The sequence below is a fragment of the Euprymna scolopes genome, chromosome 11 (genome assembly GCF_053919585.1).
Source record: "Euprymna scolopes isolate OS-2025 chromosome 11, ASM5391958v1, whole genome shotgun sequence".
Classification (NCBI taxonomy): Eukaryota; Metazoa; Mollusca; class Cephalopoda; order Sepiida; family Sepiolidae; genus Euprymna; species Euprymna scolopes.
Window position 1 is genome coordinate 55,720,611 of NC_136492.1, and position 135,895 is coordinate 55,856,505.

At 33.4% G+C, this 135,895-nt stretch overlaps 2 protein-coding genes and 1 long non-coding RNA gene across 4 annotated transcripts in view; 1 reads left to right on the forward strand and 2 right to left on the reverse strand.

Moving 5' to 3' along the window:
* The window catches only part of LOC145287857 (lysosomal Pro-X carboxypeptidase-like), a 60,996-nt gene extending 60,350 nt beyond the window's left edge, over positions 1–646 (reverse strand). Inside the window, exon 1 of the mRNA XM_080135738.1 lies at positions 302–646. Coding sequence (XP_079991864.1) covers positions 302–490 — 189 coding nt within the window. The 5' untranslated portion in view covers positions 491–646. The remainder of the gene's footprint in view (positions 1–301) is intronic.
* A 25,231-nt stretch (positions 647–25,877) lies between these two features.
* On the reverse strand, positions 25,878–121,591 carry LOC145287855 (monocarboxylate transporter 12-like). 2 transcript variants are annotated; one of them, XM_080135737.1, is made up of 7 exons: positions 121,431–121,567; positions 65,618–65,714; positions 54,196–54,335; positions 49,834–49,977; positions 45,189–45,332; positions 28,956–30,005; positions 25,878–26,373 (listed from the first exon to the last, which is right to left on the reverse strand). In XM_080135737.1, exons 3-7 carry the CDS (start codon positions 54,302–54,304, stop codon positions 26,201–26,203), a joined length of 1,620 nt encoding a protein of 539 aa, XP_079991863.1. In that variant the 5' UTR covers positions 54,305–54,335; positions 65,618–65,714; positions 121,431–121,567; the 3' UTR covers positions 25,878–26,200. The 2 variants fall into 2 exon arrangements, with proteins under 2 accessions (XP_079991863.1, XP_079991862.1); XM_080135736.1 differs by lacking the exon at positions 65,618–65,714 and having other exon boundaries at positions 121,431–121,591.
* On the forward strand, positions 81,742–90,870 carry LOC145288234 (uncharacterized). The gene is made up of 2 exons (XR_013869270.1): positions 81,742–81,982; positions 90,127–90,870. It is a non-coding gene; the product is annotated as an uncharacterized LOC145288234 (long non-coding RNA).
* Positions 121,592–135,895: the final 14,304 nt, after the last annotated feature.

A 135,895-nucleotide genomic window follows, 5' to 3' on the forward strand; every position in this document is an offset into this window, starting at 1 on the left:
TTTTGTCTTATTTTCATGATTTAAGCGATAATCGAGACTTCCTAGATGAACGTCAGATGTCGGACGTCCCGTCATCGTTCTAATTTATCAACTCGGCATCGGCACCACTTGTGTGTCAAATTAAATAGACGTTTTAAAATGTTAGACCACACAAAACTTATCAAGGTAGGTAGAAGGGTAACTTATCTTGCCTTTGGTAAGATAATGTAACTGCAAAATCCACAAATATTCAATACAAAAAGACGCGTGCACACACACACACACACACACACACACACACAAAATGTACTTATCCATTTACAGGTTGCATGAAATAACGTGTTTGAAACTTTTCATCGACTTTCATCTGTGAAAGTTTGGGTCTGTAGTTTTCTTTATATCCATCATTGCGACGGGAATTAAATGTCTGCGGAAATAATCTGCCATGGATTGTACCAGAACAAGAAGCCAGGCAAAAAAGCACCTGCATCCAGATAATAAAATGTTCCATCTTATTTTTGTAAAAATAAATAAAAAAACTATGTATAATTTTCTTTATAAAAATAACACAACGCAATTTAATGTGTCCGGAAAGGATTTGCAAAGCGAAGAGAAAGAAGAAATTTTGGTGATCACATGTTTAGAGTTAAAGATAGTCACGTGACACAAATCTTAGTTAAAGTAAACAGTATTTGCTTAGTTTAATCAAGACCTTAAGAAATGAAAATATTGAAAAAAAAAAGAAAAACAAAAAATTATATTGGACGTATCTGTTAGGAAATTAAATTTTCATACAAATAAATTTCACTTAATTTGATCAAGTAGTTTGTTTGTTTTTTTTACAAAGGAAAATTAAGTTTTAATGAGATCGATCGTGTCACGGCCAATATTGCCTATTTCGCGGACGAGGAGTGGTTCCTATAAACGAAAAAGGTCTAAATGAACAGAGAAACTCTAAAATAAGTGAAAATATTTGATTTTTTTTGTTTTTTGTTTCAATCTCGTCAAATTTTGGCAAACTTTAAACAGTGATGGAGTTATCTCCCTTGCCCCCCTTTTCCTCGTCCGTGAAATACGTAGGATGGCCGAGAAGCGATCGATTTCATTAAAATTTAATTTTCCTAAAAAAAAAAAAAAAACTACTTGATCAAATTAAGTGAAATTTTTTAATGAGAACTTAATTCCATAACAGGTACGTAGAATATATTTTTTCAATATTTTCATTTAATGTTTTGATTAAAGTAAACAAATACCTAATGTGTCGTCCTCTCTTACTAATTACAACATGTGCGCATTCCCCCCCCACCAACGATGGCCAACGAAAGTAACACATATATTAGTGAAAAACTAAATAAATGTTAACAAAGAAATGTTGGTTTTGTTATAGTTATTTGGAAAGTCGGTAATATCTCTAGAATCGAAAATTAAATAAGATACATTTTCACACACAGCATTTGGACAATCCATAATAGCTTAGAAATCGAAAATGAGATAAAATACACTTTCACTCACACCATTTGGGCATTCAGTGCTTATTCAGATTGGCACTTATAGTAATAAACAAAAATGTACCTACTTGCCACGGAATGAAAATAGTATATTCCAAAAATCACAAAAATTGATCAAATATTCTTTTTTTTTTTTTTTTTTTTAAAGGAGGGGGAAAAACAAATTTGCCATTTTTTTTTACCTATAAGTGATGTGAGATTTTCTCTCACAAGGTTTTTGCTCCTGGCAAAATGGAAAAAAACCAAACAGAAATTACAACAAGCTCACCTTAAAAATTCAACGTAAATTTTATTAAAGTAAAAAAGTTTCATGTTGCAAAAGATGTGTCATCTTCAGCTATCTGCCATTTTGGGCTGGTAACGTTCCCAAAGGGAATAATAGTTTGTCTTCGATAAAGGCTGGATAGAATTCCTGCTAACGAAGAATGCGCAGGTTGGAAATTTAGAGGTGTCTTCTAAGATGGATGCTGCTAGCTGGGCATACACGAGGAGTCCTTGTAGAATCAGTCCAAATGGCAGACAAGGCAGGTCAAACCGTAGACCTTAGTTTTGTCTTGACAGACATTAAATTGTAGCATAAGCATGCAGATATACATTCGCCCTACTTAAGGGCATTGGTAATTGCAATGATAATGTTCTGCTCCACGTTAGGGCATTTAAAACATCTCAAAGCAGCAAAATATTTTCGCTGCCTCAATTCGAGTGAGAAATCCACATGTGTCCAACGCTACGTCTTTTTGGATTCTGATCTGAAAGGGGAATTTGGCGCCGAGAACATTCTCGGCAGTTAGTTATAACATGCAATTTGATTGGTTAAAACAAATCTGTGAGCGGAGAAACCGTCCAATAAAACGCTTGCTTATTTCTGCAGAATTTCTTACAGTGAAGGCCGAAGCCATGTTAATAGTCTTCAAATGTCACTAAATAGGGTTTGCGGATGATATGAGAAAAATAAGGCTTTAAAAATATTTCTTATCTTAAACATTATTACATGAAGAGTCATTTCAAGTAAAAATTTAATTTATTTTACTCATATAAACTAGAGAAATGCACAATTAAAATGTGTAAACATTTAAATCGTGTAAGAATCAAGATGGCTGCCATTTCGTAAGCATGAAGCTGCAATGGTATTAAGTTATCGTTGGATGATGATACAGATATACGTTAGTAGTAGAGATATAAGTTGGGATATGTTTGAAATACAGCCATGTGTATATATCTTTTATTTTATGGAAGTGTTGGGGGGGGGTGCCTATATGTTTATCTTTTTATTAGAGATGGAGCATCTAAGGGTAATAACTCATACTATGACATTTCTCTTTTCCTAAAACAACAAAACAGTCAAAACACAAAGGAACTATGACACATTAGGACGTAGCCTGGTTGTCTAACTAAGGACTGTCCTCATCATAAGTAAACTTATACACGACCGGATCTGGATATTGTTTGAGCTCCATGATGAGTGTTGGGTGTCTTGTGGGGTGTATCTGGAACAGGCCTGCCATTAGTTGTTCCATGGGTGTGCGATCCGTTGCTATGCTGGTTGATGATCTTCCATTGGATTCTGGGGATATCACAGCTGAGGATGCAGAGGCTTCTGGATTCAGTCTTGCTGCAGACTTATCTTTCCTCAGATGCTTGCAATTTCGGTGAAGTGACTTTCCAGCTGAAGTCTGCACTATGCATGATCTGGGTTCAACACACTTTTGTGTGATCTCTGCTGGGGGACCATTTACTGGAATCCGAGTCATATACACGAACATGTTGCCATTCTTGTATTTCTGGTAAGTCTCGGATGTACTGGTCGTGTTGAGACTTGGTATGATTGCCTTTCATACAGACGAGTTGCTGTCTTTTTTTTTTTTGACGGGGGGGTCAAATTGTTGGGACACATGAGCTTTCAGTTCAATAGTAATTCGCTAGGTGATGGAATTACATGGTCGATAGGGGTTGACCGTAAACATAACAATACCATATCCAAGTTGTGACCACTTGAAGCAGCTTTTCTAATGGAAGATTTTATGGTTTGCATGCATTTGATTGAGGGTATCTAGAAGGTGATGTATAGTGTTCAAATCCCCATTCCCTTGCAAATTGCTTGAACAGGTATACAGCTATAGTGAGGGCCATTGTCGCTGATGACTCTTTGGGATCCCTTGTTCTCCAAATATTTGTTTAGTCAGTTTGATTACTTCCTGACAACTCCTTTAATTTTCTCACAAAAGGGAACTTGGATTGGTAGTCCACCATTAGCATGTAATTGTGACCTTCACTATGGAAAATAATCTGAAATAAAAATTGGTGCTTCTGCACTTGTTGAACTGCGCTATTTTTAAAAAAAGTATTTTCAAGTTAAAGTTTTATGATTGGTAGGTGAAAGCACAGAATAGTTACGAAACACCCTCCTCCCCCATGTTAAGAATGGCTTTCTAAATAATATTTCAGCCCGGTTCAATAAGTGCATTAGTACCTAAAAATTGTTTAATTTAATGTAATAATGTTCAAAAAGAAACATTTTGAATACCTTATTTTTCTCATATATCCCGCAAACCCTATTCAGCGACATCAACAATTTATAATATCTCCAAAATTAAATAAAATACATACAGCATTTGGTCATTCAGTGTGTTATATCGCATATCCTTCCATAGTCACATGATTAAACCAGTAACCAGCAGCAGCAGCTGCGACAGCAACAATAAGGGCGACGCTAAGATAAATCCGTTCGTCGATACAATGCAAATGAACTCCCTAAATACACATGATAACTTTAAAGCCTATTTTTTCATGTACATCTATATCAATAGAATAGCTTGCACATCACTTCAACCAAGGAAACTACCAGAGAATGCCGCACAACAAAAGAAAAACCAAATACAAAGCACAAACATCACAATAAACGCAACTCCTGCAGCTTATAAAAGCGAATATCTATGGCCTCGGTATTTATAAGAAGGATTAGAGGTGGGAAAGGATGCCATAGAGGTCACAACAAAGAATACATGAAATGAACAACGTTGGAAGTGTGTAGATTCTGACTCCATATAATTAAAGACGGACGAATATTGAAGGTTGAGAACCGATTTTATTTACTACTAACAACTTGTATTAGAAGAGGCAGTGTGTTCGTAGGATGGAATGTGATTTAACGAAGAATGGATTGTTCGATGGAGATATTTGACAGTTTGTATTACAGTGAAATGTTCGTAGAATGTTCGCAGGTATGTACGAATTAACAAGGAATGAATGTTCGTAAAATGTAACTTATCTTTTGGACGATGGAGATGGTTAGGGTAGGCCGGACATCCTGCTGTTGGTGATGTGTGTCCTGGCTTGTAACTGGAAAGCGGGTGACTTTTTCATCAGCAGCTGGCAGCCCGGCATCTTCGTCTTCTTTTTCCTCCTCTCTTCTTTGGTTTGTGTGAATTAGGCAGTGTTTAGAATTGAAGGCGTTTGGCCCATAACACGAGAGCGTAATCGGCTTCAGTTCACTGGTGCCTTATTTTTTTTTCTTCTTCATTATGTCTCTTCAGGTTTGGTGACAGAATCCGTCCATACGTTCACTGACGCAGCAGAGCGAGTTCTCTTCATCTCTTTAGGTTGGGTGGGAAAATCTGTCTGTGTGTTCACTGACGCAGCCGGGCGAATCTCCTCTTCCCTCCTCTCGGTTCCCTCAAATCCCTCGTTTTATAGTGGCACACTGGCTCCCAGTGACTGATATTTGAGGTGTTTATTTTAGGCGCGGAGCTCTGCCATTGGTCGATAATTATTTTGTGGTTATCTTATTTTTTCTTCCCAAGCGGAAGCGATGCGTGGAGCCATGTGCAAAAGACGATTTTTCATTTTGTCTCTCATGGTGGATGCGTTAACATCCGGTTCGCTGCTAATTCTCATCATGTTCCCACATATCTATTCCACGAAACACTGCAACCACTGACTAGATTACATTCACAACTTTCTTAGCTTTAAATTGATATAAGACATGCATACATACACCAAACAGACGATTCCCTACAATGCATTAAAACACAAAAAACAAACATTTAAAAAGAAAACTCAAGCCAACGATTAAAACTCTTTGCTCACAACTACGTCTGCGCCGCCACTATAAAAGCGTCAACCTTCGACAAACGGAAGTTATGCCAATGTGAGCTGCGCTGTGAACTTTTCCCCGTCAACAACCAGTAGCCACCGCCATCGCCAATGTGAGCCGTGCTGTGAACTTCGCCCCGCCAACAACCAGTAGCCACCGCCATCGCTAAGGCCAATGTGAGCCGCGCTGTGAACTTCGCCCCGCCAACAACCAGTAGCCACCGCCAAGGCCAATGTGAGCCGCGCTGTGAACTTCGCCCCGCCAACAACCAGTAGCCACCGCCAAGGCCAATGTGAGCCGCGCTGTGAACTTCGCCCCGCCAACAACCAGTAGCCACCGCCAAGGCCAATGTGAGCCGCGCTGTGAAGCTAGTGGCAGCTTACCCTCTTTTTGCAACTAACACCGCCGTCGCGATCGCCAAAACTATCCTGACGTGCCAGCAGTTTCGTTTCATGATTGTTTTAAACTTTAAATAAATGTTTGAACTTAACCCCTTTCGTTTGTCAATTTCTTGCTTTCCATACGCTCAGTTTATTTTATAAAAAGTGCTTATTCATATTGGTACTTATGGTGATAAAAAAAAATGAAGAAAAACTTTTATATTGTACCTACTTGTCACAGAATGAAGGTAACATATTCCAAAAATCACAAAAATTGATCAAGTAGTTTTTTTTTGGGTTTTTTTTTTTTTTTTGGAAAGCAAATTTGCTGTTTTTTTACTCATAAGTGAAGGCCAAAGCTATTTTAATATTCTTAAAATTTTGTTTTTAATTTATATAAAAATGACCCTTCTAAAATAATGTTTTAAGGTTAATGTGATTATCGGAATACCCCAACTAAATCACCGCTAGAAAAAATTTGTCCACGTCCATCAAATTTAAAGACTGAACCAGAAACTTGAAAACGAAATGAAGCAAAATTTATTTTTTATTATTATGTTTATTTATTTTTTTTCTTTTTTGCTGCACTTATTTTTTTTTAATTTATTTTAGCTCAGGTATGCATTTACCAGAAAAGATATATTTCCCTGTTATTATTTTAGTAAAAACGAATTACTATTTTGATTAATGTTGTCAGAAATTCTACAATTACAGCATGCCTCCCACTGTTTTTGTTTTAGATCAGTCAAATTGGTCAATTGATTTACCGTGGAATAATTCACTTCGGTGTTTTGTTTTTTTTTGTATGCATTCTTTTTTCAATTCCAGAAAGCAGCAGAGAAGACATCTATGGAACTCACTCTCCACATATGAGGCACTTGGACATCTCTAATCTTTGTCTCCTTGAGACTTTATTTTAAGCTTAAATAATTAGGCTCAGTTATTATATGAGTATCCCAGTGACTTTTTAAGATCTGAATTGTCAACCTGTCATTAAGGACTTTTCCTTTGGATGAACATTAATTATGAACTTCTGTAATGTCAACTCAAGATGAGAATTGAATCCTTTCATCGGAAGGCCTTCAAACGGCTGTAATTACCAATCTACAAAGACAGATGAACCTGTATCCAATTCCTGTTGAAGATCAAAAGATGAGTCTTTTGAGGTTGTTAATAGCTATATTTCAAAGGCAAAACAGGCATTCCTTTTTTGTAAGAAGGAACTAATAAAATTTGTATTGAATTTTAAGGTAGGCCTTTGTTGTACTTTGCCTTATTTTTGCCACTGTTTTGAGTTAAAGCGTGTGTGAGAATAATATCTCATAATGTGTACTGGTTGTCCAACCTGCAAAGAGTGTTTATTCTGAAAACCGTTCTTAACATGGAGAGGTTGAAAAAAAAAAAAAAAAAAAAAAAAAAATGGCTTTGAATAAACACCCCTAACCTCCCCTATGTTAAGAACGGCTTTTGGAATAAACACCCTTTGCAGGTTGGACAACCAGTGCACAATAACCAAAATAGAAATTCGTTCTTACTAAAATGATAATGGGGAAATACATCTTTTCTGGTAAATGTGTACCTGAATTAATATAAATAAATAAAAAATTAGTGCACCATGCTCCATAGCTAGCGTTTATTCCTATATATAAATATTTCACATGAATTAACAATTTTAGTAAGAAAGATAACAAAATAGTAATTCATTTTTACTAAAATAATATCAAGAAAATACATCTTTTCTGGTAAATGCATGCACTGGTTGAACTGCACTAGACAAAATAAAAAATTAAATAAAATACACACAGCATTATGCAAGTAAAACGTCAAAATAAAAAGTTAACATCTTTATCAGAACAAAGGAACTACGACACATTAGGATGTAGCCTGGTTGTCCAACTAAGGACTGTCCTCATAAGTAAACTTTTTATACGACTGGATCTGTATATTCTTTGAGCTCCATGATGAGTTTTGGGTGTTTTGTGTAGCAAAATAAATAAATAAATTTCGTTTTATTTCGTTTAAGTTTCCAGTTCGGTCTTTAAGCTTGATGGACATGGACATTTTTAGCAATGATGTTGCCCGGGTATTTCGATACAATATAAAACTGGTGAATGTGACTAACAAAAAAAATAAATAAATGAATAAATAATAATAAATTATTGTTTGGTTTTAAATCATACGTTTCGGTTGGAAAACCAACATTATACTAAAACAAAACAAAAACAAAAATTGAAAGTTAGTTGTCTGCCCTTGCCATCGCTAGTACTTTTTCCTCCTATGAGCACTAAGTGAAATTTTATTTCCTTAAATAATAAAAAAAAACGGCACTTCTGCAATATTTGGACGAGTGCCATGTTTTTTGGTGTGTTTCACTAAACTGTCGCCAGATGGCACTTTTCAGGCAAAGAACAGGGGGGACGATAACTCATACTTTTTGGGAATTTGTTTGGAAAAAAAAAAAAAAAAAAAAATCATTTTATAAAAATCCAATGTTGCTTTAATTCTAGGCCGCTGTATCTAAGCATTGTCATTCATTTCTGCAGTGTCCTTAAAAACAAGTAATGTCAAGGGAAATTTTTATCATCATGGTTACTCAGCAAAAAGAGAAAGAAATTTTTTTTTTTTTTGTGTTTACAATTTCTTATCAAACCTCTTTACGTTATTAGTAAAATAAGTGATTAGATTAACTTGATTAAAAAATTAGCTTGATTTATCTTGTATAAAAACTAAAGATGATTTCCCCCCCCCCCATATATTAGTGATTAACGATTTTATTAAAAATGATAGATATAAAGAAATTTATCTCATTAATCAAATAGGTTGAATAATGGACCATGTTGTTAAAAAGAAAATTTTATTTTATATTTAATCGTATTCAATATTTTAGTTTGTATTGGCTACCCGAGACCCGTTGGGTCAGTATATGTTATAACTAGCTCTGGAATAGTGAGTATACAGAATTAATGTATAAAATTGCAAGTGACTATACAGAATTAATGTATAAATGTGCAAAAATTGAGTGCATTCATGCGAAAACAAACATGGCGACCAGTGAAAACATTACCGAATACATTGGATAATAAAGGTCTTTACATCAATGCCCTTAGATTAAATGAAAAATCCTTTATGTAAGAGGGGCATTGATCTGGTTTTGAAAAAAATACGAAGAGGGAGTGTGCATTGTATATGGCCACCCTTGTTTTTTTTTTAAATATCGAGAAATAATAATTAACTAACGAGACCTGTGGAAATTCCACAGGGGAATCATATGTAATATATTGATGTTGGCATTCTGTAGATGTTCAGTGTAAATGGAGAAGCTCTGATATTATTGTAGCTCTTGTTGAAACTGCAATAGTATTTAGCTGGGGCACCTGGCATAGCCCGGTCATAAAGTATGACTAAATGATATTTTATTTCTTGCAGATTTCGTATATATTATTATAGAGTTAATGTTCTATCGATTTTTATGAAATTGTGATTAAAAAAAATAAATAAAATAAAAATAAAAAATATCCATATGACTTGGGTGCATCAGTTGGAATCAAAGCTGAAACCAAAACTTACAAAGAATCGATAAAATTATAAAAAAATAGTGCCATCAGATATAATCAAAACTGAAACCAAAACTTCTGGAGAATTCTGGGTAAAATTATTTATAACAAACGAACAAAAACAAAAACAAAAACAAACAGATGACTTGAGTGCCATCAGCTATAATCGAAACTAAAACCAAAACTTATAAAGAATTCCTGGGAAAATTATTCATTACAAGAAATGGAAGTCCATAACAATTAAACGACAGTCACTTGAATGTTAGCGTGACACACAAAATAAATAACACACATGCTATCCTATTAATATATAGATTACGTAATATTTAATGGTGAGACCTTTTCAAAGCAAATCTTAACCACTCCACAAACACGTTTTGAAGTGTTTCTACATATTAAAATGTTTGAAATTTCTGACCCCCCCCCACCACCACCAAACTTGAAAAATGCTACCGAGTACATGTCTTGTTCAACTATGTGGCTAAGAAGTGAGTGCTCATTTTACATGAGTTTATATAGGAAACTGATCCTCCAGTCTAAAAATGTTAAATTTATTTTATTAAAAAAATTCCTTGATTATATTATTTTTAAAGGCTGTTGATTATTAGCCAGAAATCTTTTTAAAAAAAGTAAATTTTGATTTCTTTTTTGGAGGTAAACTATACTGGGTTAAGTCGTAAAAAATACCAAATATTTTAAAATATATGTAAATTGATCAGGCAGTTTTTTTGTTTTTTTTCTACATTAGATAAACATTTGTTTCATTTTTTTTTTTTTTTTTTGTTTGAAAACGATTCCAACTTGTAATGAAAATACAATCGAAATAATCCTTTTAAAAATTTGGGATGCCAAAACCGTACATGGTATAATCAAAAGCATTCGTGAACGATATTTGTTTAAGAAAAAAAAAAATTCTGTTTGTATTGTTTAAAATAAAAGCGTTTATGTTGTATAAAATTATAAAAACATCTATTTATATTGTTTCGACCACTGGGCAAGCTGAAATCATTGAAAAACATTTGTTGTCTTTAAATTGTCAATTACAGAATAAAAGACATTAAATCGTAAACATTTGTTTTGTTCCAAATGATTCCAATTTGTAATGAAAAATACAAGTAAAATTTGTAAAACGCCGATGAACAAAATAAGCAAAAGGGATTTAGTTATATTTGTCAATTAAAAAATAAAGATTTCATGACTTTGTTTTTATGTAATTACATATGCACAGAATTTTTCAAACAGGAAGCTATAGACCAGAAACAGTTTTAACACCCAAGCAAGAAAAAAAACAGGAGCTTTTGCCCTCAGAGTTGTATGTCCTGATACTATTACCCAAACCACCATATAGTAATTTTATAATTACAAAAATTTTGGATATTCACTGATGAAAAAGAGAGCTTTCCTTCTCTTCTTTCTTTTGTTGCATTTGACTGATAGGGTGGGGGGGGGGAAGACAAAATAATCAGCTTTCTCTTTTCCCTTTGGTTGTATTTAGCTGACGAGTGTGAAAGAAAGATGGAACGCAGCTCTTAAAGAATTGATTTTGTGAGGTTAAACTGCTAACAACATACTGTACTTAAAGGCAGAGATTATGAGTTAGAACCTCATTAGGGCATAAATATTTTTACTCTAGTTTTGTCAAATTGAACATAAACGTTTAAAATTATGACATTAAATAGACTGTTTATTTTTATTTTTTATATTTTTTTTTTTTGTAATTTACAGAAATTAGGATTTTGGGTGATGTCGGTAACTCTGCTAGGTTTTAATAAGACTTGAAATATTTCAGTTCAAATCTGTCATATTTAGCAGTGAAAGTATGTTAGTTTGTAGAATTTATCAAAAATCAAGTGGAATTTTTTTTTTTTTTATTAAATCACCTCAAACAAGGGTTACTTTAGTAAGGGCCAGATTTAGAGGAGGCTAACTTAGTAAGTTGGACAGCAAGGTATTTGTTCACATTACATTAAAATATATATATATATATATATCGTGACATAGAAACCCACCAAATATATGGCAGCCTAACAGTATTTTGTATAGTTTTTAGTTTTAACTCATTTTCCCCAAACTTAACATGTTCAACATCGAATCCGCCGGCATTTGTATTTTTCATTATGTTTTTCAAGCCAAATAAACATTTTACATTAAATAAAAAATACTCAAAAATTATCCAGTTAAATAGAAAAGTAACTTATCTTGCCTTTGATAACATTTATTTGTTATGTATTTGTTTTTGACAACTTTTTCGAATCTATGTGAATAGTAATACAAACCCAAATTAAAAATAACAATTCACCAGGGTTTTTTTTTGGGGGGGGGGAATTGTGAAGAGAAGCCAACAAACAAAAAAAAATGTCAAAATTGCAATCTATAACAAATAAATTGAGGAGGTGAAAGCATTTTTAAGGAAAAAATATTAAAGGCGAAGAGAACTGCTTAATTTTAAATAGTCCTTGTTTTTCTTAACTTAACTTGCCTTTGGTAACGTTTATTTGTATATTTCACCTTTTCGTTTTGTTAGTAATAGATTCTTGAAATTTTTTTTTTTTTAAGGCATTTATTAGTACAGACACTAAACCAAAAAATTGATTAAAAAAAAAAAGTCAATGTCAAGATTCTTTCCAACTACCAATAAAAAACCCAAAAAACTTTACAATGACGACTTTTATAGGTTTTCTGGGGCGTTGAAAACGAATATAAAATTTAAAAGTGGTGCAGAGAAATAGTTTTCATAAGAAATTATTTCTTTTCAAAAGTGGGGGTCGCTTTTCTATATAAATTTAACGTAAAATGAGCACCCACATTTTTGCCACCTGGTGATAATTTTTTTGCTTGTTTTTTTGGTTTGCCTGATAGTTTTTTGGTAAATTTTTACTTAACAAATCACCTTTAAAATGATGACTCTTATAGATTTTCGAGTATGCTAAAAATGAATACTGCATTTAAATTTGCCACAAACAAATAGTTTTCTGAATATTAAGCAATGTAATTCCTTATGTTATCAGTGGTGACCATTTCTGTATGTGCAAGCGCACCTCTTTTTTGCCATGCACACATAAAAACTATCCTGATCTAGCGGGTTTTTTTAAATTTCAGTTTGGCAACAATGTTGGTGATAGGTCTGTTGAACAGAAAACGGAACTCAAAATGTTTTTAACCTATTATTTTCTAGTACTTCTAATTATTTGACAGACCTGAAGAATGTTGCCCTCATCTTTATTTTTTTTACTTTCATCTTTTCAAATTTTTAGTGGATTATTATCGAATGGATACTGGTGTACCAAGTCAAAGAAATAAATAAAAATAAATGAATAAATGAAATAAAAAAATTTTTTTAAAAATTGGAAAAAAAAAAGTCAATATTTGAGTGTTTGTAAGTAGTGTCGAGTTTCTAATGCAATGTTCTAGTAAATCAAGAATCCAATTTTAGAACAACTCCACATTTTTAGGCCAAATTTCGTGAATTTAGCCTTTTTTTTTTCTTCAAGATTTTAAAAGGCCAGATTTAAAAAAAAAAAAGGCTAAACTACTTTTTAAACAGGCTAAATTTGCAAAGTTTTCCCTAAAACATTGAGTGGTTCTAAAATGGGTTTTCGAAATTTGCAAGTATTTAAATATTGACATTTTCTTTGTGATCATTCGATAATAATCCATTGAAAAAAAAATTTAAAAAAAAAAAAAAAAAAAAAAAAAATAGGGGTGCGTACCACTCATACAGGTAAACCTTTTTTTTATTATTTTTATTAAGTTAAATGATTAGGTGCCTTTTTTTCAGATACATTAAAATATTTTTGTAAGTGGTGGCCATTGTTGTATGTATAAGCACTTGTGCATACAACAACGCCCATCACTTGTAACCAAAAGTATTGTTTAATTTCTGGAAAACTACTTACTCGTGTAAAATTTAAATGTGATGTTAGTTTTCAGCATACTCGAAAATCTATAAAAATCGTCATTTTAAAGGGAAATGTTACGGTGCAAACCAAGTAAAAACATTTACCGACTTTATATATATTTTTCAATAAGTGTAATTCTAAATATGTACTGCGGTTGCTGCTTCATTTTTAATTGAATTTTACGGTGTCTTTAGGAGTTGTCTGACATTTTTCAGAAGATTTTTGCAAAGTTATTGACTATTCGATGAAGACCCTAAAAAGTCCCTCACTTTGAAATGTTTTCTTACAAGTTTTTTTCCAACAGTATAATGAAATTTTTTTTTTTTTTACTTTAAAATGTATCTTAAAACCTTTTTTTTTTTCACATTAGTAAAATGAAACAAGATATTTTTTATTTTTCAAATGTTATTTTTTAAATAAACAAACGAACAAAAATATATTTTATATATTTATTATGTAGTTTACATGAAAAATAGTCTGGTCAAAATGCGTTAGAGTACCAACTAAAAACTTACCGGTACTTATGAAGTTTAGTTTAGTAAAGATATTAAAAAACAAAGATAAAGAAAAATCTCTATGGTGTGTGTGCCCCTTATGGAATGAAGTTCTCAAACAAAAATTTAATTTAAAAAAAAAAAATTCACTTGATCAAATATTTATTTTTGGATTTTTTTTCTTTTTGTTACAGAGGAAAATCAAATTTTAATAAGACCCATCGCGACCCAGCCATCTTGGCAATTTCAGCTAAAAAGAAGGAGGAGCGCCAGGGGAGATAACTCCATCTAATTCTTGAAACAAAAATTTGACCAGATTATTTTTTTAGTTTTGAATAATTTTAGGTGTTCCTATTTTAGGTTTTTTTTCTTTCGAAAAATTGTTTAAAGATTTAATAAAATTAGAAGTTCATGTGCATTTTGACAAACTTAAAAAAAAAAAAAAAAAAAAAATACTTAATCAAATTAAGTGTTTTTCCCTTAAATGAGAACTTTACTGGTCATCATGTTTGTTTTTGTGCATGCTTGCAAAAACAAATATGGCGCCCAGTGAAAACCATATAGGAAATACTTTAGATAATTAAAATCTGCTCTGTTACATTTTTGCTCATATCATGTTTAATGTTTGTGCAAAATTTCAAAAATTCCAAGGCGTAATTATTGAGAAAAGTGCGGACAGACGAATGGACAAGGGTGAATTTACATGTCTGCCTTCCTTTTGTCGGGGAACCAAAAAACTTTTCAATGATTATTAAATAAAAAAAGATCAGGAAAACAAACAAAAGAGTACATGCACAGGGACGATATGAGAAGAAAAAAAAGCAAAGAATCCGATTTGCCTTGTTACCACTTCTGATAGCGCTATGTTGAAAGTTAGGAAGTACATTAGCTTATATTCTTAAGTCTGGAGTGTATTGTGACTGAACGATCAGCCTGGCTTCGGGAGGTCATGTTGATGATGTTCTTGACGTATAACCAAACAAAGTAGTCCAGCGGGTTCAGGTCGGGGGAGGTGTTGGGAGAGGCAGTGAGGGAAGGGTACAAAGTCGTAGCACTCCTTTTGAAGGCAAGCCTAGGTCTCTTTGGACTTGTGGGCTGGCATCAGGTCCTGCTGCCATACCTAAGGTCTGCTAGCGGCCATCTGATTGCATCAGGGGGTCACCACACTTTTCAGCACATCCAGGTACACTTTGGTGTTGACTTTCAAGCCAATTTCGAATATGTGATGTGGAATGATATAGCCCTCACTTGAAACCACACCAAAGGCCATAATCTTGACCAGAAACTTTGTTGAGCTGTCCCCTCAAGTGTTGAACCATCCAGATTTGCATTTTGAAGGTGCTGGAAATGGTCCTGTTGTCATAACTTGGATCGGTAGAAAGCCCGAGTTGTACAGCGGTACATCTCTGATCTCGCTCGAACATTGTGTCACTTGATAGAAGGTTCCTATCGCTCTTGGGATTTGTACACAACTGGCAAACTAATAGATGGTCTGTAACAAAAAGAAAACTGGTTTTCATCAAACGGAAAGGGAATCCTGTCATCTTTTCTAGGGCGACAATTTTATCATTCCACCCTGTACAGAAAGAGAAGGCAGAATATAATGAGCAGAAACATGCTCATTTTAAATTTTATTTTTAACTATTTGTTAACTTTGTTTCTGATTCAGACAATCTAAGATTCAACATACAATCAAACCAGTCACATTTTTCTTTCAACTGCATATATACACACACACACACAGATGAAATAAAAAGTATATCTTTAATACATATTTTCCTTCTATAAACAATGCAGACACTTTGAATAAAACAATAAACACTTTTTTGCTGTTTTTAGCAAAATAAATGCAACATTTTATTTAAATATTAGATTTAACAAAATATAATTAACATTATTAATAAAAAAAAACAAAAAAAAACGTGTACATACATGAAATAGTAATATGATAAAGTTATACATGGTGTTCCGAAAGTCTTGGGCACATTTCAAGTCCTCATATCTGCTTAACTATGAATGGTAGTACGATGAAAGTGGTGCCATTTTAAAGCTAAATGCATTAAGTTGGATACCTCAAGGTTAATAGTTCTTGTGATATTCAATATCAAAATGTGCCCAAATCTTTTGGAACACCCTGTATAATAGTGCGTGAGTGTGTGTGTGTGTATATATATACACACACACACACACACACTTCAAGTTCAATATGCAAGTAGAATTTTGGGCACTTGTACACAGGTACAACATTTTTGATTTTCAGTGGGGATATTTGGAGAGTGCATAGCAGAGGCAGAAAGCTATATATATATATATATATATTTTTTTTTTTTTTTCTAATAAGTTTCTTATATTTATTTTAATTCAATAAATATGTAGCAAAAACTTTCTCAAAAAAAAAAAAAAAAAAAAAAAAAACACATGCATTCATAAACTTCAGAATTTTTAAATTTCTAATTGGTGTTTAAAAAAACTATTTTGTATTATAATTTTCTTAAATCTATTAAAAACAAAAAAACACTAATTGTGAGATTTGATTTCGTCATTAACTTGCATTTGTCTGCCCCTGCTATGCACTCTCCAAATGTTCCAACTGAAAACCAAAAATGTCGTTTTGTAGTAGTATGAAAATATAGCTATAACTATATTCAAGTTATGCCATGAAAACTATATATACACACAAACATTGTTAAACAACTCAATTCTTCTGTTTAATTATACCTTTTCTTAGTTTTTCAATTTTCCTGATAATTGTTTTTGATTTTCAAAAGATTATCAAGGTTTTATATCTATCATTAGTATTTTCAATTCCTAATTCAATCATAAACAAAGAATTAAAAATAAAAAAATAAAATAAACCATTAAAAAAATAAATAAAACAAACAAACAAAAAAAAAACACCAAAAACACCTATTATTGTGAGATTTTTGATTCAGTCCTGAAATTGCATTTGTCTGCCCAATCCTATGCACTCTCTTGTCCCAACTGAAAACCAAAATAGTTGTACCTTTGCACAAGTACCATGTATTGTAGTAGTATAAAAATATAGCTATAATAATAATAATAATATTATATATATATATATATATACATATATATATATATATATATATATATTGTTAAACACAACATAATCCTTCTGTTTGATAATACCTTTTCTTAGTTTTTCAATTTTCCTGATAATTTTTTAAAAATCAAAAACAATTATCAATGTTTTATATCTATCATAAGTATTTTCAATTCCTCATTCAATCATTTTCAGGTGACATAATTAAAAAAAAAAAAAAAATTCTTTTACATAAACCAAAAACAACCACTTGAAGCTATCTATATGAAAATCTAGTGACCCACAAATAACCTTACATACAAAGCTAGTAACAAATATTTAAACACGTTTGATGTTGATACACTTCATTCTGGGACGCTAATTCTGTTGCTCTCCTGGAATATAAATTGTAAAGCTACCTTAAATTAACACCAGTTTGTTTTTTATTTTAATGATGTAACATCATTCTCATTTCTTTTTTTTTAAACTGTTTTTTTCTCCAGCATTTTATTCATTGTTTTTATCAGTGATACATATAAAACCTTCGTTCATTTTTTTTTTTTTTTTTTTTAAATAAAGATTTTTAGAAAATTTGAAAAATAAGTATTAATGAATTTAAGAATTTTCTCATGTTTAGCAATGTTTTCATAATGAAAAAATATTGCCTAAATACACACTTTTTTTTCTTTGTTAAGCCATGGTCATATAAATCATTAACAATAGACAGAGGTTACCTAGCTAATTAAGGAATGCATAAAACTTAGGAACATCATTATAGACAATACAGAACTCCGAAAATGTGAATGATACATATTCATTCACACAGTTCTGAGGCAGCACATTCAGTACTGCAGAACACAATGCAAAAGGAGACTGCCAGTACATCTGAGAAAACACTGGTGTGATTATGTAATGGGTTTAATGTGACTATATAGTCGCAGGTTTGATCTGTCGGCTGCAGGACAAGACAATATTTAAGCATTGCGGTGGGGGGAAAAAAAACATGAAATAATCTGTAGGCAACAGATGCAACTGTCATATTCCGGCGAGTAGACAGCAGATCTAATCCAGGCAGATCATATACTTCAGAGAATTTTCTGCACCACTTATAGCCTGGCAAGTGGTTCCCCTTTCCACTGCGCACTGGCCACAGCCAGCCATTTCTCGCCTTTGCTTTACATGTCCATTCTTTTCGACACCGACTTTGTTTCACTAATCTCATGCCGGCCGTTTCTCGATTTCATCTTTACATGTCTGTTCTCCTCGATGCTGACTGTGTTTCTTTGGTGGGCACATATTGAATTTTTCCTCCTTTTTTTCCTTTCGCTTCTCACACACACTTTTTAATCTGCATATGCGCATTTTTATGCTGCTTCTAATATCTTTGCATGCTGACCATCCTTTGCTGCTGCTGCTGCTGCTTTCCACGCACTTACTCTCACACACACACACACACACACTATGTTACAGTAATTCACTAAAGTAGACTGCTCTTCACTCTTCCATGTCTTTTAGATATTTTTCATCATCAGGAATTAAACTCAAGAGTCAGTAAATAGAATTCTCAGAAGGCTACCCAACACCTATAAAATACACCTGAAGGACGGAATAGAACAGTCGAAACTTTATGTGAAAATAACATTAATCAAGGTATGGACAACACTGAAACCTGGAAATGTATTTATCTTGGAAGTATAGCCACATACTTTAAATACCACTGCAACTGTTAGTAACTAGATCACACTTGTTATTGCTATCAAATAGCCAACCTATTTGAAATACTTGAATGTCACACATTTATAGAAAAAAAAAAAGTAATTTTTTTGTTTAAAAAAATATTTTTTAAGCTAATTTCAAATGGGCAGTCGAATTTTCCAAGAACACAGTAAACATTAGTGTGCCAGAGATAATTTTTTTTGTATTATTTATTGAAATAAAAAAAGTGAAAAGCAATATGATTTTTTTTCAAATCATTAATTATGTATAAATTTAACATTTGAAAATAAAAAATGCTACAAAAATATTTGAATAAAATAATCAAGTAATAATTATTTGAATTAAAAAATAATTTTAAATCAAAAATGAATTTTAACGTTTTATTTGATAATTATTACCAAATAAGCATTTATATAAAATAAAAAAAACCCAAAAAAACTCAATTTTAAACAAAAAGTAAAATGTAATTTTTAAGTCCAAATTGTGTTAAAAAAATAAATAAATTTGGCCTTAAAATGTCCAACGTAACAACTTTGTGACTCCTGGTATCTTGGTCACATTTTCATCCATTAGAATCTCTCTGGCAGCATTATCTTCTTACTAAACACCGGGAAATAAAGTTATGACTTCTAAAATCTGTAATAAGTAAATCAAAAGATATTACAGAGAGGAATACAGCACTATAGCTGGTTGGAATGTTATTTAGCTCAAGCACCCATCTATGCTGGTATGTATTTTTTCACTAATTTAAAAAAAAAAAAAAAAAAAAAAAAAAAGACTTATTAATCTTTTTAGAAATATTTAATAGCATTAAACTTTATTAATAACTTGATTATTTGCCAATAATATAGTATTGTTTATTGTTATAATAATATTATACGATAATATAAAATATTATTGGTTATATATCAGATGGGAGTTTCTAATAGACTTGTGAAGAGTGAACATCAGATGTTTCAGAAGAAAGAAAATTGATCTGTGCGGTGTTACGTGATAAATTGAGGTATACACAGCAGATGTGAAGGTGGAGATACTTTACGGATGATGTTGTTCACATAATGGACACAGACATGCTGACACACAGAGTGTGCAATCCAAAATGATGACAAACAAACCTTCAGAAATTCTACTACTGCAACTAATTTTTACGCCTTGTTCAAAAAAAAAGACACCCCAAAAAAGACAAAACAGACACCAGCAAAAAAAAATAAATAAATAAGTTATGCGATTTGAAAGTAAAAATCATTTTAGGTGGTAATATCGTTTCAGAATGTCTATTAGAATTGACTGATACGCTTTGGCCAAGCTATCTAGCAGCATACATACAGAGCAAGAGGCTTTCACAAACTTCTACGGTCAACCCCCTGGTGTAACACACACATGCTATGCATATACACAAGTTCAGAGATGTATACACTAACAAAATATACCCTTCTCGATGAAAACATGTACACAAAAGGCCATACATACATTCCTCACAAAAAAAAAAAAAAAAAAAAAAAAAAAAGGCCATCCTAATACACACATATCTTCATGATTATTCCTTTTCACATAAATGCATGTTGCAACTAACTGGAACAAATGTGTCCAATTTCTTATGTTAGACAGCTTTCTTAATTTTTCACAAACTGTATTTTTAATTCGCTTAACAAGTTGTAGAAAATTAATTTTGCATGAATAGATCTACAGCACAATCACATTAGCAACATTGAACCGGGGTCAGTACTAGAATGGGTAACCGTTTAGGAATACCATGTGCTCTCTGCATTTCCAGTTATCCAGGATTACTCCTTACCACTGAAATCAAGCAATGCAGACTCAGGAGGTGTGGTTAGTGATTATGCAACCCTTGCTCCACAATTACACTTTCAGACACTCTTACACAGGTAATTCAATCTATTAAGATGAATGGAGGTTATGATGTATGAATAGACTCTTTTTTTCTTTTGGTATTCCATTGAGATTAATAAATAAATCTAATATTAAAAGAAAAAAACCCAAAAAACTATCAATATTTATCAGATTGTAAAAAAATATTTGATTTGAATGCATTATATTTTTTTTTAAAAAGATTTTACAATAAATAATTATATATGTTAATGTTCACTTTGAAATAAAAGAAATGGAATTTTTTAGTGACAATAAATTAGCCCTTTCTAATTTTAATTATTTAATATTTGAAAAACTGAGCGGAGATTAAAAAAAAAAAATGTTTAATGGTGTCATTACATTATCGATGCTTTGGATTAGTTAGGAAGAGTTATTTCCCTTGAATAAACCGATTTGTGGAAGTACCATGCGACCTTTTTAAGTTGAAGCATACCTTTGTGCTCTCTCTATTTATTATGTAACAATATATGTACTAACCCAAACTAATAAATTGTTACTAAGATACACCAACGATTTTAAGATAAATCTCTTGAAATTATTTTTTCATAATTTAATAAAAATATTAAAATAAAAGGCACCAAAGAGGAAAGGATTCTGCTTAATTGAGTCTAATTATTTGATCTTTCAAAATTGGGTGAGGATTTTTCTGAAATACAGATTACCACCACACCTCATAAAAAAAAAATAAAATAAAATAATTTTTAATGGGTCTATTATAAAAAAATTAGGCGAATTTCCATCCCTGGATGGGTTCATTTCCCTTTTTTCTTTAACCTTCTGTCAAATAGATGATAACCAAATAAACTTGCTATTGGTAAATAGTTGAAATTCAAAAACCAGTTCAGAATGGCAAAAATCGAGTTTTATCATCTATCTGATAAATCCAATGTTCTGATGTAAGAAACATTAATTCAATTTAGCTTATTGTGGAAGAATTATTCCCCTTGAATATATTAGCAAACTGATTTATTTGTACAAAAATTGTAATTTTATTTAACTCTTCTATTCTTTCTCAGATGAAGAACAGTCTTCAGAGCTTTGTATAAACTAACCTGTCTTGACTGTTCTGTAATAATTGTTTATATAAATTTATGTAAATTCTCTTCTACCTCATGCATTAATTTTTTTTTACTCAATGAAAAATAGCCACTTCGATCTTTTTAAACAATATACATAAAACATATGAGATGTCATAAGAAATGGATTTCAAAACAAACTGTATTAAATCAATCAAGAAGAATCTTTTATATATTGATGTTTAAATTTATATATATGTATAGTACAAAATTTTATCATGTCTGTATAAGACTTTCTAACCACGATGAATTAAAAAAATAAGATGGAAAGGGCTACCTAACTGGTTTCTGTAATAATATTTTGTCAAGGCATGGTAAATTGTAAGAGGCATTGTTATGTGATTAAATGATTTATTTAACATATATACATAAGAGACGTGCATATTATTTTAGGTCATGTTCAAAATGTAAGAACGGTTTACATCATTTCTACGCCAAGTGGTTACATTTATTGTGCGTATGAAAGTAGTTCCGTGATATTACAATTTTGAACCTTGTTCAGAACTAGATTGATAGGATTATGATTGAGAAAAAAAAAAATCGTAACCCTAATCTTGATCTAGCTCTGATGAGCGAGATTTGAAACCAGTTAGTCAGTTCTTTCCATCTTTTATATTTTTTTATTTAAATCATATTTAAAAATAAATATGGCCTTTATATAGCCATAACATATTTTAAATAATTACTATACAAGAATTTGAACAAACATAAATACCAAGCGTTTTAAACTGAAAGCAAAATACATGTCTACGCTCGTCCATCTGTCTAATTGTTTGAAACTATTGTGTAGTAATTATTTAATAAAAAATTAAATATGCTCTACATATGTAGTTGAACACACTGGTCCTTTTTTTCTTCAAAATAACCATATTTACTATGACAATTTCATTGACACCGGTTCTTGTTAGATCAAAGTTAATGAATGCTTATTTGGGAATACCGGGTGCTTTATATGAGAGGACAGTGATCCCTCCCTACAAAAAAATAAATAAATAAATAAAAAAAATTAAAAAATAAACAAAAACTCCTGCCCTGAAGATGCCTTTCACAAATACTTTGGTATAGTATGCTACAACCATACATGTGATGACACAGCAAAACAATTGGGCCCTGGGCAGAGTTTTGTTCTCAAGCATGTGGTAAAGATCTCCGGAGTATGCACATGGATGGGATATATAGAGCTCAGGTTACTATTATGCATAGAATCTATTTTTAAAATTTCAATAGAATTAGTTTGAGTATTATATTCAAAGATAAAAAAATAAATTGGATTTTATCATTAATAAGGAAATAGATAGAAATAATTATACTAAGTTATATATCAGACTGAATATAAATATCTCTCACTTTGATAAATAATCTCAATCAAAAAATAAATTTTAAAAAAGATCTTCAAGTCGTCATCATCTATTTAAAAAAAAAAAAAAAAAAAAAAAAAAAATCAAAACATAAAACTGGATCTCTGACGATAAAACTTATATATAATGAACAATAAATATTAAAAATTAATGTCCCCTACATGCCACACCGTTTTGTGAATGGCTTCACATTTTTCAATATTTCCAGATTTTCTACCTCAATAAATGACTGTTTGTGGTTTTCTTTTGAAATTTTTTTTTTTTTTTTCAAGAAATTTCACAAGAAAATATATCAGGCAGCACCACTTTGCTATATTATAATCATTGGGTCAATTAGGTGTCAAAGAACCCAGAAAATGAGCAAAATGAAAGGGACGACTTTGGGTATACACTGGTTGACATAACGTACGTGGCATTTGTAAATGAACAGATAATAAAATAAAGTATTTTTTGTTTTTGTCACAAGATCGATTTTTAATATAGGTAAAGATTCATTTTTATTGGGGTCTTTGAAACCTAATTAATCCTAATTATTATAACATGATCTTGTGTTGTAGACATCAAGATGGCATATTACAAAATGGCATAAAAAAAAGTGATGCAGTAAAAACTGATTCCTATTTCAGCATATCAGTTTTATTTTCAGAAATATACTTTTGTTATTAAAATACCTGTATATGGCCAGTACTAGATGGGTGATCATTTGGAAAGACTAGACACAGTACATGCTACGCAGAGTTGTAGAAATTACCAGGTTGGTATTTGGAGGTGCGTTTAACTCACTGGAGGAGATGCACCCGCAAATCAAAACAGAAAGCAACAAGAAACTACCGTCTTTATTTGTCTTCCTGAGATTACCATGGCTCTACAACTTGGAGAGCCGTGCTTGCCGACACTGTTAAAACAGCAGGACTGATGATAATGAGAACCAAATATGTCCCAAGGTGGAATACTGTTGATACATTTGAGATAGAAAATGGCTGCTCTGAGCCGCACTGTCTTGACAGGGAGACAAAACCAGATTCAAAATCTAGTAAGCAATGTTGTTTTTTTTTTCGCTACTTCTTTCTCATAGAGGAGATGTTACTAGTATTTCTCTGCTCTATCATTACTTTCATGACAAGTGTTCGACTGAGCTTCAATCTATAGTCTCCCCCCCCCACATGTAAAACATTCACAACGAAAAACTCATTTAACTACAAAAACTGTAAATAATTTCACTTTGTGTCAAATTGAATGAAACTTCCATGAGCAAAGTATCTTTCCTAAAACTACCCATCTATAGAACACAATACCACGGGTTTGCTTCTTAGCTGAGTATAACATGTTCATTTTCACATCCAATAGATATCCTCTTAAATAAATCAGATTATGCCCAGTTCTTACCAGTACTGATCATTAGTATTGTTTCACTGGTCACTTAACACTTTACATATGTAAATAGACATTAAATTAAAAACCTTGTTTGCAAATGGTCTTTGAGCCTTGATAAGTGGTGACTTCCTTAGTCAAAAAAAAAAAAAAAAAAAAAAATAGATGATGACTTTGCAAATATCCTGTATGATATGAATATAGTGATCAGATAAACCCCGCAAAAATCAATATAAATTTATTATTTTTACTATTATTTTTAATTCAATGGATTTATTTGGTGAATCAGCAGACAATGCAACTCGCGGTCTGCAATAAACAAGGTCAGGTAAAAAAAAAATTTTAGAATACTAAAAACAAGTTTAAAAACAGTTAAACAATAGCATTTGATTTATTATTTTAGGCAAAAAATAATTAAATGTAATGCATATTTTTATCTGACATTATTTGCTGCAGACCGAGTCACCTGTTTTTCTGATTAACCGTTTACTTTGGAAATTATTTATGTTAGAATTATTTGTAACTTGATTGTTCCAAAAGTCTATTACTCTATAAAAAAAAAAAAAAAAAAATTGTGATAACTTCAGTTTTGGAAAATTTGCATGCTGATATCAGTGCAAGGAGAGACATTAAAAAAAAAAGCATAATCCCTGTTTAAAAATATCATTAATTTTTTTTAAAGTCTCAATTAACTTACCACTCATTCATGTTGAGTAAAGTAGTTAAACCTACGGATTCCAACTTATTTCTATAATTGAAACCAATAATCATCTTTTTAGTTTAGTTGTTTTTCTTTGGCATCCTTCAAATATTATTATTATATCCCAATTTTCATGTTTAGCTGACAGTGATGAGAATTGGATACAATATTCTATGCAAGGTCTTATTCGAAGTTTGAAAGCTTTAAATAGTCTAACAACATAACATAAGAATCGCAGTTAAAAAAAAAAAAAAAATATTGGAATATCAAATTTTAAGCCCTTTTGTTGTCAAACAAAAATTTTTCCTGTTTCTGCTGCTGCCATTTTGATAACCATAACTACTATGACAACAGCAATAACAGCCTTGTATGAAACAACACTAAAATCACATTAGTGCACCGGTACTTGTACAGTTTAATCGACATTAAAAAATGAAAATATCGAAAAAAGGTTATATTGTACATATCCGTTTTTTCTCAAGATAAAAAAAAAAAAAAAAAAAAATAAACAGCTTCATTTAATTTGATTGAGTAGTTTTTTTTTTGTTTTGTTTTTTTTACAGCGGAAAAACACGTTCTTATGATAGCGTGCTGAAAATCAGCCATTATGGAATTTGTTGAACATGCCACAGGGAGATAACTCAATGTTAAGCGCTGACACTCCCTCCCCATCTTTAATACTAGCTTTTCTTCCTAAAAATCGAACCTTTTGCTTGGTATCATAAATTGTTTTTTTTCACTGTAAAAAAAAATAAATAAAATAAAATAAAATAAAAAAAATAAAAATAAAAAAATACTTGATGAAATTAAGTGAAATTTTTTTTTTTCAGAGAACTTCATTCCATAATGGATACGTGCAATATAACCTTTTTTCAATATTTTCATGTCTTGATTAAACTGTACAAGTACCAGTGCACCACATGTGATTAATTCATTGTCTTAGTAATTTGAATTACTTTCAAGCACATATTTTTATGTGTTTGTCACTCATTTTCCTTGTATGTTAGTGATAAGTTATCTCACTGTTAGAGATTATCGCCTCTTGAATAAGAACTCTCTAGACTATAGGTAACTATAAATAGTTATATGTAAGTTGTGTATAATTTCTTGTGCTATGAAAAAACGAATATGCTTATAAATTAGTTGCTTTTATGTGTTATGGGTCTATCATTTTCTTTCTCTTTGGCTTGTCTTTTTTTGTTTCTTTTAGCCAGAGGTTCAAAAATCACCATGGCTGCTCCAAGGAAGCTAAAAGAAGCACAAAAGAATAAAGAATTCCTCCAGTGTCTATGACTGGCATCTCGGATCCAACCTAGAAAAAATAAATAAAAATTGTTAAATAAAATTGATTTGTGTAAATAAAGACAAAATATGACAGTTGTGTTTTTTAATTGTTTTTTTTTTTTTTTTTAAATTTGATCTCAATTTAGATCAAGACCAAATTTTTGTAACATTTTAAAATTTTCAAACAGATAGAAAAAGCGAAACAAAAATCACTTTAGATAATTGACAATTTTTTTTATGTTTATAAATTTTTGAGATTATGATTGATTATTCGTATTCTTTGGATTCTTTAGACTACTGTTCTCGTCTTTAGTGTTATAGTCACGCAAGGAGCCGTGACATAGCAGATACAGTTGAACATTTGTAAAATTCAGTTGTAAAAACTACACTCTTCTGGTGGTTGAAGATTCAATCCTCAGTGCAGGTAACAATCAAAATACAACTGCAAATAACTTAGGACTTCTACCCAGTCATGGTTGGTGGGACAAGAGCATGTTACTCTCGGAGATTAAATAAAGGGTTCCATTCAAATTTACATGCAGATTCCCAAGTTTGACAGAAAGATTTCCGAATTTGATAAGATATACCTGAAGAAGGTCGGAGGTTACATCGTCCAGAACGTTGTGAAAATAATACTCAAGATGAGAACAGTAGTCCGAAGAATCCAAATAATGTGCATAAAAAAAAATTATTTTAAAATGTGATCTCAATTCAGAATATCAGGAAAAAAAAAAAAAAAAAAAAAAAAATCAAAACATTTTTAAATCTGGGAACAAATAAGAATACGATGATTAAAAACAAAAATTGGAACATAATCAAATACATCACTTTCAAAATAATACAAGGAAAAACTCTAGGGACCCCATTCACCAAACTCCTAAGGAGTTAATTGTACAGAAATAACAAAAAAAACGAATTAAACTATCATGAAAGAGCAAATGTTTACAGGGATATAGAAGTACCCCCCCCCCCGAAAAAAGTGGAAATTAGTGTAAAATAATATATTTACAATGCATGTACAAAAAAAATCTTTGAATAAAAGGCAAATGATAAGAAATGGTAAGAATAGAATGATACAAATTCTATGACATCTATGTATTGTAACAGATCTTTTCAAGAAAATAATTATCAACCAATTTCAAACTTCATAAATTATAAAAAGTAATTCACCATTTCAAATGCTTGATAATGAATTAAGATTTTAATGGTTAGAAAGACCAGACAAGTGGGAAATTGTTTTTAATAAACATTACTATTTATTAAAAATAAAATTGAAATTTTTTTGTTCAAATCTCTAAATAAGATATTCATCTTCAGGAAATTGAACAGTTCTTTTGTTTTCTTCCTCCCATATGCAACGATGGCAACCTTGGCATAACTTTAAATGTTTGGAGTTGAGTCAAAATGATGTTTGTCTTATTACAGCTTTTTGGCATCTGTTGAACGTATGTAATAAAAAGTAATTCACTAAATTTATTAATAAATTATATTTTTAACAAGAGGTAAATATATATATATGTATATATTTTTTTTAACAAGATATATATATATATATATGTATTTTTTTTTTTTAACAAGATATATATATATATATATATATATATATATATATATATTTTTTTTTTTTAACAAGATATATACATATATATATATATATATATATATATATAGCAATACTGACCCAATGGGTCATGTGTGGTCAAATCTAAGCTTCTTTTCCTGGCTCATTTGCTTCTGGAATTCCCTTCCTACTTCTTGTTTCCGTAATGGTACCAACATGCAGAATTCTAAACATAATTTAAACAAACATTTTGCTGCACAATTCCCCACTTAAGATACTCCTTTGAATTTGGCCCTAATCACAGTATCCTCTTACATCTCGGTGGCAATATGCCGTGTCTGGGGTAAATAGAAGTTAAAAAATAAAAAAATTTAAACAGTTTTAAAGAATTTTTTAAATAAACAGACGTCCTCAAGTTCCTTTTTTAAGTGAGTAAACTAAAAAGTTCCCTAATTAAGTACTTATCTGTCTATTCTGACATCCATGTGTTCTGACCTTGTGATCTTTGTACAAATATAATTATCAACCAATTTCAAAGTTAAGAAATTAATATATTTAATAATGTATATGAAGAGGAGAAAAGATGAAAAAGGAAGAAAGAGAGGGGAAGATAAGAGTAAAGAGAAAGAGGGGATGGAGGTTCTATTATGACATCACAACATATTCTAACTTTATGAAATTCTTTGACTTTTTATTGGAGTAATGTACTTAATTAAAACCAAGAGAGAAGGGAAAAGAGAAAGAAAAAATAGAAGTGAGAGAGAAAGAGAAAAAAATGGTTATAAAAAAAAAAAAAAAAGAAAAAACAAAAGGCATCATATATTCTGACTTTGTAATCCTTTAAAACATGATTATCAACTAATTTAAAGAAATTATCTATTCAATAAATAACTCAATGTATCATGTATGATCTAGTATGGTAGACCATACTAGATCATACATGGTACATTGAGTTATTTATGTGTGTTAAAAGTAAGGCACTAGTACACTTAAGAAAAATTTGAGATCTTTTTAAACAGATTAAAAGAAGTTGCTAGTGAAATACTTACCGACTGCAGGTGGTCCCAACAGCATTCCAACACTAACAAAAAGCATAGCAAGGCCAAGCGAACTTGATAGTTTTTCTAATCCAAGTACATCAACCAATACAATAGGCACAAGGGCAATATATGCCCCTGCAAAGAGTCCTATAAACCAACAGTTTATAGCCAAACCAACATAGCTGTAAATGAAGGGTAGTAGGCCAATTGCGATGCCACAACAGAAAAGGCTAAGAAAAAACTGATATTGTCGAGAAATTAATCTCATATCTGCAAGCCATCCAAAGAACAGCCTTCCAAAAATATCCGAAAGTCCTGTTAGCGAAACAATAAATGCTCCTTGTGAATCACTCATGCCGAGATCTTCAGCATGTGATGGGATAATAATAAAGATGTTCATGTAGCCAAAACTAGAGAAAAATAAGGCAAAACCATAAATAAGGAACAACGGGTCCAGGAGTAAGGAACAATCAAGCAAACAATTAGCACCATTCTCTTTTTCATCATCGGAATCTTCTGTTTTCATACAACTGAACCATTTTTTAAACCACGTACATTTTTTTTCTTTTTCTAAATCCCGCACATTGTTAGTTAATTCTTCTTTTATTATAACCACATCACCCAAACTTCCAGAAGTGGTCGGATCGGCATGCAATATGGTACTCGTACAAGGCTGGTTTGGTTTGGAAATTAATTTATTCTTTTCAAGATAATTTTCAGGGTTTTTAACAGTGTCATCCGTTTGGCAGAGTAGAACCTCCATATTTTCGGGTATTGGCCTTTCCGATTCATTTAAAGGCTTCCGCTTACGTGATCTATAATATTCAATTGGTCTTATGAGGCTGCCACAAATACAGACGTTTGTCATGGCTGCTGCAAGAATCAGCATCACCTGATCAATGGTGTAGACGTGAAGCATATATCTCATGATGTTCGGAAGAAGAAATGAACCTAATCCACTGCCTGAAACTGAGAGACCCATTGCGAGTGATCGTCTTTTGTCAAAATGGTGACCCACCATCACAATAAATGGAGAATATGACAGCCCCAAACCAATGCCTGAAAAGAAAAAAAAATGTTTTTATATAAGCTAGACATTATAAATATATATATACACACACACACACACTTCAGAATAATGAAATGAAATATATCCGATATGCAAATCCAGTGATTTTCAGTCTTACGAAATATTAGATGTAATATTTTAAATAAGACAATCCCAGCCAAATAAAAATTGCTCAATATACAAGATTGAGCAAAGGAATCAAAATTTATGTATTTAAATTTTATGATTTGAAAAAGTTCATCTTCAAATACAGAATTTTTTATTGTTTGAAAAAGAATACAATTGAATAAATCTTTTTTTCTTAACCCATGAGTTTCCAATGCTTATTCATCTCCACAGAGGAAATATACTAGCAAATGTTTTTATTGGTTTGTACCTTATTTGCCAATAAAGCAATAAACATAAAAAATTAGTTTTTAAAACATTTTAGATACATAGAATAGGGACATGGGATATTGAGGCAGAAAAAGGATATTGTACTTCAAATCCAAAATGAATGTTAAATCTTGAAATGAAAATTTCTGCTAGTAAGGAGATGCATTGCAAATGCATTTCCTTTGTTTCACCGCTGGTTATATAAGATATCCAGCAAAGATCTCGTTTATACAAGATTCAAAAATTAAATCCAAGTGGTAAATATATAATTTGAATAATATATCAGGAGGCAAAACAGCCCGTATGGCATTGCACGGTCATAAAATATGGATAAATATTATATTTTAATTCATACAGAAACTGAGACATGTGCATGCAAGTATTACATTTTTTCTAAACAGTTCACTTCTTGTAAGTAAAAAAAAAAAAAAAAAATTAGCTGAGATCGAAACCAAAACCTAAAGACAACATGTCAAGTACGATAATCATTAGGCCAGCTTGACACAATCTTTAAAAAAAGTTTTCAAACCTACTTATTCTTAACATACGGAATCTGTATTGGGAACAATCCATGCATGTGAATTCGTGAAACATTAAAAACGGATAAAAATCTGATAACCTGCCACATACCAATTTTTCAATTTTGACCCCTTAGTAGCACTTTTTTCTGGATGAAAACCAAGTTTTTCCCATGTCTGAATACCCTATATACCAAATTTCAAATCTGTAGCGCAAAAGTTTGTTAAGTATATAGGTTGAGAGTGGTCTTCACACACACACAATTACCCAGCTTTGCTTGGGGGTTGCTTTGATGCCTTTTTTTTTTTTTTTTGCTTATTTTGATCTGTATCTTTGATAATTCCAATATTTGCACCGTTATTTAAACTCGAAAAACATGGCTTTTTCTCTGCAGTATGCATTATTTTTAACTAGTCTAAACTTAATACTTAACCCAGTCTGTATTACTTTTAACCAAATTTTAAACAAGTTTTTCTAATCTAAATTAATACAAAATAATCCGACTTCTCAAATTGATAAAAGATCCATTATTGTATTTTAATTATAAGGTAAACCTGGCCTTAAAACTCTAGAAACTAGAATATTCTAACTTTAGAGGTAGATGAAGCTAAAAAAAAAAAAAAAAAAAAAAAAAAAAAAAAAAAAAAGCGGAGGGGAATAAAAGTAATAAATCAACAAGAATACAGAATTATACAAAGATTACAAACGGGTTTCTTTTTACGACAGAGGCTAGAACAACTTTAAGTAGTATACTTAATATGTACAATTCGTACATACTAAAATATGATCATCTTGCTACCTATATCTAATCGCCTATACTGGATCCTCAACAGATCACATCTTACTTTCAATATCCTCGTGCTGTAAATTTCTAAAATCTTATATCACTACTAAGACATTTTCTGAATAGATACAAAATTCCCCCCCCCCCCGATCAGCTCAACATCCAATGATCGTACATCTAATCTTTATCTAATTTCTTATATCACTTTCTAAATTACGGATTAGAATAATAAACCACAACACTATCGTACCTATGATTTCTCTCAAAACCATAAAAATACCGCTGCTAGTATGCTACGTATATCCAATTATATCCTATAGATACTTTACCTCCAAGACAACCGCATTTGTCTGTTTTGCATGCCAAACTTTTTTTTTTTTCTCTAAACTCTACCCAAAACTATATCCTAACGTGTGCTCTTATTTAAACCCTCTTTCCTGATCACTAACCAACTGCTCTATTTCCCAAGCTGCCATTAAATCTAATCGATTGCATGTTACTAAGAGGGGTTTTAGCTCTCAACCCTTAACCTTAGACTGATTTTTTTCGTAATCAATACACATTAACGGCTAAAGATTTCTAAGGCATGCTTTAGAGTATACTCTTATCCCATAGTTAAGCTTTAAAGTAGATACTTATTAGCCATAGTCATGCATAGATTTAAAGTGATCTATAATAAATAGCAACCCTTTATCTCTTCCCTTCGATAGTATTACAACATAAAACTGAATGGATACTCAATGTTATACAAACTCCAGATTTTACAAGAAAGGTGAAGCTATCTTCCTTCGTTAGAAGAAAGAAGACAACAAACATACTTAATATCTAAAATTCCATATATTCGTAACTACTGAAAACATGCCATTTATCTATAATTATACTTACAGAATACGCCATAACTTATATATTTTCCAGTTATAACTGTATTGAACTGTACTCCAATCAAATGTTACTTGTATCTACATTAAATATGCATCTTATCTTTCTGTCGTCGTAAATACTCAGTTTGGGCAGAAATTTTAATTTCTAATATTAAGTTAATCATGCTTTAACATGTTATTCTATTCCTAAACTAACATATAAACTATATCTAAACTCTCTCTCTCTCTCTCAAACCAACCTGCTGCAAATTTAACTGCTTCCACTGCATGAATTCTTACTTATCCCCTCTTTGATTAAAACTGAAAATAAAAATCATAGTAATGTCCTTTTTAATCACTTCGAGGAGGGTAACTTTTCAGTACATACCCACTAAATAATCAAATAACATTAACTACTCATGCAGGGTCACAGAAATACCTGGTTTAGGATCCTGTAGACCTTCCCAGGTTATCCGTCTAGAAAAAGGAAAACTCTGAAGCTAAACATAGCGAAGGGAGGCCTCTTCAGTCCCAAACGACAACCTTCCTAGAGCTGGTGACTCAAACAAATTACCGGTTGGCTGATAGCTGACACATAGCTTCTCTTTATCTCATTCCCTATCACAGATGGTTACATTTCTGACACATTTCCCAGACCAGCAAGATCAACATGCCTCACTTCTAGATCTATTTCTGACCACAGTTCCCAATGATTGTATAGATTAGAATGATGATCATGCTTTGATAATGGTAGAAATCGCCCTAAATTTTCAACCTAAAACTGAAGACCCACTGCTCAAAACAATGAGGTATTACAAAAAGGCTGACTGGGAAGCCATCAGGGATCTCATTATAGATGCCCCCATGAGGAAATATCTTTTCTTTTCCAGCTGAACAGTGCGCATATGAGACCACTGAATGGTTCAAAACTGCAATTTAGCACATGTTCCCACATGGAAATTTTAGAGCAAGCCCCACTCTCCCCAATGGTTTACTTCTACTTGTGCAGCTGCCATTGTTTAAAGGCAGTATACGCACCGCAGATTCAACCGACATAAGTCCAGTTCAAACAGACAGAAGTACATAGAATCTAGAAGCAATTGTAAGAGAGAAATAGCGACAGTTAAGACAGAATACACTGAAATCATCAGAAAACGCATTGAAGCACAGAAATTAGGAACTTGTGATTTTCGGAAAATCTACAACAGTGTAGTAAATAATGGGCAGTCAACGATTCCCTCACTATCAAACAAGCAACCAAGAAGCCAGTCGGTTTGCCTCAAACTCTACATTAGACCCAGCACACCACTCCCTCCCTGACTTTCTTTTGTGAACAGACGCCACACTAGATGATTTGAAAATCACCCCATTTTTTAAAAAACCTAGACACCTCAAAATCATGTGGACCCGATTTCATCCCCTTCTCAGGTGCATGATATTATAAAAAAAACTTAGACACTTCGAAAGCATGTGGATCCGATCTCATCTCAGCTGTGCTATTAAAAAAATGCTCCGCTAAGGTTGCTCTAGTTCTCTCTAAACTTTACATCAAATACCTTAACAAATCTTGCTTTCCTGACTGCTAGAAAACCGCTTCTGTGGTACCAATTTTCAAGAATTCTGGCAAAAGAACTGACCCATTAAATTATCACCCCATTAGCCATCTCCTGCTTTTCACCAAAATATTTGAGTCCTTAATTAATCACCTTACAAGTCCATCATCTTACCGCTGCTAAGCTCCTGACCGACAATCAATATGGATTTAGGCAAGCCCGTTCCACAGCACATATCCTAACTAATCTGTGAAGATATATACTGTTCACTGGAAAAAAAACGAGGGAGGGGAGCAGTAGCAGTCAATATATCTAAGGCTTTTGACAGAGTATAGCACGATGGTCTTCTAAGAAAAATTAGATCATATGGTATCACTGGAAGAATACGCAATGTAATTAAATCCTTCTTAAGAGAAGGATCCAGGTTGTCCTCAACGGTCGTACATCTATGCAATATGATATAAATACCGGAGTACCTCAGAGGTCTACCCTTGGACCTTTATTATAAATGACCTCCCTGATAAAATTGTTTTTGAAGGAGTATATTTCCTGATGACACCACTCTATAACAGGCACAGGAAAACAAATGAACATGTATCTAAGGAAATGGCAGAAACACTAGAGGATGATCTCCAATCTGTAGTGGAATGCGAACAAAAAAGAATGGTCACGTTCAATGCTGCCAAGACTAAGCTGGTTTCCTTCAATAATTACAAGAAATCTTCTCTACCACCAATAGCAATGGCCAAGAACACATAACTCCTCGGCCTAACATTTACAGGGAACATGAACTGAAATAGATACATTGAGAACATTGCCAAGGCTGTTGCAAAGAAAGTGAGCTCTCTCTACAGTGCTAAAAAATTACTTACGCCTAAAAGTATCTTGAGCCACCATTCGCCCATGTATGGAGTACTGTTGTCACATTTGAGCTGGTGCATCTGCTACTTGTCTCTCACTCCTGGACAGAGTTCAAAAGAGTGTCGCCAACCTGATAGGTCCTGAACTGTCATCTAGGCTTTAGCTTGTCCCATTGATGAAATGTATCCCTCTGCCCGTTCTACAGGTACTTTAACAGTGAATGCTCCGACAAACTACAAGCACTTGTACCCCCTGGACATGAATATGCCCGACAAACCTGACAAGCAGCTAAATCCCACCCCTTCACAGTAGAGATCCCTAGGTCTAAGAAAGCCTTCTACTCCAATAGTTTCTTCCCCCAGAACTGCTAGACTTTAGAACTCCCTTCTGGCATTCTGCTTTCCCAACTGTACTGACATACAAAAGTTCAAGTGTAATGTGAACAGACATCTTGTTACTCATCTCCCTTCATAATACCCTTACAACTTATGTCCCCGATAGTAGCTCCTACTTCAAAGTGGCACTATATCTTTTTTTGGGTGAAAATTGAAAAAAAAAAAAAAATTTTTTTTTTTATAATCCCAAAATTATTTTAGTAAATATTGGTTATATTGGCATCTTACTGATCAACATAGCCCCGACACAGTGGATGCAATGTGCCAGCAACGATCCAATTTCTTTGATTTATCCCTTTAGCAGTTATTTTTCCAGCTCAAAACCAACTACTTTGGTGAGGTTTTGGAGGCCATGATTTCTTGAACTGTATGCGAAAGAAACCACAGGATCAACATCGACTATCAAAGAATTTATGTGGTTGTCGCTGTATAGTTCTACAATTAGTTAGCTGTATTGAAAAATTCCTTATACTATTTGTGCTTGGTTGTTGGGGCCTATATTTTGTTAAACCGACATAAGAAACCTCTGAGTCACATTTTCACTAAATGTGTAGACTGTTCTGCAATTTCTTGAAGATTAGTTGCTTGTCCAATGGATGTTCAAAAACAGAAACATAATTTACTTTTGCACTGCTAAAAAACAGATTTTTAAGTCTTATAAAATTCTTTGCAGTTAATAAAAAAAAAATTTAAAAAATTAAGAAATTTATGTGCAGAGTTTAAACCTACAGCTCACGTCATGCAAAAAGAAAACACGCTATTAACTTACTCACAGTAGAATTTTCACAGCCCGTTGTTCTATCATTATTGCTAAACAATGAGATGGAAAAAAATGGCCTTACTGATGATAGATTATCGGTAACTCTGAGAAAACTTAAAATCACTCCCAGACTTATACACTAAAGTTCTGTAAATTTTAAACATCTGTTTAGCCATTTCAGAATCTATAAGGAACGAACTCACAAAGTTGCATTTATATATCTCTCTTAAAAGTGAAAACGTGTGTGCGTGTGTATATTTCCTTATACAATATCTCACAATTTTCAGTCTACAGACTCGAAATTTGATATACAGTTTATGGAGATTTGGAAAAATCTTTGTAATCGGTTTTCGGCCAGAAATTTAGCTGTTAAGAGGTCAAAATTCAACAATTGGACCTTTAAGAACTCTACCAAACTCCTCCGCCAATTTTGGGTCTAAACACTTGAAATTTGAGATATAGGTTCCTTGGACATGGATCTAACTTATCTTAATTTGAGCCCAAAACAATAAATGTTAAGGGGTCATAATAGGGGTAAAAAAATTTGACGCTGCAGTCTCTACCAAATTACTCAGACAATTTCTGGTCTAAACATTTGAAATTTTACATAAAGGGTATTCAGAGATAGGACACGCTTTTTAATCGGTTTGGGTAAAAAAATTTGAGCTACCAATATATAAATGTATGTATGTATGTAGGAGTTGCTTTTTTCTTTTTTTCACAGATATTTTCGATTGTCTAGCTTTAATTTAAACCTACATCACTTCCGGTTTGGCGATGGTCGTCACAGCAAAGATGCCAGGTTTTTTCCCCCCATTCTTTTCCTCCTTCGTGGTACGGGTTTGAGCATGCCTTCCTACTACCATTTTTTTTTTTTTTGCTCAGCAAAGACCCGGGCAATGCCAGATTGAAATGCTAGTATATATAAACAAAAAAATGGATGAAAATAAAAATTAAAAATATTTATTGATCCATCAAAAATTAAAACAAGGAATTATAGTAAAGAAAAATCCATAACCCATAGATTTTCAAAGATAAATTATTTGCTCTTTATCAGTATAAACATTAATAAATGCATCACTGGTTCACATAAATTTGAAAATATAAAAAAGTTTTTGTGAAATAAAAAGCGTTTTAAATAGATTAACAGATAAAAAAAAAAAATCAATGAACTATCAATTTTTTTGAAAAATCAATTTTTCTTTATTATAATTCCTTGTTGGCAATTTCTTCGATTTTTATTTTCAACATCAATTTTCCTTGTTTATTTAATTGCTTTTACTTTGTCTACTTGTAGTTCTATATGCATTGATTTACATGTCAATGAATTACCTGCCCTAAAAAACGTTATAAAGAGACTGAAGGTGAGAGGACAGGAGTGGTTGGCAGCGAATGGTACAAAACTAGGTAAAAAGTTGTGCACATGCATCTTTTTTTTTTTTCTAATTAGCATTTCATTTTCCTGATCGATTCTATTTTTAAGATTATATAAATGAAAATTTTAAATTGAATTATGTAAATTCACCCCACAATTTATTGTTTGACAAGTAATACAAAAAAAAGGTTGAGTTTTCAAGGAATCGCTCATCTCAGAGGAAATATTTTTAGCAAAATATAGATAATTATCAATTTTGCTTACTACACAAATTGAAAATTAAATCTAAAATTATTGTATGAAAAGGATATTCCATGGTTGAATGAATGAGGATACAGGAACAGTTGTAAAAGCCAAAGCGAAGTATATTCCAGATGATATTGTACGTTTTTTGGGGTTTTTTTTTGTTTTTTTTTAATGTATATTCCAAGCTGAAATGTGAATTCTTTGAAGTTCAAAATCATGCATATGAAGTAATCCATAAAGTTTACTATGGAAAAATCCTTTGAAAAGTGCTTTGAAAAATTTATCACTTCTTATCTCTTCTCATAACTCCTCACTTCCCCAAGCCACTTTCTCTTTACTGCCATGAACTAAAGTAAGCTTTGACAAACAAACATGCTAGTCATAACAGGAAGTGCCAGAGTTAGAGATTCAGCCTTTCCACTTTCAACTCATGATATGCCCCCCTCCCACTGCTAGATGACAACTCTTTCTTATATCTGAACTGGTGAATTTTTGGTCCATTTAAGGATTCTTGATAAGACTCAGAGCACATTTAATTGGATTGATCCCACGCTTTCTTCTTCTCTGCACTTACTCTCTTACAGACGTAATGTTGCTAGCTCTAGTCTCTAGGATTTTTTTTATCACTTTTTAGGTTTTATATTCTTTCCTCTTCACATGATACCTCATTGCAATAGAGCTTCCTATTCCAGTAGCTCCTTTTCCAAGAACTGCAATTTAATTTACCAAATTTCCACTCGAATGATTACTACGATATTGTCCCATTGACTATTGTACACTCTTCAACCCTTATCTCTGAGTGGCTTCTGAGCCTTGATAAGCTGCGACTCCTCTGTAAAAAAAAAAAAGAAAAAAAAAAAGAAAAAAAATGATTTCTCACTTCCAAGCCACTTTTCTCTTTACTTCAATGAGATAAAGCTTGAATAAGATAAGTCATTTTCATTTAAACCACAAACAAACATACCAATGGTAATGCTGACATAGATATTAGTGTTTTCCTCTAATTTGAGGAATTTTCTTTCATGTCATCATTGGTTAAGATTGTGTGATATTTGTACGAAAACATCAACATAATTTATGCTTCAAAAATGACATTAATAAGGCAACAGAGGAAAACGGAGACTGTTGAAGGTCTCATAGATAGTTTATAATTCAAATGGCATCAGGACTCTTATTTATCTTGTCATATAATTACTGTACGTGAGTCAGCTAAAGGTCAAGTAAATAATAGGCACACTGAACATTTTCTGTAGATGCTAATAGGTTGTGCCAGAGCCAGAGGTTATGCCCCTCCGCCTTGCTGCTAGAAGACAACTCTTTCTAAACAAATTGTTAAAATTGGGGTGGTGAATTTTTTACATTTGAGAGTTCTTGATAAGGTTCAGAATTTGGTTGTCCCCCTCCCCACACTACTTCTCTACAACCTCTCTCATAGATGTGATGTTGTCTTCCATAAATACTGTTATGACACACGTTTTTCAGAATTGTCCTATCCATTTCTTGTTTTCTTTGTCCCAGCTTATTTCACTCATTGGTCAAGCAATCTCCATCAATTTGTTGTTTTGATACCTCATTGGAATAGAGTTTCCTATTCCAGTAGCTTTTTTTCCAAGAACTGCAAACTTGTAAAACTCTTTTCTGACTGACTATTTCCCTCCTATCTATAGTGTTGGCCTTTTCAAAACTAAGGTCAATAGGAATCTCCTGTCCTTGTGATAATCCTTTGTTTTTGTCAGCTCCTTATATCGAGTGGCTTCATGCCTTGTCTGAAGCAATTTCTATAAAAAATGTTACTTCATTCTTCAATTTTGAATAATATAGTATATTTGAAAGATTAAGTTATTCAGCAAATAATCGCTAGTCATTTGGTTATCATTAGGGCTATGACAACAGAATATTATTGTTTTGACTCGAGTATATATCTGACAGTTAATCAACCAAGAACCACATCACTCTACATAGAAACACAAGATATCAACGGATACACCACACTCAGTCAAAACAATGAAAAGAATATGCTGTTGTCCTAGTCCTAGTTATCATAATGGAGCTGGTGAATCTGTCCCATATCACAAATGTGATGTTGCTAGTCTCAGTCTCTTCTATAAGTACTATTATGTCATATGTTTTTTATAACTGTCTAAATTATTCTGCACTTCATTTGTTCCAGCTTGTTTAACTAGTGGTCTTCAATTAATTGTTTAGATACCTTGTTATAATATAGCTTCTTATTCCATTTACAAGAATTGCAGGTTTGTAGAATTCTCTTCCTATTCACTAATCCTCCTACCTATCACCTTAGTCTTTTTTTTTTTTAAATAGTAAATAATAAGTATCTCCTGTCTTTGAGATTATCATATTTTTTTTGGTGTTTTGCATCAAATAATTTCATGTCTTATCTGCCAACGATTTCTTTTTATGTAAATTATAAAAACGTCCAATTTTAAAGTTTTCAACATTTATTCGATCTAACAAAGTGATCTTATGAGATTTTTCAAACTAAGACAAGAATAGCATTTAAGTTTATGAATATTTGCTTTTGACCAGCCAATTTGGTTATCTTTACAATTACCGTTTTGACTGAACTTTCGATTTTCTCTCCCCATGTTAAAAATGTTTTTTCTAAATAATAACGTTATTATTTAGAAAAGCCCTTAACAAGGAGAGGGGGGGGGGGCTTCCTTTACTAATTCTATATTTTCACCTAATATTTTAATAAACAAATAACATAAAAAAAATCAATTAAAAATGAAGGAGGAACCTGAAGTGGAGCAGAAACAGTAGTCGTAAAGATAACTGCCAACTTTCTTTATTGTTGTACCATGTTAATGAATTATAACATTTATCTCCAATATATTTTTTAAATTACTTAGTCCCGCCCAGATGATTGCTAATATGAAACATTTTTAAATAATCATCTAAAAATCAGGAGAGGAATAACTCATTTTAGAAGGAACAATCTAATAGTAAGTTTACAAATGTACCAACAAATAATAATTAAAAACTAAAATAACTTCTCTGCATCCCATCTGTATTCTTGTTTGGGTCATTTAATGCTGTATATAAAATTTAAATTTTTAGTTGCTTTCAAATTTGATTTTTGTTGAATATATTTGAGTAATGTTTTTAATATAGTTTGTTATTTGATGGCATTTCTATTTTATTTGCCCTTTTTGGAAGTTTAGAATGGGTTTCTTCTTTGAAGAGTTCGTTTAAGTTTGTGGCCCTGTAGTCGTGTTGACGAATTTGTGAGGTTATAGCAGTCAAATAACAAGTGTTTCACCATATAATGTTTATAACATGGTATACATTGGGGAGGTTCTTCACTTTTCAGTATGTATGAGTGAGTTATGTATGTGTGTCCTATCCGGATAAGTGATAAAACTACTTCAATATAATAGGAGTTGCCTATCATAAGTTTAAAAATGTGCAAGCAAATAATTAAAAACTAAAATAACTTCTCTGCATCTCGGGCAGGTAGGTAGATCTAATAAGTTTCATATTTAACTTGCTGAATATTTGTCCTAGAACAGGTATTTTGCTAGTCTAACATAAAATTAAGCCAGTTGTATTTTCAAAGTCTGTCAGCAGAAATTTTTAACATGATAAAACAATGTTTGATTCTTCCTACCCAATTTGTATTTATTATTGTCACACCATGTTCTGGGCAATAAAAAAAAAATGTACTTCCTCCAGTTTTTAAATTTTGGCCCAGATGATTAGTAAAATGAAAATATTATCAATAAGAAAAATCAGTTTACAGCATTAATAAAATTAATTTACTGAACAGTTTTGCATCATTTTTATGTTATGTATTTTTGGGTATTTGATATTCAGGATTTCGTTCTCTCGTTTGTATATTTTGCAATTTTTTGAGCAAGTGATTTTCTAGGCAGTTTCTACATTTAGCTTTATTAGGACAGTCTTCTTTATGACTTGGGTTTTTTGACTGCAATTTCCACATGTTTGGTTTCTTTGGCATTGAGCTTTGTTATGCCCAAACATTTGGCATCTATAGCATTGTAGTGGGTTTGGAATGTACTGTTCTACTTTGGGTCTTCCATAACCTATATTGATTGGTATTTGGGAATTGTCCGAGTGTCTCGGATGCAATATGCAGTGTCTTGGTTTTCTTTTGTTCATAATAAAATTAAAAGATTTAGGAGCCATGCTCCGCACCTGCCTTGGAATCCCTTATGGGGAAAAAAAAAGGAGGAGGTAAATCCCATTTACCTCGGTTCTCCAAGGATACATAGCTGATATACTCAAACATGAGAACTACATGCACTTATATGTACTTAATCCCACTCAAGTATGGGTTTCTCTATATTTTATTACTCTTGTTGGTTGCCCTGGTTAGAGTTTGATTGACCCTTCAGCTACTACTCATTAAATGAGTTTGTTTTTTGTTTTGTTTGGTTTGTCTGAATTAATGCCTGATATGACCAACCGATTTATTGGATTGGGCCTATCCAACCACCTGTCTAGCCTGGTAAGAGCCAAAGTGATGTGTTGCAGTGCAATATTATTATGTCCAAGACATGTTCTGCTCAACCATCAGGTCCCATCCTTAATGCATTACAGGTCACCACCCATGGTCAACAGGTGGCCCCATTGAGGGACTTTTACTCTCTGCAGGAGTGCAGTCCATATATTCTGATGTCCTATCGACTGGACCTAAAATAATCTATAAAAAGTTTTGTTTTTGAGTTTTTCATATCTGGATACATAATGTTTGATTGGATTTGGTTGTTTTATTTGATGGCATATCACATATTTTTAAATTATTGATGTTAGGACCTGCCATTTTGAAAAATATTTTTGTGTTTCAAGTTCTTTATATTTTCAGATATTCCTTCCAGGTGTATATCTTAGTTGTTCTGCTCCACAGCACATCAACTTTTTTTTTTTTTTCAATATTTTTGTAGAATCCATTTATTGTTGTTTCAAGTTCTTCATATCCTCAAGCAACTATACATGATGTTTGGTTTGGTTATTTTGTTTCAGAGTACATCAACCCCTTTAGTGCTATTCATGCCGAATTCAGCAACTTTGTAGAAAATTCCTATAATTCAAGTCTCCTATATCTTTTATCACTAGTTCATAGTGCTTGGTTTAGTCGTCTTGTAGTTGATTCTGTTATTCTCATTCCTGCAGTACATTATTACATTATTGAGCTTTGATAAGTGGTAAGAATTATGTTTATGTTTGATGTGTTTTAAGTCAAGAAGTCAGTAGAGAAATGGGAGAGGGGAAAAAAAGGAGGGAGGGGAGGGGGTGCTTTCGTTTTTGCTTTGCAGAACATGGTTAAGTTTTGCTAAGGTTTAAAGGACAAAACAAAAATATTTTAATGTATGACGCATTTGTCTCAGGAAGCTAATATTCAGATTGACCTAGGTGTAATAACTATGGATTAAGTTTAATGCAAACCAAAAATACTTGTGAAACGCAAAAATAACAACCAAGTCTGAGTGAAATAGGCTGGATAATGGAAATACAGCAAAACTTCCTGGTGCTTTAGTATTAGTTACAATTGAAAAAAAGCATTTCAAGTAAAAACTCTTTCATGTAATAATGTGTCATGTAGAAATAAATATCCTTGCCACAAATTAGAGAAAAAAAGTGATTGTGCAGAAGATAGCCTAGAACTTTCATTAAAAATAAAAATTTGGTCTTGTATTTTTTCAATTCACCAGGGATAATAGTAAAAGTTCCTAAAATAAGCAAGGGAGATAAATCGATCTGTAATTTAACCAAGTAAAAATGACAGTTATCAAAATGAAATAGGCAATAAAACTTCAATTCATGATAAAATTGATTCTTACTTGTAATTAATTTTCTACTTTATCATTTTATTTTCCTAATTTTTGATGTGGATACTTTAGCATGAAACAAAGACATGAAATTTAATTTTAAATACGATTTCTACTTGTGACATACATATAAGCACCAAGATTTTTAATGGAATTGGCATCATTAGAAATGTTATCATCCCTTCATTAGAAACAACTAATCTTGGGTTCTTGATTAGAATTTAACCTAATAAAAAAATAAACAAACAAAAGTACTGAAGATACAGAAAATCATTATGATCAAAGATGTCATATTCCAAAAATCATCTAAATTGATCAAGTAGTTTTATTTATAACTAGCGAGGGGTACCCGGCGTTTATCGGTGTGTGTGAAAAAAACCCAAAGCCTTGACGCCCGTGAAAAAAAAAAAAAAAAACGAAGCCTTGATGACGCGCAGTTGGAAAATAGTAAAGTGGGAAAAAAAAAAAAAAAACAGGTGCGCGTTTTTGATTGACGTGACAGCGATAGGTATTCAGCAGTTAGCATTTTGTGCGGGACAGTTTTTAATGCGGTCAATTGTTTGTTTTAAAAAACCCGCTCCCTCGTCTCGAAATGAAAGCTATGACGAAGTCGACATTGACCAAATGTTACTTAGCTCTCTAGAGACCACTGGCTCGGAGCCTGTGATTAGAGTCGAGTTTCGCTTTTTGTTTATACCGAAAACCGAATGTAACGCGTGCCAATGCGGGAAATGTGGAATAATTAACGTTTGAAAGTCAATAAAATTAAATAGACAGGCGAGCTCCGTGGTTAAGTGTGAGATATTACAATTTATAGATGATATAAAAAGTTTTAATTTGCGAAGCGAGCGAGCGCTTCTGAAAGAAGCCTTTTGTGGACATCGAAGAGAAACGTACATACATACATACATTTTCGCTTTTATATTTACAGACTAACCAAATCAAATTTTATGAATATCTGAGAAATGACCATCTCGTCCGTCATTATAAAAAAAAAAACAATAAAAAAAAGGTGCTTATTTAAATTGGCACTTATAGCGATAATTAAAAAAAAGTAAAGAAAATATGACAAAAAAAGAGAGACAACTTAAATTGAAGGTGATATGTGAAAACTGTCTTACATTCAATACAGTGTAGTAGTAAAAAAAAAAAAAAAAAATTGCTAAAAATTGTCAATTTTGATTTTTCTTAGTTTTAAATAAAATACATGATCGATTTACATGATTTTTGGAACATGACATCTTTGTTCTGTAACGAGTACATACAGACTTTTCTGAATTTTCTTTACTTTTAATTCCCGCCATAAGTGCCAATCTAAAAAAAAAAAAAAAAAATAATAAAACAATAACACCGAAAAAATATCAATACAAAAGGAAGATAACTTACAATAATTTATAGTCACTAGATTTGTGCTATAATGCCAACGGATTTCCATTAATCTCTTAAAAATGATTTTCTTTATATAATAATAAAAAAAAAACTACTTAATCAATTTACATGATTTTCTGAAATATGACATTTCCTTACTATGATGGGTACATACATAATAAAGAGTTTTGTTTATTTTGGGGGTGGGGGTGAATTTTAAGCAAGACGTTAATCTTGTAAAAAAAAAAAAAATGTTCCACTTACCTGAAATGACACCATAGGATATAAAGAAGAGCCAAAGGGTTTTGACAAACGAAGTCAAAAAAAATCCTACTCCAATCAATATGCCACCGCAAATTATAACACATCGGTAACTAAAACGATCCCCCAGAGCATTTGCTAAAGGTCCTGAAATAACAGACAAAAATAAAAATGGCAAATAGTAAAAGATGCTGTGGTTGACTTGGATGTTGTTAATTTGAATCAAACAATGGGATAACAAGACATTAAAAACATTACACTAAGCTTATAACATGGTATCTTCACCCTCTCCTTTTCACTATAGTATATATTCTCCCTTCCAAGTGTTGATAAATTTCTTTATTACATCAACATTTCTGTGCATTTTTTTGAAACAGTTTTACAATAATTTTTAGTAATCAAGCAATTCTTCGACTCATATGTTTGCATAATGAAGAGATTAATACTTTTTCTTAACAGCCAACTTATTTGATATCCAAGTTATGCAGGGCATATCTGCTTAACAAGAAACATCCATCCATGATGAGTAACATTAATTTCCCAAATATAACAGATTTGAAGGATATGTACGTCTGCTTACAAAAAGTAAAGTGTTAACAAGTAGGAAGGAAGAGAAGAAGGATGATGAAAGAAAGTTTATCAGCAGAACAACAGATATGAAGTTGTTCACAAAGGCAGACAAAAGGAAACTGACATGGGATTGTTGATCAAGATCTGGCAGTGAACAAGAACAAAAGGACTTAAGATATGCTAAGAGTTAGATGGTGGCATTTTGAGGAGTAGCAATGAGTTTTATGATATTTGAGAACAGTTTGAAGACCGTCATGGGTTTGTGACGGTTGATGACAATTACAGTTGATAACAGTTACAAGTTTGAAACATGTACGCGGGTTGCAGGTTGGACAAGATTGAGAGATCTTTATGAGGTTGAGATAAGGAAATGAATTGATCTATTGACTGATGAACATGGTCTCGACAATAGACGTGAATGTGGAGCTTAGCATTCAGAAGGCCAATAATGTCACACATGCACACCCATAGTGCAACCAATATTTGCAGAATGTGCATTTTTGTGCGTTGTTTTATTTTATTTTATATACTTGTAAGTCACTGCGCACTCCCTCGGCAGTCACCAATATGAGAGATAAGGAGATCACAGAAACAGTGCTGGGGTAAGCAGTTGTGGAATGGGGTAGGTTAGGGTTGATCACAATATTGCTGCTAAGTACCATTGAACAAATGAGAGCATCACATTTGTTTTTCTAATCTTTTTTTTTTTTTTGTACTAGAGAGTCGTAACTTATCAAGGCCTGAAGGCCACTTGAGGTAAAGGTTAATGAGACAACAGTATAATGATCAGTAGTGGTGGAAATTGGTCAGAATTTGAGTATTTAATAAGATGACTGAACAAGAACGGGTTTACATTGATCTTGAAAACAACCATATTATCAGCAGCTGGAAAGCAGACTCACAATATGCAGGATGCGGAGAAAATCCAAGATCTTTTAACGATGTTAATTTAACAACTAATAAAGAACAAAATCAAACAAAAATCATCACACAATATCGTAGTAACCCATTTAACATTTCTACTGATTTATTTCTCAATATGGCTGCAATTATTCAAGTCTTTCCCTGAAGCTTTTTACTGCAGCACAGAGGGTTTCTTGGGGAATTATGGCCCATTCTCGCTTAAGGGACTTCTTCAGAGCTTACATATTATCAGGAGCTGCAGTTTAGGTCTCTTTCTCTAAGATGGATCAAACACAAAAGTCTCGAGATGAAGGAGACCACACTTCCTTCCTCCAAAAAGGCAGTAAAGTGACTCACACCAATCCTGCATTTTTTTTGCAGTGTGAGAGGGCACACCGTCCTGTTCAAATGTGAAAGCCCTATCCTTGAAATGCTTTGTCATTTCGACATTTGCAGGAATCAAAATATCCATGATGTATGAGTTTGCATTAATATTTGTACCTTCCTTAACAAAAATGAGGTGATCTCCAACTTTTAGATGGCAGCCCAAACCATTACATAGGCAGGTTTTCGGTGATGGACAACAGATTTCCCAGAATAGGGAATGCTCTTTGCCAAAATTCTGTTCCAAGAGTTGAATTTGGCCTCAACATAGAACATTTTATCATCAGAAAAGATGATTTCACCAATGTCCATATTATCCTTCATTAGATTAAAAAAAATCTTGGCTCTTTTCAATCTCTTTTGCTTTTGCAAGGTTGTGAGTTGTTCTCTGCTCATCTTCAAGGAGGACAAATTGAAATCTTTAACAATGGTTCTAACGCTTTTTTTCGTCAATTTCCAAGCTCCTAGCCATTTCCCTCATGCTTCTCTTGGGGTTCCTCCTTATTCACTCCCTAATGACCTTAATTTTGGATGAGGTACGAGCAGTTCGGGGTCGTCCACATCTGGGTGGATCATCTGTTGTCCCAAGTTCTTGTAGCGCTTTACCGCATCCCGAACTGTTGATTTTGGGGCTTTTAAAAGTTTGACAATCTCTGGGTTTGTCTTTCCTGCGAAATGTAGCTGAATAATAGTCTCACTGACTCATTTCTACAAAACAAATTAAATTTAGGAAAATTTGAAGCTGGAACATAAAAATATGTATCTGCAAAGACAATGCGCCAAAAATAGACAAATTTAGAAAATAAATAATATCTAAATTTAATTTTTCAAAATTCGATCTGGGACTTTCTCCGCACCATGTAGAGTTACACAGGCAGGCAGTTCTAGAAAAGAAACTTTGTTCATGGAATTTTCATTTAGTTTTAGGCACAGATAGAGAGGGAGGAAAATTGTTGACAGTGGTTGTAGCTAATATTTTTATGGCAAGTGTTTAACTGAGCTGCAATCTATGGTCCTCACTTGCAAAACATTCACAAAAAAAAAGAAAAAAAAAATCACTCCTCTAGCTACAGTAGTAGAGATAGATCCCCACTGTCTCTTCTGTGAGAAGTTGAAAGAGTAGAAAAGGACATCACCCACTAGATTTTGAAGTTGGTTTTGTATTCTATTAAGGTAGGAGAGGGTACTCTGAGGAGCTCCTCCCTCGGTGTGGCAACAGTGCTCTATTTTAGGATGTAATTTAGGATATAGACAGGTAGAGGATTGCTTCAGGAGTGAAAAACCTGGAGCAGTAGAATGATTCAAACGTTTTTCCAGCAACCTTGGCAACAGATTTGATGCAAGTCTTCCATTTAAGGTCATGAATGCTCATGAAGGATGAAAAAGCAACATTATTATATTTGGTGGTGTACTGTGTACTTGAAAGCGACTGCATATACACCAACAAAGACTTTAAAAAGATGCAATGAAAAGATACCAGTTTATTTTTTTGTAATACTGAGATTGTAGTCATCTTTTTTTCTCCCTACCCTATAAAGAATGGGTATTCAACATTAATATGCAACAGTAAATATTCCATGTAGCTAGCCAGTGAAGAACAAAAGAGTGTTTTGTAATTGAACAGATATTTTATTTCTTGTATATACTATTTTTTCTACCATGAATATCATCATAAACCAAAATAAATAATAAAGAATAAAATACATAAACAAATAAAAAATAGACAAAGCAGCACAATAAATTTATATATCAAACTATCATCTCTTCCTGGTGGGAAATTATTTCCACATGTTCAACTGGTGTTATTAAGCAGGCATTTACTTTTTTCTCATCGCAAAAAGATGTAACACAAGGTCGGAAGAGTCAAGCTAGTGCCCCCAAAGAAGTTGCTGTCTGGCCTTTTAAAAATTGCCTAGTTAGCCTCATCTGCATTCTCCATTATGGGGCAGTAAGCAATAAACTTACTTCACCTGAAAGACGGGGGATAATAATCTGGGAGAGTTAACCTCCTAGGACTAAACAGAACCACACCTCAGTCTGACACATGCCAAAGGCACTCTCTACTTAAAAATGGCCAAAATTCTGTCAGACTAAGTACTATATGAGCAGAATATGCTTTTTTTTATAATACTAGCACGACCCTTGACATTGCCTGATCATGAAATATGCTTAAATGTATTTTAATTTATACAGATTTCATATTTATTATTATAGATCCAATTCTTTATTAATTATTATCTTGTACTCAATATATAGTATTGATTTCAAAAGTAAAAATAAAATATAACTTGGGTGCCATCAGTTAGAATTGAAACCAAAACACAGCACTCCAGCCTTAGTTGTTACCATTTGAGCTATCATCAGGTTGATATGAAATAACTAAAAATGAACTAACATCAATGTATAAATATATGCATATTTGTAAATGCGTACAAGAGCACTTTAAGTTGACTTATGCCTGTAAAATTCCAATTTCTTTCAATTCTGATCCCTTAGCAGCTATTTTTACTGGACAAAGAATTATAGAAAAACGGTTCACAAAAAAAAAAAAAATGCATGCCTTGGAGGTAATGCAGTTTGAAAAATGGAGACAGACATAGTGAGTTTTATAAATGAGGTTAGAAAATAGCAGCAGCAGCCTATACAAGGGAGACAACTATTGAACTGTCACATTCTGTCCAAATATTGTTAGGCAGCAAAGGAAAAAACAAACAAAAAAAATAAAAAAATAAATAAAATAAAAACAATGTTTAGAAGTTATCCTTTTTGAAAAGTTATAAAGTAAACTTACCAAGAGCAAACATCAAAAAAATGGCTAACGAATAAACACCGGCTATTTCACTGGAACTGGCTGCAAACTTTTGTTGTAAGTCATGAAAAAGAACGCCAAAGGACTTCAATCCTCCAACATTAAACACGTGCATTCCACAGGCACCTTCAATGGTAAAGCCAAAAACAGAAAAAAATGATACAAAAATTAATTTAAAAGGTGAAAAATGAACATTTTTGCTTTCATTAATATATATATTACACAGCATAATTACGTTGACAATTGTCGTTAGATCACCGAAGTTAAGCAACATTGAGCCTGATGAGTACTAAATGGGTGACCATTTGGGAATACTAGTTGCTGGATGTAGTTAGGTATGCATAATACCTTGGGGAGCTGAACACCTTTGCTTGGCACAGTTCCAGGACACCCTTGGGCAAGATGTAGCACTTGTTAGCCTCCCTCTGAAATTCTAGAGATTTATCATACAGGATCAAGCTTCCCAACCATAATAAAGGAAAAAGAAAAAAAAATTGATGAAAAACCAAACCAGATAAAAAGAATCCATTAACTTTATAAGGCAATCTTCTAGTGACCATGTCAGAAACGAAACACCCACTTCCAATTTGTCATGAGCTTGCATGGAAGTAGTAAGGCTTAGAAAACTGTCATGAGAATGCTCACGTCAGTACACAGTCTGGTCTAACTGTAAACAGTTAAATATAAATAAAGGACTCTGAGAAAGCTGCACATTCTTCCCGGCAGTGACTTAGTCCACAATACATTGTAGCCTACATTACACTGTAGAGAACCTATCGATTTTATAAATTTTTATACTAATGGCTTGAATTAAAGTTTAAAATGCAAATGTCAAGTATTATGATTCATTTGTGCTCTAAGCAGAAACATTCAGTTCCTTATCAAAGAACCTACTGTTAATTTTATACATCAGGCTGTTCTGCTTGTGTGGTGATAAAACTTCTGAAATGCACTTGTGATGTTTTGGTTAAAATTAGACTATTCCTTCTTGAATCAAATTTTTTTTGATTTTCAATACTTATCGGAGACCTTCTGATACAAACCCTATCTAAGACCACTCCACAAGGTACATTTGTGTGAAATTTCAAAATAATCGACCATCTGTTTTGGAGTTAATAGGGAACAAACTCGTACAAAGTGCCTTTTCTATATAAGCAGAGATAATTGTTGGGAGTGAACAAAGAAGCACTGTTGTTAGGATGTGTAGCCTTGTAATAAGGCACCTGCAATGTTATCTATATATTTAGAAAAGTGAAATTGTGTGTGTATGTGTGTGTGTGTGTGTGTACATTATTTGCCTACCAAACTGTCAATTTCCAGTCTACAGACTCAAGATTTGTGAAAATCTTTTTAATCGGTTTTCAGACAGAAATTTGGCTGTCAAGAATGGGTCAAAGTTCAACGATTTGACCTTTGAAAACTCTACCAAACTCCTCTGCTAATTTTGAGGTCTAAATACTTGAAATTTTACATGTAGGTTACTTGGACCTGGATCAAACTTTTTAATTTGATTTGAGCCCAAAACAATAAATGTTGAGGGGTCAAAACTGGGGTCAATGTTAAAAATCTCTACCAAATTACTCAACCAATTTCTGGTCTAAGCATTTGAAATTTTACATAAAGTGTATTCAGATATAGGGCAAGCTTTTTAATCAGTTTTTGGCCGAGAATTTGGCTGCCAAGAGTTCAAAGTTCAAAAGATTTGAGATTTGACCTTGCGGTCTCTAGCAAACTATTCAGCCAATTTAGGGTCTAAACATTTGAAATTTTACATAAAGGATATTCAGACATGCAGCAAGCTTTATAATCAGTTTTTGGGCGAAAATTTGGCTATCAAGAGGTCAAAGTTGAAAGAGTTGACCTTTGCAGACTACCAAACTTCTCCAGCAATTTTGGGTCTAAACACTTGAAATTTTAGATGTATGTTACCTGGACACGAGTCAAATATACATGCACATAAAGTTATGGACAGTAGATAAGGCCCAAGCAAAGCCGGCTGAACTGCTAGTATTAAAGACAGAAGAAATAAGCAACTATGGAAATTATTTTATGCATTCATATATAAGGAAGGAAAACATTCTGGGGTGAATTCGTTCTAATGAATAAAAGTTTGATTATTTTTTTTATTTTGGGTGTGGCTGTCTATTCTATAGCAAGACATAAGTGTGCCTGGCTATAGTTGAAGTATGTAACATTGCCATGTGTGAAAAGTTTGATGGTAGTCGCTGTAAAAAGTGTTGATAAGTTGTGATCAAAAGGGTAAAAAGGAAGAAATGAATACTAAAGAAGGTGAAAGAAGGTTCTACTTTTAAAATCAAGCGTCTATTCTTTCATCACCAGCATGGAAGATACTGGTTTTACCCCAGTCAAAATGAAGGACTCATCAAGAAAATCTCTTGCTTTTATAAGCACTTAGAACGGACTTCTACTCCAAATCTAAAATAATCCAGTCTGTTAAGATTGCTGGAAAATGGTTGGATCATTTTACTGCTCCAGAAACTATCTGCCTCCTTACACAATGCTCAACCTATCTAAGAGTCCTTTTAGATACGTCCTAGGATAGAGTAATGCTGCCACATCTAGGGAGCTGCTATTTAGTATATCCTGCCTCGAAAAAAAAATACAAAATCGATTTGGAAATCTAGTGAGAAAGGATCTCTTCCATTCCTTAACAGCTTTTTTATTCATAGAAAAGATACTGCTAGTCTTTCTATACTGCAAAAAAAAAAAAAAAAAAAAAAAACAAGTGAAGCATGCATGGTCCCCTGTGAGTGCACAGTGAACGAAGCATAAAAAAATGACTAAGTTCAGCATCCCCCATCCTCCATTTAGCCCCAAAAGTCCCCAGGAAACGTCAAATGGTCCCGTTTTAGGCCTTAACATATGTGAATTCAAGTTGTACATGATGCAAACAAAAAAAAAAATGAATAAATAAAAAAAATAAAAGGAATAAGTCCATCATTTGGCCCCCCCCCCATTTAGCCCCAAAAGAGTCCCCAAAGCCTTAACTTATTTAAATTTGAGTTCAGCACCATGTAAAACTGCTAAATAAACATACAGAGAACATTTGACAAATATGGTAAAATACTCCCCAAAATGATTTTTTATTAACCCTAAAAGAGCTCCTGAGGCACACCCAAGAGTTATCACAAAGTATAGACAAACAAAATTATATAGAAATCAGTTAGTTACAACTTTTCAGAAAGTTTTATAAAAATCCAAGCCATCAATTTTTTTTTAATAAGCACAAAAGTGTAAATTTTAGCCATTTAAACCCGAAAGGCACCCCTAAGGGCAGCAACCAGAGTTTTCCTGGAAAATCCGTTCTGTTACTTTTTACTTATATCGTACTTAATGTTTGTGCAAAATTTCAAAAAATTTCAAGACAGTTATTGAGAAACAGACAAACGGACAAGGGTGAATTTACAGGTCCACCCTCCTTTTGACAGGGGATAAAAAAAGTCATGCAATGGTCGCATTCAAAGTTAACAGCTGACAAAAAAAAAACAGCATAGTTCATTGTAACAACTGCTATTACTTAATAGATTAGTATGAGTCACAAGGTTTTATTTTGTTTACTTAGCCAATCAAAATACCCTAAAAGCAGGAAGTATAAGTTAGAGCAAGCGACCTATATTTAGTTAGCAAAAGTATAATAGCAAGAACTGGAGAATTTAAATTTTAACAGTGAGAATAATTTATGAATACTTTCTAGCATAAATTGGTGGCAGTGTCAGTAGATTTAGCCACGCAAGTCAAAATTACTTCCTGTATGTATGGCTATTTTAGTAGCAACAGGCAACTTGGGGAAAAAAAAATGTAGAAATTACTGAAATGGACAAATTTTCTGAAAATATGCATCAATAATTTGGCATAAACAATATTTTTTGAAAACACGTCAGTTTTCGGCATACAGCATAACCATAGCAGAATTCTATATATCGATTGTATTATAGAGCTATAATAACTGATGAAATACAAGGTGGGGGGGGGGGAATCAACTTTACTTTATTATGTAGATAACTTGGAAATTATAAAAATTAAAAATATAAAGTATAATATGGGATTCCAAGCTGTACATAGGAGTCCTTATTTACTCCTGGAAAATGCTAGGTGTGCATCACTAGGGTTAAAATAGCATTGCAATTACGCTTCTTCTTACCCAATCAATACTATGTATATGCTTTTACTTCACTCCCAAAATTAAATATTAAAAAATGTACAAAATAAATAAACATGAATAATAAGGTAATATATTATAAAGGAGAATGTATGGATACTCATTTAATCCCAGGAAATGCCTAGTCTTCCTGGGAGTTCAAAATAAAAATGATAAATACATACCCAGCATCACCATCCATGACCACCCATGATCAATAGGGTAGCCAACTAATTTTTTCTCAGGCAAGGATTTTTCACTGGTCTCCTCTTCATCTTTTTCCATGTTTGTCATTTTTATAAATCCAAATAAATACTTAAGAGACCTAGAAAAGAATATATACAATTTTAACTAACGGAACAGGAAATTCATATTAAATGTTAGTTTTTGATTTTATAAATAAAACAACACAAGGGAGATAATTAACTCTAAAAATACATGATGTCCACATGAAAAAGGAAATTTAGATTATGCTCAACATTATGTATTGACTAGAGAAACAAACCTAGAAACGGATGATCAAGCCTTTATGTGCTTTAGACTAATCATGCAACACAACATTAGCTACTTTTACTTTCTCTACCGCTCTCCCTCGACCTAAGACTGCACCATAATAAACAAAGTATCTGACAGCATAGACAGCACTCTCCTTCGACACTAGCGCCCAAGTACATGTATTTGGTGACTTTAATGTCCATCACAAAAACTGGCTTGGATTCTCTATTTACACAGATGCAGCGGGCAGCGCAACTCATAGCTTCTCTGTATCTCACTCCCTATCGCAAATTGTTACTTTTCCAACCCGTTTCCCTGATCAGGAAGAACAACACGCATCACTTTTAGATCTGTTTTTGATCACAGTTCCTGATGATTGTGTAACGACTTGGGAACGCTGATCATGCAGTGATAATGGTTGAAATCGCTCTAAACTCTAGACCCAAAACTGAAGAGCCAGTGCTCAAAACAACTAGATATTATAAAAAGGCTGACTGGGAAGCCATCAGAGATCTTATCAGAGACGCCCCATGGGTAAATATTTTTTCTCTTCCTGCTGAACAGTGTGCAACCGAGACCACTAAATGGTTCAAAACTGCAATCGAAGCGCATGTTCCCATGCGGAAATTCTATAGCAAGCCCCACTCTCCCCAATGGTTTACTTCGACTTGCGCAACTGCCATTGCTCAAAGGCAGCATGCATTCCGCAGGTTTAACCGACATAAGTCCAGTTCAAACAGACAGAAGTACATAGAAGCTAGAAGTAATGTTAAGAAAGAAATAGCGACAGCTAAGAGGGAATTTACGGAAACCACTAAAAAACGCATCAAAGCACAAAAACTAGGAACTCGTGACTTCTGGAAAATCTACAACAGTGTAGTAAATAATGGGCAATCAACAATTCCCCCACTAACCAACAATCACGAGGTTGTTTGCTCAGCAACCGAAAAGGCTAACATGCTTGCCAGTTGGTTTGCCTCAAACTCCACACTGGACCCTCTAAACCACCCCCTACATCAATTTCCTATGCGGACAGACGCTACGCTAGACGATCTAAAAATCACCCCTGCTCAAGTGCATGCTATCATAAAAAACCTTGACACTTCAAAAGCATGTGGACCCGACCTCATCCCAGCTGTGCTATTAAAAAAGTGCTCAGCCGAAGTAGCTCCAGTTCTCTCCAAACTCTACAACAAATGCCTTAATGAATCTTGCTTTCCGGGCTGTTGGAAAACGGCTTCTGCGGTACCAGTATTCAAGAATTATGGCGAAAGAACTGACCCATTAAATTATCGCCCTATTAGCCTCCTCCCACTTTTTGCCAAAATATTTGAGACCTTAATTAACCATGCTCTAGTCCAGCACCTTACAGATGCTAAACTTCTGACCGACCAACAATATGGATTTAGACAAGCCCGTTCCACGGCAGACATCCTCACTGTAATCTCTGAACGCATATACCATTCACTGGACAAAGCGGGAGAGGGCAGAGCGGTAGCTCTAGATATATCTAAGGCTTTTGACAGGGTATGGCATGAGGGTCTCCTCAGGAAGATTAGATCATACGGTATCACTGGTAGAATACTTAACATAATTAAATCCTTCTTAGATAAGAGAAAAATCCAGGTTGTCCTCGACGGTCGTACATCTAAACAATATGATATAAATGCGGGAGTGCCCCAGGGATCTATCCTTGGACCTCTACTGTTCCTGATATTCATAAATGACCTCCCCGACAAAATTGCCTCTGAGATGGGTATATATGCTGATGACACCACACTATAGCAGGCACGACAGGAAAACAAATGAACATATATCTAAAGTAATGGCAGAAACACTAGAGGATAACCTCCAATCAGTAGTGGAATGGGGACAAAAATGGATGGTCACATTCAATGCCGCCAAGACTAAACTGGTTTCATTCAATAATTACAAGAAACCTTCTCTACCACCTATAGCAATGGCCAACGACTCTTTATCTGAGAGTACGTCTTTCAAGCTCCTTGGCCTAACGTTCACAGGAAACATGAGTTGGAACAATTACATCGAGGGCATTGCCAGGGCCGCTGCGAGGAAGGTGGGCTCTCTCTACAGTGCTAGAAAACTTCTAACACCCGAAAGTATCCTGTACCTCTATAAGGACACCATTCGCCCATGTATGGAGTATTGCTGTCATATTTGGGCTGGTGCATCGGCTACTAGTCTATCGCTCCTTGACAGGGTTCAAAAGAGAGTCGCAAATCTGATAGGCCCTAAACTGGCATCTAAGCTTCAGCCTCTGTCCCATCGTCGAAACGTTGCATCCCTCTGCCTGTTCTACAAGTATTTTAATGGTGAATGCTCTGATGAACTGCAAGCACTTGTGCCCCCATGACATGAACACCCTCGACAGACCCGACAAGCTGCAAAATCCCACCCCCCACACTGTAGAGATCCCTAGATGTAAAAGATCTTTCTACTCCAGTAGTTTCTTCCCCAGAACTGCTAGACTTTGGAATTCCATTCCAGGTCACTGCTTCCCCAACTGTACTGACATGCATAAGTTCAAGTGCAACGTGAACCAACATCTTGCTGCCCAAATCCCTACATAGTACCCCAGTAGATGTTTCCCCTGATAGTAGCCCCCTACACCAAAGTGGCAATGTGCCTTGTTTGGGGTGAAAATGTAATAAAAAAAAAATAAATAAATAAAAAAAAATAAATAAATTAAAAAAAAATTTTAAAAAATTACACACATTTTACCATGTACAAATGTTCCAAGCAATGAATTGACATGGCAAAAGGCTTATACATATTCTTGTCCGATTCAATATATATTCTTGCCTGATTCAAACGAATGGCACACAAAAATTTGTATTATTTGTATTATTCGGCTATTGTTCTCATCTTGAGTGTTAATTTCACAATGTTTCGGTTGATGTAACCTGACTTTCTTCAAGTATATCTTATTGAACTCTGGAATCTTTCTCTCAAACTCTGGAATCTTTCTCTCAAACTCTGGAATCTTTCTCTCAAACTCTGGAATCTTTCTCTCAAACTCTGGAATCTTTCTCTCAAACTCTGGAATCTGCATAGAATTTTGAACAGAACCCTTTATTTAATCCTTGGAGATAACATGCTTTCGTTCCATCAGCCATGACTAGGTAGAAGTCCTAAGTAATTCGCAACTGTATTTTGAAGGTCTCCCACACTGAGGTTAAACCTTCAACCTCAAGAGGTTGACTTGACAACTGAATTTTACCAAGTACTTTATCCATTTTACTCTATTGGAATTCTGTAAAAATCCCTAGGTTCAATAGAAGAAATTTAAGGCACACAAAGTCGAGATTTCAACATAATGGATTTTACCGTTTAGAGTTTGTTACATTAATTTTAATTATAGAGGGAAGTCAGAGATATAGCTGTTAGTTCACTTAGTACATCCCACGACATAGGATATAGAAGAAGACCACCAAGTTCGATAACTCCAACTTTAACATTGACTTACACCAGAAGACACCAGCAAAGTTACCCCCCCCCCCAAAAAAAAAACAAAAAAAAAAACAAAGAAAACGGGTTATTAACACAAGTTTCTTAGAATTTCAGTAGAGGCTCCCATTTTTGTCAGACAGTTTGCAGCCTGTTCCTGACCCCTAATCCATTCAATTTGGATTTCTTCCTTTACCGTTTCCTTTGACCACATCAACTCTCAAACGTCTATCAAAAAATTTGATAATTTTAAGGTCTCTGCCTGTGTTGTCTGTTTTGCAAAGTACTTCAGGTAACTTGGGTAGTCTGAAAATTTCTTGCAGCATGGCAGCTAGCAATACACCTGCACCAGCAGCTTCACTGAGTGCAAGAGTCTTAGATTCCAATGAACTCTGTCAAGTTTTTTTTTTGATGACCAGTATATAGGAGCCAAGCTATTCAACTTGACATAAACAAAGATGATAAATCCACCCTGTGAGGAATCTCCCTCCGAGCTGGCATAGGTAGCATCAGAATAACAGATCACACTAAAATCTGAAGGATTTTCCAGCTGTGAAAAGGATGTGGAACCTGTCTTTGAATTAAGCTTTAACAGTGACTTGTTAGCTTCAAAAAGTAACTTCACTTTAGATTTTCTGGTATTACTCCTCCTATGTACATCAAGGTTTACATTGTCAAAAATGATTTACCCTTGTTACTGAGTCATAAATCAATGAAAACTGCTGCCATGATACTAGATTTTTCAAATGACAGCTGTAAGATGCAAGGCAGATATATAAAATTACAAAAGACAACTTCTGGACATTAGTCTTCCATTGACAAATATTACTTCTGCTCAAGAATGGAGAAAAGAACGAAGGCTAAGAAATTACATAAACAGTTTGCTCATGCATTAAAAGATAAATTGGTATCATTGATGAGAGGCAATATTGGTGATAAGGAGTTTTTGGCTCTTATTAAGGATGTCTGTGATTCATGTTCAGTTTGTTTAAGACTTAGAAGACTCCCTTTTCATCCAGTAGTGGGACTGGCTCTTGGAAACCAGTTTAATGACACTATATTTATGGACTTAAAAGAATTTAGACATAACCAATGCTAGATTTTACACCTAATTGGCGCATCCACTAGATACTCTGCTTCCAGGCTTATTAAAACCAAGAAGAGTGAAAAAATTATTCACAACATATTTTTAATGTGGATAACATTATGGAGTTCCCAAACACTTCTTAAGTGATAATGAAGAGACTTTAATAACGATGGTTATAGAGAGATGAATGAAAAACTGAATATTGAAACCTGCACTACAGCAACTCAAAGTCCATTCAGTAATGGCACTGTGGAAGGTCACAATCTAATATTGGCTGAAGCAATGGCGAAAACATTGGAATATGAGAAATGTGAACCAAAAATATCTTTGACTTGGGCTGTTAATACCAAAAATGCTCTTCAGAATCTTTCTAGACATGGCCTAAATGAGCTTACTTTTGGATTCAACATAAATACATCATCAGTTACCCGCATTAGACGCTTCAACCACCAGTGATATGGTTACAATAAATTTAAATGCCTTACATTCTGCGAGAAAATAGTTCATGGAGGCTGAATTAAGTGAAAAAATTCAGAGAGCACTGCGATTTAATATAAGACATTATGCGGATGAATAATTTGTGACAGGGCAAAGCTATAAAAGATGGCTTTATTTATGTTAATAGTTGCAGGAAATTTAACTGCTCTATTTGCCTTTACTTCCTCTCCATCACCAAAACAAAATGTCCTGATGGATTTAAGTCTTCAATAACTGCTTATCTTGGTCATTTAAAAAAAAAAACAACAACAAAAAAAAAAAAAACACATGCAACCAAAGTTCTCCAGCAAGTTCCAGATAGAACAGACAGAATTCAACACTGCTATACCCAGTGTCTCTTTAACAAGAGTGGACATTTTTATATTAGAATCATTTATCAATGTTCGATAATAGGATTCCGAATTAATTAGAGGTGTACATGGATTGAATCCACAGTGTTAATATTTCTAGGACAGTACGGTCTCTGGCAAAATGCCTAATAGAGCCACATTTGAAACGATGCATTGTCCTACCTTGTCTGTCCGTTGATTTTGTTTCATTTCCTTGATAGAATTTTTGTTCCCTTTTACTTCTCTTTCAATTGAAATTTACAGTTTCAATTTCTTCCTTGATAGTGGGAACTGTTTTGCATTCCAATGAAGAAATATCAGAAAACACTTTTTAAAGTATCCTTCAGTGTTGCACAAGTTAAACTTTCACATCCTCACTAATTTTTTTGTTTTCTTCAGATACATTCACTGCATTTAAACCAAAAAATGCTTGGACTCCTTCCGGCAAAGAAATTCCGTAATTGCGTAATTTCTAGTGCAAGAATTCATAACACGCCAAAAAGTCGTTTATGTTTATTCCAGCAGCTCTTTTGTAAGAGTAGAATTCCTCGAATGACATGTATGCCATTGTGTTTTCATCCCTTAATTATATCTCTTCCAACTTGTGTGTAATTATTTTTAATCTGTCAACTTTGCTGACATCTATGATGTCGGAGTGTCAAACACATTATGTTTTGTGGCAATGACAAAAATACTGTTGGACCCTGTTTTTCCTTATGTAAATTCGTGGAGATAGCCTATACTTATGCCTTGTTCCCACTTGGTGTACATTTCTTAACTCTTCAAAATAAGTGGCTGTTTCGTAAATGACACAATCTTTCTTTCAATTATATTTCAACACAAGTTGAACAGATATAATATCTGTCACATGAAAGAATACGCTCTGCTACAAATGTTAGTTCACTTAGTACTTCCCACAACGTAGGATAAACGTGTTACCGTTGGCTGGACACCATATTGAATATCCACTTGAGACACGGGACATAACTTAATACATAGAAGAAAGCCATCAAGTTCGATAACTCCAACTTTAACAATAGCATCCTTAAAAACTATTTATGAAAGCTCGGAACAATATCCTGCTTTTAAGTTATAATTTACAATACTGTTCCGATTCAGAGCCAATATTGCTGGCATCATTGAACCAAACGAATGGCCTTCAAAAATATCCAGATCTCAATATAATAGACTTTACTGTTTGAGTCTATTCATACATCAACTTCAATTACAGAGGAGAGGTGACAGACATGAAATTCTTAAAAACGATTGATAAAAGTTTGGAACAATATGCTACGTGATGTTATGGAAAAGGCAACAATCAAGTAATAGAATATAGAACACAAAATTGGATTTATAAGACCAAAAAAATCCAACTTTGATTATTCTTTGGGGCTTGTGGCACAGTGGATAGAGGCATCGAGTCTCTATGGTTCCAGATGAGCATTCTTTGAAGATAGCGGTTTCAATCCTACCCAAAGAAAGCCAGAGGATTAGTTGGCTAAAACGTGGTGAGGCAACTATGGAAAGCAGTAATTACTAGAGATACAATTACAAGATTCAGCATTCCTATCCTGTCATAGTTAATCACCTACAGAAGGCCAGAGGATAAGCTAGCCAAAATGTAGTGAGACAACAACTATGAAGATGAGGATAATAGTCAACAAAAGAAAAAAAAAAAATCTATACAATAAAATGACTCCAGAAATTCCCCTCTGGACCAAAGTATCATAGGTTTGCAACAACAGATGCCATATACAAAGTCAATACGTCTAGGCTATTAGCCGCTATCTTATGTATCTTTTGAACACCATTATAGACACATTAAGTCGTTATAATAAAATGTTACACTGCATCATCACAATCACAACATCTTTAGAGGAAGTTTTTTTTTTTTTTTTTTTTTTTTTTTTTTTTATCGCTAAATATTTACTCCTCCCACCACTACCAGCCAACATCGGAAGGAAATCTATACTTTCTACAGATACTGTAGTTATACCCATCATAACTGAATGATGGGCACAGACATCTTTTCAATTCAAAAATAATAACACCTCCCTTACGAAAGTCTGTCCATTCTGATTGGTAGTATTCGCTCCTTATAAATAAACAGTTACTAAATTTAAAAGATGGCGTCACTAATAGACATGTTTTTTAGGCTAAACTTATTTATATTTTTTGTGTGAGTCATACAAAACAGAACAGTATTCATTGGAAAAAAACTAAATGAAATTAAAAAAAAAAAAATAGGCTTTACCATGCTCTTTTTAAAATCGTGTTCACAAGTTATTACAGTCGTGTTTTTGTGCATGTGTGTGTATGCATGCGATACAAAACATTAGAACAATAGTCATTGAAAAAACAAAAAGGAAATAAAATAATAGGCTTTACCTATCATATTTACAAGTTATTACAGTCGTGCTTGTGTGTGTGTGTGTAATAAAATAAAAAAATAGTTTGGAAATTAAGAACAAAAGTCGCTTGGTGTAACAATGGAGATGAAAACCAAGGCTTACCAGATTCGAAGTGTGTGGGATGTTTCACGTGTACAGCATCCATTTATCAATGGAAAACAAAAACAAAGAACTTGCAGATTTATTTTTATAGACGAAATTAATTTGAATATTTAGACTGATAGCGAAGCTGCCGGAACCTCAGGAAAGAGGAACAATTAAATGAAAAATTTTGTTTTAATTAAATGAGAACTAATTGACATATTGGTGAATTAAAAAAACAGGGGACTTATTCATATGTAATATATTTATGTTGGTATTCATGGCGTAGATACTGATACTGATATTATTGTAACTCTTGTTAAAACTGCAAAAGTATTTATCTAAGCTAGCAAGGACGTGTAGTCAAGTCGTTAAGTACGTTTAAATATATTTTAATTCTTGCAGGTTTCAAATATGTTATTATAGAGTTAATGTTCTATCAATTTTTATATATTATAAAGTTGCCATTTCAAAATAAAAAAAATATATCCATATTACTTTGGCGCATCAGCTTGAGTTCCTTTGGCTAGAATCGAAACCAAAATTTATGAAGAAAAAAAAAAAAATCACTGGAGTTCTATCAGCTATAATCGAAATTGAAACCAAAACTAATAAATAATTTTCCCAAGAAATTTTTCATAAGTTTTGGTTTTGGTGAATTAAAAAAACAGGGGACTCATTCATATGTAATATATTGATGTTAGTATTCATGGCATAAATAAAAGTTTGAAACAATATGCTCCGTGATGTTATGGGAAAGGCATCAATCAAGTAATAGAATATAGAACACAAAATTGGATTTATAAAGACCAAAAAAATCCAACATTGATTATTCTTTGGGGCTTGTGGCACAGTGGATAGAGGCTGATGGCACTCAAGTCATTTATTTTCTTATAAATAATTTTACCAAGAATTCTTCATAAGAAAATAAATGACTTGAGTGCCATCAGCTATAATCGAAACCAAAACCAGAACTTATGAAAAATTCTTGGTAAAGAAATGAGAATCCATAATTAAACACTAGTCCCTCAGATCTAATCGTGACACACAAAATAAATACACACTATCGTATTAATATATATTATTGTTAAGTCATAAAAACCACGCTCCTTTCCTACTACTAACCCTAAGTACGGGTGGCAATATGAAATATATAGAATTACATGTGATTTTTATGATTTTACTGATTGGCCTTAGAATTTGTGGTCAAAATTACTTAACTGCTTAAAAAGTTATGTATCAAAATGGGATCAGTTTACATTATATTTATATACACAACTGAACCCCCATTCTAAATTCTAAAATAACGTTTCAGTGTGCTCACACACAATCGCCTAAAAAAGTAGAATCTTATGTGTTTGGGTATTTTAAATGTAAATGAAAGTTTTTTTGTTTTTTTTTAAGTTAACAAACTTCTCAATGTTTGCTCTTTGAAAGTTTTGAGAAACTTGTGAGATTTTTATCTATATTTTCCCTTGTGCCAAAACCAAACAAAATATAAGGAAACATGAAATATTTCAACGGTTGTGGTGATCATACAAAACCAGCACAAGAAAAAAAAAATTCCACGCATGTTAAATCTTTGATATTAAAGTCTGAAGTCTCTAATAGACGCCATATGGCCATTTATCAAATATGTGCGAAAAGTTTTTTAGAATCTGTAATATTGAATAGACAAGTGAACTCTAGAATATTTACTTTGCTTACAATAAAAACTAATAAAGACAAATTAGATTAGGTTCGGGGGGGGGGGGTCTGAAGATTTTCTTGTGTCCAAAAAGGTGCCATAAAATTTAATTATTTCAGAAGCTGATGACAAAAATCCCAACAAAAACCACACTTAAAAATAAATCCGTACTAAATTTTACAAATGAAATAAATATAAATAACAATATTCCCTTCCTCAGTATAGAAATTAAAGTGGACACAGATAAATTTATTACCTATTCATACAAAAAACCAGCCAGTAAAGAATGATGTCTCAATTATGAAAGTGAATGCCCCGACAGATATAAAAAGGCCGTAGTGCAAAAATTTTATCTACAGAGCCAAACGTAGTTCTTCTACCAATGAAATATTCTATAAGGCACTTTCCAACATAAAACAAACCTTAATTAATAACAACTTCCCAAATTACATCGCTGACCAACAGATTAAACACACTTAAACCGCCATGAATAAAAACACTAATAGTAATGATAATAGTAGCAATAATAACATTTTATTGTAACTAGATACCTGCGAATTATAAAATAGACAAAAAAAATGATACAAAATATAGTACACAAACATATTTCAACCATGGAAAAAAAAAAAAAAGCTCTAAAATAAGACTTATTATATTACAAAAAAATAAAAACAAGCCAATTATTAATAAACAATAACCCTACATCCAACGACAGTATGCTCAAAACTAGAAATGCTGTGTACTGTCCCATAGGATAATGTGTCTCCAAAAATAACACATACATTGGCATGACTCGAACCAGCATATCTCATCAACTAACATGTCACTTATCTTCCCGGAATAGATCCATTTATCAGCACCTCACAACACACAACACCCCCAAAACCGAATTTAGAGACATACTAATAAAAAACACTGCCATTTTAGCTGTTGGCGCCAACAAAATTTACCCCCACCCAGAGCATTTAAAACTTGTTAATAATCATATGAACTCCCTCGGATGAGGGCAAATAGATATTTTAGCGAATAGATGAGAAATGATTGTAAAGGAAATAGGCAAGTTATAAATGACCAATAAATAAAATCTTAAGTTGTAAAGGGAAAAAAAACTGGTGCTTGTTTCATTTTTTATTTAAAAATTTTAAAGAATCGGTTTGGAATCGGAAATTAGACCATAATGTTTCCGATTCCGGTACGCCCCAAAAAGTTCCGATTTTTTTGATTCCCGATTCTGATTAATCATCCCAACACTAATATATATATATATATGTGTGTGTGTGTGTGTGACTTAGATGCCATCAACTAGAATTGAAACCAAAACAGAATTCTCCACCTTCATTCCTTAGCCTCTGAGCAATGCTCATATATAATTTAAAATACTTAAGCATGCCATCCACTTCATATTGAGCTTGATTAATGGTTGATCTTTTAATATGGATTTAGAAGGCTTCAATAATTGGAAGGCATACATCAACCACCACTTGTTGAACTTGAGATAAAAAATAGCAAAATGAAAATTGAAGAACTTATGAGGAAAATCAAAGACCTTACTTTTAATACAATCTGAGACTTCAGTGGAACAATTTTAGCAAATCCAAAAATGGCTTCTAAAACTTTGCACCCAACATTACACCGAAAACAAAATATTCTGGAAAAAAAAAAAAAGATTATTCAAAGGGAATATTAATCTTCCTGACCCCCTAGAACCATATATCAATTTAACAAATACAATCTAATACATAAAAAAAAAACTTAAACCTTGGCCTTAATCGTCAATTTCAAAAGAAATGTAATACGTTCAAAAAAGTTGAAATAGAACTCTAGCAGACGAAAAGAAAGTGAAATAACACGTACATTGGCATGACTCGAACCAGCATCTCTCATCAACTAACATGTCATTTATCTTCCCGGAATAGCTCCATTTATCAGCACCTCACAGCACACAACACCCCCAAAACCGAATTTAGAGACATACTAATAAAAAACACTGCCATTTTAGCTGTTTCACACTTATATACGCCTCCCAATTATTGAAGCCCTGTTAATCTGTATTAAAAAACGGACCATTAATCAAGCTCAATACGAAGCGGATGGCACGATTAAATGCTTTTAAGTATTTTAAATGATTTTAATTGTCTTTCCATTCAATTCATTACCATATATATATCAGATGAAAAATAAAAGAATGATAATATAAAAATACATACACATGCATATTTAATCATTTATTCAATATTGAAGTTACATCAATTATATAAATTCATCTGTAGTACTTTTCTATAAGATGAAATCGCCCGATCAAAGACAAAATTCAAGCAAAGGCTCACAGTCCACAGAGTTTTATAATTATAAGGATTATACAGTAGAACCCCGGGATACAGCATTAAAAATTAGTAACAAAATACAGTACATTATATAATACACATGTATATAATCAAATAATATCATAAATAACTCCATAAAGTGGGGCAAATACCGTAGCCAGGGTCTGGAAAAACATTGTATTTCACATCGTAACCCGAAAAAAACCTATCCTAAGGTCACCGTATACCGGGGTTCTATTGTATTACTTTATGAATTAAAAAAAATTTTTTTTAGAAAAACAGAATAAGTGTTTTTTTTTTTAGAAAACTAGAATTTAATTTTTTTGCATTATTAAAACATTTTTTTGAAAAAAAAAAAAAAAAATCTAAGATAATACATACAGATTACATGTAAAATTTTTAACTTTGCAACACCAGAGGAATTGCTGTAGGTAACGTCCGGAATTTTCTGCATTAGTTCTTTGCATGGCTCAGCATGAAATAAAAATGTGTAGGAAATGTTTGCATATTTTCTTTTATGCCAATTTGATTACTTATTTTTAACTAAAACAGGAAGTTTCGATTAGTAAGCAGAACATTTTTATATCCATTCAAATTTTTTATCTGATAGTTTGCTGCAGGTTTAGAGTCACCCATTCTGATTCACTGAAATATTAAATTAGAAACAAATCTAATTTTTTTTATTTATTTATATATATATATATATATATATATATATATATATATATATATATATAGATATATATATATAAGTATAATAAACACTAATACAAAGCTGTTTTATGAAATATTTTCTTTGGTTCCAATCATATATATATATATATATATATATATATATATATCATCTCTTTTGCATGTGATGGTCTTTCTCTTTCTATGGATAAATTTTTCTTAATTTCTAGCTCCAAAATCAAATCACTTACGCCAAGAAAAACAGTGCAATTTTAAATAAATTTTAAAATGTGACATTCATTTTATTGATTTATAGAATATTTAGCAATTACTAAAAAATAAATTTGCACAATTTTAAATAAAGAAGAAAGAATATTTAGTTAACAATGACAATTGTTTTTATGGAAGAAGAGTCATTTTTTTCTTTATTTTTTTATAATTACATTTTCACCTCAAATAAGGCACATTGCCACTTTGGTGTATGGGGTTACTATCAGGGATATAAGGTACAGGGGTACTATATAGGGAGTTGGGCAGTAAGATGTTGGTTCACATTACACTTGAACTTCTGCATGTCAGTACAGTTGGGGAAGCAGGGACCCAGAAGAAAATTCCAAAGTCTAGCGGTTCTGGGGAAAAAACTACTCGAGTAGAAGGCTCTCTTGCATCTAAGGATCTCTGTGAAGGGGTGGGATTTAGCTGGTTGTTGGGTTTGTCGGGGGTATTTACGTCGAGGGAGTACAAGTGCTTTCAGTTGTAAGCATTCACCATTAAAGTACTTGTAGAACAGGCAGAGGGAAGCAAGATTTCGTCGATGGGACATCTAAACAATGATATAAATGCGGGAGTGCCTCAAGGGTCTATTCTTGGACCTTTATTATTCCTAATATTCATAAATGACCTCCCTAACAAAATTGTCTCCGAGATTTATATATATGCTGATGACACCACGCTCTATAACAGACACGACAGGAAAACAAATGAACACATATCTTAAAAAAAAAAAAAAAAAAAAAATGGCAGAAACACTAGAGAATGACCACCAATCTGTAGTGGAATGGGGACAAAAATCGATGGTCACATTCAATGCTGCCAAGTTAGGTTAGGTTAGGTTGGGTTGGGTTAGGTTGGGTTGGGTTTTACGGCATATCAACCTTTTTTTTTTTTTTTGGGGTTATTTAATGCTGAGGGCCATCATTTTTTTTTTTTTTTGATATTTTAACTTATTCAGTCAGCCTTTTTGGGTTATTAGGTGTTTTTTTTTCTTTTTGCTTTTTCTTTGGTGGGGGTGAAGTTGGATCGGGTAAAATTATATTCTTTTGTATAAATTGGCTTTTAGGAATATTAGTATTTTGTTAGGATTGACTTTTTAAATAGTTCTTTCAAATTGTTAATGTTGTAATAGTTCTGCAGGATATGCTCGAGGTCGCCACAATCCAAAAGAAAGCATTTTACAGTAAAGGGTTCTTGGCATGCCACACATTCTGGAGGGTCATCTTTTTTTTTTAGCAGAAAGGAGTGGGTTATGTGTGCATGTCCTATGCGAATGCGGGACAAAACCACTTCCTCTACGCGATTTTCTGAAATTTGGTAAACATTTCTCTGTTGTGGGTTTGATTTTGAAAAGTTTGTTGCTTTGACAATTATTCCATTTTTCTTGCCATTTCTTCATAATGAATTTATGTATTAGTTGTTTGTAGTCAGAGTGTGGAATTTTTAAATCGCTTACATCAAGATTTAGTGCATTTTTTTGCAGCTCTTTCGGCTTTTTCATTGCCTTGGATTCCAAAATGACTGTATCCAGCAGAATTTGATATTTTTATTTTGTGAAAGAGTATGTATTTTTTGTAATATATTAATGAGAAGCGGGTTATTTAAATTTTGGGTCTTTAGAGATTCGAGTACTGATAGGGAGTCTGAAGTAATGAGGTCTAGTGCCAGATCTTTAGCTGTGGCTTCAGCACTAAAAATTGAAGCATAGTCTGGTAGTTGCTTCTGCAAGGTAGTGCTATTGGATATTATTCCGCATCCAGTTCTGTTGCCGTCCTTAGAACCATCTGTATAGATATGCTGATGATTTGGGTATTTTTCTTGAATGTTAAATAGTTTTTTTGATAGTTCAGTGGATGAGTTTGATTTTTTGGGAGCTTGTTTAGTTCAAAGATAATTTCAGGTTGTTTTAGTAGCCAGGGTGGGAGGTTTAGTTGGTTGACCTCATGGATGTTCCTGATTGTGATACCTGCATCTTCAAATAATGGTTTCATACAAAGACCAAAAGCCAAAAGGTGTTATAGCTTTTACCTTTTGGTCAAATAGGTTTTGGTAGTTGGGATTGAAGACTGGATTTGATGGTTGTGATTTTTTCCTATCGTAGAAATTGTAATCTAGTGCGTTTGCAATACAATCATAGGCAGGATTGTCTGGGCAAGAGAGAATTTTGGTTAAGTACTGTAAAGCTAATTTGTTGCACCGAATTGATAATGGCGGTTCGTTGGCTTCTGTATAGAGACTATTAGTGGGAGAAGTTCGGAAGGCTCCCAGTACAAGCCTGAGGCCCTGATGTTGAACAGTGTCTAGTATCTTTATATATGATTTTCTGGTGGCACCATAGAAGAAACTGCCATAATCTAGTTTTGAGCGTACTAGTGATCTATATAGTTTCAGTAGGGTTTGTCTGTTCGCTCCCCAGTCTGTTTAATCTCTGCAGGGGGCTGTCGGTGTATTCTGATACTCCACCGACAGGGTCTGGGAGTGAGGGGGGGGATAAAATAAAAGCGGAGGGGGAGGGGCTGTTTTTGTTTTTGGTTTTGCAGAACAAAATTAAATTTTACAAAAAAGATCAGAAAACAAAAAACGTCAATGTAGGTGCATTTTGTCTCATGAAGCCAAGGACAGCCTGATCTGGTAACACCAGAAATGCTGCCAAGACTGAACTTGTTTCCTTCAATAATTACAAGAAACCTTCTCTTACAAACATTTATCAATTCAAAAGTAATATTAACTTAACAGTAAATTATGCAGGTTGATGTAGAAATTTAATTTTTACAAAGATCCTGCTAGTTATTACATTGTCCACAAATATAATTGTTTTTTGTTTTTTTTAAAGCCAAAGACAATGCGGGGAAAGACCGGAATTATGAAAGTAAAGAAAGAAAAACAAACAAATGTAGACGGGTGTGTTTCAGTAGAGGAGTGCCTAGTCTTTATTCGTCTCTTTCCTCACCTCAATGTATAATTATTTATAACCAAGTTGCTGGTATGTCCGGTGTATGTAAAGTCCGTGGGTGGTATGGAACTTTGATTAATATCGAGAGAAAGGGACCTCTCTTTTTCAAAAGACAAAAGTGGATTCGCCATCTTGAATCAATAAATAATAACTTAGGAGCACACTGTTCAAAATCCTCAGCTTAACATTCACAGGTAACATGAATTGGAACAAATTCATTGAGGACACTGCAAGACTGCTGCAAAGAAGGTGCACTCACTCTCTCTCTCTACCGTGCTAGAAAACTACTTCATCTGCATCTCTACAAAGTCACCATTCGCTCATGCATAGAGCATGGTGCCACATCCTGGCTGTGTTGTTTTGTTTTTTTTAACTGACCCAATGGAGAACAAGTATTTAACACTTTATTTAATGTAAAAGGTGAAGCTGAAAGTTGAGCAGAAGAAAACTATGATTACTCCGTGTTCTCTTATTTTTTTATTTCTCAGTATTACTTTACAATATATATATATATATATATAATATATATATATATATATATATATATATATATATATACTAGCTGTACCCTGCCACGTGCTGCTGTAGCTCAATTTGGTGTAATGGCAAAATCCCCATATTAAGAACGCCATATTAAAAATAGCTTTTGGAATGAATACCACAGTTCTACCTATGTTGAGACTTTTTTTTTTGTAATAAATTGTTAGTTGAAAGCACAGAATAGTTACCAAACACCATCCCCTCCCCATGGTAAGAATGGCTAAAGAAAATAACTTTTCTTTGTAGAAACGTATCTGTATGTCACCTAAAAATTTCTTTAATGAAGGAAAAGCATTCTTCATATTTTTTTATAAAAATCAACTTCTTGTAAAAAAAAAAAAAAAGAAAAAAAAAAGTATTTTCACAAGTTTTCTGGAAAAAAAGCAGAAAGCTTTTAACCTAACAATTTATGGTTAAAAAAAAAAAAAAAAAAAAAACCCCAAGAATCGACTGTCACAATATTTTTTTTGGCAGATTTGCTGTTTAGTTGTACAAAATAGCCTACAACCCCGTCATAAAAAAAGGGACATGTTGGGTCGTCACCGGAATATATCCATAAGTTTGTTTACGCATATTTTAAATTAACCACATTGTTTAACAAATAAAAGGATTAAATGTTTTATTTTATTTATTATTGTTTTAAAATTAAACATTTAAAACATTAGACAATACAAATAATACGTTGTTTAACAAATAAAAAAAGAAATGAAAAATGAAGTTTTAAAATGATTAAATGCGTTTTATTTTATAATGTAAAATTTTTATTTTATAATTTAAAATTTTTATTTTATAATGTAAAATTAAAAACATTCAACAATACAAATAAGATTTTGGTTTGATTTTACATTTTATATTGTACTCGGATGCATATGATGATGCGTCTCCACAATATTTCAATATTTAACTTCATCTTTCATTATTTCTTTTCGAGAACAAAACCAACATTTTATTTATATTGTTTAATGTTTTTATTTTTAAATTATAAAAATAAAACACATTTAATCGTTTTAAAACTTCATCTTTCATTATTTCTGTTTTACTTGTTAAACAACATTAATTAAATCAATTTTTAATCACAGGATTATATTTTCAATAATCACGTAAATATAAACAAACTTTCTGTTTACGATATATGTACACCGGTGTCGACTCAACATGTCCCTTTTTTTTTTTTATAACAGGGTTGGAGGCTATTTGTACAACTAAACGGCAAATCTGCTTTTTTTTTTTAATTTTTTTTTTTATAATTTCATGCTATCTTATTGTTTAATAATAAATTGTTAGCTGAAAGCACAGTATAGTTACAAAACACCCTCCCCTCGCCAATGTGAAAAATAAAGTTATTTTAGCACGATATAAAAAAATGCATAATAAACTGTACTTTCACCTAACAATTTGTAGTTTTAGTAATAAAAATAAAATTTTGGGTACTTATATATTTTTTGTTACTGTGCTGAAATAATGTTAATATTTTGAAAGGCATTCGTAACATGGGAAGGATAGTATAAAAAAAAAAAAAAAAATTTTTAAATCGTGAAAGTTTAAAAAAAAAAAAAAAAAAAAAAAATGTAAAAATAGCGTGATATCAAAAATGCATAAGCAATAAAATGTGGTTTAATTTTACAGGAGATATTGTTCCCGCATGCATACAATGGCAGATGGTAACCGTACTATGTTTACATATATTGTTTTTAATATCTAATAAATGTAAGGTGGAAACACAAAATAGAAAACACCCTCACCTACTCCGTAAGAATGGTTTGCCAAATAATAACGATATATTTCAGCACGGCACCAAAACTACATAAGAACCGAAAATTTCATTTTCATTGGTCAATGTTTGTCATTCTAAATTAAATGAAAGACATGTAATCATTTCAAAACTTCATCTTGCAGTTTATTTTTTTTAATTTGTTAAGCACATGATCACATTTTCAATAAGTATGTTATTATATTTTACCCATTTAAAGGTTGTAAAACATGTAAACAAACTTTTGCTCAATATGGGTGACGACTTTTAAGAGTTCCTTTTAGTGATTACCTGGTGTGAGGATATATGTACAACTAAACGGCCAATCTGCCCCCAAAAATCCGATATTTCATGTTCTTATATAAGAAAATAATGCGTTGTAGATTTATTTCGGTGTGCTGAAAACGAATCTGCAGACCGTTTCCGTCGCAAAAAAAAAAAGTAGTTTTCATGATATGAAGAAATTACTTATTCGAAAAGTGGGTGATCACTTTGCGATGTAAATGTAACTTGGAATGAGCACCCACTTTGTGGCCACACGAGAGAGAGAGCGGCATTTTTTGTGTGTTTATTTTTGTTTGATTTCCTTTGCATGGTAATAACCCCTGGACTCTGGGACTATTTTCCATTTCACAACCCTAGCCATCGTTTACGCTACGCGCGAGCATAAACGAAGGCTGGTAAATATGCACTTGCGTACCAAATTGCCTTGTCAAAAAGGCCTTATATGCAATAAACACAAAAGAAAATGCCCCCTCTCTCAGGTGGCCAGAAAGTGGGTGCTCATGTTAAGTTAAATTTACATGGAAAAGTGATTAAGTTTTCGGAAAAGTAAATTAAATAAATATTTACTTTTTAATATTCACAAACACAGATGATAGAGATTCACTGTTATAAAATTTCACAGAAAATGGGATTGTAAATTTCTAGTTTATCGATTTTGAATAAACCAGATGTTCCATTTTTATATATATAGATATATAGCCACATCTGTGCTGGTGCATCTGCCATTAGTCTCACTCTTAGACAGGGTCCAAAAAGTCTCTCAAATCTAATAGATCCCACATTATCGTCCAAGCTCCAACTTCTGTCACATCACAGCAATATCACGTCTGTTTTATAAGTACTATTAATGGAATTTGCTCTGATGACCTCATAGCACTTGTTTCCTCTCAACCTATACACCCTCGATTTATCTGACAAGCAACAAAATGCTACCCCTTCACTGTTAATGTCTCTAGATGCCAGAAAGCAAATAGTTTCTTCCCTCGGACTACTACACTTTGGAATTCCCTCCTTGTTTCCTGTTTCTCTAGCTACTAAATTGTAGAAGTTTAAATGTAATGTGAACAAACATCTCGCTGCTAAATATGATTTATTTTAAAATTTGAATTCTCTCCCAGTTTCCTGCTTTTCTGAATACCGACACGCAGAACTTTAGATGAAATGTAGGCAGATATCACGCTGCTCAACTCCCCACAATCCCCTGTGAGACATGATCCCAAATAGTAGTCCCTAACATCCAAGTGGCAATATGTTTAGGATTAACAAGAGTAAAAACAAACAAAAAACAAAAACTGAACTTTGACTTCCAACTCCTGCAAAATTGTTGACTTTGATTTCCCACATCACAAGTGAGAAGTCAGCTGAAAAGTTTGACTTCTGACTTTTTTTTTTTCTTTTTTTTTTGACTCCAGACTGGCGAAAAGCTGACAAAATTATTATTAAAGACTGACCTCAACACCTGCAAAAATTACTGTATTCCGCCATTTTCATGTGCTGGTTTTGCTATGACCTTTATACTAGTTCAAGCTGTGAGCCTTTCTTTGCGGCCCGGGTGACAAGATCAAAGTGTAAGTATCTGTTCAGACAGATACTGCAAGCAAAGACCATATGTGGGGGTAACCCCACATATCAGACCTTGGTCAATGTAGGGATCACCCTACAGACCAACAGTTACTATCCATCTCCCATTTCCCACCTCTTGGGAGCTGGTCTCCTTTTCCCTCCCCCTCTCCACATTAAAAACGGCCTTGTGCCTAATTTGCTCAGTGGGGAAGCAAATAAATACAACTGCTATTGGACATTCTATAAATGGAAAAAAAAAAAATGGAGAAAATAAAAATCAAAAATACTGGTAGAACATGACATTTCTGCATGATTGGTAAATATTTATTGGATATGTTTCTTTAAGTATTTTGATTGATTTTTGAATGGCTATAAGAAAAGGGCTTCTTTGTTCTAACTCGGACTTGAAACTACTTTTGTTTTAAAATAAATAAGCACTTTACAATAAGTTAAAACACAAAAAAAATGATTTAGGTAGCTACAAGAGTAACTTATCTTGTCTTTGGTACATTTATTTGTTATATTTTTCACCCCCCTCCCTTTTTTTCTTTGGCTATTGTAAAATATAACCCTGCTATTTTTTACTTTCATTTTATTCGAAATTCATAAACTGTGACATATCTATTGCAAAACCAATACTAAAAAAAAGTCTCTTTACTTCTATACTATCCATAAGAATAATATAGAAGTAAAGAAACTTACTTTGCTATCTAGTTCATATAAGTGTTTGCAAACACTATGTGAATTAGATGCAAAAATAAATTATGAAACAATAATGAAAAAAAAGTCACTATTTAAATTCTCAAAGACATTAAAAAAAACATCAGTAATTTTTTTATGGAAATCGCTGCAGACAAAGGCATAAAGCCACTTGATGTAAGGAGCTAAAAATATAAATATATATATACTGAAGAAGACTGAAGGATCGGTCGAAAATTAACATTTTCGTTTTTTTTTCGAAAGACTTGTATTCCTACACTTCAAAACAGGAATTAAATACAGAAAAGATATAAACATTTATATATTTTTCATATTGATTTTTTTTATCCATTAAATATATATTTTTCATATTGATTTTTTTTATCCATTAAATATATATTTTTCATATTGATTTTTTTTATCCATTAAATATATATTTTTCATATTGATTTTTTTTATCCATTAAATATATATTTTTCATATTGATTTTTTTTATCCATTAAATATATATTTTTCATATTGATTTTTTTTATCCATTAAATATATATTTTTCATATTGATTTTTTTATCCATTAAATATATATTTTTCATATTGATTTTTTTTATCCATTAAATATATATTTTTCATATTGATTTTTTATCCATTAAATATATTTTTCATATTGATTTTTTTTATCCATTAAATATATTTTTCATATTGATTTTTTTTATCCATTAAATATATTTTTCATATTGATTTTTTTTTATCCAACTATTTTTCATATTGATTTTTTTTATCCATCAAATATTTTTCATATTGATTTTTTTTATCCATCAAATATTTTTCATATTGATTTTTTATCCATTAAATATTTTTCATATTGATTTTTTATCCATTAAATATTTTTCATATTGATTTTTTATCCATTAAATATTTTTCATATTGATTTTTTATCCATTATATATATTTTTCATATTGATTTTTATCCATTATATATTTTTTTTCATATTGATTTTTATCCATTATATATATATATATTTTCATATTGATTTTTTTTATCCATTATATATATATATATTTTCATATTGATTTTTTATCCATTATATATATTTTTTCATATTGATTTTTTATCCATTATATATATATTTTTTTCATATTGATTTTTTATCCATTATATATATATTTTTTTCATATTGATTTTTTATCCATTATATATTTTTTTCATATTAATTTTTTATCCATTATATATATATTTTTTTCATATTGATTTTTTATCCATTATATATATATTTTTTTCATATTGATTTTTTATCCATTATATATATATTTTTTTCATATTGATTTTTTATCCATTATATATATTTTTTCATATTGATTTTTTATCCATTATATATATATTTTTTTTTCATATTGATTTTTGTCCATTATATATTATATAAAATGGATAAAAAAAAAATACGATATATATATATATATATATATATATATATATATATATATATATATACACACACACACTATATAAGGTAAAAAAAATTAGCTAACAATAAATACATGGGTATATTCCAACCCAGAAAACAATAATTCTTCCCCTTTTCACAAAAACAACACTCAGAGAATGTGAGGTCTAAATGGCAAAATAAGGGGAGTGAGAGTTATGAGGCCGTCACAAGTAAACCACTTTCTACTTTCACGTCCACTCTCTACTCGGGTGATTCACAAGAAATACATACATAGATAGTTAAAAGGAGAGATAGGCGACTTGTTCGGTTAATTAAATTTGGCTAATTTAAAGAATTTAAATGGATGTTTTTCAAACATAACTCTGTCCCAAAACTAAAGAATATTTTAGCATGAATTAAATGTCATTAAAACATAAGAAAAATCTTTCAGAAAATAATACTCATTTCGCTCAGATTTAGTATAATATAATAACTGTACCTATCATTTTTGTTTTTAATTATTTGTTTGCACATTTTTTAAACACACAGAAAAAAAGAAATAAAATTTTTGTTGTAAGGGAAATAATTTTTAATATTCTTCAATTAAAAATAAGTTATTCATTGATTTTGCACTGGTTCTACCAGATCAGGCTGTCTACAGATATCGGTTTCCTTACTTAAACCAACCACTCACATTGTTTTTTTTTTCTTTCTCTTTGTAAAACTATCCTGTTCCGTTTGTTTCCACTACAAAACAGCCAAAGCAAACACCATTAATAAATATTTGAAGATATAAGAACTTTATTTTTTTAATTTTTTATCAAAATGATTCCACCTAAACAACCAAACTAAACACCACAAATAAACATTTGAAAATATAAACAACTCGAAACCTTTTTCCCAAATTATCGGTTTTGGCATTACAAAAACTTGAAAAGAGTTGATTTGACATAAACCAACCAAACCCTGGTGTTACTGATTTTGATATTTTGGTCATAGTTGAAAAATGTTTCCATTATTACCAGTTGTCTGGGTGTGACAATATATTAAAAAAAAACAATTTTTTTTTTTAAATAAACTGTAGTGAAGTATATTTTGCCACTAACATGGTACAACAATAACAAATAAAAGTTGGCTAGTTGGAATCAAAATTTTATGTGTCAAATTAAAAGCAACTTTTAAAATCTCACAAGATAATTGTTGCAGGTTCACGAAGGAAAAGAGCAATAGTTGTAGCAAATACTATCAAGATGGCGTACTACAAAGTACACAGACCCCCACTCCGAGAGTTGTGCCTCAGTCTATTTATACAGTTCGGAAGAGTTAACTTCTTTTGCATGGGCGAGTTCCTACAATAGTAACTTTATAAGTTAGGCATTTCTGGTGCAAGATGAAATTTTTACAAGATAATCGAATACTCTTCAAAAAAGGTCAAACTGTTTTAGGGTTTTTATGTTTACTTGAAAGCTTGTTCTTATCTTTTTAGATAAGTTATTTTGAAAAAAAAAAAGAAAAAAAAAGTTAAGTGCTTTTGATAGGAAATGTTTGCAAAGCATAAGTATCATCAAGTGATATTCAATCACCACATGGCTCCTTTAACTGGAACAAGTTAACAGCTTTTAAAAGATTTAAACTCATCTTCGATATGACCATCAGATACCATTGCAAAAGTTGGTCAATTATGCAACAGGCTTTTCTTTGCAACAGGAAAATGTAGCCTGTGTATCTCAAACAATCGGAAAACTTTTCTATTTCAGTAAACTGTAGAAGAGACGTGGCAATGACTGTAGTTGTCATCATAAGCATCACTATTGATGTCTTCAGAGAAATGATGGTGGTTCAATGATTAACGACATGGTCCAATAACTCGAATGTGCAGAGTTTAACATAGTTCATTCCACAGAAACACTTTCCCTTAAGGATGCTGGAAACCTTCACGTGGTCTCTCCTACAAGTACCCAATGACTTTCTAGAAGAAATTCTAACTAGAAAGATGATGTTCATCTTTTACTTGCAAAGATGACCATAATCACGCCATTGTTCTGTGGTTATGGAGATGGTTCATTAGTTCGATCCAAGTTCTGCAGTATCTCCCGCATGTAAGATGATTCTGTAGCAGAGGTACTGACTACTGTCTTTCCTAATAGCACATTTCCTCTCACATTCATCAATGTGTGTGGATTCAACAACCGTGGCCCATTTGTGGCTTGTAGTACGCAAGAAACATCTGCTTTGGGCTAGGTTTTCCTACAAGTCAGAACATAGTCTTCAAGTTGTCCTGGAACTGTTGTCACTGTCCTCCTACGGTTCTTTTTCCTTTGGATAGCTCACTGTACAGGAGCTGCATCTTGAATTTGACCTACAGCATATATGACCCACCCAATGAACCTGACGGTGCGTACAACATGATGGGAGGCTTGATTGGACTCTTGTCTTGCTACCTGATTTTTGTTTGATTTCAAAAGATATCAGGGAAACGAAGCCAACAATAATCCTCCAATTCATACAAAATGAACACCATGATGGTAGCTCAGTGGTTAATGACAGACTGACAACCTGGGTGTGCTAAGTTTGAATTCATTTCATTCGGCAAAAATACTTTTACTTAGGGACATTGACAAATTTCACATAGTCCCTCCCATATCCTTCTAGAAAAGATTCTTAATAGAAAGATATCAAGGAAACGAATGCCAACAAAATTATCATGAATGATGCTCAACAAACAGCAGCATCAGAAAGAACAATGACAACCCGCACCAAAAAATAAATTAAATTTTATTGTCCACAGACAATGAATTTAAAGAAATGGCTGAATATACAGTTCTTGGTAAGAAACGGCATTGTGCCCACTCTGAAACTAAAAGTATCTTGGAGAATAGTTCGTGAGGCAAGCAGCAAAATTAGCATAACTTTACAGTCTGAATCTGTTGCTGGAATGAGAAATTAAGCCATAAAGCTGAGATAGAGCTAGGTAGAAAAAAGCAACTCACTTGACCCAAACCTGAAGTACTGATTCACCAAAATCAATAGTGACGTGAACACCACTTTCTACTTTCATGTTCAAAATGTTCTTGCTGAATGAATAAAATTCACATCACCAAAGTTTTTTAAAAAAAAAAAGGCCAAATTCACAAAATTTGGTTTTGAAAAGGCCAATCTAGACAAGAATATGAGAGTGACCTCCCTTTGATGTAGCCTTTTTTTCAAATATCATAATATATGATCATTATTGTAATAGTATTGGAAAAGAATTCAATTTCGACATGCAACAGTTCTTCAAAGGAAGGAGTCAGTGAAACATTAAGTAAAAGAAAAGAAAACATTCAAAAGAAATAGGAAAAAAAACACTGTCAGGTGCTCTATTAAAGGAGTAAATTAAAGTTGGTCTCTTACAATGTGATTTTATTATTTCTATTAAACTATGTAGCACAATATTACTTTCTGAGCATTTATTAGTACTAATTAATTTATCTCATTTGGGTCAGTTCTATATTTGAAATACAATGGACAATCTTTCTGTTAAAAAAACAGAAATTTTTGTGCTATTGTAGTATTGGGAATCCTAGCTTAAATGCTATCCAGGTAGTTGTAGAAATAGCAAGCTATGTAGATATACTTTTGATTCCCATCAGCGAGTTTAGTGGGGTCACAGAAGGTTAGATTTGACAGGCGTCAAACTCAAGTTATCTTTTGTCAACCTAGTTAGATGCACCGGAAATTAGGTTGGTTGGTTGGTTGGTTGTTTTTGTTTTACGGCATATCAACCCTTTTTGGGTTATTTAATGCCGAATTCAAAGATTTTGAAGAAAATTTTTTTTAATAGAATATATTTGTTGTTTTCACGTCAGTTTCTATTTAACCCATAGTTGGGACCCTAACAGGTACTACCACTCCGGGTCAGAGTGGACCTGGGAGCAATGGTAATTAAAGGGTAGCTCCACACTCCCCAAAGCCCACAAGCTGGGGCCTCACCACTGGATATAGTTTAAGGTCATATCCAGGACCCCCATTGAGGGACTTTTACCCTCTGCAGGGGAGGCAGTCGGTGTATTCTAATGCCCCACTGACAGGGCCCGGAAATTAAGGGTAACGGGAATTGTGGTCGTAGGTTTCCAGTTGGCAACCACATAGAGAGTTGGTTTTGGACTGCAGATGAAGCAGACATGACATTAGCGTCTCTCCTCCGACAACCATAGGGTTGCCTTTTTAATAAAACAAATTGAAGCTTCAAATCTATCTCATGTTATTGATGCATCTGCAGCATTATATTTGCGCATACATGTCGAGACCCTTCAAGGCAAGAAACTAAGAATATAAAACACACACACACACAGACTTTAAAAGTACCATAAAGTAAGAAGAATCGTAAAAGAAACAGTAAGAAAGAACGATTAGTAAAGTAAACAATTAAACAAATAAATAAGTAAATAAATAAGGACGCAAACTCGTGTTTGCATCCTTATTTATTTACTAACTAATTTACTTAAGTAATCAGTTAGTAAATAAATAAATTTATTTATTAACACTATCCAGAAATATCAACTTTACCAAAACATTTGTTGATTCAATATATTTCTCATTGCGTAGAAATTTCTTGCTAGTATTTATTAATTAGCTCAAAGTCAAAATACTCGGTCCCACACCGTTTGATAAGCCCCAATCCCTGTCACCCTGATACAGTGTTGTATCCCCATGCTTGGTTTATAAATACTTCTACAGAACGTGCTCCAATCAATTTGCTGCACTTGTACTACCTCAAAGAAAACACCGACCGACCCAACTGTACTAGTTCCTAGATAGCAGAAAACTTCCTACTATAATAGCTTCTTTCCTCGGGCAACTTACCTTTGGAATTCTCACCTTGGTCCCAACCATATCAACCTACAGAGATTTAAATGTGATGTGAACAATTATCTTGTTGCCCGAATCCCTATTAAGATAGCTCCCTATAAATCTGTCCCCCCATCATAGTAGCCCCCTATGTTTCAGCGAGAATATACCTTATTTGGGTAACAAATTCATGTATATAGATATTATAAAGTTGTATTGTTGTTTGTTCACAATATACGTCATAGTAGATGACGTCATATATGATGACAATGTATGACATCAGATGTCATATCAGCAATGCCGGGTGTATGCACGCATGCATATATATATATATATATATATGAGCAAACAGTTAATAAAACATGTTAAAAACACTTTGAAATGAGTTCAAAACATATTCAATCTGAAAAGGAAACATTAGATAAGTGGATAGTCTTTAATTCGCGGAGTTTCAAAGAAATACTTTCCTTCTCGTCAGAGGGTAGGAATTAGCAAAATGCGGGATCGGATTTTGCATGCAAAAGTATTTGATGAAACAACAAGTAAGTCAAAGATCTTACTTGAAAACAAAAAAGTGAAACAGAGGGAATATGGTGAAGAAAAAGGTGATTACACATGAATGGATATATATATATATATCTATATATATAAAAATGTAAAGTTGGTTCGTTCTAAACAAATAAAACCCTATTTCTACGTTACCAATTTATTTGAAATTTTCAGACAACTCATCTTTAGAGTCGAGGTATGTTTTTATGTTATTGAAATAAATTTACCTCGCGATTTATTAAAATTAAAATATTAAATAAAATAAATATATTTTTTAACCGTTACTGAGAATCTGTCCTGTTGATAAAACTGAACTTCTGGTTCGATTCATTTCACAGCCACGAATTGACGAAAGATTTCATTTTCTGTTAACTCGATAAGTAAAAAAAAAAAAAAAAAAAAAAAACTTACTCATGCAGAGTGATCCGTGCTGAAATAATAATATTATTTAAAAAGCCACTCTTAACATGGGGAAGGGAGGGTGTTTTGTACCTATTCTGTACTTTAACCTTACAATTGAATAAAAACATATCATAAACTTTAATTAAACGTGGAAAACGATTTAAAAAAAATAGCGCGGATCACTCTCCACACACACACACACACACACACACACACACACACACACACACACACACACACACACACACACACACACAAATAATAATCCCATATTTTAAAAATTTTAAATTCATTTATGTACTTACCAATTTTTAAAATTTTATTTATGTTAAGGCTTTTCACTCATGAAACATTACGTTTTAATTGTTTAGTTTATTTTCACGGCATTGTTTACATAAAAAAGTTTGTTTTAACTTTTTCTAAACCGTTTCATTTTTACGACATGCCTCAACGTATTATAAACACCCTAACCCCCACCATGCAAGACTGGAGTTTAGGTGGAAAAATAATCTCGAACCCTTTATCACATAAAAGGAACTAATTTCCCTAATCACCGGTACGTTACTATGTCAATAATATATAAACAATATTGGTATTTCAGAAGTTGTTTTTGAAAACAACTTAAAGAAGCCCAACTTTTTACTTATTTATTTTAAAACGTTTCACGATTTTTTTTTTTTTTTTTTTCACGATATCTTTCTTCTCTCATTTTTTACTTCTTTATTTTAAACAACATTTTTTAATTTTAAACAGAACGTTCCACGATATCTTAAGCACCTTTTTTTTAGCACGGTAACAAAAATACATAAGTACCGAAGGTTTTATAATTAATAAATTTAAATTTGAAATAGAGAAATAATAAATTGCAAGAGATTACGCGTGTTTAATATTAATTTGTATCGTTTATAACTACTCACGTAATTTAATAATAATCACGCGATTAAATTTTTAATCAAAAACTATTGTTTAAACTTAAACTTTAAAAAGTCTGATAATTTATTATTTCTATTTATGTATTATTTATCATTAAGGTGCATAGAGCGATCCGGACATAAATAATAACATTATTTAAAAAGCCATTTTTAACATGGGGAGGGGAGAGTGTTTTGTACATATTCTATGCTTCAACCTTACAATTGAATAAAAAAAAAACATCAAAACTTTAATTAAACGTGGAAATACGATTTAAAAAATAGCGCGGATCACTCTCTGCACTAGTGCCTTCATTAAAAAAGGTATTCATTGTGTAAAAAAAAAAAAAAAAAAAAAAAAAAAACACGGAACATATAAGACATTTAAATATGAATAGAACTTTTCATAATTGTAACCTACGAAAACCTTTTTTATTTTAATTAAAAGCAATATAAAGAAGAAGTTTGCTTTTTTTAAAAGTTGTTTTCAAAAACAACTTCTGAAATACCAATATTGTTTATGTATTATTGACATAGTAACGTACCGGTGATTAGGGAAATTAGTTCCTTTTATGTGATAAAGGGTTCGAGATTATTTTTCCACCTAAACTCCAGTCCTGCCAAAAAAAAAAAAAAAAAAAAAAAAACGCCCTTCCATAAACCTCGAAAGCCGTTCTTAACATGGGGAAGTTAGGGTGTTTATAATATGCTGGGGCGAGTCGTAAAATTAACGAAGTTGCTATCTATTATTTATTGCAAAAATTGCTTGAAATTTATTTATTTGACAAAAAAATTACATTTTGGTACTCCTTGGGCGTTGAGTTCCATGGCGACTAGTAGAAAAAAATAACGATTATTTGTCACATTTACAAACAATTGTTTATTTATTTATTTTGAAAAAAGTTTTACTTTTTTATGAATATTAAAAGAAAAATGGGTACTCATGCAGAGAGTGATCCATGCTGAAATAATAACGTTATTATTTAAAAAGCCATTCTTAACATGGGGAGGGTGTTTTGTACCTATTCTGTACTTTAACCTTGCAATTGATTAAAAAAAAAAAAAAAAAAAAAAAAACACGATTTAAAAAATAGCGCGGATATCACTCTCTGCATTAGCACCGAAAAATGTTACTAAACATTTATTAATAATTTCTCACTTTTACAAACATTTGATTTTAAATTTCTTTTTAAATGACTTTTATCGACTTCCGGTTTGGCGGTGGTCGTAACAGCAATGATCTCAAGTTTTTTTTCCCCCCATTCTTTTCCTCCTTTGCGGTACGGGTTTGAGCCTGCCTTCCTACTACCACTTTTTTTTTTTTTTTTTTTTTTTGCTCAACATACCTCCAAACACCCAGGCAACGCCGGGCACCCATGCTAGTATATTATATATTTTATTTCTAAGCCAACGTTCTTATTTATTTATATAACATATTATATTACATCATATTATATAACTCCTGAACATTACAGAGTCATTTCACTATGGTATGTTGAGCACTGTAATTCAATGGAGACACCTCTGCTGAATTTAGTGTAAAAAGCCGTGTCAAACAGGAATGTGTTACATCATATTATACAATTGCACTGCCTGTCTGTTTATTCACAAACTGTTAATAGGGTCTTAGAGACTATATTACAATTTGGCATTTTCTCTACCCTTCTCCTGAGACATGCATTCAATTCATCAGCATCAACCACCTTCAGACCAGAATCCCATCATCACTGTAAATAGGCAGTGCTGATATAGTCCATCAATTTCAATATATCTGGTCTATAGCCTAGACAACCTATCTCCTGATGTAGAACTCAACAAGCACATTGAAAAAGCATCCATTGCTGTCGGAAAATTGACAATTTGGGTGTGGGAAAATCAACATCTCACCATCTCTACAAAAGTGAACGTTTACATGTCCTGTGTCATCCCCTTCTGTATAGCAGCAAAGCACGAACAACCTACAGCCACCAAGAATGGAAACTGAACACATATCACATGCATAGCCTGCAGAGAATTCTTGAAATTTCTCGGAAGGACAAAGTTACAAATAATGCTGTGTTTGCAAGAGCTGATATCACCTCCACGTTCACCCTGCTTCGGCAAAGACGCCTACGCTGGATAGTCCATGTGCACTGCATGGACAATGGGAGAGTCTCAAAAGACATTCTCTACAGTGAACTCACTATTGGCAAAAGGAAAATTGGTCATTCCCACCTCGGCTATGTCGACATGTGAAAACATGACAAAAAAGCATGCAATATTGACCCAACCAACTGGCAGCCCAAAGCTTAAGTTCACAACATCTGGAGACAAGTGGTAACCAAAGAAAGATCCATCACAGAACGGGTGGAGACCAAAAGACAGGAAGGTCAGTCAACAAAATCCAAAGGACCATAAACATGACACACTGATCTTCATCTGAGAGGTCTCCAACTGACAATGTAGATCGAAGATAGGCTTATTCAACCATAGAAGATGGTGTTCAAACACCTCTAGAACCCCATAGTCTTCTAGCTAACAAAAAATATATTACATCATATTATACAATTGCACTACCTGTCAGTTTGTTTATTCACAAACTGTTAATAGAGTTTTAGAGACTATATTACAAAAGTACATTACTTACATTGTAAGATTTCATTTTGATTAAAGAGGCAACAATAATGTGAAGTTTTTGCACCAGGCAATTTTTATTGGTCCCTTGACAAAAGGAGAGTGGACCTGTAAATACACCCTGGTCCATTCGTTCATACTTTTCTAAATAATAACTACACTTTGGAATTAAATATGAAAGTAACAGAACGGATTTTCCAGGAAAGCTCTGGCTGTACCCCTAAGAGTGCCTTTGGGGTTAAAATGGATAAAATTGACACTTGTGCTTAAAAAAAAAAAAAAAAAAAAAAAAAAAAAAAAAAAAAAATGGATGCCTTGGATTTTTATAAAACTTTCTGAAAAGTTGTAACTAACTGATTTCTATATAATTTTGGTTGTCTATACTTCTGCGATAACTCTTTTAGGGCTAATAAAAACACTCCTTTTTTGGGAACATTTTACCATATTTGTCCAAAATTTTCTGTGTATGTCTATTTAGCAGTTTTGCATGGTGCTGAACTCAAATTTTAATATGTTAAGGCCTTGGGGACTCGTATGGCTAAATGGGGGAGGGGAATGGACAGAGTCATTTCTTTTTTCTTTTTTTTTTTTTTGCTTGGTGCAGAACTCAAATTTACATATGTCAAGGCCTAAAACTGCATCACTTGTTCATTTTCACATCCCCTGGGGATGTTTGGGGCTAGATGGGGGGGGGGTCAATGCTGAACTTGGTAATTTTTTTATGCCTCATTCACAGTGGTGATGCCTATGTAAAAAAAAATCATGGGGAACATGAAGCTTCACTTGAAGCAGATAGGTCCATTTATTACACATGATACTATGCAATAATATTTCAATTAGTTATTGACACCTACACAGGATATGCGAGAAATTGCCTTGAAATCACAGCCAAGAAAAGAAAAAGACAATGTATAGCATTGTAAGTAGTAATCAAACTAATGTATTATTTTTCAAAGAAATTTTTTTTTTTATATACATATTTATAATTATTCCACACACACACACACACACACACACACACACAAGTATATTTAATTCAGTCAAAAAAAGCACAGTAATATTTTTGGAGTCTGCATTTGCATCAAATATCAATAAAAAGCAGATATGTTTTACCATTTGATTTCTAACTCAAAGATGAAAGGAAAAAAAAAACATTTTAACAAGCGATCTTCAATCACAAATTGCTTTAAAAAGATACTTAACTTACAACTAATGCTTCATACCTTTTTGTGCCTCACACTCCAAATCTGTATACAAATGTTTATGTGTGTTCCCTACAGAAAGAAAGGTTAGAGAATCTACACAAAAACTAAAAATCAAGTGTAAAATTTTCCAGAGGAAACAATGGAAGTCATCTTGAATCTTTAAGTGTGCTTCTAAGGAGACTAGGAGGGCAACACAGCTTTTAAAACTTCAAATGTATATAATTCACTGGGGAAGACAATGAAAGGTATCCTGAATATGTGCCCCTCTATGTGTTGAATCTGTTCACGCTCCCCTCTAAGAGAAATATGAAGGTAGAACCCCTCTTAAAACTTCCTATATGTATATTCAATGTTAATTAAATTTAATCAATACATATAAGACATTAAGAGTTTTTCTAAATTTTCAAATATTTTCGCAAAAGTAAGAATTAAAAAAAAAAAAAAAAAAAATGGAGGTATGACCTTGTTTATCTTTCTTTCACAGCGAGATGCAACACAAGCTTGGGAAAGTGGGGTTTGATGAGCCAGCACCCTAGAGAAAAAGCACTATGGCCTGCAAAAAATGCCTGGGTAGCCCCTGTCAGCATTCCTCAGTAGGTGATTAACAATAAACTAATCCCTTTTTAAAGGATGAGAAAAATAGTCCTGGGAGGGTGGGCCCCCTAGAAATGCACAGGACCTCTACTGTGGTGGCTTCAGGACCGCCCAATGGCTATGAGCAAAGTTAAAATAACATTGGAGGGTCGTTACAAAGATATGTTTTAGATATATTTTAATAAAAAAAAAAAAAAAATTAAAAAAAAAAAAGTTTTTTTTTAAGTGGAAAAAAGGGTAAAAGCAACGTTTTTAAAAAACAAAACAAAAAGGTAACAATAAAACTTTTATTGTTATGAGAGCAACAAATTATAGGAAGAAATGGGAAAATATTTGTTTTCCTATTTAAAACAAAATAACAGTATTACTCGACATAAAAACCTGAAAGGCAAGAAACATGCAAGCATATAAAGGTCTTTAAAATGTTCTCCTTTTTCAGTTTTTCTCTTTGAGAGACTCTCTCGATCTTCTGGTCCTAATGTTTTTTTTGTTTTTTTTTTAAATAAAAATGTCCTCCTGAGGAGAGTTCTTTTTCTAACCACCTCGAGTTAAATTATCTTCCAAGACTGTCTCTTTGAAATTCCTTGAATAAAGAGGGAATTTCTTTTCTTGAAGACCGCACGAGAACCGCCAATAACCTACTCATCTTTATCTTGTCTAATTGGTTGTCAAATTTAAAATTCCGTCTTTTACAGAAAAAAAAAAAAAAATCCAAAAACCCAATGCGTTTCTTCTGTTGGTCTTCTTTAGACAAATAATTTCTCAGTTGACAAGACCTTTTTGCCTTGTAATTAATAAGGAATTAAATTACGTTGAAAGTTCGGTAACAATCAGAGCTTTCTATACATTTAAGGTCAAATTTTGATAGAGAAACACTATCAACAACCCTTCCCTAATGCATGCTACACTGGATCCGAAGAAAACAGGGCGAAGGGCCCCCCCCCCCTTCCTCACTCCTGTCAGGGCAAGGAAGGTGACAGGGCAATAGTAAGGACAATGATGACAAGCTAAAGGATCCCAGCCCCACTGCTAACTACACTAAACAGAAAGAGGGCAGACAGGGCAAGAAGTGCAGGCTTCCCATTCTACAAAGCCAAAAAGGACCGAACCTCCCCACCTATGGCTGAGAGGGTTAAGAAAATAATAGGTACTCTTGCATAATTTGACACAGATTCCAGTCAAGCATGGATCGGGGAGGGAGAGACCAGCAATCATCGGTTTAAGCCGAGTGTTGTCACAGATGCAAACTTATTTTAAGACAAACAGAAAAAATACAAATCAAAAATAATAAAAATTTACCTTTAAGGTAGGAAAATACTTTATTTTATTTTTTGTGCAATATATTTATAAACAAAAATTTTTTTAACCCTAAATTGTTAGGTGTAAGTACCCCCCCCCCCTCTTAAGACTTTTTGTTCAGTCAAGTTATTTTGGAGGGGGGGGGGCAGAAAGTACAGGGAAAAAAAAAAAATATATATATTTTATTTATTTTATGGCTGGTAATGACCAGCCATAAAAAAAAGTGGAAAAACGTCCGAGATGAGGATATTTCCTTAGGAATCTTTTACTTTGGTCGACTTGAAACAGTCATCAACGGCAAAGAGGAGATGGAGGTAGAGGAAATGGAAGCTCCCAAGAACCAGGTAGCTTTCGGAAATGTGATTTATGATGGAGACAAAAGGATAGTTTCCAAACTTTTTGTCTCCACATAAATTCAAGTACATATGTATCCAGAAGCTCCCGGTTGGCCCCGCATTCTTGTTTTTTGTTTTGCTTCCTTCCCACATCCTCTCGATGTGGTTAGTTGTTGCCTTCGTCGTGGGGTCTACAAAATGCATACTTATGATTCACTGCCAGGTGGTTGGTGGAATCCTTCTCCTCCTACTTTGTTAGATGCCCTTCCAACAGTCAGGTATATGACTGTAGTCCTCGGCAGAATATACTTGTTGATTATTGGAAAGAGAGTACGGCGTTGCGATTTGGTATGGTCACCAAAAAAAAAAAAAAAAAACCCTACTTGTTGGTTATGTAAGTAAAAAATAGAAAGTTGATTTAGCGTTTTAACATTCGAACAACACTTTGCTGAAACCGATGATTGCCAGTCTCACCCGATCCATGCTTGACTGGAATTTCCGAGAATCTGGGTCAAATTATGCAAGAGTACCAAATAATATCAAGAAAAAAAATTAATAAATAGAAAAAAGAACCTAGTAGTTTTCCACATTTAAACCTAAGCAATCGGTTTAAAAATAAATAAATAAAAATAAAAAAGATAATATGGAGTTATGGGCTGGACTGGGGGGAATAATTCTTCAATCAATCTCAGCCATTGCAGATTTATCTTCTAAATCAATGAAATTCAATTGTTTCAGTTTGGTTTTATAATTCTTAGCGTGGAACGCTAAAATTGTCCCCCTAGAAAAGACATGATTCCCTTTCCATTTGATGAAAACTGGTTATCTTTTTTTGTTGCAGACATTCTACTAGTTGGCCAGTTATGTACAAATCCCAAGAGCGATATGAGCCTTCCTCAAAATTTTTGAAAGTGACACAATGTTCAACGAGCGAAATCGGAGATGCACCGTTGTACAACTCATGCTTTCTACTGATCCAAGTTATGACAACAGGACCATTGCCAGCGCCCTCAAAATGTAAATCCAGACGGTTCAACGCTTGAGGGCATAGCTCAACAAAGTTTCCAGCCACAGTTATGGTCTTTGGTGTGGTTTCAAGTGAGGGTTACATCATACCACCTCACATCTTCAGACTCAGCTTGAAAGTCAACACCAAAGTATATCTGGATGGCTTCAGAAGGAGTGCTACGATTTTGTACTCTTCTCTCATTGCTCCCCTCTCCTTCCCTGACCCCACTGGACTACTTCGTTTGGTTGTATGTATTACCAACATGACTTCCCACAACACCAAAGCCAGCCTGATCGTCACCATCCGAGAATTCACTAAGCTCCTGTCGGTTTGTGGAAAAGGCATGCTCCCAGTTCTGGACCCGCATCGAAATAGATATCAGCTCTACTACATAATCAAGTTACCTGAATTGATTTTTTTTCAATAAAAGTTTAAAAATAAAGCTGTAGTGTTTTTTTTTTTTTTTAGGGCAACAAATTTATTGTTCCACCCTATATTTGGTGCGCATCCATAATTCTCGGTAATTAAAAAATAAAAATAATGATAATCTGCATGATATACGTATCCATGACGAAAAGAAAATAAAAAAATACAAATGTAAATTTCCCCAAGTAGTTTTATCTTTAAATAAAAAAATTCTATGGCTAACCGAACAGCGACTGTCTCGCAACGCCATTTTGAAAACAAGATTATCCTGTTTTCAAAATGGCGTTGCGAGACAATCGCTGTTCGGTTAGCCATAGAATTTTTTTTTATGAATGAAGTGAAGAATGCCAAATAATTCTAACTTGAGATTAAAAAAAAAAAAAAAAAAAAAAAAAAAACGATTTCTAACAAAGGGAAAGGGAGGTGGACACACAAAAAAAAAATCAAATTAGCTTAAATATTGTTTTCTTCATAAAAATAAAACTTCTTTCAATTTATGTGATTTTTGGTGTATGATATTCTCTTGCCGTCATTAACATAATACACATGTTTGTTTATTTTTGTTTTAATATAGGTGGAATTCTAAATAAGCATCAATTAACTCAATCTAAAAGCAACTAGACGCTGGAATTTGTAGATTAGAAAAATTAAACTAAATCTGATTATCTCATTTGCAAAATCTCTTGATTTATTTATAGCGTCGATTTGTCATTTTCAATAAAAGTACAGAAGCACTAAAACCTTCCAGAAATTCTCAAGATCCTGAAAAGTATCAAATGTCGAAGATTACATAAGTTGAAAAGCAACAACAATCCTAAAAATCACACGCTTATATGAAACAGCGCCTTATTGTTACTAGCAGGGAGACCCGACGTTGCCCGTGATTGAATGATGATTAACGAATGTTTCACAATCTTATAATTTTTATTATCGAAATCGGTGAAATTGCCCATTATTAAATCAAATCGATTGATTGCCTGTTCTAGTTAGGGACCCATCGCGGTGCACTGGGAAAAAGCTTCACATGTTTCTTGCAGTGACATAGTCCACAATACATTGTTGTCTCCATTGCACTTTAGAGAGCCTACTGTTGATTTTATAAAATTATTTTTATGTAATTCTTTGAATTTTAATTTGAATTTTAAAATGCAAAACTCAAGTATAATGGTTCGGTTGAGCTCTAAACAGAAACATTCATTTAGAATGCACCTCTGTCATATCAAAGAACCTACTGCTGATTTTATACGCTGGGCTTTTTTGCTTGTGCAATAATAAAACTTCTCAAATGCACTTTGAAGACTAGTAGGGAGACCCGACGTTGTCTGGGATTGAATGATGATCAACGAATATTTCACACTCCTATATTTTTATTGTCATCGAAATCCATGAAATCGCCCGGGAGGAAGCTTCACCTGCCTCCTTGCAGTAACTTGGTCCAAAATATGTTATTCTACGGTTTCTTTTATAAAATTATTTTATATAAACTGGTAATGAAAAAAAAAAAAAACATTAAAAAATTTATGTGCGGGGTTTGTACCTACATCATGCAAAAAAAATGTACTATCAACTTACCCACAGTAGAATTTTCATGACCCAGTTTTATCATTCTTGCAAAGCGACGATATGGAAAAAATGGCTTTACTGATGGGAGATAATGGTTCAGATTATCAGTAATTATTGGGGGTATTCGGAGACAAAACGTAAGATCACTCCCAGATTTATATACTAAAGTTCTGTAAATTTTAAAGAAAATCTGTTCAGCCGTTTCAGAGTCTACAAGGAACAAACTCACACAAAGTTGCATTTATATAATTGTAGAGATATTCTGATACAAAATCTATCAAAAAACACTGCTAGATACAGAAAGTACATTTGTGTGAAATTTCATAAAATTCGGCCCAGCTGTTTCAGAATTCCTAGGGAATGAACTAACACAAAGTTCCTTTCATATAGAGATTATGATTTATTTATCAAAATACAGGGGTTTTTTTGGGGTTTTTTTTCCAAGCATTTGATTTTCCTTACATTAAAGTTTTCAAAAATCAAGGAGCCCCTCTTCCTGGGGCTAACACTTGATCTCTATACAAGACACAGATATTCGAATATTCCATTAAAGTTCTTCTTCACCTTTCAAATACGGAGTTAGTAAAAAAGTTGGAAACAATAATTTTCCTCTCCAAGCGACCATTTTAATGTCATAGTATATCTTTCTTTTTGGTCTCCTGGTCTTACTGGATTTCAGGCCGAGCATTCATCTAGTCTGGAGTATCCAGCTACATGCTGTTACTCGAGGTAACATCACTTGGAGAAATTGTGCTATTTCCTGCAGAAACCGGTGTGGGATGACCATACTGAGGAGATCTTATTTGTGCTGCGAATACTATGTCATTTTGAATATTTAGTCAGGATTTACTTCTAAGTAAAAGTATCCTTATATCTAACCGAAGCCATTGTAATTTGTTCTGTAATGTGACTAATTGAATGGTCTTGTATTTTATTGCCCCCCCCCCAAAAAAAAGAGGGTGCACCTGTAAAACCACTCTTGTCCATTAATCCGTTCGTCTGTATGCACTTTTCTCAATAACTACGCCTTGGAATTTAAAAAAAAAAATTTTTTTACAAACATTAAACATGATACAAGTAAAAAAGTAACAGAACAGATTTTCCGGGAAAACTCCGGTTGTGCCCCTACAAGTGCCTTTCGATTTCAAATACCCAAAATTGACACTTTTATGCTTAAAAAAAAAAAAATAAAAAAAAAAATTTAAAAAAAAAATGCCTTGGATTTTTATAAAACTTTCTGAAAAGTTGTAACTAACTGAATTCTATACAATTTTGTGTGTCTATACTTTGGGATAACTCTTGGGTGTGCCCCAAGGACTCTTTTAGGGCTAATAAAAACACTCCATTTTTGGAACTATTTTTATCATATTTGTCCAAAATTTTCTGTGTATGTCTATATAGCAGTTTTGCATGGTGCTGAACTCAAATTTAAATATGTTAAGACCTTGAGGATTTTTGGGCAAAATGGTGGTGGAGGATGATGGACTTAGTCATTCTTTTTTTTTTTTTTTTTTTTTTTTGCAGAACTCAAATTTACATATGCTAAGGCCTAAAACTGCACCATTTGTTCATTTTCACCAGGATTTGACGGCCCCTGGAGACTTTTGGGGCTAAATGTGTGTGGTGGTGGTGGGGGGGGGCAATGCTGAACTCAGTCATTTTTTTTTTTTTACTGTGCACTCAGGGGGGACCATGCAGGTTTCACTTGTTTTGTTTATCAAATTGTTAGGTGGAAGCACAGAAATACTTACAAAACGTCATTCCCACCCCGTATTAAGAATAGGTTTCTAAATAACATTTCAGCATGGTCCGTAGTCTGCATTTCGATAACGAACAATTGTTTTTATTTAAAATTTAATACTTTACGAGGGTTGTCATCTTGTCAGTGATTAGTAACAATGGCATGTGGGGGGGGGCAATGGCACAAATGAATATATAGGAAAATAAAAAATGGTACAAAACAACAATTAGATAACGGAAAATTAGGATTGTTTGAGGGGGATAGGATAGGCTCAGTAACCTATGGGTTTTAAATAAAGGGCTAAGTCTTTCTCCTCAAATATATTTTTAAAAAATCAGTATTTTAAAATAACTATTTACTCTAACTTGTCCAAGCAAATTAAATTAACTTTTCTAAGTCGATTTTTTGGAGGCAGTGAGAGGTGGCTGTTTTTTTTTTTGTTTTTTTTTAACCTTTAATCGTAAATTGGGGCAACGTTTTAAAATGTTTTTTAAAAAATTATTCTGTTGTTTTTAATCAAATAAAACTGATTTGTCCAAGTATTTTTGGGAGGAAGAGGGTCTAGGTTTCCTCCTTCATCCTATATTTTAAAATAAATATTTACTCACTTAGTAAAAGTGCATAGTTAACATAAAAAATAAATGATTATACCAAATACAATAAAACTTTCCTATATACTTTTAACGTTCAGAAAAAAGTTTTCATATTTCAAAATTTTATTTCTGAAAAAACAAAAAAAAAACAAAACAAAACAAACTATCTTTACATACAAGAGAAAAGAAATAAATGGCCACTTGCCGCTTATCTGTTTGCAGAGTGCGGTAATTCCTTAAAACAAAAAGGATATTCTACCACTAACCCTAAGTTTGAGTGGCAAGTCACGACTTAGGGCTAATGGGAAGGAAAGTCATTATTTTTGCAATTTTTCAGGAATTAAGCACCTCAACAGTTAAGAGACCATTGTTTTACAAATGTCTTAAAAATAGTTTAAAAAGAAAAAATTTAAGAAAAAAGAAAAAAAATCTTAGTTTCAGCACGTTAAATAATTACATTCTGTGTTTGGCATGGAACATTGGTTTTTCTCAAATGTTAACTATTCTGCACTATTACTATTTACTCTCTTGTAAAAGTTGGGATGCTTGTAGTTAGGTTTCAACATCTATAGTTGTAAATAGGAGCTAAGCCTTCCTTCTACCAATATTGAACATTAAAATTAGTTTTTGCTGTGCTATTTTAAATAATCAACTGTTGTAACGCATCATCTTTCATAAAAAAAAAAAAATTTTAGAAATTAGATTTGGGCATCAGTTTTGCATATAAAATTAACATAAAATGGGTTAAATCGAATATGATGATGAACCTAGGGCAGATGTGTGCTCTGTTATTTGAATATCGAGTATAATGTTTTTATGTTATCTAGAATTAGCTTGTGATTAACCATTTGAATCGGGTCATAAAATGTTTTGCTTTTTAAAAAGTATTCATCGCAGTGAAAACTTCATCCTCACTTGACTTTTTAAGAGTTTTATCAGTTTGTGAAAGTTGGCGATGGGGTATTTTACCAGATGCCAAACATCCCAATTTTAAGTGCAATCTTTTGAATCTCTTTTGTACTTGGTTCACCGAGCATATTTACTAAGTAGTTTTTGAAATTCTTTTCCAAGAGTCCGGTTGCTCTGAAATGATAGAGATCTTCCAAAGATTCCAGTTTCTTTTCATGTCATACATAAGACATTGGTATTTCATTATCTTTCCCATGCCTTTTGACTCATATTGTGATTGGACTTAAGTGAACCTACTTCCTGCAATCTTGAGGGAAAGTATGCATTTGAATTACTGAGACATACAATGAATTTTTAATTTATCTGTAAACTTCTGTGAAGGTGTTAAGGCACTTCCATGTTTGCCCCCCCCCCCGTTACCTCAACTGTTCTATAATTAGGTTGAGAAAAAAAAAGTTCTCGTGGAATTTTTAATTTTGATTTCAAATGATGTATTTTCAAATAAGATTTCATTATAATACCTTTAGTTTATATATTATTTTAAAGAGGTTTTCACTAATTACAATCGTTTTAAAACAATTATGTCTTCTTTTTAACATGTTGAATACAAGACAGAAAAAAAAGCAAATTCGCACAATTTTCTTATTTCAATTCAAGCTAGGCCAAAAAGCTGCTGAAACAACTTGTGATATCAACAAGGTATTTGACCCAGAAACCACTGCTGAATACAAAGCACAACGTAGTTTAAGAAATTTTATGGCTGCGGCGAGAGTCTTGAAGATGATGAGCATAGTGGTCGACCATTAGATGTTGACAACGATCAATTAAGAGCCTTAGTACAGGCCAATCCACACACAACTGTTCAAGAACTTGCTTCTGAATTAGACGTAATGCATACAACGATTTCCAACCACTTGAGAGATTGGAAAGACAAAAAACTTGATGGGTGCTTCACAAATTGAACGACAACCAAAAGAAACGCCGTTATGAAGTGTCATCCTTCCTTCTTTTACACAACAAGAAGGGCCTGTTTCTTGACCGGGTTGTAACTTACGAGGGAAAGTGGGTTCTTTATGACAACCAGTGGTTAGATGCTAATGAAACTCCACGACACTTCCTGAAGCCAAAGTTACACCAAAAGCAGGTCATGCTGACTGTTTGGTGGTCTGCAACCTGTCTCATCTATTAATTTTTTTGATTGCAGCTGAAACAATTATGGCAGTGAAGTACCGTCAACAAATGGATGAAATGCATCAGAAACTTCGACAACAACACTCAGCATTAGTCCACAGAAAAGGCCCAATTCTCCTTCATGACAATGCCCGACAGCATGTTGCTAAACCGACCCTACAGAAGCTGAACATATTGGGCTACAAAACTAACTCATCTGCCATACTCTCCAGACCTCTCACCTACCACTTTTTCAATCATATCGACAACTTTCTGCATGATAAATGCTTCAAAAACCAAAGCGATACCAACAACGCCTTCAGTGACTTTATCACTACTAAAACAAAAGTTTTTTACATTACTAGTATCAATACACTTGTTTTGCGTTTGCAAAAGTGTGTTGATTTTGCTGGTGCTTATTTTGATCAATAAATTTTTTGTTTGAGCCAAGATATGTTCATCTGAATTTAAAAGTTAAAAACCACAAGCACTTTCTTGTCAACCTGATACATCTACTAATCTAAAAAATTTTGTCCATTCTTTCAATATGACGTTATCATTTCCCTTTTACTATCTAGGACATAGCATAAGAACTTATCTACGAAACAGCACACATTGGATTTATGCAATGACTACGAGGCTTCTGTAAGTTAGTTGAAGCAACTACACTACATATGGCATCGACGAGAAATCTCTGAACATGCACGGAGATCTCATCATTTCCTCTATTATTCTGGCTGCCTAAACTTCATAACATTCTTTCCAACCAATCGCTTGAAGATAGACTTCCAGACCAGAAGTGAGATCTACTCCCACAATTAAAAAATATTTCTTATGCTGTGAGAATCTGCCAGTTATTGATGGAAGTACTCTTATACAAGGATGAGGTACTTATCAAACCATCTGACAGGAAGTTCATGATGGGGTACACCGTCAACCAGGATGTTACCGCAAATGATAGCCAGAGAAGAAACATCAATGCTCTGACTTGACATCACATAACAAATCAGACCAATACATGCCACTTGCAACCATTGTAACAAAAATGGTCCCCAAATTAAACGAATGCAAACACTGGAACCTACAAATCCTTTGCGATGTGTCATACCGTATCAGCAACCAATATTGAAACTGCCCAATAATACACAGGGCATCTGAGAGTGCAGTGGAGTTAGTTAAACACCTGTAAGATATTTTTGTTTTTCAATTTTCTTATCTTTGTTGGGAATAGGGCATCCTACCAAATGCCAAGCATTCATCTGCTATTTCAGACACTTTAGTCAAGAGATCTTTAAGATTATCCTTTTAAACAATTGTTTGAATCTCTTTTGCACTTTGTTCACCAAGTATATTCGTCAGGTATTTTTTTTTTCATGAGTCTGATAGCTCCAATAATAACCGAAATGATAGAGATCTTCCTAAAATTCCAATTTCTTTTCATGTCGTACATAAGACGAGAGTATTCAGTTATCTTCTTATGAGCTTTATTTAAGCCAGCATCACTAGAAACACCGACTTCAACTAAGGTTGCTACTCTCTTATACCATATCACTAGGTTATATTTAACAGTTTCGTTTTCTAGGTACGTAGCTGTAAAGATTACCTAGTCACAGTGGATGGTGTATGGCATAGTTCCGACCGTTCTTTCTAGTATATGTTCCCAGCGCTTGCTGCTATAATAAGTTTTTACAGATGATTCAATGGAGATATTTACACACTCCATTGTATCGCTTTATATGGTACCAGTTCTATAACAAAACCTTATAACTGGAACCCTTATTGCCTATAGAATTCATGATGAGTTATGAAATCATGGTAGACCAAAATAGCACAGCTTGCAAATTTCTAAAGTAGTTGGGGTATTGTATAGAGTCTTATTCGTTAGCTTTCTCATTCCAATTGTTATGCTGAAATAGTAGTAAAAAAAAAAAAAAAAAAAAAAAAAAAAAAGCATGTAAATACATGATTATAAGTTACATGGTTTTATTATTTATGCCCGTTGGCCAAATAGCTGCTGTATATTACACACTAGCCTGTCGATCAGCTGCAATTACGGTATTGTATATTTTCCTAGTGTCTCACCAGGATCAGCACTTATTAAATACTAGCAGGAACAGGGGGTGGGGGGAGCAACCTTGTCAGTCGTAAAATACACTTAATATATTTTAATTTATACAGATTTCATATCTTATTACAGAATCAATTCTTTATTGAATACATAGTATTAATTTCAAAAGTTTTAAAAAAACAAACAAAAAAACAATCAAGACTTGGTACCATCAGTTAGAACTGAAACCAAAACGTTTAGTGCTTCAACAGAGTTCCCTCATTTAGAAATAGAAGTGAAGTTTAAGAATGGATTTTGATCCTAATTTGAATGCTGGATGGAAAAAAAAAAACTTTGGCAGTGAGTGATGGACAGATAAGGCAATCTGAGCATTGGAAATCATTTTTCATGAAAATGAAAAAAGTGAACATGTTGCAAATTAGAATTCTTGATGTAGTTTGGGTTTCAAAAGTTTTATTATCTCCTTTAAGTTTTAACTTTTTTCCAATTTTACACAAAAATATATTTGGTAATAACTATTAAAGAAAATGCTATAATTACATTTTTTTAAAATCTGTTTTAACAGTGCAGTAAATGTGATATTTGCATAACTCTTCATTAAACAAAATCTCAATTTAGCAGTTTCTTTCGGCTAAATTAAAGAAAGCCAGTGTTTAGTATGAAATGCTAAACACATTGACTTCCTATATTATTCATTGAAGGTCAAATTGATAGATTTGAACTACCATATCAAATGTAGGAGTTCTAATTACGTTATTAACTTGTAAGATATGTCATTATTGTAAAAGAAGGTGGAATTGTTTTGTTTCAAAAGTAACAAATAATTAGGAAATAACTAAATTACACTTGCGAAGAGTAATTAATTCAAAACTAATTCCTAATTAAATATTTGTTACTAACTGTTCAACAGACATTGCCTCAATTTGATTTAAATTTTCGTTTATTTTAAATGTTCTCATAAAATTTCATTCAAAGGGTGTGTACTTAAAATGTCCACAAAAATTTACAATAAATTTAAATTGAAAATAATGAAACCATAATCGGTGGAGAAGGGGAGGGGGATCGATAACCATATTATATTTTGTCTTATTTTTCTAAGCTTACTCTTAACTACTTAATCATCTGAATATTGCATTCATTTTATCGACCTAATCCTACTTAAGATTAGTAATGTAGTTAAGGTAATTTTATATTTAAAAAAAATGACATGCAAGATGGAATCAGATAAATTATGAAGAAAATGTAACAGAAATCAATCTCGCAAATGACCTCGTGTTTGTTCGTCTGTAAAATGCCAGCAGAAAATGTAGAAAAGAAAAGACGAGCATAATTTTGTAGGTCGCTCATTGGTGAACGTATGCCATTAATTTGCATATGTACGCAATTGGTAACTATTTAATGGGATGAATTCTAAAGCAGGGGTTGAGAGGAATTTTTGTTGGACAGCTTAGAATGAGAACGTACGATGGAAGATAATATCGAATACATGAGGATTTGTTGCATGTTGAGAGAAGAAAAGAAAAAGACTTTCATGAGTTGTATTAACAAGAGGATGGTTTAACACTGCCAGTTTTTTTTGTTTTTTTTTGTTCCTTTTCCATTTTATAGAAAACAAGTGAAGCATGCATGGTCCCTCATGAGTGCACAGTGAACAAGGCATAAAAAAAAATTACCAAGCTCAGCATTTGCCCCCCCTCCCCATTTAGCCCCAAAAGTCCCCCGGAACGTCAAATCCTGGTGAAAATGAACAAACGGTGAAGTTTTAGGCTTTAACATGTAAATTTAAGTTCAGCACCATGCAAAACTTAAATAGACATACACAGAAAATTTTGGACAAATATGGTAAAATAATCCCAAATATGGAACATTTTTATTAACCCTTAAAAGGAGTCCTTGGGGCACACTCAAGAGTTATTGTGAAGTATAGACAAACAAAATTATATAGAAATCAGTTACAACTTTTCAGAAAGTTTTATAAAAAATCCAAGGCATCAATTTTTTTAAGAAGCACAAAGTGTCAATTTTAGCCATTTTGACCCAAAAGGTACCCGGGGGGGGGGGGAGTCCTGGAAAACTCATTCTGTTACATTTTACTCACATCACGTTTAATGTTTGTGCAAAATTTCAAAAGATTCCAAGGCATAGTTATTGAGAAAAGTGTGGACAGAAGAACAGACAAGGATGAATTTGCAGGTCCACCCTCCTTTTGTCAGGGGACCAAAAAGCAAAGAAAAAACAAATAAGATGAGATAAGGGGCAAGTTAGTAAAGCCCTTACAAACTATTCTAAGTGTAGTCTGCTCACGGTTTTCAGAATAGTTTCAAAAATCTGAAAACAAGCAGGTCAATCTCTAATTGGGATTGGGAACTAGTAGGAGATAAAAGAAAAATAAGGATGGAGAACGGCCAACAATGGTGATCTCTAGAATAAAATTTGTCTTTGTTAATATTTATTTTATACCTCTATATTATCCAGTTTTGATACTTCAATGCTGTATATGCTCTGACGTAATTACTCAACTAGACTTGTGTGACAAAGTCTAAAATAAAAATACCAATAATAATACCAGCAATAATAATAAAGGGTTGGGTTAGAGACTCCTAACAAACGGTTCCCCAGTTCGATACAAAACACCTGATGAAGGCCGGAGGGCAAAACGACCGAAACGTTGTGACGATAACAACCAAGATGAGGAAGTCAGTCCGACAATCTCAATCAATGAAAACATCTCATCTCAAAAATACAGACAATTACTAAAAATACCAAGTTTTTTTTTTTTTTCTTTTCATTGAAAGTGAAGAAAATCAGCCATGATAGTTTGGAAGGTAAACAAGTTCCTCACATCAAACTTTAATCATAACACATCTCCATAACCATTTAATCTGCAAATCAAACAAATCCCTTAATAAAGCCATATATTTTTGTAAATGTACAAAATGCAATTAGAGGTGGTGTATATTACATGTGTAGATTATTCTAAATATTTTTCTCAAATATTTTCCTCATAATTTATTGAAAATTGTGAAACAACTAAAGGCAGTAAATTATGAAATAATGCCACCCCCCTTTGTGTTTTTTTATTTTCCAACACATAATTGCTTAAAAAGTTGAATCCCCAAATAAATCTCGTCCTTGTTGTTGTCTAGGTAAAATACTTAGACTAATGGTCGGTAGTGATGACAAAGTTTGCTCAGTTTGCGTACTAAAGAATGGGTGTAAGCAAATCCACTCGCTACAGCATATTAGAAGTAAAGGGTGATCCAGAATCTGCTCCAGCAGAATTTATTGAAGAAGGGTGACCTTTCTTTTGCCCTGCATGTTTAGTTGCTCATGATAGATCAGCGCCCATGGTGTGATGCGACTCGTGATAATTGGTATAATTTTAATTACGTCAGGGTTAATGAGCAGAACACCAGAGGGGAGTGGGCTTGGCCGAATTGTGTGAATAAAATATCACAATAAACTTCAAATTTCATGTTGTATCATTATTGTTTGGTAGCCTTCTCAATCTCAAACAAAAATAAAGGGAGATAATTTAAATGTTAATAATTTCTTGCTAATTAGTGGGAGAATCAAGTTGGATTTCTCTTGTAACAATATCTCATTCCTTTTACACAATGGCGATTGGGTCTAACCTCAAATCTATTGATCATGAAAGAGCTCCAGCCTCTTTATAAAAATAGAAAAAAAATAATATTTTTCACCTTTTTCCTTTCACTGATAATAGTGAGGGTAATATTGTTTGAGTAAAGTATCGCCTTGAATCTTATAATCAGTAATTGTAGTTAATCGATTTAAGATGTAATCACTTTTTGTTGTTAACAACTGATCTAGATATTTTTGTATAAAATCATTCAGCGGCAGACGTGCACATTTGAATTCATTTATAATAATAAATCAACTATATTAAAGTTAAAACCCTTGGGACAACCTTTGTTACTTGTCTTAATGTCAGTTTTTAACTTTCCGCATATTTTGATAAAAAAAGTAATGAATATTTTCCTTTTTCTTTGACAGTATTAGAAATTTGACAATTACACCATCCCTCTCATTGTATTGATTTGGACCAATCAGATTGGCTGATTTTATTCTCTGCGAAGCATTGCGCTTTCGTGGTCATTTTGTATTTTGTGTGTTTGCTTTTCAGTTTCGGTGAAGGACCAGAACTGGGCGGAATCTGCTCCAGTTACATCAAGCAGCCGAATATTGAAGAAGGATGTTTAAAACTCCCCCCCCCCACAGGAGGCATGGAGTCTCCAACTTTCATTTCTTTGAGACAGTTTATCTTATGCCTAAATAATTAAGCACATTACCATAATTCTGCTAGAGACTTGAAACAATTTATTTCATGCCTAAATATAGGCATATTTTCATTGAGTCTGTTAGACTTTCATTGGTATAAATTACTGCACTAACATTTTCATGGACTTCTGCACTATGCTATCAGTGCAAATATTGGATCCTTTACATCAGAAGGCACCTTATCGACCCCTTCTATGGCTGCAAACTCTTATCTTCGAAGACAGAATGAACCTGCTCCCATTTCCTGTGGAAGATAAAGACCAATACATTTCGAGGTTGATACCAGCTTTGTTTACAGGGGCAAAAAATGCGCATTCATTTTTTGAAACCGAGGATCAATAAAGTTTGTACTGAATTTTAAAGGTAGGCCTTTGTTGTGATTGTCTTGTTTTGCCACTATTAAAGGAGCAAAAAACGATTAGATAGATTTCTTACACAAAGGGCAAAATGAAAAATGATTAAAAGGGCAAAATGAAAAATGATTAAAAGGGCAAAATGAAAAATGATTAAAAGGGCAAAATGAAAAATGATTAAAAGGGCAAAATGAAAAATGATTAAAAGGGCAAAATGAAAAATGATTAAAAGGGCAAAATGAAAAATGATTAAAAGGGCAAAATGAAAAATGATTAAAAAAAAGGGCAAAATGAAAAATGATTAAAAAAAAGGGCAAAATGATTAAAAAAAAAGGCAAAATGATTAAAAAAAAAAGGCAAAATGATTTTAAAAAAAGGGCAAAATGATTTAAAAAAAGGGCAAAATGATTAAAAAAAAGGGCAAAATGATTAAAAAAAAGGGCAAAATGATTAAAAAAAGGGCAAAATGATTAAAAAAAAGGGCAAAATGATTAAAAAAAAAAAGGGCAAAATGATTAAAAAAAAGGGCAAAATGATTAAAAAAAAGGGCAAAATGATTAAAAAAGGGCAAAATGATTAAAAAAGGGCAAAATGATTAAAAAAGGGCAAAATGAAAAATGATTAAAAAAAAGGGCAAAATGAAAAATGATTAAAAAAAAGGGCAAAATGAAAAATGATTAAAAAAAAGGGCAAAATGAAAAATGATTAAAAAAAAGGGCAAATTAAAAAAAAGGGCAAAATGAAAAATGATTAAAAAAAAAAGAAAAGGACATAGAAACTGTGAAATCAGTGAAAAAAAAAAAAAAAAAAATTTTGCCTAGGTTTTAAAATAATCTCGTTAAATTTTGACAAACTTTGGTGATTAGAGTTATCTCCCCCTGGTGCCCGATAGGAATTATTTTGCAGCAAGATGGAAATTTATCTAACATGTTCGATGCTCTCTGTTGAAGGCAAGAAATGAGACAATCACAAAACAAACCCTACCTGTAAAATTTATGAAAAACTTTATTGGCATATAGGATATTACAAAATATTGCGCCATCTTGTATCCAACATTAGAGCGAATAGTTTGCTTCTATGTGCCGTAGTTAGTGGTCTTTTGCGTTCTGCAGTGTTGTCGAAGTTCATTGCAAGTAAAGGATGAAATTAGCAGTGTTCCATAGGACCTCATGGCCCCAAAGAGTTAGTAGCAACGCAAAAAGGCTGCATACCGAAGAGGAAAGGTTAAAAAGTCTGTAATGCGGATGAAGACATTCTATCTTATAGGCAAGCCAACTCGTAGGCTTTTACAAATGTTTATACTTCATCCCCGGCAGAGTTCTGAAGTAAAGAAGGCATTACTGTTAGCGCCCATATTGGAAGACAATAAAAAACGAGTCTTCCTTCGCTGATCTGGAAGGAACTGAAGAAACTGAAAAGGAAATAGAAATTGGTGCCAAAGGCACATGACATGTTTGGTTAGATTTAACCAATCAAATCGATTGATACAAGGGCAGTTAGGGCTTGTATTATGATTGAATAATTTCTTACACCCCCTCATCTGCAAAATAAACAAGATGGCCACGACACGATCAATCTCATTAAAATTTGATTTTCCTCCGTAAAAAAACTACTTGATCAAATTAAGTGATTTTTTTTGTATGAAAACTTTAATCCATAACGAATATGTACAATTTCTTTTCAATATTTTCATTTTTTAATGCTTTGCTGAAACTAAACAAGTACCAAAATCCCTTAGAGTAAACGTTTTTTAATGTTGGAAAATTAATCAGGACGGATTTATAACCAGAGTGAAATTGTAATCCCCACGTGTCCATTTATAGAGAAGTGCATATAAATTCTTCAAATATTAGAATCGAAATACAAGGCTTAATTGAACATAAGGCTTATATTTTACCTCAACTTCTATTAAAGTTGATCCCTCTTATTTATTTCATCGGATTTAATCATGGCCGACAAAAAAGCTACGACTCGCTTTGTCATAAAATTTGATTTGCTTGAATAAAAAAAATTAAAAATACATGATTAAATTACGTGATTTTTGGAATATTTCATTTTCGTTCCGTGACTAGTATATCATACGGATTTTTTGTATTTTCTTTACTTTTAATTGCTGGCATAATTCGTAATCTGAATAAGTGTAGCAGTTAACAAACTATTTACTATAAGCGGATCAATGCCCAGTGCCAAAGTGATTCGGCCACACTGACCAATTGGTTGGCAGGGCGCATTGATTTGAGCTGTCCTCTTAAGGACTATTTTTTAGCCCTTTGGGATCTCAGCTGCGATCGCCAGAGAGACGCCAGCAAACGACCTATACAGACCTCTCTCACTCACCCCTCCCACTGCTACTTGTTGACGACTGCAATCTGATGGCAGACGACACCTTCAAACAGACATTTACACTTTCTTTCTCTCCAGTTTGAGATACAATCTCGCCTTTTTTTTTTTTTTTTTAAATAAACCCTTTATTATTGTTTCGTTAAAAGCAATGTCGTTTGGCCTTGTGTTCATTTAAGTAATTATTAGGAGAGAAAGGCACAACATTTACCTCCTATAAAAAGGCGAAAAGTATCTCAAACTGGAGAGAAAGAAAGAAAATGTAAATGTCTGTTTGAAGGTGTCGTCTGCCATCAGACTGCAGTTGTCAACAAGTAGCAGTGGGAGGGGTGAGTGAGAGACCACCCACTTCACTTCGCCAACTAATGCGCTTCATCCCACACTGTGCGGATCACGTCTCCTCTTTCTGACTTGTTACGTAACAGGAAGAAGAAAAATGAGCAGATTTCACTGAATGATATTCAGCTGAAAGCCTTTAAAGAAGTGAAGGAGAAACTAGCAACACACACATTACTTGCACATCCTGTGCCTGATGCCCAGTTTTCACTGGTTGTGGATGCATCGGGCACAGCTGTAGGTGCAGTGTTGCAACAACAGCACCAACAACAACAACTACAATCCTTCGCATATTTTTCGAGGCAGCTGAAACCAGCAGAACAACGTTACAGCACGTTTGACCGCGAACTCCTGGCTATATACCTCGCAGTGAAACACTTTCGGCATTCACTCAAGGGCCGACAATTTGTGATCTACACTTATCACCGTCCGCTTACATTCGCACTGCATGCTAAACGGACAAATATTCACCTCGCAAAACTCATCACTTGGATTTTGTTTCACAAATTACCAGCGATATCCGACATATCTCTGGGGGACAGAACACTGCGGCAGACGCCTTATCCCGTCTCCCTATTAATTCTCTGTCCTCACCTTCGGATATCGATTTACAACAAATGGCCTTAGACCAGCAAAGTCTGGACACATTGGATCTGTCGTCACCTGAATTTGCAACTTGCAAATTCGCGTATCTGCCCGTGCCTACTTCGGACACGCAGATCATATGTGACACTTCAACAGATTCACCTAGACCGTTTGTTCTCATGACTCATTATAGAGCTGTGTTTGACACACTACACAATCTGGCACACCCCGGACGTAAAGCCACAGTGAAGCTGATTACAGCTAGATTTTTTTGGCCTAATATGAGGCGTGACATCACTGCCTGGACACGTTCCTGCATTTCCTGTCAGAAGTCAAAAGGTGCACAACCATATCCGTGCACCCCTGGGAACATTCAGCACCCCAGATGCTCGGTTCAGCCATGTTCACATCGATCTGGTTGGACTATGGCCAGTCAGCCAGGGATTTACTTATCTCCTGACCTGCATAGACCGTTTCACATGGTGGCCTGAAGCTATTCCCCTAAAGGACATTTCGGCTGAATCTGTAGCGCAAGCCCTTATATCGGGCTGGATATAGTGCTATGGAGTCCCCACAACAATTACCACAGACCGTGGAGCACAGTTTGTAATCCCACCTGTTCCAGGAACTTTCCAGGATTTTAGGGATCAAACGTATTCAAACAACAAGCTTTCACCCAGCTTCGAACGGGATGATAGAACGCTTCCATCGACAATTGAAAGCTGGCTTACGCGCTTACCCTGACCAACAGCGATGGAGCGAATACATACACATTGTCCTTCTTGGCTGTCGTGCAGCTATCAAAGAGGACCTGGGATACTCTCCAGCTGAACTTGTCTATGGAGTACCTCTATCGCTGCCAGGTCAGACGCTGATCCCGATAGAACTAGGATTGTCAGATCCAGCTCTGTTTATAAACAGACTGAAAGCTTACTTTAAAAACCTACCTAGGGAACGGACCATAAAACCTTCGGTCCCCAAAGACATTTCTTCATGGACACAAGTGTTTCTTAGAAAAGACTGTGTGAAAGCCCTTTAACACTGCCTTATACTGGTCCTTATCGCGAGTTATCATGCACTTCTAAAATTTTCACCCTTGATATTAGGGGCAAAAAAGAAACAGTATCTGTTGACAGAGTGAAAAGAGCTTTTCTTGATGCAGAAACACAAGACACACATATCCCACCTACATTCACACAGCATACACCTGAAGTGAATACTGAAAATGACAACTATGTCACTACTACATGTAGTGGCCGCTGTGTACATTGGCCCCAAAAATTATGCAAAACTTTGTATATTTAAACCCCTATAAATTCGGTTTATTAAAAAAAAAAAAAAAAAAAAAAAAATTTTAGCTGGAACTTTCTATTCTCATCACCCCTTTATATATTCTTTCTTTGGCAACATAATCTTCCAGACATTACGTTGCCTTGTGTTCTGTATTTTTCTAAAGACTGCTACCTTTTTAGTTTTCTTCATCGGGCTTTTCGCCTATGCAGGGGGTGATGTAGCAGTTAAACTATTTACTATAAGCGGATCAATGCCTGGTGCTAAAGTGATTCAGCCACACTGACCAATCGGTTGGTAGGGTACATTGATTTGAGCTGTCCCCTTAAGGTCTATTTTTAGCCCTTTGGGATCTCAGTTGCAATCGCCAGAGAGACGCCAGCAAGCGACCTACACAGACCTCTCTCACTCACCCCTCCCACTGCTACTTGTTGACGACTGCAGTCTGATGGCAGACGACTCCTTCAAACAGACATTTACACTTTCTCTCCAGTTTGAGATACAATCTCGACTTTTAAAATAAACCCTTTATTATTGTTTTTTTAAAAGCAATGTGGTTGGCCTTATGTTTATTTAAGTAAATATTAGGAAAGAAATGCACAACATTTACCTCCTATATAAGCTCCAAATATTAAAAAAAAAAAAAATAAATAAATAAAAAAAAATAAAAATAAAAAAAAATTAAAATAAATATATAACTAGCATTACAAGCGTATGTTGTATTTTCGTGGACATCAGCAATATTACATAACTAATGTGCTTCAACAAGTCATATCTTTTTTTATTTGTTGGTCAATTTTTAAAAGAATTACATTGATGGAAAGAGAATAGAATAAGCATTCCAATGATAATTTATTTTTCTTTTATGTGTTCAATGTTTTTATGCTCCAAGTTAAAAAAAAAAAAAAAAAAAAGAAAACGGTAAAAAATTACGACAGCAAAAAGGGAAACTGTTTTTCCACTGTTTACATATACGTTTACGTTTGGACACAGGCGCGGGGTCAAATTTGATTGGATATGGCTGAAATTTTACAGGCTAAATAAGCCTAGAAGTCCATCTCTATTGGACTTTGATTTATATTTTTAGGACTACAGGAAGCAAAGTTGACAAAGAATATTTCAAAATTGATAAGATAAATCGGTATATATCATCTATTTTCATATAGATAATAGTTTCAAAATTATTTTCATGTATAATATATAAATATCTGATAATTATTAATTGTGCAGAAAATTCTTTAAAATGTTATCTTTTATTTAAATCCGCTTAACAAGGAAAACGGCTAGCTATTGAGGCCACTTCGTTTGTATTCTCTTAAAAATAAAAAAAAACTTTTCTGCTTTCAAAACGAAAGCAGAAAAATCAGTTTCATTTTTTATTCTGAGTTTGTCAATTTAAAAAAAAAATTATTTTCAAGTTTTTCAAATTTGATTTCCAAACAATACTATTTTGTTGTTTTTTAACGCTTTTAGTACATACGTATGCATCTCTTATTGTAGTTATAACTTCTTACTTGTACTTAAGCTAGAATTGTTTTTTAGTAGTAAAAAAAATATATATATATATATATATATATATATATATAATAAATAAAAGGATATGGACACGTTCCTGCATTTCCTGTCAGAAGTCAAAAGGTGCACAACCATAACCGTGCACCCCTGAATACAAAGTCACTTATGCTACCAGGCTGAAGTAATAACGCTATTATTTAGAAACCCATTCTTAACATGGGGAAGGAAGGGTGTTTTGTTAACTATTCTGTACTTTCACCTAACAATTAAATAAAGATATTGTGAAACTTGAATTTATTTTTAACTCCTTGTCAAGACCATTTTTTCGAATCTGTAAAACAAAACAGTTTTCTTTTTTCACTTAGGATATCTAAATAATAATAATTAGGCGGTTCGATAAAGAATTTCATTGTGATGCATTTTGTAAATTTTTACCTTGTTTCCACCTTAACATTTTTCTTTAAATGACTACCTTTTAAGGTTTTCGGTATGCTGAAAACGAATATCACATTTAAATTTTCTGCAAATAAATTAGCTTTCCGGATGTTATTTCTTATGTTATTGCTGGTGGCCATCTTGGTTATGTGTTTCTTGGGGTTGCGCCAGCGCATACAAAGATGGTCACAAGAAATGACATTTCATGAAATGAAACTACTTATTTGCAGAAAATTTTAACACAAAAAAAAAAAAAAAAAAAAAAAAAATGCAACCAGTCTCTTTCAAAGGTCCAAAGTTTGTTTTTAACAAGTTCATAATTTAGGATGTGCATATTCAAAATAGAATACATTATATCAAATTAAAAACTAATAAAAGAGCTCAGTTTACTATTTAGAACTTAAAATTCATCGGAAAACGACCCCTTTACTGGCCATCAAGTATTCTACTGCACAATTCTCTTAAATTAAAACTTTATTATAAAATTTTATCCTTTGCCCCCATGGTACCAACAAAAATAAAAATTAAATTTTGTTTTGGTAATGTATGGGAATTGCTTAGTTCAATTAATTTTTTTTATTACTTTTTAAGGGAGTGGTCCATTAACAGATGTCTTGTACCGTAGACAATTAGACAATATAGTAATCGTTAGTAATGGAAATTCGGTAAATTTGTTAACTTGAGTGGAACAGCTCATCAAGAACTTGTTTACGTTAGACTTGAAGACAACCATATTGTAGCCAGTTGGAAAGCAGGAAAATGGAAGGCAGTTCCACAGGCGTGCAGTTCTAAGAAAGAAACTTTGTTCGTGGAATCTATGTTTAGGTTTAGGCATAGATATAGAGTGTGGGAAATTATTGATAGTGGTTTCAACTAGACGGCGTTTCTCATGAAAGTTTGGCGTGGGGGGGGCCATAGATTAGAGCTCAGACGAGCACTTGCCATGAAAATAATGATAAAGCAGACAAACTCGCAACAGCTCTTCTGATTTTGAACTATCAAGCAGGATAAGTCCTTTCTAGCAGCTCCTGCCCAGATGTGGCAACAGTACTCCATCCTTGGATATACCTGGCTCTTATATAGTTAGAGAACTGTATCAGCAGCGAGATATCAACTGGATCTATAGAAGGATCCCACCATTTTTCCAGCAACCTTGGATTTAATGTATCAGGAGTAAAAGTCAAGCCCAGAAACTTGTCAAAATATGAAGGCTTCAATAGACGAGAGCCATTCATTTCAATTGATGCCAGATGGGGGATCAAAGTGTTGATAATGGACTGGATTTTAGATGCATTAAAAGTAACCAGTCATCTCTTTTCCCATTGTACCATGTAAGCAAGATCAGAAGAGAGAGAATCGGAGAGAACTTGGTCATTTATGGTCTTTGATGTGCTACCATAGATGGTAGTGTCATCAGCATAAATGTCTACGAATGATGTAAGGATGTGATTTGGAAGATCCTTAATATAGACCAGGAAGAGAGTTGGGCCAAGGATGGACCTCTAAGGGACTCCAGCATTAATACTGTGAGATTCTGATTTCTGCCCATCAACCACTACTCTTATGAACCTATCAGAGAGAAATGATTTAATAATTGAGAAGACATTTCCAGTTATACCGTAACTATAGATCTTGTGAAGTAAACTTATGCCACACCCTATCAAAGGCCTTTGATGTGTCAAGCGCAATTGCTCTAGAAAGGAAACCTTCGTTGAGAGATTAGCTAATCCTATGAGATATAACTGTAAGCACATCTGCTGTAGATCTAGCAGAACGAAAACCACAAATGCGATATTCGTTTTCAGCATACCCTAAATTGATAAGATAAATCGGTATATGACGCACAGGAAACTTATTGGCCTATACTGAGAGGGAGATGACCGATCACCTGAATTCTTAAATACAGGGCATACTGATGAGATTTTCCAGGGTGATGGGAAGCAATTCTCTTTAAGACAATGCTTAAACAGTTTTCTAAGTATGGGCACTAATTCTGGTTGAAGTTTTGGAATGCCGTCAGGGCCAGTTGCTTTACTGGAATCAAGGTTTTTGATTAGTTTGGCAACATCACGTACAGATATTTGTATGTCACATAGCATGTTTTTTGATACAGAAGGAAATATTGGGAGTTGGCAACCTTGGTCACAAAGGGTAGAATAAACTACAAAGTTCTTGGCAAAGAGTTTGGCTTTGTCTGATGCAGGTCCATTGATGATGGTTGGGATAGAGCACACGCTTCTGTTCAGGATTCTGTTTGCTATTTGCCAAAACTGGTGGGAATTGTCTTCCGTTTTCCTGCTTTCCGGCTGACTACAATATGGTTGTCTTCAAATCTAACGTAAATAAGTTCTTGATGAGCCGTTCCATATAAGTTATCAAATTTACCAAATTTTCATTACTAATGATTACTATATTGTCCAATTTCTACTGTACACTCTTTAACCCTTATCCTTGAGTGGCCTCTTGGCCTTGATAATGTGGTGATGCCTATGTAAAAAAAAAAAAGAATCAAGACGCTGCTCAGCTACTTTGGACTTGATGGACTGAGCATACAACTCTTGCGTTCTTTACTTTTTTACAGTGGTTGCTGGCAGTCCTGAAAGCAGCTTTAGTCTCAGTACATCTATTACGTTGGAAGCAATGGGAAAAGTGATTTCTGTGCGCAATGGCAGCAGTACATTCTGGAGAGGACCATGACTGGCTGTTAGGTTTTTGCTAGAACTATTTCGAGGGTATGAAACCGTCTAGACCTACAATTAACCATTCCCTCAGGTCTGATACTATAGAGGACACATCCTTATTTAAACATGGAACGCAGAGGTAGATCCGATATAAATGTACGGAAGCTGTCCCAGTCACCCATAGAGTATCGATATACTGTATGATGGAGAGGTACATCTGAGGACTTATATTTCATTTTTATCTTAACTGATACAACAGAGTGGTCGGAAGATCTCAGTTGAGACAGAACGGAAGCTGAACATAGTTCAGGGCAAGTTCTAAGAAAAAGGTCTATGAGACTTGCATACTGGCCGTCAGTGTCGGGCACATGGGTGGATTCGTGAACAATCTGAGAGAGGTCGTCAGCAATGAAGAAATTTTGACAGAATCTCCCCTCATGATCGGTTTTGTTTGAGTGGGTTAATCATTCCACATTATGAACATTGAAGTCTCCACATGCATGAATGTTAGCTTAAGGATAAGCAGATAGGAGACTAAATGTTGAAGGAGACATGGAAACCCAATTACAGGAGACTGATGTTGGAGGAGGAGACATGGTAGTGAGGGTCTACGTTGAAAGTTGGAGATCTGAATTTAATCATGTATTTTTTCTGGAAACTTTTCATGGAGTTTTGGGAGTTGTGGAATAGGTCAATGACTTGCTTAGAGAAGGGCAGAGAGGGAAAGTAAGGGAGAAAAAGAAACAAACAAATGTATTTTTGGTAGCACATAAAGTAAAACTGTAACAATTACCCACTAATATGGCATTGAGAGGCCCCATCAGAAGCTACTGCATGGTCCAGAATCCATTCACCAAATGGCAATACAGCAGCCCCAGTAGCCTCCTTAGTGGTTAATCCAAGGTTTGGGTCCCTGATTATCAGGTGGATAATGTCAGCCCAGATAAAACGTTTACCTCCAGCACCCTTACTAGTAACATGTGCACAAGTATAGACATAGAAACAGAAAATTTCCGACATCTCTGGCAACTGTTCACGCAAAATACTGCCAACCTATTATACAGCTTTTTCTTCTCCCTTTGTCAGAAAAATCACTCATTAAAAAATAAGGACTGAGGGATAAATAAAGAGAAGCGAGAGTAGCGGGAGCTGCTGATAATGCATCCACAATCCAATGACACAAATCGAATTTTTAAAAAAGGCAGTGGTTTTATATAATACTAGCAGGCTGCCCTGCATTGCCCGGTTGTAAAATATACGTAAATATGATATTCTAATGGATGCAGATATCATATTTATTTTTATATTGGGTGCTCGTGCACTTATTGATCAGCAATATTTTTTTTAAATAGTATTTTAAAGTTTTACGATATGTTTTTATTAAATTGTAAGGTTAACGTACAGAATAGGTACAAAACACGCTTCCCTCATGTTAAGAATGGCTTTCTAAATGATATCATTTCAGCACAGATCAATAAGTGCACTAGTACCTTATATTGGACCCATTATATAGTAAAAAAAATAAAAATAAAATAAAAATAAAAAAATAACTTGTGCCCCACCACCGAGAATCATTTAGCTTACGATTTACTTTTTCCTCTGACGTTAATGCCTGAGCTATGAAGACATGTTTGCGGCAAGATTAAAAATTAAAACATGAACCAATAGCTATTACGTTACGCATACATATAAGTAATGCTGTCGTTCGACCTTTTTTTTTTTTTTTACATAGGCATCACCACATTATCAAGGCCAAGAGGCCACTCAAGGATAAGGGTTAAAGAGTGTACAGTAGAAATTGGACATTATAGTAATCATTAGTAATGAAAATTTGGTGAAGTTGACAACTTATATGGAACGGCTCATCAAGAACTTATTTACGTTAGACTTGAAGACAACCATATTGTAGTCAGCCGGAAAGCAGGAAAACGGAAGACAATTCCACAGGCGTGCAGTTCTAAGAAAAAAGCTTTGTTCATGGAATCTACGTTTAGGTTTAGGCACAGATAAAGAGTGGGGGGAATTATTGATAGTGTTTACAGCTAGACGAGTGTTTCTTGTGAAAGTTTGGCGAGGGGGGACCATAGATTGAAGCTCATTCGAACACTGTCCATGAAAATAACGATACATCAGAGACAAACTCGCAACATCTCTTCTGTGAGATAAAGGTCGCAAGGAAGAGAAAAGGACATCTCCTACGAGGCTACGAAGTCTATTTTGAACTCTATCAAGGCAGGCCAAGTCCTTTCTAGCAGCTCCTGCCCATATGTGGCAACAGTATTCCATCCTTGGACGTACCTGGCTCTTATATATATTCGCCTGATAAATTCCATTTTTTTCACCGATTTTTGCAGGGGGCTGTTAAAAATTATACAAGTTCTATAATTGAATACTCCCCTCTTAAAAAAAAAACAAAAAAAAAAAAAAAAAGAAACATAACATGTTTTTGTAAACCGCCCATGAAAACTTTTTTTTTTTAGATCAATTAAAAAGCATTAAAAACTACATAACACAAAACAATGAACATTTTTTTTTTTTTTAAACTTAAATGTCCGTTACAAGATTCCTTCGCGAAGTGCTACGCGCGCATGCAAAATCATGTAAGAAAACACTATCGTGCGCTCGTGCATAGCATTACGAAGGCAGTGAAATGGCGCAAAATAGTCCCAGAGTCAAGAGGTTAATATCATGCAAACGGTAAATTTGCGATACTATTTAAAAAAAAAAAAAAAAAAAAAAACACTGAATATATGTCAACTTATGTCATGGTAACATATATTGAGCGAATTTCTAACAGTATTTTGTCTAGTTTATTATTTAAAACACCTTTTCCCAAACTTACCGTGTTAAAGAGAGAGTCGGGCGCCATTTTGAATTTTCCAATATATCGGTAAACACTGTATGCTTTTCGAGCTGAATAAACATGTTACATTGAATAAAAACACGAAAAATATATCCAGTTTGGTAGAAAAGTAACTTATCTTGCCTTTGATAACATTTATTTGTTATATATTTATTTTTTTTTTTGACAACTTTTTCGAATCTATGTGTACAGTAATACGAACCCCAATTTTTTGAGATGAGGATTAGTTTTGTATTATTATTCATCGGACTACTGTTCTCATCTTCAGTGTGATTTTCACAACATTTCGGTCGATATAACCTCCGACCTTCTTCAGGTGTAGCTAGCTTATCGAACTCGGGAATGTTTCTGTGGAACTCGGGAATTTGGATGGAATTTCGAACGGAACCCTGTATTTACTTCACAGGGGTAGCGTGCTCTTGTTATTACTATATATTAATGTAACCTAAGTATAAAGATAGAGTTGGGTGCTGAGTTCCATGGCGACCAGCAGAAAAATTTGGTAAAACTACAACAGAACACCGACCAATAAAATTTTTTTTTTTTTTTTTTTAAAGGTTTTCGGGGTCGCTGACAACGAATCTGATATTCAAACCCGTCGCAAATTTACCGTTTGCATGGTATTAACCCCTGAACCCTCGCACTATTTTGTGCCAACTCATCGCCATCGTTTATGCTATTTTACATGATGCGTTTGCGCATGGACGCACGTAGTAAGGTGACTTGTCCCATCGCGGAAAATTTTTTTAGCAGACATTTAAAATAACTGGAAAGTTTTCAAAAACAAAATGTGGTTCAATGGTTCATTATTCTGTGTTACGTAGTTTTTGATGCTTTTTTAATTGATCTAAAAAAAATTAAGTTTTCACGAGCGGTCTGTCTACAAAAAGCATTTTTATTTCTCGTTTTTTATTTTTTTGGGGGGGAGGGGGTTCAATTATACAACTCGTACAATATTTAATAGGTGCTTAGTTTAATTTACCGTTTTTCCGTAAGTAACGCGCCGACATACACCGAGCAGAAGAACTCCATCGCTCTACCCCCCCCCTCCATGTAAACAGAATTTTTGTGAAAAATTAAACAGTTCTTCTGCTCGGTGTATGTCTTACGATCGTTTTCAAATTCTATTTTTTTTTTTTTCTTTAATAAACATTTTTTTTTGCCTTATCGATTTCCGTAACTTTTAGTTATAATCATCTTAAATACGAGGAATACATAGATACCATTATTTTCATGATTTCCGAAATGGTGTAGAAGCGTCAAATATTACTTTGGTATTCGTACAGTTTAATCAAGACATTAAAAATGAAAATGCCGAAAAAAGTTTAAATTGTACGATTCTTATGGAATGAAGTTCTCCGGAAAAAAAAAATCACTTAATTTCATCAAGTAGTTTTTGTTTTACAGCGAAAAAACAATTTAAGGTTTGATTTTTAGGAAGAAAAGCTAGTTATTAAAGATGGGGAGGGAGTGTCGGCGCTTTACATGTAGTTATCTCCCCGTGGCGTTTATAAACTCCAAACAAAAATTAAAAATAAAAAAACAAGAAGTCTGCCTCCAAACAAAATTTAAAAAAAAAAACAAGTCTGCCAACGCGCTCTCATAAAAGTGTTTTTCCGCTGTAAAAAACAAAAAAAAAAGAAAACAAAAAAAAAATACTCGATCAAATTAACTGAAATTTTTTTATTTTGGAGATCTTCAGTTCGAAACGGATACGTACACTATAACTTTTTTTTTCTCGATATTTTCATTTTTTAATGTCTTGATTAAACTGTACAAGTACCATTATTTTTAATAACATTTACTTTCAAATAGTTTTTTTTTTTTTGACGATAATGTTGTTGATCAAAAGAAATTGGCGACTTTCTAGAATAGTCAACAAAAAGCAAAGAGAAAAAGGGAAGTGTGTGTGTGTGTGTGTGTGGTGCTGGTGCTTCTACAGCGTTATTTTGGAAATAGTATTTTCATATTAAATTCAATTTTTGCGATAATTTTGTTTATTAAATTGTTAGTTATAAAACACCATCTCCTCCCCATGTTAAGAATGGCTTGTTAAATAACATTTCAGCGCGGTAACTACCATAAACAAAACAAGCCAAGACAACAAATCAAAGGTAAATGATGGAAACTAAGTAAAAATTTGGCATTTTTTACGACCTGGCCCAGCATAGTATAAACACCTCCAACCACCCCATGTTAAGAATGGCTTTCGGAATAAACAGCCTCCAACCTCCACATGTTAACGGCTTGCGAGGTTGGAGGTGTTTATTTCGAAAGTCGGTTGTAACATGGGGATGTTGGGGTGGTTATAATACGCTGGTGCATGTAAAAATTTACCAAAAATTTTGGTGTTTCTACAGTTTATCGCCTAAAATGAAGACGGAGACGCTATTTTTTCGGACACACATGTCATTAGAATCAGGGGGAGAAATTAGTATTTTAAACTTTGGTCGGAGTAGAAAATAAATAACAAAAACATTAAACTAGAGGCGGAGTTGTAGTCACCCCCATGCGTAATTTCTATACTGATAGTTTTTTTTTTTTGAAACAACTTATTTGCGGAAAATTTAAATGCGATATTCATTTTCAGCATACCCGAAAACATTTTTTTTTTTAAATCGTCATTTTAAAGGAAAATGTTAAAGCGGAAACCAAAAAAAAAAAATAAAAAAATAAATAAAAAAAATTACAAAATCAAATAATAGTTGATAAAAAAATGAGTACTAGTGCAGTCAGTAGTGCACAATTAATCCGTGCCGAAATAACGTTATTTTAAAAGCCATTCTTAACATGGCGAGGGGAGGGTGACTGTTTTGTAACTATTCTATACTTTAACCTTACAATTGAATAATAATAATAATAATAATAATACATCATAAAACTTTAATTAAACTTGGAAATACGATTTAAAAAATAGCGCGGATCAGTAAGTGTACAGCATTAGCACCAAAAAATGTATTTAAAAAAATAAATTCAAAAACATAAAAATACTAGCTTGGCAGGGCGTTTTCTTTTTAAGTAAAAAATAAAAATCTAATAGTAAAACTAACATTTGACAGTTTTACAAGTTTTTAAATGAAATCATCAATCAATATAGTCACATTTATTTTATTTATATGAATTTCCACGCAGAAATTAAATGCAATTAAAGGGAACCAGAGTTATACATCGGTTTAACAATTTAAAATTTAAATAAAAAAAGTAATTTCCTCTTCGGACGGATTCATTTATCAAGACGTACCAATTTTTTCATTTTATACCTAAAAGTGTTCAATAATTTTCCTTAAACGTTCACTGTTCAATCAAGAAGCATAAAATAATTTTTCGGCGAAATTATATTGCATAATGCACAGGCAAGGCAAAGGCACAGCCGCCTTTTCTATACTGATAGGTTATTTTGATAATTATGCAGAGAAGGTACCGACCGTGCTAAAATATTATTTAGAAACCCAATATTAACAATGAAGGTGGCTTGAAGAGTTCTGTACTTTCACCTAACAATTTAATAAACTTAAATTTAACTTGAAAATACTATTAAATAAAAAATTAAAAAAATAAAAAAATTAAAAAAAAACTGGCACGGTACCTTATCTGCATGAAAATCTTATTTAATCATTTAGAAAAAACGAAAAAAATTTACACTCTTATCTTCCACCATGTCCACGGAAAATAAAATAAAGGGACCTTTTTTTTTCTTTTTAACTAAAATTCCTGGAAATAATTACAATTCAGAAAAAGGGTTTCGCTTTACTACGTAGAATGGTAATTTTAATGAATGAATGGGTATTTCAGCCCTAAACCAAATGAGTATGATTTGAAAGCCAGTTTTATTTATTAGGATTTTTTTTTTTGTTGTTGTTTTTTTTTTGTTTTTTTTTTTTAAAACTTTATTCTTTATTCGTTAGAAGGGCTAAAACCTATCATTGTTATTAAAAACTAATCCTTCGTGCGTTTACTTTTTTCTTCTTCGGTTTTTAAATCGTAAACTGCTCAGTGCTCCCGCCGCTCCGGCTCATTTCCAAGACTGACGCGGGATTCTCCGTCAAAATACTGATATTCTCGAGCTACCCGTGTATTAGAAAGCTTTGATCTAATAGTGGAGTGAGTACAGAACGAGTAATCATTTCCCCCTTCCCCGATTTATATTTAAATTGTTACTTCTGTAACCAAGAATTGGATAATCATTTTACGTTATATTTATATAGAAAATTGAAGATTTTATTTTCTATTGATGGCGCGGAAACAAAGAGACCTAGATGATATTGATCGTTTTGCTGCTGGCCTTCATTAACCGCGTTTTACCACGGCCGGTTGTGATTTTACTCGGAATGATGTTTTTCCTGACTTTTAGTACTTATCCAGTTTACGACCCAATCTCCGATAACTTATCGCCCCGCCCCGGAGGCCATGTCAACGTGAAATCTCAGTTCCCCATATTAAGAATGGTTTTCTAAATAGAAAGCCATTCTTATCACAAGGGGAAACGCCGCGTTTTTAATTAATCGTGTGTGCAAATCTTCGGTTCTGCATCTTCCAGCTGCTTACGTAATCTACAAGATGCCGACGCGAAGTTGCCGAAGATTGAGTGGTAAACTGCATAAGTGCCTTCCGAATTAAACACTGTCTTAATTTTAATGCATAAAAAAGTGTTAATGCAGTTATTGATCCGCGCTATTTTTTAAATAGTATATTCAAGTTTTATTAAAGTTGTATTATATGTTTTTATTAAATTGTAAGATTAAAAGTACAGAATAGGTACAAAAACACCCTCATGTTAAGAATGGCTTTCTAAATTACATTTCAGCACGGATCAATAGAAGCATGAGTACCAAAAAAATAAAAATAATTTAATACCCCCCCCCCACTAAGAAAAGAAAAAGAAAAAAAGGAATCAAAATAACTCGGTCTTTTACGTTTTACTATTCTCATCTTGATAGCCTCGTAGTTAACAACACGGACTGACGACTTGGATGTTCGAAGTTCATTCCACAAAAATCACTTTCACTTAACATGTTGGCAACCTTCACGTGGTCCCTCCCGTAATCTCTAAATGTCTTTCTAGAACGAATTTTGACAAGAAAAATATCGGGGAAACCAATCTCAACAATAGAATCTTCGGATTCATACGCTGACGGATTGTTATATTTACAACGTTTCGACCGATGTTACCTCCAGCTTTTTGTCGAGTGGATCTTTTCGAATTTAGGAAGCTGGACGAACATAAAAATGTATTTGTTTTAATACTATACTTAATCTTTTCAGTCCTTAGTCAATGAGTGAGAAATCTTACTAGACTAAGGCACTTTTGATTTTTTTTTTTTTTGCCTCCCCCTCTAATTCAGAGCGGAGCTGCATTTTCTTAAAACAAAGTAAAAAAAAACTGTTTAATTTGGTCATCGTGAGAACGCAAGTAAATAGTAACATTCCCAAGTTCGAAAAGATGCAGATGCACATGAGGAAGGTTAGCGGTTACAACTGAAGAAACGGCGTGAAAAATAAACGGCCAAGATGAGAATTAGCAGTTCGAATAAAACAAAGTATGAATTAGCATCTCAAAAACTCCGAAGTAAATCGTTCTTTCGTTTTGTTTTACCGTAGCTTTTTTTAAACGAGAGAGGGGGGGGGGGCGAAAGCGCACTTTATTAAACCATAACTACACATTAAAATGTCCATATATTTCTTCATATATAAGTTGTTTTTATTCTAAATATCTAAACGGTAAAAAAAAAAACAAGGGAATCTTTTCTTTTTTTTTTTTTACAATAAGACAATTATAAAAGCAGACGAACAGAGGAAATAAAAATGTGTCAAAAATAGAAAGAAAAATGGCATCTATAAATAAAAAAAATGAATAAAATATAGAATATTAACACGAACAACAGAATTTATATGTTAAATGTGTCATTTTTTTAAAAATCTATTTTTAATAAGTAAAACGCGAATAATATAAAATACATTTAACTTACTCCGTCGAGAAAGTCCGCGTCCATAGTTAACGCTGTCCTTTTTTTTTTTTTTTTTTTGCGTTAGCTTTTCTGCGCAGGCGTGGAACAAGCACCTGCCTTTGAAATTCTTTCTTTCTTTCTTTCTTTGGCTGTCTTTCTCTCTCTCTCTCTCTCTCTCTCTCTCTCTCTCTCTCTCTCTCGTTCGCTCACTCTTAAATATCCGAAATAAAACTTTATATATGATATATTAATGTTACAAATATAATCTCTATTATTAAATAAATGGAACTTTGTTTGTGTGTGACTGGCAGTGTTCTTAAGTAGGTTTTGTATCGGAATGACTCCTATACGTCGTACCACTGTACCAGTAATCGACAAAATCCGATGAAAGGAACAGACTGTATTGACTAAAGTTAACTTCTTATACAGCCTAACATTACAAGTACATCTGACAAGTTTTATTACCTCACAAACAAAAAGGCCCCATCTATAAAATCAGCAGTGGAGTGGACCCTTTGAGCGCGTTCGAAATGAATGTGTCTGCTTAGAGCACAATTGAACAATGATACTTGACATTTGCTTTTTAAACTTTAATTAAAGCAATTATATAAAATAATTCGATAAAATCAACAGTAGATTCTCTACAGTGCAATTTATTGTGGAGTTGTGGGCTGAGTAACTGTGGGGAGGATTGAAAAATAGGCGACTTTACCGATTTCGATAACAATAAAATATGGGAGGATGAAACATTCGTTGATCCTTGTTCATTCACGGGCAACGTCGGGTCTCCCTGCTAGTTTTTATATATATGTCTATATTTCCAATATAAATAGACACACACACACACACACATATATATATACATATAACTACTTAATTTACTCACATAAAATTAATATACGAAAGTATAGATTTATGCGTAAACTTTAAGTATTTACTTCAAAAGTGCTCAATACGTAGGTAGAGCTAGTTAGTAAGTTATAAAATGTATATGGCGATTAAGCTATACTGAATATTCCGCGTTTCATCCACTCTAGAATTCTTCAGGCTTATGTGCGAATTCTGTGGTTGTTTGTCGTTTTTATATGCGCATCTTCTATTGAGATTTTAGTTAGCCAATCAGCTTTCTAGTATCCACCGCGCCCTTCCTATCAGCCAATGAGAATGCATTTATCGGACAAAGGCCTATTTGACCTCTGGTTGACCTATTCCTTTGTGTGTGCTTTATTTAGCCTGGATATTTAGCTTCTTGATCTGTTTTAAATCTAGGTTAGTGTTTTTTTTTTATTAATGTTAGTTTATATATAAATATATATATGTGTACACACATATATGCACATATATATATATATACGTATATATATATATACATACATATATGTGTAATCGTTTATGTATATCCATGTTTATTTAATTTATTTATTTGTTTATTTTCTATTGTTTTTGTTAGTTTTAAAACTATTTTGTATCGCTATCCTAGAGTAAATTTTATCTTGTGAACACAGTTGTTTGATATTTCTCTTCTACAGTTTAATAGATGTTGGGGTTCTTTAAAGTGAAGGATAGCAAATTTTTCATGAAGGCATAATCTACATGGGTCGTCTAGGTCCCTACACGTGGTAGCTTGTCTTATTATTTTCCATTCGACTACCGGCGAATGTCCGCTTTCCTTGAGTTCCCAGTATTTATTCCCTAGTGTTGTTTTCATATGGTGTTTTTTATTGTTGAATGTACTTTTGTTCGTTATGAACCTTATATAGATAAGGACAATCTAGGGACTCACAACTTTCAGGGAAAAAAAAGAATTTTTCAATTTGGTGCATCCGTTTGAAAGTTTTATTTGACACGTTAGGTGAAAACACAGAATAATCACGGCAATCAAATCCCCATGGTAAGAATACTAATGTTGTTACTTCGACACGGTTCATTCATTTTGGCCACAGGCATCAGTGTCCGCTATTTTAGTGGGCCAGCAGTGGCTTCCACTAACAGCCATAGTTTAATTGGTTTTTTTTTTTACAATGAGGGGGGGCATACTTCCATCAGGCAATGTCCGTATACAGGCCCTACTAGTAATTTAAGATACTATAAGATTTAACTTGAATTTAGCTTGAAAATCCTACAAAATCATACTACACACAAAAAAAAAGAAGCATGGTTCGTATTCTGCATAAGTACCAAATATTCTACTAATAACTTCGCAAAAAGTGAATAAACTCTGAAACTGTGTTTGAGTCTTTTGTTTGGTCGTGCCCTACTTCCTCCTCTTCTTCTTCTGAAATGAATGACGTGTGGAAATCTGTGTGACACTGAAACAAATACTACCCACCTAAGAAAATTCATCATCTTTCATGCCTCTAAAGCAAACACGTATGCAAATGAGCATGGGCCCCGTTTTCAACCCAGTTGCACATGTGCAATGGCATTTCTGCATTGGCCACCATAGTGTTTACCCCATCACACATTGTCTACACTCCGCCCTGAACTCTGATCACACCATGTGCAATCCCATCCAGCGTGGCCGTAGTCGAGATTGAACTCACTAGATGAGTTTGTAGTGTAATTCAGGCCTGAATACTTGATGCTTTGCCAGGGCTATCAAGGGCATTTTTTATCGTGATGCCATCACTAAATGGGGTGCCTACCACGGCTTAAGAGAGTCCCATCTATCCTCGAGAGAAAGATAGACCGTGCCAGTTTCTCAACCTGGTATATTACCTCATGGTACATACAGCGCCTCACTTTCCCAAATGGTCACCCATCTGGTACTGGCCAGGCTCAACATTGCTTAACTTCGGTGTCTGGCGAGAACCTGTGTGTCAACGTTATTGTGCAAGGTCATGCTGATAATCTCCAGCCTATACTTTGCTGCACGGATAGTTTCGAGATTTCTACATTTTGTGTTGTCTGTCGGTCAGACAGTGCGATATGTCCAGTGTCATTTGAAGTCTCTTCATCTCCTCCACCAGACTGGATAGCATTTTTGCTGGATTGCACGTCCTTAATGTAGCATGGGATTGCATCAACAATAACAGCTTGTGGGCTGATCACCTCTGTTATTGTTCCTTCTTGAAACTTGGACATGCATTGATAACAAGGCGGCTTGACTCATACTGGGTCGCCTGGGTGGTATTGGTTTTGTGTGAAGATTGATAACGTGGGCACTGGGTCGATATTCCTTATCTTAACTTCAGATTTGTAAGTCCCGTTGGCAGGTGTAGTCAATGATGATGTATTCTCCTTGGGTACAGCAAAACTGCCGACATACTTCCCAACTTATGGAAAAGTCCTTGAATTCACCACTACTGAACAGTGTCATTGTAAGTAAGCAGTTCCTGCAGTAGGCCAAGCTCAAAGAATATTGATTCAAGATAAAAATGTTGCATACGGCAGTTTCAAAATGGATATATGCACTATAAACGAGTTTTGAAACGGTTATATGTAGTATACGGGGGAGGGGGGAGACAGAAGAGAGACTAGATGTTGCATGGCAGGAGAAGCATAGAAGAGAGACCAATATAACGTATTGGACGAATATGCACGTATATGTTGGATGAAGACTATTTGTGTCTTTACATTATATACTTAAGACTAGGTGTTTATGATGGAGAGCACATACAAAAAAATAAGGGTCCTATTTTTAAAAAAATAAAAATAAAAAGATAGGACCCTTATTTTGGCCCACCCTGTATATGAGGGGAGAACAATGTTCTTTGTGTTGATGATGACAAGACAAAATTACGTGCCTGGGTTTAAAAGACAAACACGAAGACTAGGTTTAAAAGACAAACTTGCATACATTTATTATTCACAGCCGGAATACTTTTTTTAGAACCACAAATGCTACGTTACTACATCATGAAGATTTCTCTTGACGCCGCTTCCAGCGTCTCAAAACAGCCAAGATTTCAACATTTCTAAAATATCTTTTATGAAATACAATTTCTGAATTAATAATAATCATTGATTCTCATGAATTCATAAATTAACAATAATCTTCGATTATTTTTTCCAGCATTTTTCGGTAGCTAACAATCTAACACAAATTACAAATGTGTATTCATTTATCAGAAACTTTTTTTAAATATGCAAATCAGGAATACCGAAAGCTGATTGTTTTATCACAGAATTAAATAAATATAACTTGTTTTGCTGTAAATATAGTTATTATAGGTAAAAAAAAAACATTATTCATTTAGATAATACATTTTCAAAAGAATCAGTGTGTGCACATGAATGTCAATATTATGTATGTGATTGGTATAATCCTAAATTATTGATTTCATCATTATGTATTATGGAATATATAATCTTAGCAACAGGTGAATAATGTGGGCACATTATTTTTTTTTTTTGTTGTTGTAAACTTCACCATTTGCAGGGGTGCCACCAAAAGCATACTTAACCTCTCAAAAAAAAACAAAAAACATTTAAATTAAAAACCAATGGGATATATCTTGCATATATTCCGATATATATATATATATATATATATATATATATATATATATATATATATATATATATATATATATATGTGTGTGTGTGTGTGTGTGTATATATATATATATATATATATATATATATATATATATATATAATGACAAAAGGTTTATATTCCAAATTCCAACATGTTCATCTTACTGTTTATATCTTTCAGCATGTCAAAATGTTCAACTCTTGGGCAACATCTTGAAATTTGAAATATAGACTTTTAGTCATTTCTTTGTGTATGCTCTGTAGTCATATCGAGCTGTTTCTGGAGTCCTGCTGCGACAACAACTGCAAAATGGTAAAATGTGCCGCACCGGAATCTGTGACCATAAGGAAGGGTTTGCCATTATAGTGGGTTATATCCATCACTTGCCTTTGCCAATTAGCTATTACCGTTAACTCTCCTTTTGTCCAATGAACTGGGGCTGGATCAATTCTCAAGTTCCAGTAGCCGACCACACATCAGCTTTGGTAATCATTGGATAAATCTGCCAGGTGAAATACACTGTATGTCAGATGCCCAGATGTTCACTATTTTTATGTACGTCCATAATCTGGCTCCTCGTCATTTCATCACTCCTTGCAGCACAGGTCAGAGGTACAAGGTCAGTAATGGATTTCATCCTTTTGAGTCACCTTTGTCATAGGATTCACCAAACTCTGGCTCAATAGGATCAAAGCAACGTCCATTGATAGTTCATACTCTTCTACCAGCGACTTTATCATTTCCAATTGCTGCTGGAGCAACATTTCACTGGTGGCCTTTTGTCTTTCCAGTGAGTGTATCCACTAGCCAGTGATACACGCTTACCAAGTCTGTTTTTAAATGTATCGCTTGGCACTTCCATTATAACACCAGAGTTCAGTCAAGATAATGTGAATTGCAATCAACATGCATCTTCGAACACAACATCATCACATTCTAGGAGCATGCCAGGGAATTTGTGTCTACCCATACATTGACATCTTATCCATTCATAGGTTTTGTGAAGGGTTGCTCTGCTTAACCCTGGCTATTGTTTCTTGGATCATTTTCAAAGTGGGGTATTCTCTGTGGTGTCATCCCATTCTCAGGGTATGGCATTAGTCCTTCGCTTTATAACTTCAGTTGCCGATCAAAGCCACTCACAAACTGGCAAATGCCTGATCAGTTTCCCACATATGGAGAAAATGACATGACGTGTCACACTCTCTGGGACATCTGGAATCATACTCTTATGCCTCTATCGCAAAGTGCCACGCTGCCACCAGGCTTCCAATCCAAGAACTCATACACCATCTTCAACCAGCTTTGGATCCTTGCTACTTCACTTCCTCTGCAGTCGTTGTTGATGCATCCATTATCTATGTATGCCAACTTTACATCCTTTGATAGAACACAATGATCACCTGCATAATGGATGGTGCTACATTAAGCCCAAATTCCATCCTAGTCAGGTAGTATCTCAGCCCCTTTCACTGCCACAGTTTGGAACGCCCATAAAGTATGGTGCCCATGTGCCTGAAGGTAAACTTTTCTCAAGTCCAGCAGACATGCCGGAACTCTTTTTACACCAGTCTATCAGTTGGTGTGTGCCATGTATTCTTCCACATAATTGTTCAGTTTGCGGTAATCCATAACAATTTTATTTGTTATGCTGAACAATTGCTATTAGCAGAATTAATTCCTTCAGGGAACTGAGCTCTTTCTCCAGGTACAGTATTAGCCATCCATTGTGAATCCAACTTTGCAATTCGCAATTACAGTTCTCCAATGTGTTTAGGCAGGATGTATTCAGGTGACTAACGGATCAGCTGTTTTGGCATCCACTCATTTCAACTATTTCCAGGTCATAGTCCAATGTTTCTTAGTCGGATCGAATACGACATCAAAGTTGGGTCGTTCTACTCTCATTGCAATGACAGCATCGACAGCACAACAGGCGGTCGGCATTAAATAACCCGAAAAGGGTTGATATGCCGTAAAACAAAAACAACCAACCAACAACAACAGGCGGATGACATCAGGTCCAAGCAGGAGATCAAACCTTAATAGATCTCTATCCATGGCCAACATCTCCACCACCACGGAGATCCTTTTATCCATTGGCAGATTGACCTTGTTTGCTCCCCTCTTGTCATACTCTTTCTGTCAATGGTCAATACTTCTGTCTTGCATCTATACGACGAACCACAAACCGAACTCCTTACAAGAGATCGTATGCACCCTGAGTCATTCAAAGCATCATACATTACCTCGTTGACACACACACATATGCATCACTAACAGGTTGGTGTTTATTTTCCCTGAGGCGAGAGTGGTGCTCATATCTCACCCCTTTCTCTGTTTTCTGAATATTTTGACATATTTTAGCATCTGTAACATCGGATGATTGGCTGCCTTGATCATTCAAACTGTCAGTTCTTAGTCAGATGATTGGGTCTGGAGCGATTAAAACAATGCAGTGAGTTCTCTTTAGGCTTGAGTGGGGGCACTTTTTCTGCTTGGTTGATTGATTGACCACAGCAGCAACCCTTTCATTGTTCATAATGACCCTTGCTTGGCTGAGCACATGTTCTGTCTGAATGTTGTCAATATTAGTAAATGAACACAACATCTCTTGGGTATGGGAAGACAATCCAGCTCTGAATACATACTTCAGTGTCTGGCTGGGGACTTCTCTGAACAGGCTGGAGAGTTTTGTCAATGTAGTGTAAAACTCCTATATCAGCTCGTCCAAGCATAATGTGCATCTTGAAAACTGCTTTTACGCCTTGATAATCATTGTCAATCATTGTCAGGACACCCACCCACAAACACTATAAGCTAACAAAAAAGTTGGAAGGTGGCAGTATAAAAGAAAACAAAAAAATAGCATCGTGTAAGGTTCGCTAAGCCACTCTGAAATTGAAAAATAAACAATAAAAAATTTTTTCAGGGTTTGTTTTTGTTGGGGAGGGGGATAATGGTGTGTTGTTAATATATGCATAGGTAAGTGTAAGGTTATCAGTATTTAATTTTCTGTTTATGAGCAGTTATTATGTTTGTATTTGGTTTAGTTTTTTAAAATGATTGCCTCCTGTAGAGTACCACCATTTGTGAAAAGTTCTGTTTAGTTTATGTATTAAGAGATAGATTCGAATTGTTAGTTCTCAGCCAATGAGAAAAGGCCAGAATTTGAAAAGGGAGAATTTATTATTTTTGAATCAGAAAATGGAAAGAGTATGCTATGTCTATGAGATTATGATCCAGTTATAAAGGGTGCAAGCACAATATCTGTAGAATGTGTATATTTCCTCCAGGTTTTTACTGGGGGTAGTAGGAGGACTTAATATTTAGGGAGAAGATAGGAACTGCTTCCTTTAAAGATGCTGCGATTGTGATGGTGTTGCTTCTAGGATGAAATGTGGGATTTTATCATAACGACTAAATGTGTCTAAAATGTCGTTCTAAAATTACATAAGATACTGGCTAATAGTCTAGACATAATAAATTTGAATGTTGCATTTGTTATTGTAAACCTGATCAATCCCAACGCAGCAAGCAGGCTCTATAAAAGCATTTACACGCCAAAATCAAAGCAGTTTCTCTCTGAATTCTCAAGTGCAGCATGTGTTCGAGAAAGCTCCGTCTTTGTGAGACAGTAAAACACATGTCATGGTTTTACGCAGGTAGCAGATGAACTACAAATACTCATTGTAGAAATTCACCACATCCAGTGAGAACTCAAACCTACTTTTAAACATTTGTATTTCAAACCACTGTTCTTACAATATGAACACACACGCATATTCACTTATATGGATTACAGACTGTTTCCACCAGAAAATAGCTATGTTGACTCGAACCCCTAGATCATAAAAATCATAAAAATCAGTACTTTCAAACCTTGTGCCATACTCACAAAATTCTCACACCAATAATCATTCATTTAAAACATTCAAACACAAGAAAATACTTTTGTTCGAACACTTTACTTTGATATTTCTTTCACGTAAATAAATGTTCTTTATTTTATATGAACTCAGCGATTCTCGAGTGTCGTCTTTTTCCTGAATTTATTTTTGTTTCTTTATTTAAGAATGTAAATTGATAACCATTCCTATAAATTGACGACCCCATTTAATTTATCTTTAAGGGTCCTGAAAACAGCATCCTATGGATTGGTGACCTTCCGACACTATAGATATATCAACTTTAGGTCTCAAAATCATTCATCTTGTAAACTTTAATTTCTAAATTATATATATAATAAATTCTGTATACCGCTTTTACAGGTTTTTAGTGTCTTTTTGAAAATTTGAATTAATTTTCAATAATAAGATTTTCCTATTATATATATATATATATATATATATATATATATATATATATATATAACTACTTCATTTACTCACATAAAATTAATATACGAAAGTATAAATTTATGCGTAAACTTTAAGTATTTACTTCAAAAGTGCTCAATACATAGGTAGAGCTAGTTAGTAATTTATAAAATATATATGGCGATTAAGCTACACTGAATATTCCGCGTTTCATCCACTCTAGGACTCTTCAGGCTTATGCGCAAATTTTGTGGTTGTCTGTCGTTTTTATATACGCACCTTCTATTGAGATTTTAGTTAGCCAATCAGCTTCCTCGTATCCACTGCGCCCTTCCTATCAGCCAATGAACATGCAAAAAGCGGTATACAGAATTTATTATATATATAGTTTAAAAATGAAAACGTAAACGCAAAAGAATCCTATGGTTTTAAAACCCTTAAAAATGCAAAAAGAGTAGACCTTTTGATAAACTTGAAAATGACCTTTTAAACGTAATTAAATTCCACAATCAACCTAACAATTTCCAACAGAAACTACACAAAATCGTTAGAAACATAAACAACTATAATAAAATCTTTGTAAAAGTAGATAAAACAAGAATCTTTTATAAAATAGATAAACAAGAATATAACAAACTAATCACAGAAAACATTACAAAAAACTAGATACAAACGAATGCGACTACATAGATATAATAAATACTGAAAATAAACAAATTACCGATAAATTAAAAATTAGCGATAAAGTTGGCAAATTGAAACCTTGAGAGGCATACATTCTGCTTAAAGACTACAAATGGGACTTTAATAATAATCCCAGCACCCGCCTGATAAACCCAACTAAATCAGAAATAGGTAGAATTAGCAAAACAATACTTTCTAGAGTAAACAAACAAATCAAACAAGACCTAGAATTAAACCAGTCGGCAAATACTGCCGAAGCAATCACCTGGTTTAAAAATATAGAAAAGAAAGAAATGTACGTTTATACAGTTCGAAATCATGGACTTCTATCTCTCGATATCCGAAGAACTTTTTAACATTGCCCTAGAATTTGCCGAGGCATATGCTGATATATCCTCGGAAGAAATCAATATCATTAAAAAATGTAGAAAATCAGTTCTAATAAATAACAATAACCAATGGATAAAAAAATTCATTTGATTTGGCGATGGATGCCAACAAAGTCAAGGGAGATAACTTTAAGAAAATCATACACAAGGAAATGAAAAAATTAGGCCTAAAAGCAGATGTATCAGCTAACATAAAAATAACAAACTTCCTGGACGTCACGTTAAATTTAGATAAAAACACATATGAACCCTACTTAAAAGATAATGCTACTCCAATATACGTAAACCCTAAGTCCAATCACCCACCATCAATTATAAAACAGATTCCTAACTCGATCATAAGTAGACTCAGTAATAACTCAAGCGATGAAAATGCATTTAACAGGTCAACCAATATCTATGAAACAGCCCTAAAAAATAGTGGATACAAAAATATCGATATCAAATATAAGCAACAAAACACCAATAACTATAATAAAATTAAAAATAGAAGAAAAAGAACTATAATTTGGTATACGGCCCCATACAATCAAATGTTAAAAACAAAACTTGGCAAGAAATTTCTAGATCTTAATAACAACCATACTAGAAATAAAAATACTAATAACAAACAAGATAAATGCAACTGTAGACACCGCACACTTTGCCCACTTTAAAATAAATGTCTAACCAAAAGCGTAGTTTACCAGGCCAAAATATTTGCGAAAGAAACCCCAAATAACAAGAAATATTAGGTAGGTATGACTTCCTTAGATTTCAAAACTCGATATTATGACCACAAAAGTACATTCAACAATATAAAAACACTGTATGAATGAAAACAACGCTAGCAAATAAATACTGGGAACTCAAGGAAAGCGGACATTCGCCGGTAGTCGAATGGAAAATAATAAGACAAGCTACCATGTGTATAGACATAGACGACCCATGTAGATTATGCCTTCATGAAAAATTTGCTATCCTGTACTTTAAAGAACCTCAACATTTATTAAACTGTAGAAGAGAAATAGTGAACAACTGTGTTCACAAGATAAAATTTACTCTAGGATAGCAATACAAAATAGTTTTAAAACAAACAAAAACAATAGAAAATAAACAAATAAATAAATAAATAAACATGAATATACATAAACATATACACATATACGTATGTATGTATATATATATATATATATATATATATATATATATATGTGCATATATGTGTGTACATATATATATTTATATATAAACTAACATAAAAAAAAAACTAACCTAGATTTAAAACAGGCCAAGAAACTAGATATCCAGGCTAAATAGAGCACACACAAAGGAAAAGTTCAACCAGAGGTCAAATAGGCCTTTGTCCAATAAGTGCATGACCATTGGCTGAAAGGGGATACGAAAAAGCTGATTGGCTAACTAAAATCTCAATAGAAGGTGCGTATATAAAAACGACAGACAACCACAAAATTTGCGCATAAGCCTGAAGAGTCCTAAAGTGGATGAAACGCGGAATATTCAGTGTAGCTAGATCGCCATATATATTTTATAACTTAGTATATATATATATATATATATATATATATATATATATATATATATATATATATATGTATGTGTGAGTGTATGAGTGACTTTGTTTGTCTATCTGAGGAACGGTCTCTACCAAACTCCTTTGTCAATTTTTAGTCTACAGACTTGAAACTAAGTATATTATAGTAGATCATAGTGGATTTGGGCCTGTGGAACAAACTTCATTTAATTTTTAGCCAGTAAAAATAGCTGTTAAGGGGTCAAAATTGAAAAAAATTGGAACTTGGCAGATGTAAGTTGACTTAAGGTGCTCTTCCACACATGTGCAAGTATACATTTATAGGTTAAACAACATTATATTTTAAAGTTTTTGTATGCATATGGATTTAGGCACTGATGGTACCTAAGTTACATTTTTTTTAAACTTCTGAAATCACTACTATATATTAGGTACAATATAATAATCAATTAGAGTATTAGCTCTATAATAATACATACGAAATCTGTATGAATTAAAATAACAGATTTGAACATATTTTATAACAAGTCCACACCGGGGTGGGTGGGTTCACTACTATATATTGAGTAAAATATAATAAATATAAATAGAGAATTTGGCTCTGTCATAATAATAAATACAAAATCTGCATAATAAAAATATCATATTTAAGCATATTTTACGACTGGGCAACGCCAAGCGGCCTGCTAGTATGTATATATATATATATAAGCGTCTGATGAACGTAAGACCATCACAAATAAATTTGATTAAAAACTTAACTATGGGACATAGTAATCACCACGCTATTTCCACCCACCGTGTTTACTAAAATATAAAATTGACCATTGTTAAGCTTCAAGTGAAGAATCGACTCATTATCATTTCTGCAGGACGAGCATTTTCAGAAGTTGGAGTGTCAGGTAGATACCCCGTTTTAATTTTGCACCTATCCCTGGATTATTTGGGCATGTTTACGTTTAGATATGACCTTATTCTCTCGGCCAGCTCTTTACAATCTACCAACGACATATAATTTATATTTGACTTTTATGGTTTTTTTTAGAACAATGTCGTCGATTCTTTAAAATCCATTTTGATATGTTACCATTGTTTCTTGAGGGTGAGGGACAAGGTATGGATTCGTGGTGGTGGTGGTGGTAACTGATGTAAGTTCCTTTGCTTTCCATCTGAATGTGCTCAATAGATTCAGTTGTCTTTAAATCCAGTACGATGAGACAACTACCTTCACTACAGAAAATAAAAACATGTTTTATAAGGTAATTAAACTTGGCTTATTTGTAAGACCGAATGAAACAAGGATGAAATGAAACACGGTTAATGCTTATCGAAACGAGCTTTTAAAACACTGAGCCAATTTCGAAACCTGTTTTAAATTGATCTGTTTTCTTGGGGAGTTGGGGGGGGAATAAATGGTCTTTACACAAGAAAAGAAAAACTTTTTACAAACAAACAAGTATTTATTTTATGTAAGTAAAAAAAAAAATGAACATTTTTCAACAAATTTTATTTTTAAACTAAAACTATAATCCTTTCATTCATTGCTTAATCATGAAGCCCGAATCGTTATTATAATTTTTGTTTTTTTGGAGGAGGTGGGGATCACCCAATTTTGTCAAAAACTCTTGGGCTCACCGTAAGCTATACACTTGTGGGAGCCTTTTCTGGTCTCACACAAAAACGCGTTCACATCTCAAGCCATATTTCTTGTCATATACATACGCGCACACAAACATACGCGCACACAAACATATGCGCACATGTACACACAAGTAGATATATTCACGTTCGTGTACATACACTCACATTCACGTGTATACACACACACGCCAAAGTATGCACATGTACGCACAGATGGACAACGTCACTTCCCTTTCAAAGGAAATCCACATATGCGCAAAAGACCACCGGAAACAATTATGAAAGCAAGAGCAATAAGCAGCATCTTCCTTTTCGGACCAGCTCCCGAGATGAGAGGTTCACCGAACCAGCTGCCTCGCGCACATCACGTCCCCTGGCCTGGATTGAATTTTTCTCATTTTCTCTATATACTACAATAGACTTTCCTCCTTACCAGCTAACAGCGAGAGACGCACACCAAACTTGATTGACTTTCTCTGTTTCTCTCTCTACGACAATAGACTTTCCTTCTCACCAGTAAACAGCGAGAGACGCACGCCAAACTAAACACGTGTAGTGCCCTTTTCTTTCCCTTGTTTCTTCACGAAATAAATCCTAGTTTGTTTAATTCAATTTAACACGTACTTCCTCTCTTTCTCAATTCAATTCATTTTCCCTATTTTGCACCACCGCTACACACTCTCACCAAAATACCACATTCATTCTGTGATCTGATCTTAGATGAATGATCCCCAAATTGTTTTAAAAGAATTTTGTTTGCTTATATACATCCTTAGGTATTGGTTAGTGAAAGTTGGATAACGTCCGAGTAAATAAAGGAATTAAGCAATAAAAATCTTTTGTTCTTTTTTATTGGGTGTAAATATAACGAGTGTATATACGTGCGTTCATGCACGTCTAGTCTATATAAATATACGTGTGTATGAAATCAACGCTCGTGCATCATCTAGTGTTTATAAATATTCATTGTGTGTGTGTGTGTGTGTGTGTGTGTGTGTGTGTGTGTGTGTGTGTGTGTGTGTGTGTGTGTTTACACATATTCAAACAGAGTTCACATAACATGGACAAGGTAACAGTCATTAGTTCGGGACAGGTTCAACAAACACAACACGTAAGCACACAGCTACTAACCGTAAGTTGTGGCTCTCTCCATCTCTTGGACGCTGCAAGATAACATTTCACTGTGAAGCAGTAGCAACAGGACTTCATTTTGTTTTTCCTCATTTATTCTCATTTTCATACTTAAGTGTTTCCCTCGGAGATTTACAATGCTTTCTACCTTTAGTCTTTACATCATCTCTTCGTTACCTCAGTCGAATGCTTCCACGACAGACAAACTCAACTTCCTCTCATGGTCGCACCACCATTCTCGCTCACTTTTATTTGTATCTCTAGTCTATATATAGAACCTACTCTTTCTTTGTTACCAGGTAAATTCC

Bases quoted from the DNA above. Each gene is read 5' to 3' on its own strand.
- LOC145287855 (XM_080135736.1), bottom strand. From the start codon at position 54,304: ATGACAAACATGGAAAAAGATGAAGAGGAGACCAGTGAAAAATCCTTG. The intron at 49,978-54,195 runs GTATGTATTTAT...TTACCATTGAAG, and splicing joins GTCATGGATGGTGATGCTGG to GTGCCTGTGGAATGCACGTG. The intron at 30,006-45,188 runs GTAAGTGGAACA...TTTTCTTTTCAG, and splicing joins ATCCTATGGTGTCATTTCAG to GCATTGGTTTGGGGCTGTCA.